The following is a 128,864-nucleotide window of genomic DNA, read 5'->3' on the forward strand; positions in this document are numbered from 1 at the left end:
GAACCATCTGAGGACCAGACACCTATAGTTGAATCCCCACCGTCACTGGATGACTTACCTGGGGTTGAAACACCACCATCTGCAGACCAGCCATCTGTAGTGGAACTGTCAGTGCCTGCAGGCCAGCTGGTTGTTGAGACACCACCAGGTTCTGAGGACCAGTTACCTGGCACTGAATTTCTTGCATCCAGGGAAAAGTTACATGAGATCGGATCACCTGTGGGTGAACTGCCAGGTTTCAAAGTCAAGATGTATGTGTCTGACTCCGCACAGGCTGGCGGTAAAACACCTGAGGCTGGGTCATTGGGAACTGTAGTCAAGCCAAGAGAGACTACATGTGAAATATTGGAGCATCCAATGGTGTATGAAGACCCCTTTGAAGTCTCCATTAAGTACATGGAGAAACATAATATTCTGCAGATATTTCAGGTGAAATACCTCTTTCACTTCTCCCTCCAGAGGCTTGCTTGAGAAGCTGGGCCTAAAGTTAGCTTCCCTTCCCCAGATCCCTCCTTGTCCTGTGCTTTCTTAAGCATAAACTTAAGAAAAGCAGTAGAAAAGGACCCTTGGTCATCTTTGGAGATTAAAAAAGACGCTTACTTTTTAAAATGCAGCTATTGTTGGACCAGAAAGTGCAGCCACTCATCTACTCAAGGATCAATACTTCTTTCTTTCTGTCTGTGTCTGTCTCAGGAGATCACAGAAAAACTGGTGTACCAGAAGCCCGATGACCCCTTGCAGTTCATGTTGCTGCAGGTATGGTGTCTTGCTGGGGCTCAGTGGGGACTGTCTGTTAGGGTGACAGCAGAAAACCAGCTTCGCTGAGCATACCAGAAACATAGTCAACCCATGACTATTTCTCCCACTGCGTGTCTGCTCACTTGGGAGAAGTATGGGACAGGAGCAGAGTGGCCAAGGTGCAAAGCTCCACATGTGTTCTGAAAGGAGAGGGAGGAGAGGTATGGGAGGGTGGGTATATGGAAGAGTTGGGGAGAATGGGGTGGATGTGCCCTGGAGGACTGTTATCTGAGAGGTGAGGGAAGCTTAGGGACAGAGATAGGGCCCCTCTGTGTCTCTGTGACCCTTTTCCATCTCCCTCTATCCCACACTGGGAGGGAACACTTTTCCTGCCCACACACTCCTGTTGAGGAGAGCTGTCTTTGCTGACCTGGCATGGTATTAAAACAGGAAATTCAAAGTCAGTGGAGTGAGATGATAGTTTGGGAGTGAGTTAGAAAAAGTGTGGGGAGCTCCTTGGGGAAAGGAGGTTAGAGGAAAGAGAGCAGACAGAGAAAGAGAGAGAGACTTTTCAGAAAAGAGAGTGAGTCTTTTCCTTCACTGCCCTCTAGTCAGTCAGGGGAAGCGCCATCTTTGTGATTTGCTGCTGGGTTCATGCTGTAGTGAATGCAGAATCTGCAGAGGAATGGCAAGATCAGTTCTGGGCACCAGTGATAAGGAAACAGGCTCCCAAATGACCCTCTTCCTTTTCCTTTTGCCCAGGTGCAGTCTATGATAAATGCCAGACAGGCAGAAATGGAGGGCATATTGGAGGAGAATGAAGATGCGGAGATGTTTCTGGAAGAGGTCCTCTGCACTCCTTTTGGCCCCTACTGACCTTGCTGTTGTGGTATTGCATGGGGCCTTTACAGCACCATGCTTTTGTAGTCATTGGCAGTAACTTGGAACAGGTCTGCTTGTATCTCTGTTTCCTGATTTTTCTGTTCTATATACTTGTGCTTCCCCTTGGGTTTAAATCCTGCAACTAAGTATTGGTTTGGATGCACAACCTCAAATCTTAAAGTGTGCATGGACCTACATGCACATATGGCACATCTTGAAGAGGCAGGTCTGCTGAACTCCTGTGTAGTCTGTGCATACAAATGCATAAATCCCACCTTTAGGCCACCCCTAGACTCTGCTTTTCTGTGCAGAGAAACCTCACAGCTCAGACAATGCAAGCACAAAAGCAAGTAGAATTAAAAAGCAGCCCTGGACAACCCACAGTACTCTCTTTTTTCATGCTGCATTGGTGGCTTGCTGCCTCCAGCTATGCAGCAGCACCAATGCCCATCTAATACTTTGAGTGGCTTGGTCTGTGACTTCCCCACTGCCCCCAGATCTCCTCTGATGCAAGAAGCTGTCTCTCTCTCTTCCACACACTGGGTGCAGCTGTCTTACCCTTAACCATCCCTGCTGGATTCTGATCACTTTACTTTTTGGGGTTGCCCTGCTTGTATCATTGCAAGTACAGTGTATATTTTGATAACAAGAACAGCAAAGCAACAGTTGCACGCACCCTCTGGGGCTTCAGAAGACAATGTCACTCAGAAATGTGGGAGGTGAATAAAACTAAACAAACCAAACCCAAGCACTGGTAGCCCAGGAAATTCAGAGTAAAATTCAGAGGGCACTTTGCAAACACGTCATTTGAACTGCTTTTCATTCTCAAAACACTTACAATCCTCATTTTCGTACTATCCAAGTGTCTGTTTCCACTCTGTAAAGAAAGGTTGCCTTTCTTATTCTTGCCTCTTTGCCTGAAGATTATTGAAAATGTGCAACAGAGCATACTGTTATTTTGGCTTTATTCAATCTGTATGTGCAGTAGATGCCAGAAAGTTTTTTGTCACTACAGACTTTTCTCTTTTTTAGGCAAGTGCTCTAATTTCTTGATGGATGGTAATGTGTTCCCAAATGACTGTCCCTACAACTATGAAGAGGGCACCATAGAAACTTATCTTCCATCTATCTATTTTCAGCCAACTGATGATTAGGTTGTGTGATATTCCACAGCAAAGCTTGGGCCCAAAAATTTGGGAATAAAAGAGGCAAGTATCTGGCATACAAATTCTATGTCAGAGAAGAGTTGCCTTTCTATCTCAGTTTCCCAAAAAAGATAAGTTAACTCATGTGTTTGTAGGCTAAAGGCAGGTAAGCACCCCTGTCGTTCATAGGGCAGGAAGGTTTTCAAGGTTATTGAGAGCCTAAAGATGGCTCAAGATTCAGGTAGAATCTTCATGGATTTTGTAGGAGGTTTGGTGTAGACTTAGGCATCTAGGTCCCACCAAAGCAGTGAGATGCTTTTGAAAGCCCTACTTATCTTGGAAGAATTGCACGCTTAATGAAACAGAGAGACTGATTGTTTTTCAGCCTGATATATTTTTGATCAAGAATTTATAAGCAGCCTAGTGCATATGTGGCCTGGAATGTAAGAGAAGTGCTAATGCACCTCTGTGAAACAGGAGATGGGTGGAAGATGAAGATAGAGGCTGAAGCCTTTTCATCTCTATGGTCACTTGTCAGCTTGTTTTCCCAAGAGATGGAGAATTTGGCATGTCTTTGAATTTTGTTGTAGAATAGGGTGTATTCCTGTTGTAGGAATAGGGTGCTTTTGGTTACAGCCTTAGCTGTGAATTTCTTTATTCTATCATTTGTGTATTGTATTTTGTTGTTCTCTTTTACTTATGAAAAACTTTTGACTTGTAATATGTTCTCAGACTACAGGTGTATGCCCTCAACTTCATGTCAGCATTAAGGGAGTTATGCAAGATTCTTAATTTGTCTTTCAGAGAAGTTGAAGTGAGCTGGAAAGTAGTCTTCTTACAGATGACAGAAGTCTTGCAAGAGAGGCCCTACCCACTGTTCCTCAGCAATCTCAGTGCCAAAATTTTCCTCTGGTGGCCTGGCAACCTTATCTCATGCTAACAAATTTGCTGCATGATAGCAAGAATTCCTCCCCAGTGCACATAAGAGAGAGCAATTTTATTTTCTGTTTCTCAGGACCGAGGTCCCTCTCCTTTGAGGAGCAGCAGTTGTACAGAAATGAGGCTGTACTCAGGACAGCTGTGTGGGCCTGGAGCTGGTGTGTGTAGATGGCAAGAGACTGTGGAAGGCAGTAGACCAAGGACAACCCTTCAGCTTTCACAGACTTAGGAGGAATTTGATCAGCTCTGAGCAAGGGCTTTGACCAGAAATCATGGGGAACTCATCATGAGCTGAGGAGAAATGTCACTTCCTTCTCCTCAAGCCTCTCAGATGATTGGATTGTGTTTTGAGCTGCATTTTTTTTCAAGGAAAAAAGTCCAGGAACTTGGTTTTTATGAAAACAAAAAAGCATCCTCCAGAAAGTGGGCAGATTATTGTGTTTAAGCTAGTGCCACACTAGCTTTTTGATTTGCTTCAGAGTTTTGCTGAAAAATACACCTCAGCTCTAGAAAAATTCTACCTCACATTAAGGCACTAAGGCACCACTGATGTTTGTGTGTATGAAGGCTCTTCTGTGGTGAAGAAAAGGAGAAACATTAGATTTAAAATGGAAACATTTATTGTAGTCTTAATTCCAGAGTGACTGTCCCTTTTCCATAATGTCTTTCCCAAACCTTTGGATCCATGTTTCTTCTTTGTAAGTGAACATTTATCAATGTGACATTAAACTGTCATTAAATCTCTTGCCTTGGGTGCTCTGAAGGAATTAACAGTTCATTGTGTGTAACTGAAACTATTCCATATAAGTCCTTATAGCATGCTAGTCACAGTATACTTGAACGCCCTCCAGTAGTGTGCTAAGCAACGTGACTAACATCTGTTGTTTGTTCTTTCTCCTCTCCAGGAGGGAGATGTTTGTGCACTGAAGTGCATTCTTTTTAAAAGGGTGTTTTGGTTTCTTGCCTACACCTGTGTATTGCTGTGTGCTTCTAATGGAGAGGGATAGGTCATGGAGTGGAAGGTGGGGAGGCTGGAGGTAGTTTATAGTTCCCAAGGGTGTTTCCTCCGTAGTTTAAGCTGAGCACTGAGAAAGGGCAGTATTTTCACAGATGAGATTTTTTTGTTGATCCATGGACTGGCACAGAAGTGTGACATCCAGTTCAGCTGTCAAATAGCATGATTTTATGGTGCACAGACCGTTTCTGTTGTGAACCTTTTACTCCCCCAGAAGCAGGATGTGGTGGGGCCAACCAGAAGGAAAGTGTAGTCACCATGAAATAGATGTCTTGGATCAAAACATCAGTTTCTTCTTGTGCCGTCTCTGTACGGAACTTAAAATGACTCAGATGCCCCAAGCAATACTAAAGTTGCCTGTGTATTGCCTCTAACCAATGAAAAAAACTAAATGATGTTGTAACTGCTGATTAAAGATCCTTTGAAAAGTTCACACAGACTCTTCTCTGCTTCTTAGGTGGCGGGCACAAGCAGGATAGCTCTTCAATGGCCAGCTACTTATAGCATGAGACATTTCATTGTGACTCACTGGATATGAATCATTGCTACACAACACCAACTTTAAGCTAGTTTAATGCCATTGATTTCAAAGTTTCACAATCATATGAATCTCGAAGCAGGCAGCAGCAACTATTCAGGGCTTACCTGTGTGAAATGGAAGAAATTAAACTCTGGGTAAAGCCAAACAAAGAGCTTAGCTTGAGAGACCTCAAGCTGAGGACTGGAGAATGTGGGAGTGCTTAGAAAGGGAATATACCAGGGCAAATTGATCAAACCTTGTCTGACATGCCTTCAGGTTGTATTCAAGGGAAATCTTCTCTTGAACATTCTTTCAGCCAGATGAAATGCAGAAGGAAAAGAAGAAACATTCCCTTAAGGTCAGGCATCAATATCCATGGCTGCATTCTTTTTCTGGGACCACCTTCATGGACAATATTGATGTAGCAGCATCACCAAAAGTTCATGGCTGTGCCTCAGCGTACACAAATGAAAAAGAGAACTTGGAGTTGTTGAGATGACATGGGTTGGATGAACAGTTACTTGCCATCTTCTCCTGGAGAAAGGTGGTGGGCTGCAATGTCACTGCAGAACAGCTGAAGCTAGGTAGAGTAATCCCAAGAGTTTTCTATACACATAGTTCAAGGCTGGAAACTGACTGCAGACACTGTGGTAGTAGGTCTGTGTTAGAAATGGCTGGTATGAATGAACGGAGTGGCTCTTCCTTTCTCTCTCAAGGCTATCATCTCAATTCCCCATGCAGCTCCTCTCATAGGTGGGAAGAACTCATCCTCCTTTGTCACAGTCCTCACTGCCTTCAGGCACTAGGAAGGCCATCTCCATGGCGTATTCATCTAGGAGGCTGCAGTAAACTTTCTGTCTTCCAGTGCAGAAAATAGGAGAAACTAGTAGTGTCATTTCATAAACTGCAGTGAAATAATACCAGGAAAGAAACGAACTATGAGGTGTACTGACTTGCTTTTTTGTGCTGTTACTTACTTTGAGACCAAAATTAGCCTCGTGTTCATTGTCACTCATGAAAGTGGCAAGAGATGGAGGAACATGGGGCCGCACAGAGCCAGACTTATGAAGGTGCACAGCTATTTAGTACAGTTTAAAAAGTAAAAAGGTAGGCAATGTAGCTAAGGGAGTGCAACACTCAGTTTACACTGGCCGTGAAAACTTCACTATAAACTTACAAGCTTTTAAGGCAAAGGTCTTATTTGGAATCACCGGCTCCAACACTTAAAAATTCTTCTTAGGAACTAGGATGCAGGATCCGTATTAGGGTTAGGGAGTTTCTAAGAACAAGAGGTGACCTCTGTCCGTCCTCCTTGCCATCCCTCAGCTTATCTTCTAGTATAAAACAGGAAAGAGAGGTGAATCAAGCCATGTGGAATAGCACAATCATTTGTTAATGTGAAAAATGCATGTCATATCAGCCCTCGAAGAAAAACAGTTCCTACTTTGAGGAGCTTTCAGTGTTTTGACAGATGAGTAGACATTAAGGAGAAGGCTATATTAAATGCAGGCAAATGGTCAGAGAGCCAAAGATAAAAAATCAAAAACTGACTCAAAGCTGCATAAACACCATGAACACCACAGGAGTCCCTTTGAAGAGCAGAGCCATGCCTGCTCTATCCCGCTATTGTTTAAGCATCCTTTTGGTTCTAGCATAATATCCTGCCTCTTTGCAAGGAGATTCAGGGAAAGGCAATGTTGCCAGTTTGCTGAAATCCCACAGTACTGAAAGCAAGTACTGCCCCTAGGAGAACCCAGCTTTTGGCCTTGTTGTTTGAATCCTTGGTAGCATAACAGAGCTATCTTGAGAGACTCTTTAACCATGATATGATGCCATGATGCTGATATATGTTTGACATCATAGAATCATAGAATGGTTTGGGTTGGAAGGGACCTTAAAGATCATCTTGTTCCAACCCTCTGCCATGGGCAGGAAACACTTTCCACCAGACCATGTTGCTCAAAGCCCCATCCAACCTGGCCTTGAACACTGCCTGCGTTGGGGCCTTCACAGCTGCTCTGGGCAACCTCTGCCACTGCCTCACCACCCTCACGGTGAAGATGCCAGATAAGACTGCATATGGGAGAAGCTCAGCCACACATGTTAGTGGGAGCAATAGCTCCCTGCTTTTTGCCCTATTCAACGTCTGAAAGTTTCCAAATGAAGACCAAAGCTCTTTAGAAAGGTAAGAGCTGAGCAGGGTCCAGCACAACTATAGATAGAATTACTTTTCTTACTTAACTTTCATAGACCTCTTAGAAGTTGTTCATAAGCCTCCCTGGCTTTTCAGAAATCGTGTGTTGAAAAACGGCGCTTGAGTAGCAGGTTAAAAAGCAATTTGTAGAAAAAAGGATGACACGTAACCTTTCCTAGTGTGCCCACACGAGGGCAGCACAGACCGGCGGAGCCTGCGCGGGGGCTGTGAAGAGGCGGGAGGTAACTCCGGAGTTCGCGTCCAGCCCTGGAGTAGCTACAAGTAGAAGAGGAAAGGTCCGTGTAAAAACACTGGATGGTCCAAAGCAAAGCTCCATCCCTCGCCCACCTCAAACTAAAACCCAGGTACAGCTGGGTACAGGGTTGATTGGGTCAAACCCCAGGTGCACGATAGCCTTGGAGTCTCACAGACTTCTCAGGGAAGTTTCCAGTTGGTTACTGACACCTTAAAAGAGAGTTTCAGAGGAAGAATATTGGACAGTGCCTACAGTTCTGTCGAAGCAATGAGTCAGTGTGAGACATCAACCACACCCTTGCCAAAGCAGAGCCTGTCACCCCAGGAGCACTATAAATTTGCCCAAGGCATGCATGCTATTTATTTCCATCCCAGTGCTCCTAAGGATTGCACCAGCCAACACCCCTCTGCTACTTCGCTTTCCTCCTACTGCCGAGACTCTTGCCATGCAGCTATAACTTGACTGTCCTCCCTTCTTCTCTTGGGTCCTCCAGCCCTCTGGCAAGGTGGATGGTAGAGATGCTGATATAAATGAGACATATCCTTGCAGCACTTGGCATACAGCGAGCGTGTTGGAAACTGGGTAGTGACAGGCACCCGTACGCAGATGGCAGTGCTCCACTGCCAGCCCGCTACAGCCTCCCAGATCAGAAGCAGCTAGTGCAGAGGAGGCAAGCAGGATGGATTTGGGAGGAATGAGTTGTCCCCAAACATCCTTCAAATATAAACTGGAAGAATTAATGTGAACAAATTTCTTTAGCCCCTTGAAAACAAGAAATGAAGGTCCCCAAACAAGACCTCTTCTTTCTACCATGTTGTGGCTCATGGCTGACACACGGGATTTTGGAGGAGAGGTTTTTAACCATCAGCAAGAGCAGCGCAGTCACTAGGTCCAGACAGAACAGCTTGTTCCCAGTCTGTTAGATGAAACTCAACTGAACCACCAGCACCAAAGGACCATCACGGTGCCAAGGCCATTCGGGCGCTGGGATCACATCCTAATAGGTACGTGGACACTGACATATGCAGTCTTTCAGAGGCCAGAAAGCCCGCAAGTTCACAACCAAGAGCAATACGGAAACACTTTCTAGTAGATCTTCCCTGGACATTAGCCTTTTAAAGAAACTATCTAAAACACAAACAGAAAATTTTGGTCTTCTCAAAAGTCTTTTCTCCTGCTATGTATTTTGCAAGATCCCAGGCAATCCTTTGCCAGGCACAGTGAGATTTCTAGCCTCCTGTGAGCCTACCCTATGGTCAGGTTCCTGTTCAGAGCGAGCTGGCCTGCCCTCATTTGAAGATGAGATTCAAGAGGAAGCCAGGTCCGATTTACTGACCCTTTTACACTATCAAGGCTGTTGGCTGGGGAACACCAGTCTTGCAGGGCTTGGCTCTCCTTCACTGCCACAAGAAACTCCTGTCAGTGGGAGGGGAGCCAGGGCAGGGCTTGACCCTAGGGTCCCCTAGGCTCCTCTGTGCTTTTTTTATCTTCTGGTCTCTGCGTGTACAAAAATGTGACCTGTAGGTTGCTGAACGATCTAGGTGAGATCAGCAGCTCTAACATGCAGATGTTTTCGTCTGGGTTTTCCTTTGCAGAAATAGCCTTGGGCCTGTGATGAGGCTCTCCTATGAGTGTCCTTCGTAGTCAGCAGAGTAAAAGAGGTATCCTTAGGGGGAGATTTAGCATCTAAATCTCTCTCAATGTGTACAAGAAGGCACCCTGAGGGTCTTCTTTATTAACAGTAGTAGTAGTCAATAGAGATTAGCCTTTATAAACATTCACAATTTCTCTAAGCTTTTGGGTTGAGATCTCTGAGGAAGGGAGCCACAGCAGCTGGCCTAATTGTTAGCAGTGGGGTACCCAGATTTAATTTGTTACTGCCTTTACCCACATGTTCAAATTTCACTATGAGCGCTAGCTCAAAACTCCCTGGGGAAGAAGTTCCGGGCCTGAACCCAGTTCTTTGCCAGACAGAGCAGCTTCCTCCAAGTTGTTTGTTCTTTCTGCTTGCTTTCTTGTCAAAAGGAGAAGAAACAGTCTCTTCTGAAAGGCTGAAAGTACAGATTTTCATGCAGTCACATGATTCCGCTAGCTTGGGCTTTATGCAAACACTCAAAATTGCAAGTCTTAACAACACCAAAATACAACCATTATTATAAGCTCAAGAATAAAACTACCTTACAAAATTAGAAAAATAAGGTGTATCCCTCTCCTTCCCCAAAATATTAAGAAACCCCAATCCTTGAGAGTGTGCTTTATAGCACTCTTCTTAGGAATGAAGAGTCCATGCCATATTCATGAGTGGATTATGCATTGCCAAATGCAAAATGCCAGGATTACCAGCATCACAAAGATGCCTGTATCTGGGTTTTCTGTAACGCTCTTCATCAAGGTATCTGAGGTTTTAGAAAGAAGTTACTTACTGCATTCCACATTATGCTAAATATATACATACAGTTCTGCTTTTCAGTCTATATGTTTGCAGGCTTAGCTGGAATGGCTAGCCCAGCGACTCAGTGGTTTACCCTAACCCACTGTAATTAGCTTATGGTTATTGCTAACGATATACCATTTGTCTCCCCACACTCAGCACTGTTTGGTAAACAATTTCAGGGACAGAGTTGCTCTCCCCTGATCTCCCTAGGTGGTATTCACTTATTTGTTCTCTGCACCCCGCAGTTATTCCTCTCTCTTGAGGTTAAGAGGTATAGAAGCAGCACAAAAAGGGAAAAAATGTTGCAGAAAGGGGGAGGCAGGGAGGCAGCTATAGCAAAACCCACCACCCTCTTGGGGAGGCAAGAGGCAGGGCTGGCATCAGGCCAGGCCAGCTGCCAATCCAAGGGGCGCAGCGGACATCTGTCCCCCACGGCCCTCATCCTCACCTCCTGTGCGGATGCACTGAGACGGGAGAGGAGGCAGCAGTGAGGAATTCCCTTCTCCTCCGGGGAGGAGCTGGCTCCCGGCCATGGCACGTGGAGGGTTTGGGCAGCAGGCGCGAGCCTCAAACCCAAATGTGGCCGAGGGAAGGAAGGTCAAACTGTAAACTGGGAAGCAGCTGTTCGCAGCCCTCCTGGGAATGCGGGAGCAAAGCTGGGCGGCAAGAATTGGGGTTGGGGCTGCTGGCGGCTCTGCCCTCGGGGAGGTCGGTGAGGTGGCGACTCTACTGGGAAAGAGGGCAGCCCTTCCATTCATGGGCAGTTCCTTTGCCGCATGCTGTGGCAGGGATGCTCGACTTCACTCCTGACAGTGCTGCCGTGCACTGCTGCCATGCGCTGGAGGGATGATCATCAAAAAAGTCCCCCTCCCTGGGACAAACAGGCGGTGTGTGTCAAGCTGAACCTGTGCATGGGAGCACAGGCTCGGCCAACACTGCAGCCACACTGCTAGGGATGTGGGATTTCCTGAGCTCTCTCCCTTAACCGTGAGGCCTGATGTTCCCATGTAATGTTGCAAATGCTGTAGGAGCCTCCTGTTCATGGATGGAGTGGTTCCTTCGTGATGCTGGAATGGGGTGGTCACAGAAATGACTCCTGGAACCCTGCTGTTTGGCCACAACCTCCTTTTCCTCCCTGTGCACTCTCTCCCTCTCTCCCTCCTCCCTCTGATATTCTCTGTCTTAAATTACTATTTTCATGCCATGAAGAAAGGAAATTCAAAGGATGTGGGAATGTGAAAGAGTATTCTCAGAGATTAGGAGAAGGCCGGCCCGTTAACAATTACCTACAGCATCTAATCAGCCCTTTTCAGCACCTTGATTCTCTCTTTGGGCATCCTCCAGCATCCCTCTAATGCCAATTTTGAAAAGCCACGGCACGCTTAGTGACAGGCGTGTTCTCAAATTGCCCTGTCACCCATAGAGCATGTTGCCATAGTCAAGTGATAGATCTCCTGAGAAATTTCATTTTCCACCTCTGTCTGAAAATGGGTCAGACTGTGGTCTCAGCATCTGTGTCTCCAGATGAAACCCCAAATTGCCACATCTTCACTCCCAAACCAGCACTTTGCCTTTAATCCATGTGCAACAGAGGTGTGCACATATGTGGGCCTATGCCTGGATACATGTGAGGAAAGCACATGCATGTGTGGATTTGTATGTGTACATATACATGTGTGCGTACGTATGCCTCTGTGAGAAGGTGTGTGCATCCATGAGACTGTAGCAGTCACAAGTGCAAGAGCCTGCACAAATGTATGGGTCTGGCTGTATAGAAATGTTAGCATGTTCTCATATGAAGTATGCCAGAGCAGTTGCAGCTGTAGGACCCCACTGGAAGAACCCATAGTGGCAACTGGGCTTCCCGCTGCATGGCTTGTCAACCCCACTGCACTCCCTTGCTCAGGCAAGGTCTCTGTCTGACCCTCTGCTCCGCACATAAATTCATGCAAACTCAGTCTGCCCTTAAGAACACACACCAATAAAAAGTGCAAACAAAAATCCCACCCCAACCCTCTCCTTCCCAATACCAAATTTCTCTCTGGACATCACCAAAAAATAGTCTTACCCAACTATACAACAAGCTCTTAGCAGCCAAATGGTGATGGCAGCTCAGGACTGAACACTGCCCTTCCTGGCCTTACCCATGCTTCCAACCCAAACGAGGACTCATGCTAACACCCTTTTGCGGATTCCCAGATAGGGCTATGGAACGGCAAGAGCTCAGCTGCACCTGCGCTCTCTCCCAACAGCCACTCTCAGTGCTGGTGACTGGCAAGACCATGGACTTCACTACCAGCTTCGCCTCCCCTCTCTCCTCTTTCCTCATCTTCTTTTTCCAAATTAGCATTTCCATGCTTGCCGCCTCTTCTCTCCTCCTGGGTGAGGTGTGATGGAGCATGCTACCATGGCAGGGCTTGTGCCTCACCACCGCCCCATGTCTTGCCGGGCTGTGACACTCAGGAGTTGCTCTGTGTACCACCTCGCCGGCTGCTCTTGACATCTGTCAGCAACGATGGGAGCCTGCCTTCCTAGACCCCAGCACACCAGTCAACGTGAAACACACGGTCCCCGCAGCACCGCCAAAAGATGGGGCAGTGACTGCACCCAGCCAGACTTCACATGTTGTAGGGAGCACAAATAATGGGCAAGCAGGTAAGAGTTATTTAGGTCTAAACAAATCTGTGTCCCTACACTTGAGCACCCAAGTGACAAATTTCTTGTTCCTGTTTAGTAAATCAGGCTGGCTGCAATGGCTGGGTCTTCTTTTGCTTCTCTCTGTGATACCTTATGAAGCTGGAAATGCCAAAAGCACTGTCCTTTCCTCAGGGTGAAATCTAATGGGAATCTCATGGGAGAGCTGGATATCTCTTCAGTTGTCTCCATGTACCAATGGAATCCATAAAACATTAGAGCTATTGCAGTTCTCACTAATTTCCCACAATATATGTGCAAGGATGGCTACCGAGGAGATCTATATATATTCTTCTGATGTTTGCTTTTGACTTGTGAAGGGTTCTAAAAACATGAAGCTCCCATCACCTTTCCCAAACCCATTATTCATTTGGCTGGTTTTGGCGCCAGCAGATGACGAACACCAAGCACAAGCACCTGCATTTTTGACAGAGACTTGCTCAAGGTTCCAGCAATGGGAATCCAGATTTTTGACAGCCTTGTACTGGAATGGGTGAGGGAAAGTGAGAGATATTCTTTTTCTGCTGTGTTCCTCAGCCTCAGCCCCTCTCAGTTCATTCCAGGCCAATTAATATGTATACCTGTGCTTGACTTTGTTGAGTCTTAATAAGACTTCATGTATTAAAAATCCAGAGGGCTCAAGGAAATGCAATAGTGTCCCCACTTTTCACGTTATCCACAGTGTCTTGTAAAGTAGCCAACACCTACACTTCTGTTTCAAAAAAAAAACACCCAAGCTAAATAAAATGAAAATGGATGCAGCCTAAACCACTGGATTTTCCCCTTGCAAAGTAATTAAATTAAAACATTAAAATTCATTTACTCTCTTTTTCTAGTCAGTACATTCTTCTTACACCCATGTTCAAACAGTAGTCCAGCAATCCTAATATTTATATTTATGTCCTTCCAACTTGCCCATCCTCTTTAAAGTTCAAGTATCACGTACAAGTGAGTCATTCATCTATCCTTTTGAGAGCATAGTAATAGAAATTCTTGAAAGCTTTGTGTTTTCGGCACAACGGCATTCCGATACAATCTAAGAATCACAGAGACACCCTCCAGTCCCAGGAGGACCGGGGAACAGGTTTGGCTAGAAAAAAAAAGTTTTCCTCATGTGATGGGCACCCTACCAATCACACAGCACTTTCCTCAAGCAACCTGGGCTCTTTAAAGCCCAGCGGAGGTGGGAGAAAGGGGCTTTTTTGGCTTTGCAGGTGGGTCGGGATTTCTGCTGGGAAGCATCACAAGAAAGGAGGGGTGAGTGCCTTGCTTCGGTCATCGTCTTCCTCTTAATGAGGCACGTGAGATAAGTGTCTATTAGGAGAGAAGGAAGCTTTTATGTTTAACGTTTTTTATTTTAGTCCCTGGGCTGTGTTTAGTATGTGGGAGTCTGGTACCTGGATAAGGTTAACTGCAGAAGATTATTAGGTATTTCATTTTTCATACCTCAGGCTGTCTCTTCTCTATGGCTATTTTAATTTGTTTCATATTTTTGCTCCTAAAGACTGGGGAGGAGGGAATGAGAAAATTAAATCTGTTGCAAATATATCTGAGAGTAAAAAAAAAAAAAAAAAAAAAAAAATTGTTGCAGAGAAAGATGAATCCTGTAATTCCCCCTCATTTGTGAAAATAGGAAAGGCAAAAAAAAACCCTCTTGTTTTGGCTGTGCTGAACTAATGAGGGAGAGAGGAAAAACCTACCTCCCAACTCTATTTCCGAGGTAATTATGCTTGATGATGATTTACCAGCCACTCCGCGGTTCACACAGGCTTCATTTCATAGCAATCTCTCTCGAAAGGAAACTTAATTAGTCTCTGACCCCTGCTTGATGCTGAGCTTTGTTTTTGCTTTATTTCTCTCCCCTGGTAGCACAAAATAACTGGCTGGCTCTTCATTTTCTGAGTGTGTTTGACTCCTGGTGCACAAGCTGTTCTCTGTCAAAGGCAGCTGCATTTCGGAGCAGGCGGAGCGATGGGGAAAGTTCGGTGGGGCAGGAGTCGTCTGTGGGTTTTTGTGTGCTGGAGGTGTTTGCTTTGAAATAAGTAAACGAATGATGAATTGACAGTTGTCAAGCATTTGGCTTCTTAGAGTCCAAGTGATTCACCAATAACATATTTAGTTGCATCCTCTTAAAAACTGTGTAACTCCAAAGACGTCCCAAGCAATTGGAAACTGCCTTTAAGCCCCTGGTGGGCTAAATTCTAAATTTTCCACTAAAACCAATTAAAAAAAAAAAAAAAGTCAGTTCATTGCTGTCTGACCTCTCAAGCCTCGATGTGTCAGAGCCCACAGCAGGTCAGGGTGTGGGCAGGTCTGTGGCTCACAGAGGTTTTGTCTGGTGCCAGCACTGGCATCGGCACTGGCACGGCACCTCCGGCAGCGGTTCCACCCCGCTGACTTCCCTCCACCAGCGCCCCAGCCCCAGCCCAGGCATCTCGTTCCTGCCTGTAGAGACACGCTCTCCGGGTGAGAGCGAGGGGCAGGAGGTGTGGTGCCTGGGCTTCTGCGCAGGAGGGGGGTATGGGCAAGGACCAGGTTTCTGCCATTGAATGGTTGGGTTTGTTTAGTTGCGCTCGAATGGCGCGGAGCCCTTCGGCCAAGGCGTGCAGAGCCCATGAGTAATAAAACAAATGCATCCCTTGTCTCTGCCTTCTTACACCAGGGGATGAGAACGCAACGCCCTGCACAGGGACGCCGAAGCAAAGAGGGGTAGCAAGGGGTGAGGTGAAGTCCCTGTAAGCCCTGCTGCCGTGCTGCAAGACCTCCAAGAGCAGGGTGTAGAAATAAACAGTGCTCACAGGGGTGTTTTTGGACATCCCTTGGTCACAGTGCCGTGACTTCACCATGACAACTAGCACAAAACACAAGGCAATCAAAATGTGACTCGCTTCTGCGTGGGGCAATGCCAAATCAATTCCTACCCATTGGCTTTTTTGGCTAGAGGTGGAGTAGGACTAGGCCAAGCAGGGAGCGTTCATCTGTAAGGCCACTGAAACCCTGTCCCAATCTATAGAAAGAATGTGTGGAGGATTCAAAAGATCGACCAGCCCAATGTGTATGAGGGATGCACAACAGAAATTGAATCCTGCTTGAACCTAGGAACTGCTGCGAGCAGGTCTTCTTTTGAAAACCTGTGTAGGGTGGTCACCTAAAATACAAGGACAGAAGCCAACCTCAGCAGAAAGGAGCTGCCTTTTCAGCTCCCATAGCTGTGCTGCAGGTCTCACAGAGCCACCATGAGTAGAGGAAGGGAGGAGAGGTCAAGAAAGTTTCAAGAGCATGGAAATAACAGATCTGCCTGCAACTTGTGGAGGAACAGGAGGAAGCAGGGCTGCCATGGCTCCTGGGCTCTGACAGGCTCAGCTGGACCCCCATGAGTGTCAGGAGTGTTTTGGGGGTGTGAGGGGAGAGGAGAGGGGAGAAGTTGCAGTTTGGGTTGTGACCAGGGTGTGAAGAAGAGGAAAAAGGATGTGCTTCAAGAGGGACGTAGGTTTTTGTAGTACAATGGAAGCAAGCGGTGCTGTTTCAAAGCTGCTTGGAGGATGGAGCAAAGTCTGTGGCAGTGATAATTGAATACCTGGGACATTGATGGGTCACAGCTAAATTGCAAGGTGTCTGGAATGTGCTGAGGAACACCAGGTCCATGCAAGCTCAAGGCTGAAATCCCAGGACCTAGCTACCTTCTCGGATGGAGATTTTGGATAACGGTTGCAGCTGAGGCTTCGGTTTTCTCAGGGGTTTCCCTGAAGCCCCAGGAAACTGTATTTGGGTCGTAAAACTAATCTTAATGAGCCCGTGACGAGGCTCCTCTACCTCCAACCTGATTTGTATCCGCAGGCAGGAGCTGCTGGCGCCTGTCTCTCTGGGTGCTGGGAGGAGGACTGCCTACCAGCCTCACATGCCAGGGCGGCTGTGAGCCATACCTGCGTGCAGCTTGCCTCGGGCAACCTGGCCGAGGTTTGCCTCATGCCTCTGTAGTCATTCACCTGCACCAAGTGCTGTGCAAGCTGCTCTTGCTTAACGCAGCTTACCTCCAAGGTGTGAGGAACAGACAGCAGGTGGAAAGCCCCAGATCTCCTGCAGCTTCTCCTCTGGGGTGTGTTGGAAGGTTGGCTCTCCAGCTGCCCCAGCTGTTGTCGCGGCCTTGGAGCACCTCCCCAGTGTCTCATTCATGATGCTAATACTATACCCTCTACCACGGAGAAGGGACCAGACAAGGGGTTGCTGCATGTGGCACAGTGGAATGAAGTGAACACTGAGAAACTGGTTCCCTCAGTGCTGATCACTTAGAGGCAGAGGGAGAATTTGTGCTAATACGGCAACACCATTACAGTATCCATTTTTTGGTCTACAGTAAAGGCTTTTTCTCCCCTTTTCCTATTCCCGGTCTCTCCACTTCCCTCTGCCCTGCAGTCCCATTCGTCTTAGATAAGGTACTGGAGAGCCTTAGGTTGCATAGAGGCTTACCACTCTCCAGCTGATATCTGTGTGGTGGTGACCATGTTCAGCTTTCCTCCCAGCTACAGTAGCCTAGGAGATGGTCTTGCCCCAAAATAAGAGGTTTGCATTCTTGGGCTGGCATACCTACAGTAATACCTGCACAAGGAGAGGCAAGAGTGAGCCAGGTCCTGCCTGCCAGGGAGGAGAAGAAAGCCAGCTTGTGGGGAGGCAAGGGCATGGGCTGGGTGGACAGCCCAAGTACAAGGTGTGAGCGCTGTCGTTACAGTGCAGGGGTGTCTGCAGGAGAGAAAGGGAGGGAGAAAGAGGTTCCTGCAATGTTAAGGAAAGGGTTGTGACTTTGTTAATCACACTTGGTGTGGCCTGTCGTGCTAGCCACATGGCACACTCAACCCCGCTATCTACATGGCAGCTGGAGCAGACCTGCTTTTCCATGTAATAGTCAGAGTTCATGTGCTTGCATTTGAGCAGGAAAGATTTCCTTGCTTTTTGGAGTGCACCCTGGCTTGTGATGTCCCTTAGACAGCAATAACTAAAGGCTTTTTGAAAGTCTCTAGAGTTTGCAGCACAAAGATCCATGAGCCAGGCAGCGGTCTCTCCAGCTTCCAGATGAGTAGAGGACCAGTGTCCACCTCAGGTTTGGCAGACTGTGCAGTGTTGTACTGTAGACCACATGTGGCCAAACATTGCCCAGACTCAGGTTTGACCTGCAAGGCAGTTTTATGTGGCTCCCTGGGCATGCTGGCTGGTCAACAAGTTTGGCAGGAACAGAGCTTCAGGTTGACCTCATGAGCCTGCCATTTTCAAATACAGAGCCATACAGCTTCAGGTGTATTGGGCTGACCTCCAAACACCTGGCTGGGAGTAAAAATGGCTTGTCACCTTGAAAGTAAAGGCCATCCCCACTCCTGCTACCATGGGAAAATACTGACATGCTCTGCTGCTGCTATAACAGTGAGAGCACTGGACATTTCTCCATGACTAACCCTTAAACCATTGCAGAAAGGGTGGAAGGAAATTCTGGGTTTCCTTCTATCCCTGTTGGAAATCCTGTCTACCCTAGAAGGGCAGCTGCTGAGGAGGCTGAAGGTTGCATTGTTAGAGAGGTCCCACAATGCTCTGTTCCTCAAGAAACTCCCCTTCATTGACAGCTGTGTCTGCTCTTCTTTTCCAACAGCTTCTTTGAAGAAACCCAGAGTCAGTAACCCCAGCAAGAGAAGGCACTAGTGCAGGTACTCCTGCAGAAGAGGGGTGCTCAAGCTGCTTTTCCTATTGTCTGCTCTAGTTTGCCCACTTCAGCCTTTCTTTCATGGTTTATATTTTCTTAACCACTTGGCAAACACAGCTGTCTCGGGGTTGGGGTTTTTTTTCCCTCCCCCTCTCCATGGCCACACATGCGCCATGCCTTTGAAAGAAGGACTTGGTTGGCACTGGCATCTGGGCTTGTTTCTCCAAGAGGCCTCACACCTCTGACTAGTGCCTTTACGCCACTCTCTCTGGAAGGGGATGAATTCAACACGGGGCACCTGGCCCCAGCCTGCAGGATATAGCACTCTCAGGAATTTGGTGGGAATGTCGCTTGGCCTGGCTCCCGTGAGCCAGCTGCAGCTTGAGCTGCTCCCTCCCTCCTTCACACCTGACCAGAAACGGGGGGCCCAGCTCCGGTTCCCGGCATAGGTGGGAGATGGGGCTACCCTTAGCAAGGTGCTGCCAAGCTGTGAGCTGCAGGTATGTGCATGGGATACAGCTAGAGCACCGTGATTACCAGTTCGGTACCATGGCAGTGTTGGCCAAAATGAAGCAGCCAGTGGGGTGGATAGCATACCCTGGGGTAAAGCTGGCTCCTTTGGAAGAGGAGTGAGGTGAGGGCACTGATCTTTTTCCTTGCCCATACGGGTGTAGCTGGTGTTTCTAACCAGGTGGAAATGCAACATCATGAGCTGAGATTTGCATGGGTGCTGTTGTGATGATGAAAATTCAACCCAAAAGGGAGGTGAAGACACTGTCTGCCCCCAGAGTGGTCCCAAACTTCTGCAGCTCATGTATTATGGAAGGTTTAAGTTACCAGGTTCACACCTGGGGAAGTTTCTCCTCCAAAACTACTATGAAGCAAGGGGTGGGAAGTGTACAGGCAGGCTGGCAGGTTTTGTCTATCCTTCTCCTCAGTGATAATTTCTATTTACACGTGAAGCCTATTGCACTGGTCTAACTGAAGACTGTCTTTTGTTTTTCCCAGGTTGTATGAAGAATTAAAGATGGCAAAAAGTGATGATGGCATACGCATCTTGCAGGGTCTATTAGTCTTTGGGAATGTGGTCATTGGGGTAAGTGAAGTGGGACAAGTATGGGTGGAGGCTTCCTTCCAGTATGACACTTCTTAATACAGCAGTTACCATATGTGAAGTCCACACATAAATAAACCAGTAAAGCATGAGAGGAGGGGTAAAGGAGAGCTGTGCTAGCTAATCAGTTGTGTGGGGAGGGGACAGCAAGGGACAGCGGGAGCTGATCCACAAGACCAACACAAGTTCTAGGGGAAGAGCCCTTGCTGCTGATCAACACCTTTCCAGCTGCCTCCCTCCATACACTGACAGGAAAGGTCCTGTTAATTCTCTCTTAACATCTTCAAGTCCTAGGCCTGACCTCTCAGGTCTAAGCTGGGTGAGTTTTACCTGCAATTCTTCTGTGAAGGCACAATACAAGAGATTGTAGAGTTGGGCAGAGGAGGAGCTGAGTAGCTCCTGTTTGGCAGGAAGTTGAATGAAAGGGAAGCAGTCTCTGTCTTTTTCTGTCTCTGCTGTTTCTTTGGGGAAGCTTGATCTAATGGATTCCCTGAACTTGCACTTCTCAGATGTGTGGCATTGCCCTGACAGCAGAATGCATCTTCTTCGTGTCCGATCCCCACGGTCTCTACCCTCTGCTGGAAGCCACAGAAAATGATGACATCTATGCTGCTGCCTGGATTGGCATCTTTGTTGGCTTTGCACTCTTTGCTCTGTCTATCCTTGGTATCGTTGGAGTCATTAAGTCCAGCAGGACCTTGCTGCTTGTGGTAAGTGTAGCAAAGTTTGCCTACATATTGCTGCCAAACTGAAAAAAAAGCTGCCTTAGTTTCCCTGCTCACCTTGGTAATCACCCACTGAGCAAAGACAGTTTTTATTAGTGATAAGGAGCCAAAGGTTCTTCTTGATCATGGCTGTGGTGTTCCACAAGGTGAGTCCTGTCAGGACACATGCAAAAGAAGCTCCCAAACCAGGCTGAGGGAATTAATTGTGGTAGCCACAATGGAGGTTTAAGCTGACTGGCTTGACCCTGACCCTGCCCTGAAGCAACCCAGAAGCACTTGTGCAATCAGATGTAGCTGGGATGTGGTTTAGATCCTTGTTTTTCCCCACCCTTTACTGCCTTTCAGCTGTCATATACCATTCAGTTTAGGAGCTGATAAGTAACGACTTCTGTCCCAGGCATTAGTATGTGTTAGTATACAAAATATGGTGCAGTTGAGAACATTAGACATCAACAGGCAGGCAGAAATTACAGGGGTGGGGACAGAGAGCTTTGGGTAAGCCAAGGACTGTTAAGATGCGACCAAATCCCTGTACAATTTCTTACTCAGTCCTTTAGGTTAGCAGTGGCGAAACTTAATTGGTGCTTGCATTAACAAAGGGTAGAGCTGAAAACTGGAACTGGCTCTCTCTTGGGTTAATGTGGGATGGCAGGGTCTCTTTTAAACAAGAGACGCTTAGAAATCTGAACTTTTGTGCCAGGGAATTTACCAACAAATAGGTGATGGAAGAGAATTCCCTTAGCTCTGAATTTTGGTGTCTTGGCTGAAACCCAAGGCTGTCTTATAGGAGAGAAGAAAGGGTACAATGGATAGAAGCTGAGGTAAGAAGAAAACAAATGCCTTGAACCTGAGAAGAATATTATAAAATGTGGGAGGAGAAATAGAGGCATGAGAACTGTGAAGGGAATATGGGAAAGGTTAAAGGGTTGTGCTGAGAAGGGAAGAGAAACAGTGAAATAGACTATGAGAGGTGGTCCTCACGATCTGTTTTCACGAAGGATCTTTGCCTTCAAAGTAGGAGTGCTGAGGAAATATGACTATGCAAAATCAGGATGATCTAAGTGACATCCTAAATTGCACCTTCTGTTTCCCCGAAGTACAAGCTCTCCTGCTAGGAGTGAACAGCTTCTTGATGAAAGGCTTATAGCTGGCAAGTGGAAGTGGAAGGAGGAACAAGGATAAGTTGCCAATGAGATGCAACAAAGAAAAGGGCAAATATTATTCTAGGACATATCAGGCAAAGTATTTTCCATAGAGGCAGGGTGGTATCAGTGCCATGAGGTTCTGATAAAATCTTGTCTGTGAGATGGAGAACAATTCCAGTCATACACCTTCAGGAAAGCAGATTGCAAACTGAAACAAGCATAGGGAAGGGCTGCACGAATGTTCAGGGGCAGGTCTGAGGAGACTAGGATAGCCTGGGCTCCTTTACCTTGAGCAGAGTTTCAGGCTTAATCTTGAAAAAACTGCTTCGCTGTTTCTCCAAGAGCTAACTCTGCTGTTTGTCTCTCACAGTATATTATTCTGATGCTGATCACTTATGCATTTGAAATGGCTTCTTGCATCACGGCAGCGACTCAACGAGACTTTGTGAGTATTTCTCTCCTCATGTATTCTTGCAAGCGCACTGGGAAATGTTGCAGTTCTAGGGCACATGGTGGTCCTATTCAGCATAGTAAATGGCCTATGTGGTGGTACAGTGTAAACTCAAAGGAGTACTGCTGAGTTAGAATAAGACCCAACAAGGAAATTCTCCAACATCATTATTCTAATTAAATAATTTTGCCCTTTTTTTTTAACATAGTTTTGTTATTTTTAACATTTTAAAATGTTTACAACCTTGTAGTTAAGGAAATATTAATGTGGGTTAGCTGAATCATCAATACAGTGTTTAGTCTTTCAGCTTCAGACTGATTAATCTGTCATACATGCAGAAGACAAATCTTCAGCATTGCCGCAGGCAGTGTTACTAGTGAGGCAAAGATTACATGGGTTATTGGAGATATTGGTAGGGAGGGAAATGACTTGTGGTGCTTTAGTTCCAAGCGACATATCAAATGTAACCCATAGCTCGTACACATCTCCTGTGATCTGATATCTGTTAAAGCCTGCTTAAGAGTCGTACTCAAGATCTACATCTTCGTTGTTCCTGCTCCTCAAATCCTGCTCTTTATTCTCCTGTGTGTAAAACTGGGGGAGAAGCAGCATTCCTGTTCTCCAGCAGGACACTGAAACAAGCAAACAAACCCACCCCAAATAACTCTGTATTTGCTTTACATGGCCACTTATTACGAGGTTCCTGCATTCTTCTCTGTTTTTTTCTGTAGCTCACTCCGAATCTCTTCCTGAAGCAAATGCTGGAGAGGTATCAGAAACCAGAGCCAGACAATAACAATGACAAATGGATGACTGAAGGGGTCACAAAGGCATGGAATAAACTCATGCTTCAGGTAATAATAACACTGGAAATTCTCACTAATTACTAAATACTCTGCAGCCCTGGAATTTCAACTCCTCCTTGGGGCTGCTCGGTAATAAAGAAGACAGCATCTGCCTTGAACCTTAGAGAAAGTCCCACCACACTCCCCATTTTGCTTGTTTATCAGATGGCAGACTGTCAAAGGCAGGCACTTCAAAAATCTCTCCCATAAATCTGTGGTTAATGCCTAACCAGCCATGTGCAGGGTCCAGCAGTGTGCAGGGCTGTGACCTGGGTCCATAAAGACCGTTCCCTCCTCTTGCCCCACAGAACCAGTGCTGCGGGGTGCAGGGCCCCTCCGACTGGCAGGAGTACACGTCCGTCTTCCGCATCATGCACAGCGATGCTGACTTCCCTTGGCCGCACCAATGCTGTGTCATGGATCCCCAAGGATCTCCCGTCAACCTTGATGGCTGCAAGCTTGGAGTCCCCGGCTACTATAACAGCAACGTAAGATCCTCTCCGCTTTTTCCAGCTAACGTACGTTGGTCAAAAGCACCTTGCTGGAAGGAAAGGAAACAGTGAATAGCCTTCCTTCTCCACTGTAAGATACTGGTGTTCAAAAGCTTTCTGGAGGAGAAGCAATGCCTGTAGGGTCCTGGCCATGTTGCTGAAGACAGGACAGGTTGTAATAAAGGCTTTTCTCACGGAAAGAACTATTAAGAAAACTGTCCCAATGCCACCAGTAAGAAGTCACATCTCCAACATGTAGCTGGACAGTAGCTAAATCAAACTTAGCCCAAAGATGAGTGCATACAATATGAGTGAGCAAGTCAGCAGTTCTCCTCCTCAAGGTAGAAGTTTTCAGTAGACCAGCTTGTCCTATTCAAACAGATCACTGGGTCATGTGCATCAGCTTCTGCACTAGTAAGCATTTCTAGATGCATTTAGCTTCCAAATTTGCCTGCAGCTTCTTAATTCTGGAGGTCAACTCTGTGTTGGCTATGTTTGGTTATATATGTATACTTGGCAAGTGGATGGCACAGGAAGCTGTCCTTGAAGTGTCTGAGATGGGTCTACTTTGTATTTGGAGCTAGAAACAGGTAGGCTATCTGCAAGTTGTCAGTAAGCAATGTAGCTCTGGCTTATCTTCTTGAGACCCTGTGAGCTACCCAAATTGCAATAGGAGAGGAGCATGCCACCTCAGTCTCTCTCAAAGGTGGACAAACTTCTCTCCTTGCAGTACAAGCTCAAAGCTGATGTTGATTCATTCATGGTTGTCTTATAGGGTTGTTATGATGCTATTTCTGGGCCAATGAACACACATGCCTGGGGTGTTGCCTGGTTTGGTTTTGCCATCCTCTGCTGGACTGTGAGTACTTAGTATTTGCCTTCATTTCCTCTTCTCTTTTCTTGCTATTCCACACCCAGTTGGGTGGAGGTGGATGACAGGACTGATGCATTTATAATGTCTGTAGATTATCATTATTCATTCGTCACCAATCTGCCTGTAGCCTGTTCCACTAACAGGGCTACATTTACAAGTTCCCCTCCATTCTGGCTTCCACAGGTGAGGAGCTAGATGGCCTTCCAGCCTGCTGTGGCCTGCTGGCATCTCAGCAATACAACACAGCAAACACATCTTGCAGATACTTGTTTGTGAAGGGTACTAGATCATCTAAACAGTAATCATGATAGATAATTCAATTTCCAGTTCCAAGTCTTTGTATGAGTGTTTTAAGTACTCAGGGTTCAGCAGCTTCGTGACAGATAATCCCTAGCGAGCTGAGTGATCCAGTCAAATAGCTACAGCTGCCCATACCTTCTTTCTTCACTGTGAAGCTTCTGTATGGATAAAAAAGCTTTAAGCTTCCTCTGCCTGAATGGACTTTGCTTATCAAGAATTTCTGTTGCTCTCTCCTACTGGTAGGACTAAATAGGGCTGGGGAAGAGACAGGGAGAAGGAAATGGAGAGCAGAGAAACTTAGTACTGTCTTGTTGTTTCAGTTCTGCGTCCTCCTTGGTACCATGTTCTACTGGAGCAGGATCGAATACTGAAGGCCTGATGTCCTCAGAGCTGTCCTGAAGCATTGTGTGAAACTGCATTTGTTCTTCTGCTCCATTCTCCTCGCACCATGGAGGATTTGAAGTTTTCCCATGTTTGAAGGTTACGTCTCCCACATATACTTTTGCCCCTCCAAAAAACTTGACACACAGAGCTGATGACTCCAGGAAAGAATCTTGTCCCTTCTTTGCTCCTTGTTCTGCAGCCTTAATGCCCCTGGCTGAGGCAAAATCCTTCCTCCGCTGTGCAAGAGATCCTTGGAGCATAAGATAAGAAGTGATCTGATTTGTTCTATGATGACATCAGAAAAGAAAATTACTATATATGCTTGCTCCAGAAAAAATCTCTCTCTAAAACTAGGTTGAGTGTAAATCAGAATGCTAAAGGCTCCAGCAAGGGCTATGTGAGCAAAACTGTAACCTCCTGTGACCAATAAAGACGGATGCTTCAAGGGAGAAGACTACAGACTTCTCTAATGTATCTTACTGTTCAACTTCTGTTCTTGGTCTCTGTCACCCATTGCCTTAGAATAAGGCAGATTCTCTAAAAGTTTAAGTGTGTCGGTAGTAAAGATATGACACAGATAAAGTCTGTTGCTAGTCAAGCCCAATAAAAGGCTATCTCACTCCTCAGCAATATGCTGCCTATATTCAAGCCTACCTCCTGTCACTGACGAAACTACTGCATGTGCTCCTACCTTCAGAAGTGCCAGTCCAAGAAAAGCTCTACTTGCTAACAAGTGACTCCTTCAAAAAGCTGTTATGTACTTCGCACAAGATTTCACACATCTACGGGCTGGAATCTGTGCGGAATATGAGGGGTCCTGTGCTGTAGTTGGCTTTGCGAAAGTGGCTGTCCCACACCCCTCGGTTACCATGCTTCTTGCTTCAGTTACCTGCATGTATATGATCACGTTCCCTATGTAATTCCCCTTCCACATCCCCATATCAGGTAGGACAAAAGGCAAATAATGGCAACGAGTATTTCTTGTGAGAAATGCAAACAAGGAGCTAACTGAACCAAATTCGGTCCTTGTCTCAGCAGCTACAGTTCTCACTTAGTTCAATAGAGGCTGTTTACTTTGACCCAGACTGATCTGGTGTCTTTCCTAGTGAACACTGCAGTAGTTACGTGTGTTGTGTGAAATATGCTCCTGTATACAGCGTTTTAAGGTGAAGCCTTTTCCTAAAGTGTACTGGTTCAGGTCCTGACGCTTGCCAGCTGCCTTGATTCTTTGTTTTTGTATATTCATCAAAATACTGATTAAAAAGAAGTGGAAGTGAAATTTGTTTCTTGTTCAAGATTGTGCATTTGGGAAGGGGAAATGATAAATGTCTGTATCTGGGACATCTGGGGCAGTGCAAAGGCAGGCTTTAAAGTCCTGCCCTTGCTTGGCCATCCTGAAGATCAGAGTGCAAAGCACCACGATGCACTGTGCTACAGAAACTCTGTAGCTGGATAGTCCCTTGCTGGGGGAGAGAAAGCGGCAGCTATAAGGGCGAATGGCTTGAGGAAGAAATGGGTCCCTGCAACATAGAAAGGGTTTTCTGTATGAATGTGCCTTCAGATAGGAAAATCCCTATGGATCAGTCCCTCCACTGGTTGAGTGTGGTAGTCACCGTGTTGGAGACCCTGGACTCTCAGCAATTTCCATAAGGAAACTAGTCTTCAGCACTTTTTTGTGAGACTCAAGGCGTGGATAGACCAAGTGGACCATGTAAGTCAGTGCTCTGGGTTTGTTTTTGAAATGGGGGGGGAATTTGATGGTAGGGAGTTTTTTTGTGTGTATGTTGCTGAAAGCTATGGTAATACCTAAATCTAAAGAAATCTAAAGAGAATCAGTGTCTGCCTAAGTTAGGCAGCAATAGCAAAGACTGAGTTCTCTGCTACCTGCCATGGACTGCAAATCCCTGCCAACTGCAGCAGCAGAGAGGAGAGAAAAGGGGGAGGAAGGACAGTGCAGGCACAGCCTCAGTCGTGGCAGCCTTTGTGGATAGCTGCACTCCAACATAAAGTTCTCTTGCTCAAGTTATTTCTGAAATTCAGGTAGCTCTGCAAATGGGTGAAACAATTGGCTATGGGACTTTCTAGAGACTAGCAAGGCCTTCTGCATATGGATGTGGCTGGAGGTACAGCCTGGAGAAAACTTTAGGACCACAGGTAATTTCAAATATTATTTTCCTCCTTCAGTCTTTTGCTTCAGACCTGGAGGTCTCTTCCTTCCTGCTACAGATAAATGTGGTGTGATTATAGCACTGTGCTCAATATAGAGAAAAAGCTGCAGGGTTTCACATGAGAAAAGGAACTGAGACTACTTTGAATAGACTATTGCAGTATTAACTACTCCAACCAGTTTCAAATGATACCATTGACCTATTGCATAAGCCACAGCTTAAGTCAATTAAGCTTGAGTTCTTCAAATTTGCTTTCTGCTTCTTAAGCCTTTCCTCACATTGCACTTTATGATTTATGTTTTAAAAAAACAAAAGCTGTGATGAACAAGTGATCTGGGCAATGGTGGATCTATGCAGAAGTGCTAAGCATGCCACAATGCAACCAGAAAAACCCAGCTTTATCTGCCTGAACTAAGGAGGAAGAAGAAGACTGGATGATGGCAGAATGATGTTGAGCAGGCTTGTGAAAAATCCTGCATAGCTTTTTCTGGTTTTTCAGCTTCTGAAGGTTGATTCCAATCTGTGCAAGTTCTACTACACCTGGGATGCCAGCAGAGGGTGAGGAAGGGATGGAGTCCATGAAAGGAATGGTGGTGAACTAGTTTACGTGTTGACTGAGGCTTGTAAAGAAATCCTGATCATTCTCAGCTGTTTGGATTGCTGTCTGAAGGCATGGATGTATGTGGTCTTCAGAGCAGGCCATAGGCATATGCGCATGAAAACTGCTGGACTAAGACAGGATGAAGAAAAAAAATTCTTCAGGTGGAAGCTGTGTGGTTTGTTTGCAGATTTTCTCTGTGTATTTCTCCTCTGTAGGTGTGAATATTCACAGTTGTCTCCTGGCAAAAAAAGGATGTTTCAATTCTCCCACGGAGTTACCAAACGTATTTTTAGATTATTAATTTATTGTAATATTCCCAGCTCTGAGAAATCAGAGTCTCGCAGAGAAACATCCTCTGTTCATACTTGACAGAGCAGCGTGCCCTCCAAGCCCACAAGAATCCCAGATCCTCAGCTGCTCTGCTCCCGTACATACACAAACATAACCTGATGTGTTTCACATTGTTGAATATTTGTGGCTGGCAGTACTGGAGGTCTCTGTTCCTTCAGGAAATGGGGTGATGTAGGGCTGCCTTTGTATATTTTGTGCCTTGCCCCCATTTTTCCAACAGGCTTTCCTACCCCTTCCTGCTTTCCCCTCACTTCTGCTTGAGATCTCTTTGCACAGACTCTCTCAGGCCCTATTTCTCCTTACCTTGCTGGTTCATATACGACATACAATGCCCGCTATGTGCTGTGCTTGCATCTGGCTACCCACCTCAATACAAAAACCAGCAACCAGGCTGTGGGTGGCATTCAGTATCCTCTGACCCAGACGATTTATTCCCCATCCTGCTCACTGCCATGGCATCTTAGTTTTTCACATTCCTTGCAACAGGGACTTGTGCCAAGCAAATGTTTATTGGGACCAAGTATGACCTAAAACTAGCTCATAAATGAAGCCTCCTTCTCCCACCCCTTGGCAGCCCTGCCCTCTCTGGCAACTGGGGAAAGCCTCTGCAACGTGTGGTATGCTGGGAACCTCCTGCAAGAACTCTCCCTGTAATCTCAGGCATCTATCTTTAGGAGATCCTGCTGCGTGAGGAGTTGAGGATGACTGCTGAGGGTTTATTCTCAACAGGAAAAAAAGGTGAGGGTGTTTCTAACTGTGTTAGCTTGCACGTGAGGTGAAATTCCAGCACAGGCAAGGTCATCTGCAGTTCTTTCACGCTCACCAACTGAGATAAACTCTGCAAGAGAGCCAAGTGATGAGCAGTGAGCTGCTCTGGCTTCTCAGGGCTGTTACTGACAGTGAGTGAATGCAGGACTGAAAACTTTCCCTCTCTCTATTTTTTATGAGGCAATGTCCACCTTTAGCAGGGCACTGTGGCTGGCACAGAGGCTGGAGAAGGTAGAGCCAAGCCACTTCAAATAATCCCTGAAAATAACCAGCCTAGTCTTTTCACATGTCTCTTCTGCCTCCACTGTCTGACCGTCAATGTTTAAAGCAAATTATCTCACAATACAAAAAAAGTGAGTAAAACAGTTTGTGAGCACCTGTTTTTTCTGATCTAAACTTCTTCCTGACTCTTATGAAAGAGGAGGGAAATAAATAGTTACCTGATGATTTTCAGACTGGCTCAACGCTACCTTATGGCTGTTGTTTTTGTTTTTTTTTTTTCTTTTTCCTTTTGGGGTTTTACTTATCTGGAAACTTTCCCTGTTTAATAATCATCATGTGTGTTAGTCTCCTTTCTCCAGCTCTAGTTGTTAACTCTGTTCCTGCTCCTCGTGGTTCATTCTTAAGCAGCTATTAAGTACTTTTTGAAGTAATTTCCTCTCACTGAATTCAAATATTTCCTGGTCTTTTCATATAAGGGGTTTAGATGATAGAGAGATATGTGCTCGCTATAGCAGATGTGCTATGGGAAAAACCAGATGTAGTTTTAAGATGTATCTGGACCCAAAGTGCATCACGTAATTCCTATGAATTTTCTAGGTTTGCAAAATGTGGTTCATCTCACACTGCAGTTGCAAAGTAGACATGAGAAAATAGCTACCATTTTTTATTATGGAGTGAACCAAACATTCTTGTTTTAACACTCATGCTTTAGCTAACTTTTGGGGCATCAGGACTTGGCCAGGTCTGAGTTTTGCAGCTCCCATTCGTTTCTAATCCTTGACTCTGAAACTGTTCATCCTTTACCCTTGCAGTGAGACATGTTCTTTGAAAAGTTTATCCTGCTCAGACGGAAAATGAACTCAGAGATCTACTGCCTTTCTCCATCTTGGCCATTATGATCTGATTCTTTTTGTTATTGATGCCTTGTGCCAGCTTGGCCTAAGTCTCCCCCGCTGGGCTAAATTTCCTTCCATGCACTGCCTGTCTTCCCTTTGCTGCCAGTTGATCTTTAGCATCCATACCAGCTAGACCTGTCCTGTGTCCCATGGCTGCTGGATTCCTGTGTTGCAAGGAGGATGCGTGAGACGCTGGTATCAAGTGCTCTTTGGCGCTGCGTTAGGTTGTTTCCTGGTAAACAGCCAGTTTGGGAACTTGCTTAATCCTAGTTTTGGCTTAGCCGAAAGTACCCAAGATGTTATAGCTGGTGCTTCCAATACAACCTACACAGATGTTTGTCCTGAGTCAGACCTTCAAACTCATAGTGATGGGAAAACAGGCAAAATGGATTGGCTGAAATTGTGTTCAAGCACTTCAGTGTGTTTAAGCACCCTGATTTAGGGCATAGTGCTGCATGGAGGTTGAGGTCTGCAGGGTGGCTTTTGCTTGATTCTCATAACCATGGGAATGCTGGGGGGCAGTTTGAGATTCTCCTTATGTCTTATGGCCAAGTCATTGCTAGAGTCTGTGGCACAAAGAATACAAAAATACTGATTCTCATACAGCACTCGTACACACACATTGGCTATGGCTAACAATTACAGAGGTCAACAGACATGGTTTTCTCTCCCACCTTGTGTGCCAGTTGCCACGGTAAGCAGGAAGCACAACCCAGGCTTTTTTCCTAAAGAGAAATTAAAGTCATGAAGGAGGTAGGAAAGGTAGTCAAGCCCTGAATTCAGCTGCTGAGTAGGAAAAAAAAAAAGTATTTCATTTAACCTAATGATTCATCTGGGGTTTAGGGAGAACAAAGAGCAGGCTGAACTGCAGGTATGCTCACTAAGGCTACAACCACAAGAATCCCTGTATTTTATTTTTTTTTACCCCAGGATAGAATAACAGACAGATACTAACAATATTCACTTTCATGGTACAGCTCAGTGACTGGATCAATGAGGGCACTGCAAGAATCCAGAGAACCAGGAAACTTAACTCATAACTTTTTTAAGTTCTTGCTTATCCTTTACAAATCAACAGAAGTGCATACACAATGCACCAAAGGCTTCATAATAACTTCTCTTGTTCCACTTTGGCTTCCCCTTTACAAGCACTGGGATCCCAAAATACTTCTGTACTCTGCTCTGTGTTACTCTGGATTATCACAGGCAAGGTAGAATTCTGCAGGAGATATGCTAAATGGGAAGATGTGGCTGTGCATCACTGAAACTTCAGCCTGGAAGAACTAAAAATGGGAGGAAAAAAAGATTAATTTTACCCTTGGAATTTTTAAAGCATTTCAGATAATGGTAATTGTACAGAAGTCTCCAAGCCCTCACTTCATTTTCAGAGCTGCAGAGCAGCTGTAGCCCTCATAACCTCCAGTCATGAAAGTATGTGACCAGGCCCTAACCTTCATCCCCATGGTCAAAACCCAGACAAACATAGCTTAGTGCCCTGGCCACTCATGCAACAAAAGAAGGGCTCAAACTCCATGTCAGAGGACGACAAATGCATTGGTACTGCATTCATAAACCAAATCCAGGAAAAAGAAAATGTTTCAAAACATCACTAGGGCACAGGTCTGTTTTTATAAAAACTCCAGTTTAATCTCATGGCTGAGACCTGGCAAAACATCGGGGTTTTTTGTGGCTGTTGGGGTTTTTTTTCTTTTTTCAAAGCAATAAGGCACAAAGGCAGTCAAGTCCACACAGAGAACAAAGCTTAAGGAAAGTACAATCCATCAGAGCTAGCAGGAGAAATCATCACAAACCAGGGCCGGTGGGATGGAGGCAGTCCTTTTCACAGTGTCTGATGTCCAGCCTTTCGTTTGACCTGGCAGCAAATAGTGTTTCAAAGGGAACCAGTGCCTGCAAGAACAAGGCCTAAGGTCTGGGCTGCTGCTTGGAGCCCTCAGGAAGCACTTGCCTCCTGCCATCCTTCCTTTCCAGGGCTGTTGAAGTCCTGCTCCATCTCCAGTTGAACTCAGTGGCAAGCTTTCCATTCCTTGCTTGGAGCAGAATTAGTTATCACCAAGCCTTTATATTGATTAGGAGCAAGCAAAAGTTAAACCAAATTGCAATCAGATACAGCTTCTCCCCCACTCCTAGAGATATTTTTTTTTCTAGAGACGGAGAGAAGCAAAAGGGACAACTGCAAAACCTGGGCATGCCTGAAAGGTAATATATGCTCCAGTAGATTATTTGCATTTTCAAGGACTGGGGAGAAGCTTGTGGTGGACAGCTGAATCAGTCCTTGCACTCTGGTCTCCCCTGATCTCATCCCTTCTCTCCCAGGACATGATCCAGCTCAGGAAGGCACATTCAGACCTTCTGCCCACCACAGATTAGCCAGAACTCATTTGCTTCTCCTCTATGGGCAAAAAGTCAGTTGATCTCACACCCTCGGTGCTACAAAAATTGCAGCAGAAAACAGTTCCATGCATCTGCCCAAGTTTCACAGATGTGCAGGATTCTATTTAGGCAATTCCTTCATTTTAATTACATTTCCTTTTCAATATATTTATATAGAATGTTCTTTTATATATTTTTATATATATAAATTTAACACAATATTCACCACTACAGGCATTTCAGAATTCATAAAGAAAGAAAAAAGATTTTGATTGCACCTTTGGACTCTGGATGAGGGAAAATGTTGCAGGGCTTTATGGATGCTCTGTAATACAGACCTAAGTTCCTCTGAAGCTCCAAAGGTGAAAAAAATAAGTGCTTCATTCTTTCTGAAGTGATAGCAAGGGATGGACAGCTCAGAGGAATGTGGCTTATAAGGTAAAACACAATCCTTATTTCTGTTTATTCTCCTGCCAATAAGGCATCTCCCACAAGAACTAACATTACCCATGTCCCTCCTTTCCATCAGAGGATTCTCATCTTTGCCAACCCAACCATTTTACTCTGAGCTACACTTAACAGAAGCTGCACAAACCCCTTGACTACATGGGACAAGGAAGTCAAATTTAGTTACTTGTCTCCCATTGGTAAAAGTCCCCAAGAAACTCACTCTGGTGACACCATATCATGGCTGAGGCTGAACCCATCTGCAAACTTGGGAATGGCCTTTACACTCTTCACAGTCTCAGGAGAATTGAAATGTACTGCCAGCTCCCTGAACTGATCCTTGCGGAGCTGCAAATGATGTGACAGCCTATTTAGGAAGGCCCTTTCCATAATGCCAAGAACAATCGACTAAGCTCTCCTGTATACAAAACTTCAAATCCTGGGCCAGACTTATCTCCCATAAGTCTGATCTATCCGTCTCCATAACGCTTTACAGAAAAAAAACAACAACAACAACAAAAAAAAACAACCAAAAACCAAATCCAAAACCAAGCAAAAAAGCCAAAATCCTTTCTTAAAGTCTCTAGTATTGCAGGGTTGTGCTGGAGGGCAAGAGTTTGGTAGTCACAATGTACCACTGCAAAACCCTGAACTTCAGAAGAGCTTCAAGTCTCAGGTTCAATCTGCTACTGCAGGGCGGCAGAGGACAACCTAAGGACTCTGAAGCAAAGATGACATCAGGCCTGACTCTGAAGCTGACCTCAGGAATGGCTTAGTAAAGTTGGATGTCAGGAAGCTCCAACCACACAGTCAGCACCATTCCATGGGAGATGGCTTCTGTCTTCTGGCTCTGTCCAACTATCAAGCTCTGGTCCTTGAAGCTGACTGCAACCATCAGTATCAACGTGGATCCATCATCAAGCATTACAAACTCTGCAGAAGTCTGAGTCTGGAGTTGGCAATGGTGACAGCTGTGCAATGGTGCACCTTGCAACTAAGCGAGTACTCTCAGCTCTGCAGGATCTGGGGCTTTCTCTCAGTGCTCGTGATACAAGCCCACTTGTGACCATAGAGCTAGAGTGATGTGCCTGCATTAAGCCCACTTGGCTAGGCTCTTGGAAGTTTGATCCATCAGCTGAAGGTTGGAGATTAAGTTGTAGATAGAGATGGGATTGCGCTACAAAATAGAGATGTCATTACAGAATCTCTGCTTAACTAAAACACAGGACCTGGATCTGAGTTCAAATTCTGAAACATCCTTAAAAAGCATAGTCTGGATACAGATTTTAGTTGAGACTGATCTTTAATATTAAGTAAAGATTTCTAATAATTTTCTCTTGCAGGAGTCTCACCACTTATGCCAAAAGCAGTATTACTTACTGGAACGCTGTTAAGAGTTGAGACAGCGTATTACATACAAATTGCCAGACCTCATTTCTTGTTCACAGATCAGCTTGTATGAGAATAAGGAGGGAAAAAAAAGAAGAACGGTTTTAAGGTGCCAAGGTTTCATCACATTTCCTTTTTCTTTTGATAAATGCCTTCGTGAGCTTTGCTGGCTCTGTTCCAGATGCCTTGGCAGTCAAAGCTTCTAGGAACTGAGAGAATATAAATCCCTATCCAAAGTAAACTATTTTGTTTATGCCAAAAAAAGTCCTGGGCATCATTTTTGCAACATTTACTTTCTCTAAAGCCTTACCACAATACCTTGTATCACACCTTCCCCAGTCATTTGCCATTAACCCAGCCATGGTGGTTAAAAGCTTTCCCATGAGGCAGTAAAAAAGGCATTTGGGTGCCATGTAAATGCAGCGCAGATCTGTGCTAACTATGAGGAGCATGGAGGACTGGCACTCCCCTGGTTTTAATGGGAGGCTGCACAGGCATCTTATAGTCTGGGAGGAGAATAGTACAATTGTCATGAAGCTGCATATTCTGGACCTGCCATCCACAGCTTGCCCAAGTAAAGCCTAGGTTGACATCTCTGAGAGAACACGGACCTGAACAAGAACTCCAGGCTCTTGTCTGGTTTAATATTCTCCCTCAGCAAAACTGACAGCACGGACTTAGCTCTCTGTTTTGTTCCCTCTATAAGGCATTATACATAAATCAGGAGTACAGTGGGGAGGATCAAAGACTGCAACTGGTGACAGGGAAAAGCCCTCTTGGTTTTTCATACTCCCTTTGGATATGGCAGGAGAAAATTCTGCTAAAGATATATTCCTTGCATTTATGGGCCTAGAACTTCTCAAAAGTACTCTGGCATCTCTCCCCTTTAGCAATCAAAGAGTGCAGAGAAAGCACCATACAGGCTCTGGGCTCTCCAGCAACAGTGACACTAATTAAAGGGACACATTCAGTACAGACCAGGAGCTCATGGGTTGAGTTTGCTAACAATTTGAAAATGCCAGTACTTCAGAAAAAAATCTCTAAACATACATCCATTGGGAAATTCTGACTGACACTCATTGTGGTGGCTATAGCATTTCCTACCAGATGTTCAGTTACTGCTTAAACTGTAGCCCATAATACCCATCCAAGGGCCTACAGACTCAGACATCTCCATGAATGATGGCCCTTGCAAACACCATTACAGGGACCATCTCAGTGCTGGCAACAACATCTGTGTTCCCATCTCCTCCATAGTCACTAGTGACACTTAAATTGCAGAGACAGCACGGGCTGTACCTGACTTTGCAATCGTCCACGGTCACATACCAGGCAATAGATGAGCCTGCAGAGAACGCAGAGTTACAGGCTTTATAAAGGAAGCTTTAATTCCATTCCTGTGGCAACTGTTGCTTATATGAATATGTATTTGCCTGTAGCAATAACAGCCCTTCGAGAAAGAGTTTAACTCACTTCAAATCCCCCTCTCAGGATATTGTTCATGATCTGTTCTGCAGTCCCACAAATCATCCTCTTTACCACACTCTAAATCAGTCTGGAAGAACTGAGGGCCAGGGAGGTGACAACCAGCCATGCTCTCAAAGAAACAGTGTAAAATCACAAGGAGAGGAAGTTTAAAGGAAGAAGAAGCACCTGGGGACATGCCACACAGTGGCAATGAAAGACCAAGGGTCAAAGATATGTCAGTCAGGGTGCAAGAGGGCAATAGCCCAAGGACATGCAGATCAGAAGATCCTCTTGCTCTTCTCTGCTGTTGGCAGTGTGGAGCACAGCTGGAGATAGTTGCAGAGGTGTCATCTGGTTTTAAGCAACGATGAAAATAGTTGATACTGGCCTTTGTTATGACTGTATCTTTGCTTTGATTGATACCAGCCTGAGAAGTCTCTACCGCTGGACAGTCAGCTGCACACTTACTCCCCAGCTACACAGATCTTGTCTGCCCAAGGAAGGTGTGGCTGAGCACCACACACCTCACAAGCAGGACTTGGAAGATTAAAAGAACAACTAGGCGTTACCTGTCCAGCTACTTTCATTCCAGCCATTGCACATGCTGGAAAGAGTACATCTTTGATGCAAGGACAGAGCTGGAGACACCGCCTTCAGGTTGTGTGTCACTGGAACATCCTTTGGTGTCTCATACACTGTGTGATTTGCTCATGCGAGCTTCACCTTCCTCTTCAGCTATCTCCAGCCTCCTGCACTGTTTATTTACACTATCTAAATCACACAACAGAGATGGATAGGCATGGTCCTTCACTGGTGGCTGGGAAACAACGGAAGGAGGTCCCAAATATCTGGACTTCACCTCCTCAGCAGATGTTGTGCCCTTGCACCCCGGGCTGCAGTGCTTTGGAACAGTGTTTCCTCCCAGCCCTGTTTTCTAATTATGTCAAGATTTATTTTTCTTTTTTTCCATAGGGAGGATGAGATTTTCATAGGGCTTGTTAGACAATAACTATGAGGAAATGCAAGTTCCCTAGGACTGGCTTATGAAAAAAAGCAGACAGTGAGGGACTAGGCAGGGGTGAGAAAGGGAAGGAAAAGCAAGACAAAAAGACTATGACTCTCCATAGCAAAATGCTTTGCAGGAAACCGTAAAGGATTCGAGTCCATCTTGCTCAAAATAGCTATAACAACAGCAAAACAGCAACAGAGGTGGTCTTGGACACTCCTATCTCATCCACCATGGAAAAGGAATATGAGAAGCAGTTGCTATTCTATCTGCCTCCCACTTCGTCCATCCAGAATCACAGAGCGCCTCTGGGGCTGATAAAAGCAGCTGGTAGAGGTCTCCAGTCTCTGGCCATTCTTGGGGATGGTCATTTTGTTCCTCAGCGTCACCCCCTCAGGCGTTGTCCACGAAGTCTCAGACAGATCGCCACAAATGGGGTTTGAAGAGGTGGTCTGAGTGGGGCTCCTTATGGGTGATAACAACACCCTGGAGTCTGCTGAAGAGGTGGGGTGGTCCATAATGGGGAAAGGGGGACTGAAGAGAATCAGACTTTGGGGCCTCCCAGGCCTAGATCTATAGGAAGGCTTGGAGAACCCTGATGGCCTCTCCATCTTTGAGGACTGTGGGTTATCTCCAGCTGTCTCCCCCTCAGAGGTGCGCTTTCGGCGCAAAACAGGGGCATCCAGAGCAGGGTAGTGACTGGACTGAGATGGCTCCAGCGGAGGGCCAAGGCTGCTGTGCCAAGGACAGGCTGAGTCCTTTTGAGCTGGGTCACTGTTTTCTTTCTCTGCTTTGGCTTTCTTCTCTGTCAGCGGGCTCTTGGGGGCCTCCAGGTGTCCCCATGCCACCCGTTGAGTCTGCCTGATGGCCTGTTTGGCTTCTGCTTCCTTCTTCTCAGCTGGCGGAGCGGCGTTCTGAGTCTGCAGGGGCTGAGGGATTTGGGTGTACTGAATCTTGGGCGGTATCACAGGCACCGCTCTAGCCTGGCACATCTTAATCATGAAGGAGGTCCTGACCGCCGACACGCTGACAGGGGCAGAGTTACGACGGCCTGTGGTGGCATGGGCCACTGCCAGGTAATCCAAGTCTAGATCCATGTGAGCATTGAAATGAGACCCCCAGGGGACACCTTTACCGGCAGCAGGGCAGGCAGTCGGCAGGGATGGGACAGAATCACTGCTTTTCACTTCCTTCTGCCCGCACAGGAGGTTGCCAGGGGCAGAGGGCATGGACAAGCTCTCAAATGTGAAGAAATCTGGGGCTGGAAGGAGTGAGTCCAAGTTGAGGGAGGATGGCCGAGTCTTCACTTTGCGAGGTGTTTCTTCACCTTTATTATTAAGCTGTGACTCAGTGGCAGAGCACAATGCTTTGGTAACAGTCTCTACTCCCAGGGCAGTGTCCTGAGACATGGATAACTCCTCCTTTGTGTTCTTCACCTGTGAAGAACTGCTTGGGTTATTTTTGTATGGTAAAGACAGCTCAAGCTCTTTGCTCCAAAGATTTTCTTCACTCACATCCACTTTCTTTTCCTCTGGCTCTGAAAGAGGGATTCTGGAGGGTCCTTCTTTCTCAGCTGGTGCTTCCTCCCTGCTGAGTGGGAACTTCAGCTCCTCAGGTTTTGAAGGTTCTTCTGGAGAGCTTGTGTCATTCTCATCTTGCTTAGCTTTGCCCAAACTAGAGTGGGAGACACGTTGTGTTTTGGGCAGCTCACAAGTCACTGGCAGAACGTCAGTGCATGGTTGCTGCTGGTCAGTGGCATCTATGAAAGAGTATGGGATAGTCCACAGACTCATCACTGTGTCTTTACTGTCCAGGGAGAGGCTGCGACTGAATCGTGGTCTAAGAGAAAGGCCTGACTCTGCTCTCTGGCCCTGTGGCTGAAACTCCTGTATCATCTTCTCCTGAATGTCCTTAAAGGTGGGGGAATGGAGTGGGCTTGTAACCCACTGGTGATCCTCCCATGGCTCCACAAGTTCTAAGCTCTGCACATTATCTGTCCAGGTATCCTCATCATCCTGGTCACCAGCATCATGGGTTCTGCTAACAGCGTTGTCCTCCTTCAGCTCCTGGATTCCAGCTCCAATCAGTGCCTCGGAGGAGAATATGTCCTTTTCATCAGCAGTCATTATCTCAGGCTTCTCTCTCTGAGTCTGGACTCTGGTAAGACCATCCTTTTCCCTCTGCGGCTGGCAAGTGCTACCTTTTTCTCTCCCTGACTCTGGATGTGCTCCTTTGGAACAAGAAAATTCATCACTTGGGGCAACCTCATTAAATTGTGATTGACTATGAAGCTTCCAGTCCAGGGAAGGAGTAAGACATTCACTCCTGTTGTCCAGCACTGGGTGGTGATTCTTTGGAGCGGTTGTGCCAGTCAGAAGAGCACCCAGTTTCGGTAGGGCTGAAGCACAGTTCTGCTGTGCAGCCACATCAGACTGGCAGTTGTGGAGGCTGTCTTGTCGTTCCATGCCTATGGCACCAAATAAAGGCACCTGAGTTGTTATTTGTGGTGTTCTGCTTGCAGATTTCTGCTCAGACAGTGTTGGACTCTGCCCTGGGCCACAAGAAGAACTATCTGTTTGTATTGAAGAAGAAGATTCAGAATTTAGGTCCGTCTTGGGGACAGCTGCTGGCAAAAGCAAGAGCTCCTCTTCAGGTTCGATAATTTTCAGTTCCTGCTGTATCTCTGGCCACAGCGGTTCTAGAAGGGCATGTGCAGGGTCCTCTTCAGTCTGAAAAACAGAAGAAAAGCCATGACCTAACAGCTCCCAAGTTACCAGTAAATACCTCTCCATTTCCCTCAGACAGTCCTCTTAGACAGGCTCCTGGATGAGCACACTGGTGAGTACAGAAACACAGACATGCATACTGCTACCAGTTCAAGGAAGGAAATACGTCTGTGAACAAGTGGGTTTGTGGAAGAGAAGATCTGAGGTGCAGCCAAAATGAGACCTGGACAGATATACTGAAAGAGTGAGGTGAATGAGTAGCTGGAATGTCTCAGCCCATTTCTCAGCTCTTCCCATTCAGGCTCTCTTGGCCTTGCGAGAGGATCTGCATTCCCAGATTGCACATGAACTGGAATGAATTGCCTGTTCAAGGAGTTATGCCAACAAATCTTTAAATAGCTGTCCAGAGATCAGTATCTTTGTAAGAAACTTGGTGAAAAACCTCTGCTAGAGATACAGAGCAGGCAAAAATAATAATAATAGTAAAATAGTGTATGAAGAATGGAAGAAAAAAGGACTTTTCAGGCTGTCCACTACAAATGGGACAGCAAAAACAGAGGGGAATTCAGAGACCATAGGTCAAAATGCTCAGACATCCGGACAGTCTCACAACTGGGGAGTCTCACAGCAGACAGATTTTACTGACTGCAATCTTATAGTTACGGGAAAAGAAGACCAAAAGGGGACAGTTGGTAGTTGTGTAAAGGTAAATCAGCCCATGGTGATGTGGACAGAAGTGAAATCAGTACATGGTCAGTTCTGGACCCTGCTTAACCTAGGTCATAGACCGAGTTTTCATGACTATGGACACACAATGAAACTTTAAACCACCTCTCAGTCACCACCATGACATTGTACCCTGTCTTTTTTCTCATGCCTTCTTCCTCACCACATCTCTTAAGGTTGACCCTTCTTCTTTCTTGGCTGTCTCGATCTGCTGCTGGCCACAGCTGCCTTCTGAGGAGCCATCCTTCATCTTGAGCTGTCCTTGCTCTGCCTTGTCTGCAGGGACCAGCACCGTATGAACCTCTGAGGCTGGTGTTTGTTCCAAGGTGGGACTCTGCTCTGGGGACTGATGGGGGCTGCTGCTGCTGCTTGTGCAGCTGCTTTGCCCACACAATGTCCCCTGATTTTCTGCCGCTGGCTGTGGAGTTTCTAAGGACTCAGGTTTCCTGGCTGCCACCAGCTCCTCAGGGTGAGAGCCTGGATCAGAAACAGAAAAGAATGATGTAGCTAGTTGTGACTGAAAACATGTGCCCTGAGGCAAAGTGGTGCTGTTTTAACCCAATGCCAACTAACAAAGATAAAGAGTTCCCTCTAGGTGCAAGGAGACATTGCTGGGAAGCCACCCACCTTCCCAGTCTCATTACTGCAACGAGCACCAACCTGACCTGCTACCATCAACATCCACCCTGCTACAGCTTGGTCTCTTTCCTGCCACAAGAGCAGGCTGGAGCAACCTCCAGGCCACCAAGCAACCTCCAAGAGCCCAACAGAGACTCCACATTCTTAACACACTTTTACCTCTGGATGCTGCTGCTGGCAGGGTGGGCCCCGGCTGTTTCTCCTTCAGTTCCAATGCCTGCTCTGTCTTTGTGTGGGTCCCCGCTTCCAGGGCAGAGGTGTTCGTGCTCTCAGTCACCAGGGAAGACAGCTCCTCTAGGCTGGAGAGGGAAAGCTTCTCCTTGGTGGGCACTCGGCAGGGCGTGCTGTTGGTGCTGATGACTGCAGATACCCGCAGGGGAACAGAGACGGCGAAAGGCTCTGAGATGTTCAAGGCTTTCCTCTGGTGACGAGGGGAAGCCTCCAAGGTAAAGAGGCTGCTTGGGAAGCCTGACTTGGCGGCTGCTTCGGAGGTGTAGAACATGCGTCCGCCTTTGGGGGAGGTCTGCTCGCTGTCAGCATCCTCTGCTGCCCGGAAGACCTTCAGCTGCTCAGGAGGTGACTTTGCCTGGGGTGTCCGGGGAGGACCTTTCTCCCCACTTAGCTCTGAGCTTCCTTTGGCCCCCATGGCAGATCCTTCCCTCTCCCACTCATTCTCCTTGCTGAGGTCATATGAACTGCCTGTGCCTCCTGTCCGTATCTTCATCACCGGAACAAAAAACCCTCCAGTAGTCACGGTCTGTTTGAATCTGCTCTTTTCATCCTCCCCTAGAGATGGGAAGATAGGAGGAAGTCAGTGGGAAGCAAAGCACTAGCACTTACTCCTCTGTGAGGAGCCCTCCTCAGTCTCTCCAGGGATGAGTCCTGTCCTGGTGAACACTCGCGTTTCCCCAGAGAGATGGGGACAGTAGGTACTGAAGACCTTGAGGCTCCAACCCTGGGGCCTCCTTCAAACTGGGCAGGCAGGGCTGGATAGGATGCCCTCCGGTGGAACTCACCTAAGACTTTTATTAGAGGTCCCTCTCAATCAGATGCAGTCAAGTCTAGGGCTAGTGTGCATTGCCCACAAAGATCACAGCTCCAGGGTTTATTGGCTTGTTGCAAGCACTTTTCACTTATGAATGGGAATTTTGTGCCCAGAATAACCAAGAACGAAATCAAAGCAGTCCCACTGCTAATAAAGATGCACCCAGGCACAGCAGTAACTTTCAGGTGCATACATCAACATAAAAGACACAGAGAAGGGTTAAAAATGCATGCACACAAAGGTGGGGGCACATGTCAGCAGTCATGGCATAAGCATACAAAGATACACAACAGGATGACATAGGCAAAGAAACAGACCACTGCATCCATGCAAGCACAGGGGAAAGCTGAGAATGCAGAGGTGCAATCCTTCACCCTTACAGTACAGGCTATTGATATCTCACCTTCCACTGGCAGGGAACACAGCGAGTCCATGCTCTTCGCAGGCCGAATAGTTGCTTTTTCTGTGGAAAATGAGTTTTAGAAGCAGGCTTCAGATCCTGTGGTTTTGCAGGTTTCAGCCCATATAGACCAAAGGCTACATATGGACGGGCATGTCAGGCAGATATCAAAGTTATTTTCCATCTCCAAGCATTCCCCCCTCTGTATCTACACCATGCAGCTTATTACCCACAACACTTGTCCACACAGCTGGGGATATCCTAGCGCTAACAACAGCTTTGCACCTGCCAGACATGTGGAGAGCTATACTTAACCCAGCCAGTCAACACCATCTCCACTGTGAAGAAGTTAAGCATCCCCAAAGCTGTTATGTGCCACTGCCCTCCCCAATTAAGTCAGGCTATTGGTTGTGGGGACTTTTTAACTAAACTAACATAAATGCCTTCCTGATAGCAAATGTTAGGATATTTTTATGTTGCATTCCCAGGCTCTCTTGCTGGCATGAGCATACCCTGCCTCCAGCAAGTACTCCAGGAAATTCATGAGGGTGGTAAGCAACCTGTTTTCCTGGTCATCCTTGCTGGAGTTGCTTGTCCAGAAACAAGCTGCCATTTGTCACCAGAAACTCTACAGGTCTGTTCCTGAGAGATTTTGGAAGCATGAGGCTGTTACTGCTCTGAAAAAGGGAGATGGAGGGAACGTAGCTGGCAAGGAAGCCAGGTTAGTCTCCGGCAGCCCGAAAAGGGTCCCTGGAGCTCTGTAAAATGTCTGGGAGCAAAGTTTGCTGTTTACAATGTTGCACACAGTAGGTGAAGTAGAAAGTGAGCAGGCTTGTTGGACTTCATTTGCTTGTATAATTAAAGTTTCTGGGACTGACTTTCACATGAGCACAGGAGAAACTCCAGCTACTTTTTGCATTCACTTGGAGTGCTGGCTACCTTTTACATTCATATGGCAAGATATCTTCCGCACCAGCTCAGCTTTCCTGGAGGAACAGAATTCAAGCTGTGGAGCTTGCATTTTATGTGACTTGCAGACTTGTGTGCACGGACACAAACTGTGTTAAAGCATGTGCTGAGTTTCAACAGCAAGTTTGTCTGTTCCCTTACATTAGGCTGTAAGCAGAGAGCACACAAAAATACAACATGGCAGCGCTAAAGCACTGCTTCTCCAAAGTACTATTTCAGTGCCTAAATCTCTGCACATGGTTGTGCATTTATGTGTCCTGTTAGTAAAAATGTACAGCCTCCGGTCACTCAGCACTATGCTTGGAACAAGGCTCGGCCCCCACGATCACTGGACTCCAGTCATTCCTGGGCATCCTTCGGTTAGCACTATTTTGGGACAGAGTATTCCTTATCAAAGTGAGGAGGTGATCCTATGATCAAAATAGGATGGAGAGCTATTTTGAGGTCTGCCATGGGCACCCTATGCGAGGCCATCTGTACATGCAAAACATGGGGGAAGGCAGGGATCCAAAATGAGCTGGATCCAGCGTTCGGCTTCACACTCACTTCTGATCCAAATACATCCTCTCTTATATGTGGTGGTAGGCAATGTTGCCAACATTAACCATTTTATTTTAAGTCTTGCAATGTTTGGTAGTGCTCCTCCAAGCACCAGCTCCTGGAGTCATAAGATTATCTAAAAAAAAATTCCACCTTCATCTTCTTTTTAAAAAGTAAAATTCTTGACTTGGAGATACTAAAAAAATCTAGGACATATAAACCCAAAACATTTATTTATGAACTCAGGTAAAAAAGGGTATGCTTTATTTTTAAAATTACGATCACTTTTAAGTCAACTTCATGATTTTTAGAACTTGAGTCATCATTTCTGAACACTGGGAACTGGCACTGCCATGTAATTTTCTAGGAAGCAGAGTGTTTAAGAGATTGCAGGGCTAGAACTTGGGATTCAAGCCAGGAGAAAAGACAACTTCTCTCTTGTAAATTCTGCAGAAGTAATAGCTTCCCTCCAAGTGCTGAGAGCCAGGAGCCATAGGAACTCCTGGGACCTTCTTTTTCACAAAAACACTGAACACAGTTGGTTATTTAATGCCCTTTAGTGAAAGGACAGCCTGGAAGGACAGCCATTCACCCAGTGCCATGCAAGGAACACAGGGAGCGAGAGGCTGGCTGGGCTGGAAGAGTGGACTAATCCAAACCTACATAGCATTTCCTAGGCCCCAAGCTTGACAGCTGGGCAACAGGAGACTATTTATCACATATCAAAGTGGAATATTTACTGTAGCCGTCTGGCACGTCCTCCTGAAAGGATGCTTCTCGCTATCACATGAAAACAAGACGTGCATGAAACTAGGCAACAAATGTGACCCCATTAGTCCATCTCATGTCTAGTGGTATTACTGTGGATGGATACATGGATACAGGTTGCCCCATGCTACCTATATCGCAGGAGAAAGCTGCAGAGAGAAATACTTAACTGAAAAGGGTGTTCTTACCAGAGAGCTTCTGTGCCCTTACAAAGACACTCCCGTTTCGGCTCAGTTTAGACTTTGATTCTGAGCCAGAGCGGCCCAAGTTAAATATCGACTTCCATTTCTTGGACTTGGTAGATAATTTTCTCCTGGAAGGAAAAAGGGTTCAGGAGGTTAGCAAACCCTAGGGACTTTTGTCTTTTTAATATCCCACAGAATCCTCTGAGCTCTCTCCCCTCAACATTGTCCTTCTTTTCTTCTCATATCTCTTTTAATTCTAAGGCGTGCAAGGCATAGCTACACAACCAGCTCTTGCTTTTCTGTAAGCGATTTATCTGTGTTGCTGATTTAACCATGTCATGGATGAAAAGACACCTAAGCCGACTCTTCAAAGAGTTGGTTCTGGCATCATGCTACAGCAGCTGTGATTGACTGAGCAAACAACCATGTTTGCCTCCAGAAAGGAGAGGGTTCCAAGGCTAGAACTATCTTACAATGCAGTAAAGAAAAATTGCCTTTTTAACAAGTTTTAATGACAGAATGCAAGATAAATTCCAGGAAACTGATGGAACTGGTACTCACTCAGTGCACAAAGCTATCCTTTAAAGTTCATGTCTTATAGTTTTCATGTATTTGCAAAAATAAAAGGATCCCTTAATAGGAACTAGCTATTAATGCTTCTCAGGCCAACATTAATTTAATCATAGGTGTAATATGATCAAATGCAAGTATTATGTACTAACTAAAAAGGAGGAGGCTTAAGGGAATTAAATCAATTTCTCAAAACTCTCTGAGGAAATGTGAGACCACTTCCCTGTGTCTCTTTGGAAATCCCAGCTTTAAACAGAAAGAAGCTGCTACTCCTGAAGCCAGTTTTCTTCTATGCATATGACTGCATGAAGCGGTGTTTCAGTTCCTTCACATACCCATTCTGACTCCTCCTTCAATCCATCCTCTTCCAGAGCCAGAACCCTCTTATCTCCCTGTCTTGCTCTCCATAATGGGCTTCCTACCCCCATACTTCTGCTTTTCTTTCAGATCAGTACTCAGAAGAGCACAAATCAGTCCTACAAAGAGGACTAATACCTTGGGGATAGGACTGTTCTCTTCAAGAAAGAAATGAAAAGGCACTCTAGAGGGGCAATACACCCTTTTCTCTTAAGCTGATTATCCTTTTGCCAGTATTTTGTTAGATGGCTCCTTTTTGCTTTAATATATCAAGCGCAAATAAATATCTTTGCTCCAGTGCTTTATGGGTCAGTAGATTAATGAGCCTGCTGCTGGAGAAGGCTACAGTCTCTCAGAACCAGGCAGTAAAGTGGCCATATATTAACAGACAGATAGACCAACAGATAAATATTTGTGCTGGGCAGCAGTGCCAACAACTTCAGCAATCTCAGCTGAAATCAGACTCTTCTCCTGGCAGAGGCATAGGTGGCATAGGTGCCACTATGCAAATATGTGTCCATGCTAGGAGTGAAAACTTGCTTTACTGCTTGGCTATGAGTGCAGAGAAACCTGGAGAATGATGGAAGCTGAGCAGGTTAATGCCACCAGGTGCGCTATGGACCAGCCACCAGCAGGTGGAACTCGTAGGAGAGGTGTGTCCAAATCTGCTCCAAGTTCAGCCCATGTTTAGCCAAATCCTGAGCTGATACAAGGATGCAAAGGCAATTAATTCCTCCTGCAGGAGGTCTGCGAGGTTCTGCCCTGATGGAGGGATGAGGACTAGTGGAGCTACGAACCCAGCAACTGCAATGCTTCTCAGGAGCAGCTGTGCTTCTTTTGAGAAGTGCACACAATTTTCTGTTGATGGTGGCTGTAGATTCACCCGTGCAGGTGTCGGGGTATCACACTAACAAAAGGCTCATTCCTGACCATGCTGGGGAGCCTGTACTTTTTTGTTTACACTTTACACTCCTCCTGGCACTTACTTGCTGTCGGGGAGATCAACAACTGTGTGGAAGAGGGACCCAGTTACAGGGACAATTTCAGGCAAGCTGTTTTCTCTTCTCTCTTTCCGAGCAGGGTGGGAGGCAGACAGACTCCGTGCCTGTGCTTCTTCCAGGCTCACCAGTTTCATCGGCAGGGAGGCTGAGGGGAGGGTCAGACTTTTCACAACTGATGCACTCTCTGAAAAACAAGAAAATACATTCCAGTCTGGGGTGAGGAGAGACAAGAGCAAGAGCTTCATGTCTTTATTCAACTGGAACGTCTCCTGTGGAGGGGAGAAAGGAGTGGCACGTGCAGGGAGAGAGGCTTTTTGTCAGATAAGTCTTCCATCTCCCCAGCAACATTATCCATCTGAGTGCATTCCCAGCAGGGGCCACGCTCACCAGCCAAAGGCTGCATTGCACAGGCTTGCTGCCTCCACTGTCGACGCTTCAGTGTGAAAGAGGTGCCTCTGAAAACCACCGGGACTCACACATTCCCCTTTCTCCTCCCTCGTTCCCTTCCCCTCTCCCTCCCTCCCCAGATTTTGAAGCAGTTCAGTCCCTGATCCAAACCTGGTACCTAATGCTGTCTCTCACTTCCACATCTCTCTCCTTGTCTTGATCCAGGAAGGGGGTCTGTTCTAAAAACCTGCATTACTTTACCTTTCTAATGCGTTTCAGGGCTACGGAAAGCAATGTGACCAATAACTGTGGGAACTGAAGGTCTCTGTTTACATGGGCATTGGCAAAGCCAACTTCCCATATGCCGCCTCAATAACAGCCCTGTCCTAAACAGAGCACCTCAGGGCGCATGAAGGGAGCACAGGCTCTGGAGTCCACTCAGTACTTAGCCCTAACGATGAAGCAGGGTGCAAGCTACTGCCTGTGCAGAGGGACTGGGTGAAGGGGCACCGTCCCACTAAGAAATCAACTGGGACCATCAGCATGTTCTTCTCTTGACTCCATACAGCTGTTAAAGGCCAGCGGTGTTTAGCACTTACCAAACCTGAGCCAGCTTTGGGCCAGTGACCTGCAGTACAACCAGAAGCCTTAGAATTTACTAGCCAGTGTTTCACTACAATGCTTAAGCCAGTACAGGAGCAGTTCCTCACTCTGTACCTTCTGCTAGGGCATAAATGAGGGCATAGGAATGGCACCTGCACCAGCAGAGCAGGGGTGTTACAGGTCAAGCAGGGCACCACACTGGAAACGCAGGCTCCAGGGACAAACCAGAAGAGAATGCCACATGTTAAGGGAAAGGTCGATGGGATGAGCTGACACGGCTAGAAAGCAGAAAGGTGGTTACTCCCTCGCTTCTGAAGGTATTATGAGTCTTCCCAGTGTGTAAAACAGAAAGATGCATATTTCTGAAATTATGTGAAGTCACTGTGAATCCAAGCCCTCTCACTTCCCAGACTTGAAAGCATTTTGACAACAAACCCATCACTAAATAACAAAATCAGCATCTTTGAAAACTGTTGATTCCCCAGGAAAAAAAAATCTCTTTTATAAAATGTCCCCAGGTACAAGACATAAGTTTTTAGAACACAAGCTTAAGTTTTATCCTGGGACTGTGACCTCTGACTTGGGTGGATATGGTGGCTGCAGGGCAGGTGTCGTTGGTATGAGGAATTATAACTGAGGGAGCCTGAAAGAAGAATTGAGACTGTAGCTGATAGGCTTAGACAGAAAACTGAGACTAGGATTGAAAAGCAATCAGGTGGTCTTCCTTTTGTGGAAAGGGTTAAGCCAGGGGAGATCATGCAAAAGATGAGCCATAGGGCAATCTGGGAGCACACTGAGGGAGGCTAGTATTCAAAAAGAAAATGTTGGAGATAGGTATGAAAAGGGCAAGAGTAATGAGAGATTGGGCTCAAGGTGTCCTTGGGGGAGTCTGTGAGGACGGTAAGGGTTGATGTGCTTGAAATATTAGTTGAAGAGGATACGGTTAGAGCTGGAGCATACAGCAAGTGACACATGGAGTGGTTCAGGAAGGTTGTTACCAATGTTCTCTGCAGAACTGGCTTTTCTGTTGTTGTTGAAGATCTGATCCACGTGATTCAGGATGAACTCAATCACCAACTGCTGGACTCGCACCTCCAGGAAAGCTGCATCCCCATTGCAGCCAACTGCCTCGATCTCCTTTGACCTGTACAAGGAAAGAGGTATACTAGCAGCCGGCATTGCCACACACAGCCCCTGAGAAGGAAAGACCAGCTTTCTTCCTGCAAGACTTGGAAGAGGGATGTTTTCCCCACTCTTGCTGCACCTCTTGCTCTCCTTCCCTCACAGGCCCTCATCCTCTCTCTGCCTTTTCACTCTTTTAAAAATAATTTTCCCTGTTTGCTCTGCCACCTCTGTTATTTTCTTTCCTGCCTGTGTTATTTTCCCTACCTAACTTTTACACTCTTCAGTAGTAGAAAAAACTGTGACTCTCAAAATCCATTCTTCTCCCTTTTTGCTCCTCTTTTAGCTATTTCAAAGTTGAGCCTGAAAGACAACACAGGAGCCTTCAAACACTGTTTCCAGATCCCTGCTCAATGCTTCAATCATCTCTCAGTTAAATCCCTTAGAACCCTGCTCAGGTCTTACCCACGCGGATTTTTTCAATGCTTTGCCCTGTGCCCCAGTAGCCTCTTCTCTGCCCCCCTGCACTCCCACATTCTCTCTCTTACTCTCAGCAAAGAAACATTCCTTATCTTGACATGCCAAAGTGTTGCTGAAGAAATTATCTCTGGGCAATGGATCCTTTGTAAAGTTAATGACTGGTGTGTTAGATAATAGCTTGGGGCATTGCCAAGAGGATAACCCTGTAAGGAGACTGCAGTTGCATTGCTTGCTCCTTTCTTTTCCTCCCTGGGACTTGCAGTTACTAAAGACTACAAAAGGAAACAGACGTCAGTTTTTTTGACAAGGACAGATGCTAGAATGAAAATGTCTCAGTAGTAAAGGTCTGCTTTATGGTATTCAATACAGTCAATGTTTGATTCATTTTCAGAACCTGCTCTGCCTGTTTTGTGATTTACAAGTGTGAGATAACCCTTTAGACAACACTTTTTAGGCCTGTACCTCTCTAGCCAATGTCTCTCCCTCCTGTCCTCTGCCAGCCCAGGGTTCGCCCCACCAGCTCTGCCATCGCCCCTTTCCTGCCCAGCTGCAGTCCTGGACTCTTCCTGCATAGTTCATTCCTCTCAATACATGGGTATGGGCTGGACAGGGAAGGGAACTTCAACAAGATACAAAATATTTCAATTTTTTTTTTCCAGATTCTATTTTTTTTTCTTCTGCTTAGCTCTACGACGTATCAGCCAAACCTCTGCCTGCATCTTATCAGGGCTTCTTCCCAGCAGAGTGCCAGGCACAGCAAACATGACAAACTAGTTGGTGGTCTTGAGATCTGACACTAGCTGCCATCTTAAGCCCACCAAGCTCATCTCACTTTTGCTCAGGCAGATCTGGGCACAGGCCTGTAGTATTATTGCCCTGTTGCCCTCCCTTCCAAGCCTTGCTGTCTCTCACCGCCCCACTGCAGAAGCACTGGCACTGGCAGAAATGTCATTTCCGTTCCACAGTGATGAGCTAACCCCTCATTTTTAAATTGATGTGCTCAACTTGCAAATAACAGCTTTTTTTTTTTTTTATAAGAAACACACAAAACCACAAGCTTCCTTGGATGCTGGCAGTAAAACCTCAGATTATTCAACCTGGAAGAATTTTTTCTCCTTTTAAAAGCTGTTTGCTCTGCTCTAGTGTTCCCTTTAGTTGTTCTGCTTTTCCCTGTCTTTGCATTTCCCTCCAGGCTCAGGTGCCGGTGCACCCCTTGGAGCTCAGCATGGTGCTCTGGATGAGAAGACTCTCTACTGTACCTGAGGAGATTGGGAGCCCACACCAAGGCCAGGTTTCTGGTGTGCATGTTGGTCATGTTGCTGAAGGAGGCCAGGTGAGTCAGGTGCTTGATCAGGTATTCCAGCGTTCTGCAGTGGTTTCACATGAAGAAAGAAAAATATGTCAAGTGACCAATGCCTGCCAACTGGGACAGCAAGGCTCAGACCCAGCCCTTGCCTCAGAGTTGTCCCCTCCTCAAGGAAGGCAGTGTCTACAGTGGCACAACAGGACTCATAGGACAGAGGATTTATAGAACCAGCATTTACATGGGATGGCAGAGAACACCTGAACAACTGTGCTCTCGGGTGGCCAAAGATGAGGCACAAACCAAACAATCCTTAGCGCGATGAGTGTGAAGAAGATGGCAGATGGAAGGCAGAGGGAGTGGGATGCTGGAAAAGCTGAGGGCTTAGCTCTTGCTCAGGCACCTCCAGCAGATCATCTTCTCACCACCACACCCAGGATACTGGCCAAGGGTGTCACAGGAGTCATACTCAGGGAAGGAGGATGATAGACTGCAGCAGGGAGAGCTTGTTCAATCTCTAACAATGGTTTGTTCAATGATATTTAAATGCCAGACAAATTGTTGTCAGATTTGGAAATGCTGAGTCAGCTTTTGAGAACTGACTTCCAGAAATTAACTCCAGCACTGTTTCAAGCAATATTCCCTGATGGTCAGGGTCACCACACTGTTCCTCAGCACCTCAATGGACACGTTCTCACCTGTAATGTGATGGTGGGAGCTCCTGGATGACATTTTGAATTCGTGCCAACTGCTCGTCCTCGGGGAAGCGTGATACTGCTTCCTGTGGAGATACAAGGAAACAGTCTGCCCTGGCAATGGACTCAGGGGAAAAGGAAGAAGGATAAGGAGGATCACATGAGACAGCCTGTCTCAGAGGGAATGCTCTCTTGTTACCTTATAGAGGTATTGGTAGAAGAAGTTGCTTTGTGTCCCCAGCACAGCAGAGATTTGCTGTGTTGTTATTTCATATCTCGGTACAGCCTTCCCACATGTTGGGACACGGTGGTCAATCTTTTGGGGAGAGGGGCATTTAAGGTCTAAGATCTTCAATTAGGAATTATGTTTCATTTCTTTTTATTTTTGTTTTTTCCCTTTCTTAACTTTGACAGTGATGGGTGGAATAGAAAGAGAGGGAAAGAGAGAAGTGAAAATAATGGAAAAAATTAAAAATAGTGACCCCCTCTCCCTGAAACTGTGTTAAAAATAAAGCAGGTCTTTCAAGCTGTGTGTTATGAAAACAGCTTGGATATGCGTGTTCCATATTCTTCAAAATAAGGAATATTTTGACTGTCACATGAAGATAGCTATAGGGATTGTTTGTGTGACTTTGCATCTTTCATGATGGGACAAGCCTTAGCAAAATCACTGTCCAGGTAGATTAATAAATTCTTACACTCAGGGTTAGACTAGGTTAGACAGAATCAAGGTTATACACCTTGGTCTTGAGCAAGTGTCTATGGACCAAGAGCTTAGAGACCCATGATAAGCTTTTGTCTGCATTCCTGGAAGTTTACTGCACTGGTATTCATCTGTTCAGCTACTCCTTTTCAGCATTTGTCCTGGGGGAGGACGAACCACCAGCGAGTTCAAACAATGCATGACTGCCTGGGAACCTCCTGCCTACCCTACTGCCACTGGAGTTTAGAATGAGTTCAAAGAAAGATGCTGGGACCCATGCTGCCAGCAGAAGCTTTGCCTACAGACGTCAGCACTGCTCGAAAAGAAAAGGAAGGAAACAACCCATCCCAAACCACCCGTCGCTTAAACATTATGAACCTGAAATTATGAGCCACACCTAGAGGAGCATCTTCTTGTAGCAGTCACTGCAACATCCATGCTGATGATGCTGCCGTCTCTGTTCTGGCCACTGTGCTTTTCCCAGCAGACCTCTTCTCGTGCACAACCACCAGCAAACCAAACATTGCCAGTTTCAAGGCCAGAGATTAATATGAATCATGTTTTATTCCCTAACACTGGGAATTGAGATCTATGCCCTCTAGTTTGAACTCCTCACTGGTGTGATGGCAAAGAAAAACAAGTGAGCTCCCTAGTTTGGTGTACATGAGATGCAGATGCACTTGTTTTGCCCAAAGTAAAGGTAGGTTAACTCCTTCTAGTACTTTTTACCATAACTACAGCTCCATTTAAAAAAAAAAAAAAAAAAAAAGCCTATTACCATCAGCCCAGAAATCCTAAGAACTCTTGTGATCTTCATACAAGGTTTCAAGTTGAATGGCCTTGTCCAAAGATGGAGATCAAGAGAAATATAAACTTCAACTGGTGCATCTAAAATGTTAGATTTCAACTAGATTGTACACAGTATTTTCTCCCCCAGTGCTGATTTTCATTCCTGTATTTAACTTCCAGTTCTCAAAGACCTAATGCTTAGACAGCAAGTGAATACCGGTTTCTCTAAGATCATGACCTGTTCAAACCTCTGAGCCACATTTCTGACCTATACGTGTTGTGCCTTTGAAATCTGAGGCCCCTCCAAAACTCAGGATTACAGCAGCAGAATACAGAATTCAAGGAAGAATCAATAATTCCATTTATTATATGCCTGTTAATCATGGCATGAATTTATGTCATTTAGGATTTTTTACTCCATTGGTGATTCTGGGAGTGCACAATTCATAAGCCCTAGTTAACAAGTGGAGTAGAGTCTGGAGAGAGAAGGTAGGCTTGGCCTCCTACAGTTGACTTGCTCTGAGGGAATACTCAGTCCCTCTATGCCCAGACTAGAACGAGCCAAGCAGAGTAAACTTACCTATCCTATGAAACAAGCATCCATCACTAGACTACAAGATGGCAAGCTGGAGAGCATGAGAGGGCATCATTGTGCAAAAGTTGATAGCCAGTGAGGTCATGACTGGAATGTTACATTCATGAACTTGACATAGTGATGACCAAAAGGCCAACCCCTCCCTAGTCATTAAGAATTTTACTTTCCTTAGCCATAAATGTCTGAATCACTGTGGTGACTCAGAGTGCAGCCTGTCCCATCTCAGAGACAGCTCCAACTGAGTCAGGCTGGGATTAGCATGCATCCTTTACTCCTACCAGTGCTCTTCTGCCGAGGCACAGCTGCCACCCTTCCCTGTTCAGACGCCCCACGCATACACACACTCCTTGCGGCTTTTCTGCTCCTTGGGGAACTGGTCTTTTTTCTTTCTTTCCTCCTGGTATCTGACTGTGCTTCCTGTCAGCTGGGTTACCCATTATAAATCCCTACTGAGTAGACTTATGTGAATAATGGATTTTTTGGCTGAGCAGACAAACTAAAAAGCCAGAGATTAAAAAAAAAAATCCCTTTTAGGTCAATTCAAAGTGATAACATTTTGGGGACCTGGCACAAGATTTTAAAAAACAATTGCTCGAGGTTGACCATAGCATCACACTCAATCATAAGTGAAAGAAATTATGATTTAAATTTGGGACTGTTTAACCCTTTTCTGCAAGACATTTTATTTAAGAGTTAGATGTGTTGATTTAATGTTGAAACATTTCTTTTAGAAAGTATTTGTAAAAGAAACATTTAGACTGTTACAGAAATGTTTTCCCTTTTGTTTTTGAATAAAACTATTTACCAAATGTATCTACCAAAAATCTGCAAGTCATCATCCCAAAACTGCACTTTTCAGCAAACATTCTTTCCTAAAAAAAGTTTCCATCTAAATCTTCATGTTGCCTTTAGAGCATTTTTCTTTCATAAATCACTAGTGATAGCCATAAAGACACCAGCCAAATAGCTTCAACAAGAATGAGACTCATCAGTTACTGTGAATGGTTGAATAATACCCTGTATTTTCAAGATCCTATTCATCCTGACTCTCTCTATTTTAGAGACCCCATCCTATATCCTCAGGATCCCTATATCCTGAGGATACAGGTCAATTTTTCAAATCTGCTCTGAACTTTGAAGTTTTGACTATACATCACCTCAAAACACATACTAATCTTGCTTAAAATTTGGCATCAAAACAGCAAGACACCTAACACTATTGCGTATCTGTCAGGCAGCCCAGTGAGCCAGTTCCCACCCCATGTTCTCCATCTCAGTTGTAGTCCCTAACAGCTCCCTGACTTCTTATAGCAGGTTGCTTCCTTGCTGTCCCTGTCTGGCTTTGCCCTACAGCAAGCCCCCTTGCACAGATGCACCTGCTTCTTCCCACAGCAGGCAACAGGGAATCTTCGGAGAATGTCTTCTTGCGTGTACCCTGTGGATCTCTCTCAGTGCCTCCTGTGCCATAGCAGTGCCACTTGGAAATGCTTGATTCAGGACAGAGGCGAGGCAGACAGCAACACCTGAAGCTGAGGTTGCTTGCCACTTCCCATTTCATTCAGACTTGATTGCAAAAGTTCTTCTCTGCAACATCTGACATTTTGGTGACGTCTGTCCACTCCACCTCCCAGCAAATGGGAAAAAAAAAAATTCTTAACAAAGGACGGATGTTTCTAACGCTGAGAAAACAATCTTTCCCATCCCCCCAGCCCAGTTGTTTTAAGAAGTTGATGAATTCTTTTAGCTGAAAATTCACATCTCTGGCATGTAAGATTTCAGCCTGAATGACTGGATTTAAATTTGATGGTGAGCGGTAAGAAGCAGGCAACTTTAACAGCAAGCATAGCTTGCTGTGGCACCTTTTAATAAAATATTACCTGTCCTCAAAATTAGGCAACTCTCTGAAAAATTCAGGCTTTGTGGTCTTATTTTTCTGCTCCCCCGCAGTCTGCTCCTAGGCTCCAACTGTATCCCTGTATAATCTATGACTGTTTTGCAGAACTGAGTAACTACTCTTTGAATTATAATCTCTTTAAACGCGGTTAGAGATTTTTGCTTGGCCAGCTGCCACTTTCCTCTGCCATTCGTATTTATGACATGATCATGACGGACCTGATATGCTGTAGCTGGCATAACCTGTGTCATCATTTGTACTCTGACAAACTATGTGAAAAATGCTCCAGCTGCAGAGAAGTTGGTGCTTTACCATGGGCTGAGCAACCAGTTTGTGCAGGTGTCAGGGACTGTTGGAGGGATGGGGAGGAGGAAACCACACTCTTGTGATTATGATTACAAGCCCCAGGTGACCCAGAAGACTCTCAGTGATGGACAGTAATGAGGAAAAGAAAGAGAATTAGTAATTCTGGGAGGAGGTGCACAGTGGGGAGAAAGAGCAACAGCAGGGAAGCAATGCGGTGAAAAAATGAGCAAGATGAATGAGAGGAAACAGCAGAGGAACAGAGAAGTAAACATGAAATGGTGGAAAGAAACAAGGACAAGGAAACAGAGCCAGCACCAGACAAGAAGGGAAGAGCACTGAGAAGTATTTATACAGATAGATGCACCAGAAGCTAGGACATTGGAATGAATCCCAAACAGCTGTCATGGAGGAACCTGCAGCACATCCACACTGCTGCAGAGGAATGAGAACAGCAAAGGGTCTCACCGTGAATTTCTTGTAGAGCTCATAAGTGAGGAGAGGGTTGGGCAGTTCCCTGAAGTACAGCTTGCAGAGCGACCCCACGCAGTGGATGTCCTGGAGGTAAACTTCCCTTGTCAGATCCGGGCATTGGTCAGAAACAAACTCTTGTCTGAAACAATATGGAAAGATAATAATGTAGGTGAATAAGAGCTGTGCCATCCCTGTTCTCCACCGTAAGTACTCTTTTACAGATAGAAGAAAAAACAAACTGAAAAGCAGAGATGTCTCTGCAGCATGGCACAGATTGTCTCCTGGGATCAGGCCCCGAGGTTTCAACCAGTCTCTGGTTTCCCTAACATCGCTGCATGAGTGGACCCCAAACTGATATAAAGAGATTGCTTTGTCTTAAAGTGAGAGAGAAGAACTCAGCATTTGTGCTGAGACCTTCCATGTCTTTCACATTAATAGATGCAGAGGGAGATAATTTTTTTCTTTGTCATGGACTAATCCCTGAAATGCTGTATTTCCCTGTTACCAGCTTCAGAGGCAGTTTATCTTCTGCATCAGCATAGAGCTCTGATGTCCCCAGCCTATGTCTGATGGACTAACAGCAAAAAGGTACCGAGCAATGTGACCGAATCCCTCTGGCACTCAGACAGGTTGCCCTTACCTCAGCTTTTGGATGTTGGATGTCACTCCTGAGAGGCGGTAGATCCCATCCACAATGCCATGAGTCTCAATGAACTCCGCACAGCTCTTCAGCACGTAGGGGACTAGGAGAGGAAAGCAAAGCAAGACACTTAGTGAACACACACCGAGAACTTCCACAAGTCACCACAGAGGAGACAGTTTCATGAAACAACAGCAGAGGCTCTCTGTACGTGCAGGGAAGGTTACAGCAATGGGAGAAATACAGGGCAAACTGAAAATAAACCCCACAAAGTGGCCACAGCCAATTTGCAAAGTGAGGATGTGCTATGGTTGTGCTATGCCACGCTCATTGACATATGACAATGACTGACCCTGAAGTCACAGAAACATTATGGGAAGAAAGGTAGGGTTTCTCTCTCCCTTTTTCTTTTCTTTCCAGAAAAAGAAGCAATTTCATTCTAATTGAAAGCATGAGGTAAATCATGAGGTCCTCGGAACCTCTCCCCTCCCCAAGATAGAGCTCCAGCCTCACTAAATTGTGCCAAAAGGTCTGATTGGCTTGGATAAAAATCAGAGAAGCATTTGCACTTCCATATAAGCCTACATACCCAGAGTTTAGTGCTCATAAACTCCCACAGAGGGGGTATAAAAGTTCAAATATTGACTAGATCTGCACACTGACAAAATCTGACATTGGCTTCAAAAGAACTCCGGCAACATAACCAGCCAAAGACTTAACCAACCTTAAAGCTGAGAGGAGTCTGAGGCACAAAATTTACATCCAGACATGGACGCAAAGCATATGTTTATTTTTTCCCCATTACATAGGTATAGGAAACCCTCATCCTCTTGGTCAGACCAAGCCTCCCTGTCCCCACTACTATAACAACCTTAGCTATAACAATAACAGTAAGAGAGCCCTTCCTTATTAGGTGCTAGAAATTACTGTGTATTTAATGCAATGCTTCACACAGCCATAAGTACAAAAGTCAGTAAATGCAGAAGTTAAAGTTCCCCACTGTAATACTGACCCTGCTGCACTGCACATTCAGAAAGCTGTATGGAAGAAAACAGACGAAAGCCATACATTTGACTGGAAAGCCCAGCATAGCAAGTACTACATCTTTGTGGCACCACAGAGATAATCGCTCTGGCCGGACCTTCCCTGAGTTCTGCTCAAAGTTCAGGACCATAATGACATATTAACGTGTGCCTTATCAGGTAACATCCAAAGACAGCACTCCAAGAACAGCCTGAACAAAAAACAGCTGGTACATTACTGTATTTCTCATGGGTGCCACTGAAGCCAGAGCCAGTTCATGGGTGGACTTGCCCCTACCAAGGAGCCCAGGGCACAGGCTCCAGTGAGGAGGGTTCCCAAGCTGGTGTCTACCTCAGTGACACACAGTTTATTACCGAGCCCAGTCGGTCAGGGAAGTGCTACCCTTCTGCCTTCTAACACTTACCAAGGGAGGTAAAGAGGTCCTTTCTGTGGGTCCTTTCTTTTCTCTTTTGGCCAGCCCAAATGCAGGAATACACAAAGTGCCAGTGATTACTTGGAAGCCTGGATGATCCAGACAAATTCTCCTCAGTTGAAGGAGCCTCTCCAAAACAACAGGGAAAATTTGACTTTATGTTTTTTTGAGGAGGGACTCATAATGCAGGTACATTAGCCATGCTGTGTCACACTCAAAGCCCTTGGGCTGATTTTTAAGACCCTCAAGTTTTTGGGCTAAGATTAACAGCAGAACTTCTGGCAGGGGCCTTAGCCTACTACAACAATGCTCATGGAAAATCATGAAATCACCAAGAGAACAGGTGAAGTCTACAGCATCAAAGCTTCATCCACAGCAGTCATGGAGCTACAGGGCTCAAGGACTTTTGAAGACAAGGTACATCAGTACCTTCCAGAAGGAACATGAGAAGCATTCCTTTCATTGCCTACAGTGTGTACTTCCTAAGAGGACTAGATGATGTGAAAGGAGAGAGAGCAAAAGAAAAGTATGAAATTTCCTTAAAATCCTGCCAAGAAAAGCCCAAGTGACACATCAAGAAAAAGGACCTTCCTATCTCTGGAAAAGCCCTGATTATCTGTAAATGCAGTAGGGAACTCAGATCATATGATGATGAACATGCTAGAAATAAAAAAAGGAAAGGCAAGTGACTTCAGGCCTCTTCTTCATTTCTGGCTGGTCGGGCTGTACCTTCTTTGTGGTAGGAGCTATGCATACATGGCATATTAAGATCTCCTTCTTGGTAGGGGTCTCTGGGAATAAATCTAATGTAAACTGCAAAAATGAAAGCTAGACAGATCCATGTTCACTTCAGATCTATTTGGGTGGGAGAATGGGTGAACCACTCCATGCTATCTGGAAAAAGAAGAATTAGTTGAACAGAAAACCTATTTGATCAGGACAGCCATGTGACAAGGTTTGTTTAAAAATTAAACAACCTTTCATATAGACAAACTTCATATGATGGTGTCTAGCTGCCACAAAAATGGGGTCCGTGCCCACAGTGCCCTTTATTAGATACTCTTTTAAACCTAAATGTTAAGAATAAGCACACCAACTAAAAATGCATATACTGGTTTGTTGTGACTAATTTGACCTCTTGAAAATAAGATCCATTAAATCACACTATTTTTTTGCTGAGTTTTACGTTTCCTTGGGATAAATTAGGTCAAGAGTCCTCAGGCAGGTAAGCAAATCTCTTACACATAAACCAGAGAAGGCTAGATCCATCTGTTGAGACTGGTAAGCAAAAAAAGGAGCCTGAGGGGAATAATCTGTAGCAAACGTATAAAATTCAACCCATTTTTAAAAGTAGGTGAAGACTGCATAGTAGAGACAGCCTATAGACTGCAGATAGACAATATGCACTGAGCTCTGCCGGTATCTCTTACTCCAGTCCTGCAGTCTTCCCTGCTTTTCCAGCCCTGGACTTCTCACATATCTCTGCCGGTGCCCTTCACTCATCATGTACGTGATTTCCTGCCATACCAGGCCTTTGGCTGGTTATGCTAAAATGTGTAGTGGTTTTGTAATGTCAAAAAAAAAATCCCACACAGGACACATTTCACTTGCAACCAGAAATTACAGACTTTGACCTCAGATCCCTGGAGGTGAAGGGACTGCTTCAGCTTCCTGCAAAGCAAACCCCTAAATGCAGCACTTGTATGAAACTGGGGCACAATAAATGTTTTCTTTGAGGAGGACCTGCAGCTCTGAAATTCCTGAGCAGCTCTGATCTCCTACAAAGCTGAGTCTTTTGGGCACTTGGGGGAGGTGAGTTTAGACTAGCAGTGAGCAGCTCCCTCCCACTTCCAGGCGTTTCTGAGGTGGTTTGCTTATTTCAGAAGTGGCTCCTGATAAACCAAAACAAAGTCTGTGATCAACCCTGAATGTGTGGAGGTACAGACTCCAGTGTGTGCTTTACAACAGGACTCTATCAGCATTACAGGGCCCACATAAATCACACAGCTGAGTCTTTCCTAAAGGAAGATGAGACATGGATGGGGATTTGTAGCAGGGGCTATGCATGTGCATGTAGACACAAAAAGGGGGGGGATGGTGGTGTCCAATCTTGACACTTCTATAATTAAAACTGTGCTGGAGGCTTAGAAATTGGAAGAGGCAGCTAGTGTCACACAGACCCCGCTTGTTCTGCCAGACAGTCAAACTGTCCTCATTTAAAATTACAATAGAAACCAGATGGAGGAGGAGAAGAGACCGTGGAGCAAGGCATCAGTCAGAAGGGAAATTGAGTTATAAACATACTGTGCACAAAAGACAATACTTCTTTTCCCCTAGACAAAAATAAACCAGAAGGGCAGTCACAGTAACTCGTTCCACTCTCACTGGATATCACCTTCGAGCTCAGTGCATGGAGACATTCACGTTCACCAGGGTCTTTTCCATGACCACAGCTTGTGCCACCTCCTTTACAGGTGTGTGCTATTCCTGCTAGGTCAAGTATCACACCTCCCTCCCCTTCCAATTCCTCCAGCTTCCAATGCCAGTGGTGGGCGCTGAGCATCTCACCTCCCAGCATTGCTGGGATTTGGTGGGGGGGAGCTCTCCCTTCTCCTGTCCCTTCCCAGCCATGATGGTACACCCACCAAACCTCCCCACCAGCAAGCAAGGTGCTCACTCTGCCCACATGACAAACGCTTTATCTGGCACAAGGTTGAGCATTCTGGATCAAAGCTGGGGAGCCCTTTAAGCATGTACCTAACTAAATCACCAAGCAGCCCAAGTAGGAGGGGATGCTAGGAAGAGAGGGAGCCACTCGATTTAATGACTGGTGGGAGGATGGCCCCCTGACCTCCCACCAAAGCCAGCAAAGAGTGAGAAAGACCCTGGTCTAGCTGGAGATGCAATCAATGCCCTGTGGCCTTCCATGCTGCCTTCTAGAAGAAACTCTTAGTCTCCATGGGCTGCAGAAGGAACCTAGGGAGGAGGTTGCTGAGTCAGCTACCCTAACCACTCAGTGTGAATACTGCCCAGTAAGACTGTGCTTAAAAAGTTAGCTAACCTGAACTGGGTCCTGTGTTCAGGGTACACTGTACTGAATCGGACTGAACAGCAGCAGGCTTCATTTTTGCCTTTATCCTTCTGTTGTTCTATCAGGGGACTCCTTGCAAGGACAAAAATTAGTGACAGAGCTACTCAGGTCCTCCTTAGTGGCTGGTTTATGCCACATGGAGGAGGTTTCATATCCTCTCTAATTTTGTTTTAATTTTAGTTCAAGTAACAGGAGGATAAATGTAGACCTTTCATTTCACCTGAAACACAAACTTTTTTGGAGTTTGACTTGCAGGAAATAGTTTGGAGCTTGTTTGTTTTTTAAATTTCTCCCAAAAATGAATCCTGCACCATAAAAAAAGTTGTGGGCATTTTTATTTCACCATTTTGGTTCTGTTACTTATTAGTATTTTTTTACATTGTCTTCCATTGCCCTCAATAGCAGTGCATGCTTCCTATCATGCTATGTCAATAGCATGAAAATAAAGGTCAAAATAGTCTCTTGTTTCAATTTAAATGACTAAATTAGGAAACATTTCCTCCCCAAAAATAAGTGTTTCAGTCTGTACTAAGCAAAAGTTGTTATTTTGTACAAAGAAAAATAACAAAACAGCACACATTTTACAACATGCTAATATATTAACTTGGCCTTCTAATCACAGGAAAGGAACAGCACTGTATAAATGGCAACATACTTTAGAGTCAGTATCTCTGATGTGACATTTTTCTGCGTTTCCTGATGCTTCCTACTTTAAATCACAAACTTTAATGCTGATTCACTAGATTTCTTTTTTTCTTTTTTTTTTTGCTGATGTTGTCTGATTTTTACTAGGCGTAAGGTTGGCTGAGAAACAGAACCCAGAGGAGATCAAACTGTGCTCTCCTCCCTGCAGCTTGCCCGATCCTTAGTCCAGCACAGCAGTCATGATTCCAGTTTGCCTTCCAATGCATAGCCCTAACCCCTGGCAGTTAAGGATAAATCCTGCCTTATCATCTCCTTTGCCTTCCACCATCTCCTTTTCAGCAGTGGCTGGAGATGGAAGGAACCACAGCATCCGAAATCGCTGCAGAGGTTCTCTTTTGCTCAGAGATGAAGTTGGCTGAGCTGGGGAAGGGGAGGGTTTGCCCTGCCTGGACATAACTGCAGGCTACAAGGGCAAACAGAGGGCTTCAGTCTCCAGGATGTCTAGGCATACTTTTCACCAGCACTAAATTCATTTTACAGAAGAAGAAAAAATAAACTGTCTTACCATCAAATTCCAGTGTTTAGTTTGGCTGTTAGTGCTGAGCTACCACAACCCTGCCATGCATACACACACCTGTGTTTGAATAGCGTGAGATAGCTAAATATCACCAAACAGGCTTAAAAACAAACCAACTTCTTAGAGTCCTCCTCGCCTCTTCCCCCTTAGCTGCCATAAATATAGTTAATAAAAGACAAATAGCTGGCACTGAGGTGATCCTCTCTGTACAGACAGCACAACTGAATCACCATATAAGTCACACTTAGTATTTTTTTTTCCCTCTACTTCTCTGGGAAATGTCTCTGCAATGTCACGAAACTTAGCACAACAGTGCCGTTCCCTGCACAACAGTGCCATTCCCTGCGATGAAAGCACCGTCCTGAGCGCAGTTGTGATTCCAGTGGGCAAAGACATAGGAAAAACGGATATTGAATCTGTCAGATGCTGCAAGCCATCACCCTCCATGGCCTGCATGGGAAGTGGAAATGCTGAGCACTGTTCGGGATGTGGCATGCTGATTTCAAGCAAATGCATTTCAACACAGCCTGCAGGCCCAGTGTGAGTTTGAATGAACTCAACGGCATCACTATCAAGTTTTTTTTTTTTTTCCCATTGATATTACACCCAGCTTACATCTCACATATCTAAATAAGATGTGTGGCAGCACCTGATTTTCCAGAGCATATCTGACAACTGTGATGTTCCAGGCAGAAACGAAAGAGCCCACGGCAGACCTGGCCAGCTCATCAACAACATACATCAAAGAAAGCTTAAGAGAAAGCATTACACAAGCAGACGTTGAATGCTGACTCTCAACCCCAGTGGTCACCCCTCTGAAACGTGACTAGTACCTTGACATAGCTGGCAAATTCTGTCATGCAGGCACTTTTGAAAAGAGGTTGTACTAAATACTGGAATAGTTTTGTTAGGAAAACATCCTGCTGTGGGTTTCCTGCAAAAAAAGACCAGATAACTGAACAGGATATCTCTACTCCTAACTTTCATCACTCTCTCATACAGCCACCACTGCAGCTTAGGTTCTGCAGGACAGGTCAATGAGTTGTGCACGTCCTCAGCTAGCCATTGGCATCCTAACAACTCTGATCCACAGCAGATTAGGGTGGATATTGCAGAGGGTTTTGTTCACCACAGCACAAGCAATTGGGGTAATTAATTCTGGAGCTAGGAGTAACAGGACAATTTATACAGTCTCATAAAAGGGACTCAGGTATAAGTATAGAAAAGATCAGAATAGTTTTGAAACTGCATATAATGAATTGACCTCAGTCTCAGTAAATGCCTAGATACTATAAGGATAAGTAGGCTGTGAGACAGGAATTCTGCCACTAACCTTGTTTCTAGTGACACGTACTAAAAAAGCTACCAAATCCGAAGGTCAGCACTTACAGAGCACATGAGTGAGGAGGGCAATGCCAACGCTGCAGCTTAAGTGAGCCAGGAGGAGCAGACTGCAAGGGAAGAGTGCAGGTAAGTGTTGAACACTGGGGTGGACAGCTGGTGATGTAGGCTCCGTTTGCAGTCTCTTGAGTGCCCACTGTCTTTCATCTGGATCCATAAACAAGCTTATGGACTGCAGGTGTCACACTGTATCATGTTTTCCTTCCTTTCTCCACTCTTTTCTTAAGCATGGACACCAATGTAAGCCATGCTAACCTACTTAACTGCTGTCAACAAAGCAAGGAAAATATATGGATTTCATAAGTTTTTTCCTTCTCTCAACAGATTTTGACCTATGTGTTTTCATTTGCAAGGGCTTCAGAAGCACGTTAGAAAACAAACAGCACATAGTCTCCATCTTTCACCTGAGCCTGCTAGCTGATGTGGACTTGCATAGTTTCTTACAGTCCCAAAATTACTCTAGAGGTGACTCATAAGCTATTACACCCATTTCTTGACTGTATAAAGAGTGTAGAAACCAACACCTCTCTTGATACATGGAACTCTTACACGGGATTCTTAGGATCCCAGAATCCAGAGAAAGGCAATTCAAGGGAATCAACACATACTCCCTACATGGCTGTCAGTGTTAGTTTGTTCCTTATTCCTTTTCTACTCGGACTTTTGTGTGCCAGGCAACAGGGATCCCAGGTTTCTCTTTATAAGGAAGCCTTTTGGGGCTGTTAGAAAGAAACTCTGGATACCTAGATTTTGACATGCATCTGAAAAATAGCAGCTACTGGTTAAACAGCTTTGAAGTCCTTTGTACTGTGCCTTTCACAAACACCACCTCCATACAATGAAATCGATAGCAATCTCTATAGGATATAGAATTTCTCTGTAGTTTCTGTGCTGTTCTGTCATGCTGTCTCACTGTTAGACAGCTCCTTAGTCCACTTTCGTAGTGATGGCATGCTGGTGACAAAACAACTGATTCCCAAATAAATGTTTTTGGGAGGCTTCAGGAAAAATGATGCTGCTGTTATCCTGCTGGTGAAGAGTCAGGGTGAAGCGAGGAGCTGGGCAGTTGTCTCATGAACTCTGGTGCTGCAGCAAAGTGGGCTGCTCTGCAGTTCTTTTCGCCATTCTTTCCCAGGAAATTTCTGTTCTTCCTTTGAACGTGCAAGGATAGGTTGGAGGTCCAGCAGCACTCATGGTTCTCCTTCCATGCTTGCTGCACAGCAAGTCATTTACAAGCATATATGACAGCCATTCCCAAGCTTTAAAGTGCACATCCAACTGTGCCATCTAATGCCAAATGGCAGTGCCAATGAGCTCAGGTGTGTGAAAGGGAGAGCAGGGGCCAATCACCCCACTGAGACCCCAGGTTAATGTTCGGTAGCAAGGTACAAAGAAACTGAGAAGCTGGTCCTGGATAAAGCTCTCATTTGGATAAAAAATTGCATGGCTGAATCTCACAACACATATTTATATCTTTTGTCTTTTTATTTTGCCCTCTGTCACACTGATGGACTGATGCAGACTGACACTAGATTATGCAGCAATGTTCTTTCACTCAGGCCTCTCACTGATCTGGCCTCTAGGGCTCTCCTTGCAAAGACTGGATGCAACAATTTCCAGAGGTTATTCCAAATGGGCTGTTTTACGGATAGTCAACAATTTAGGGCAAAGAGCAGGGAAAATTGCTGAGGATCATTATATATCACAGACAGACAGATGAGGAGCCTAAATACAAACGCATAAAGGCCGCAAATGAGAAGTGAAAGGCAAATGAAAGCAGACTTTTAAGAAAAAGTAAATAAGGCTTCATGATGTCAATCTGATTGAAAACAAACATGCGAAGGCACTAGCAACCATCAGCCATTACAATCTGAAGCCAAGCAGCACAAAATCCATTCCATCTTTGCTCAGTTGCTGAGCATATATTTAGACTGAGTGTTTTCATTGCAAGGCTGGCTGGGCCTGACCCAACGAACTGCACTCATACAAAAAATCCCATTGAATTCAGCAGTATTTTCCACAGCAGAAAAAAAAATATCTGTTTGTTCTACTCTCTCTTACCTCTTACCGTGGCATGCAAATACTAGCAAACAAGGTGTAAGAATGATAGAAGCATTTTCACCAGCTTTACATGAGCATAAAATCATGGTGTGAGGTTCAACACAGATTGGAGAATTAAGACTGCTGCTGGCAGTGGAAGGTCACCTAGAAATGCTCCTCCCAGCCCTGCTCAGAGGAGGCTGAAAACAGGTCAGTCTTTATTTGAAGAGGATCAAGTTCAGATTGCTGATGTTTGTCTGGTGAAACGAGGTGCTCTTCTACTCATCCTAAGTAAAGCCCAGGGCATATGATCACCACAGCCTGTGGGCTCGGTTTCTGTGTCCAAACAGCATGGAGAAAATTCTGCCAGAAGTAGCATCTGGTCAGACACACATAGTTCTATACATAAATAAATGTATATCTATGTATATAACAGTATACCTATGTATGTGCATACATATATTTTTACATATACAACCTGATTCATTTATGTATGTATGCCTGTGTGTGACAGGTGCATTAACAGGAAATTCTTTTGAAAGAAATAGCTTTTTTTTTAGTAAGGTGTTGATCAAAGCCTAATACCTAAAAGCGGTATTTACAGAGTCAAAAGCTGCAAAAGTCTTGCAAGGCTGATGTCATAGGTCTGCGGGATGCATCACCACATGCTGCTGCTCTTGCTTGTTGAAGCTTGCTCAGCCAACCAGAGAGTAAGTGATTTCCACAGGACATTTTCCATGCCCTCCTGTCACAGACAAAGTGTATTTAGCTAGTGCATTGCCCTGCACGTTACTACTGTGCTGAAAGCCTTTCTGGGTGACGTACTTACTCTCAGCCAAGAAAAGCTGTTGGTTTGGGGGTGGATTCCTCAAGCATGCATGCATGGAAGCTACATCAGCAAGTCCAGAACTAGTCTCAGTGGATTAATTTCACTCAGTAGCTTAGTTAAGAAGGGTAGCCTATGCCATATGGGTCATTTTGGCTACACCTTTTCATCGCCAGAGGCTGCAGTCCTCTAAAGTGTGCCTTACAGCCTTGATCGCAGGGATCATATTTTCCTTTCCATATACCAGGGAGGACAGAGAGCTCTAAAAGAAGCTGCTGAGCAGCCTGGCTCCAACATCTGGATGTGGTGCTGCACCTTCAGGGCTTCCTTCAGAAACAGCAGGGAATACAGCACTGCTCCATCTGCCAGCCTTGTGGCAGATCAGCACTTTGCATATGTTGCAAGAGGGCAGCTCGCTCAGTCTCCAAAGCCTGCGAGAATCATCATGGACAGCAGAGGAGGCAGAACAGTATTTGCAAATGGTGTCACACAGCCTCCTAGCCTTCTAGAGGCTGATGCTGGGCTGGGATTGTTTAGAAGAAAACATTTCCTGTCATGCTGTTTGTGTCTACCTCCATCCCAAGATGTCGACACATAACTAGCAAGATGCACCCAGAGCGTACGGCATGGTTTCTCCAAGGCTGACCTGCAGGGACGGTACCTCTACAACTGCCTGCCTGAGGGGTAAGGGTATCAGAAACAGAAACTAGCTGTGTCAGAAGGTCAGTGATGAAAGGAGGCACCATATGGCTTTTACAGACCCTAATAAAAGGGGAAAAGAAACGAAACTGAATAAAATATTACAGCATGATGGTATCTTCATATTCCCCAAAGAGGCTTCTATCCACTCACATAGTAGGGACAAGTCAGGAGGGAGACCTACCTATGCGCTACTCTCTTTTGTATTCCCAAGGCCCTTCTGCCCACAGTGGGAGCAGTTGTCCCTGTGACTTTCCTCTCCCACAGAAAATCCCCCTATTCCACATGAGATACAAGCCTCTCCCTCCCTTCATCACACCATAAATATGCATGCCAGGGCTTATCAAGCTGAGGGTCATTCTCAGTGCTAACAATGGAAAAAAAGGCAATATCCAGCTGTTACTAAAGTAGTAAATCTAGTCAATTCGCAATTGTGCTCCTCAGTTTCCAAGCCCCCCAACGGACTCCTGATATATTCCATATTTTGCTCTTTATTTTGTTTTCCATTTGGCAAAAGACAGGCTCCAAACCAGTCTGAAGAAAAACAACCTTCCTCCCCCTCCCCCCCCCCTTTTTTTTTTTTCAGTGCGCTATCTCTGCTCCAAGTCAGGCCAGGTACAGCTTATCATTTCCTCTGCACAGCAAACACCATCGTGCATGCGTTTCCTGCCGGCCAGTTCTAAACCACAGGCTGACATTGTTTTCACGGCCCCCCTCGCTCGGAGGCAGGAGCAGCTCTGCCGCACAGCGCTTCCTGTTGATGTCAGGCCCCTCTTCCTCCCAAAGCAATGGGCTTCCTGGCGGCATCTGTGTCCTTTTCCATGAGGACTAGCAGGAGCCATTTTCCTACATAGTGGCTGGGGGAGAAAAAACAAAAAAGGTAGTGGAGATAGGGATATAATGGGGAGGAGCAGGGGTGGATGTTTTTTTTTTTCCTAGCAGTGTTGAAGAACATCTGGGGCCCCTCTCAATGAGGAGGAGAGAGAAGAGATAAGAGGTCAAAACAATAGAGCTATGTCTCAGGGATGCCGGTATTTGCAAGTACCAGAGAAATCTCTTATTAGCAGAGAACATCAGAGACTAATTACAGCTGCTGATTTCCCACTGCTAAGGAATGTCAGCTCACAAAAGAAAAGCTACAGCCACAGCCCTCGTGCTCCAGCGGCGCTGTCATAAGCTGTGGGAGATGCCAAGACCTTTACACCAGACCATTGCCTTCATTTTTATTCTTTCAAATGGAGGAATCTCTACCACTGCCAGCACTGTTTCATCAACACTGGAGAAACCAAACGCCAATTGCAGGACACAGCTTACACGAAGCTAAATCACTTCAGTTCCACAGACTGCTATTGCATGAGCCACTGCCCCAGCAGAGAAGGGAAAACTTAACCAGACATCATTTTGAACCTCCCCCGGTCCATGGCATTCAAGGTTTGCATTTGTGCCGTTAGAGAAGCTGATGGGTTTGTCCCAGCTCCCACCAGGAGGTTATCAGTTTGCTGCACAGCATAAGAAACAGCACAGGAACGTGTGATTTCAGGCTCGGCGGTGATGTGGACATACAAGAGGGCAGAGGGAGAGGAGCAGAGCCAGCCCTGGCAGCGGCCTTGCCTGCCCTCCCCAGTGTTTCAGCCACATGGCTCCCATGGCCTCCCACACAAGGCGAGGAGCTGGCTTGTGTTAGGGCACGATCCCCTGCAAGCAAAGTTTTCCCATGACTGGGGAAGTAGAGTCCCCTGGCATTTTCTATACCACATCTAAAACTATGGCCAAACAGGTGGGGTGGGGAGAGAGTTTACAAAGGGGTCTCTAGCAATAACAGAACAGGACCTGTTCCTTAGAGTCTCAACTACTGCTCCAAATGGTCCTCTGGGATGAGTTTCATGTATATTTCAATAAAATATATTGTTATAATGTGATTTTTTTCTCCTTATTTTCCTATCTGTTGCCTGGTCACCTTCCTGTGTCACCGTAGTAACTAAGCAAAGGGTTACACTTCCAATTTGTGGCCATAAATTGCCACAGAGGCTGACAAAATTACTCCAGCTTTATGCAACTGCAGCCAGCAGCAGATGTGGCCCCAAGTCTGGCAGAGCCAGTGGAGCTGCAAGGGAGTGAACTGAGGCTTAGTTTTCCTCACAAGAAGAAACTTTTACTCAAGGTGCAATTGCAAAATCTTGATGGCTGGTGCGGGTGTAAGAGGCAAAGGAAAAAAGCCCACCTACATTCTTACAGCAGGAGTTGGCCAGTGTAGCTGAAATTTGCAGTGCTGACATTTAGGCAAGCATTCCCGACCGCAGGAGATGTGCCCCGCATAGCTAAACTCAGCTGGAGCTGTGCTGCTGCTCACACGCAAAAGCAGGACAGGGCACCAGGAGAGGAGACCTCTCTGCGATTTTTAGGGAGCTCCAGCCTACACAGTGCCAGTGGCTTTTCTGGAAGGTGCCTAGCAGCCAGCAGCACCAGCTAAAACCTGTGAGTACTTGGCAGGATGGGACCCCGTTTCCAAAGCTGCTCTGGGAGCAAAACCGCCTTTTGCCGAAGGAGCACACAAGAGAACCAGGCTCCGCTGAGCTCACATTTTCCCGTCGCACTCTCCCTCTCTTTTAGTACGGCCTGCTATTCGTGAATGAATTACCTCAATTCCTCTTAAGCAATGTACTGACCAGGAAAAGGGCGTGGGGATTATTAATGGAAAAATCCTTGAATCTTTTAGCCCTGTAGCACAGCTACAGTTACAAGGAAAACAGGATACCATGCTGCATATGGGGAGGAGGAAGAGAAAAGGAGCAGAAAGTCTAATGATCTACAGGGACTGACTCGCAAGGAAGAACAAAGTGGCGGTGGTAAATAGGCACAGCTGGCCCAAATTACCAGGAAAGAAACAAACACACACAATAGTGGTCTGCACGGGCTTCAAATACCACTGAGGGAAAGGGCTTGTTCTGGATGATCAAGCAGTTGTAACTAGGAGTGACTGAATGAAATTATGAGGGGAAATTTAGGTTGAATGGTAGGAAAAACCTCCTAAGAGTGAGACATAGTATCATGTAGAATTGCCTTCTCAAGGGAGGGGGTGGGAGCCATGCTGCCTGGATATTTAAAATTAGGCAGGAGATTACTCTGAAGGGAAGGATCCTGCATGGGCCACTGTGACAAAGACAAAACAGTCTTGCTGGCCTTCCCATGTCGTTATCAGGTGATGCCTTTTATGCCAGAGTGAGATCTCATGGAAGACCTTGCTGTCTTAATTATAAAAGAAAGCACATAGGGCCAGCACTTACTACAACAAGGGACAACCGCAACCAGCAGCTGGAGTTTAAATTGGATACTAAAGCATGCGGGAAGAAAGGCTACTTGAAAATCTTCCAGCACAATGATTTTCCAGTGGGAAAGTGTCCATTTCACAGAATCCAAATGTTTCACCGGAATGCAGGGATTCAGTTTGATTTTTCAACCAAAGAAACACTCAAATATGTTGTTTCTAGAAGGTGAAACATGTTCACTTCCATATCATTATTTTTAAAGTAATATAACCTTTTGGATAATTTTTATTCAGGGGAATTTTCTGCTTTTTAATTTTGATTCCTAATTAAAGGAAGTCTTGCAGTAGGGGAAGAGGGAGCACAGTGCGAAACAGGAACCATCTCTAATGGATCTCAAGTGATATCATCAATGGCTGGCTAGTGTTTGCTCCTCTCTGTACACTTCTGAGGATGGCAGCACCGTTCCTTGAAAGCTGAAGCCCAGAATATTGTGTGTGTTTCTCGTCAATGAACAAGAGAAAAAGGAAGCGAATGCCCTAGGATTTGCTTTTCAACCCTTGGGATACAAAAAACCCTCATTTGAAATCTTGCTTGTATCTCACGTCCCCCATTGTGAGGATAAAACCCCAGCACAGTCTCACAGAATGTGCTTCACTTCTGTCAGCAAAAATCTAACCCTTTGGCAAGGAGTCATGAATTAACAGAGGATAAGTATCGTTCTCATCCCATAGGTGCAAAAAATGAGAAACAGAAATGAGTTGGCAGCCTGAGATCATGCAACAAGCTAGTGGAAGAACTAAGGTTAGAGCTCACAGCTTTGATTCCTGCTCTGTAACTAAACCACATGGCCAATTTTCTTGTATCTCAACTCCTGGTAAACAGAAACTTGCCTTCAAAAGTTCAGAAGTTGGTAAAACACGCAGAGATTGCAACTGGCTTATCAGAATCATGGACCCAGAGAGTTGAGTTGAAAATCTCACATAGATGTGTTTTTCTGGGAGAGGCTCAGCTCTTCCCAAGCTTCTACCAAACCAGAAAGACCCTCCCTACCCAAATTTCTAGTCAAAATCTGGACACACAAACTAAAACCTCAGAGGAGATTTGAGCCAGACATCGCCAATCAGATTCTTGAAGCAACCTTTTGGGTTGGTTGTCCTAAAAGTTAACCTTGTACCAAAAGACCAGACTTCAGTAACCCTGTGCCTGGGAATGTTTGGAACTGGATCCATGCTTTGTGGTTTGGTCTCACTTCTAATTCTTTTCTTTTTTTTTCCTCTTGAATGGTTCTCTCATAACTAAATACCACAATAATGGCAAGAAGCTACCCAGAGGCCATCTGGGGAGAGACTGCATTATTTCTGATCATTTCAGGGAAGGAAGGTTGGTAGGGGGTGGGAGCAGAGGCCTGAATTCACTGGAAAGGATGTCCTGTCTGTTCACAGATCGGTTATACCAAACTTCTTGTATTGCCTGTCTTCTGACTTCTTCCATCTCTTCAGCTATCCATTGGTTTCCTTTCTTTACATTTCATTTTCATTTCACAGGGCACTCAGTTTTCAGCATAATTTTCTTCCCATGGAGGCCACACTCAAGCCCTACCTTTGGGACATGGACCAAGGTTTAAAATCCCTCCCCAGTAAAAAGGCACTTGGATCTGGCACTTGTGAGTCAGGCCCGTACCTTCCAAGTGCAGCTCTAAACTGGATCAAAGACTTTTGTTCCCAGCTTTTGTTCCCTTCTCTGTTCCCTTGAAATGTCAGCAAACATGACGGCTTTGTTGATGCCGTCAGGGTGGTCTGACCGCTTCCCACACTGGGCATGCAGATTGGGTAGCCGTGGAGCAGTCAGCAATTCACTGGGTGTCTCCTCTAGGATGTTGTTGTTCCTCACACCAAGGCAGTGGCCTGAAGCAGCAACACTGCCATGAAATCAACAGAAAACAAATCCACCTCCAGCTGCCCTGGCTCACACAGAGACACGCAGACTGTTTGTTCCAAACCAGCAGCTGCCAATGCTGCCAGGAGGACAGGAAACCATGCTGGGAGCTCAGGGCTGTCCTCGGATATTGAGATGGATACCCACCCCTTCAGACATGCCCCCTGCTTTGTCTGGAGGAAGGCTCAAAATATATGTGATACTGCTGCCTCCTGAGCCGACAGACTGCAGGGCTGTCAGAGCTCACAGCCCTCAGAGCAGTTCTAGCTGTCTGCTGTCTTACAAGTGGAAATGGTTTCTCTCAAGTCCAAGTGGGAGGACACAGGCTTTTCCTACCCCAGACACCCCCTGTCACCTCCCCAGATGCCCCCAGGGCCCCTCTGAGATGACCTGAGACTTCCCTGGCTACAAGCTGTTCCTTGGTTGGTGCTGGCTGCACCACGGCGTAGGGGCAGACAGCACTGCCGGCCATCCTGACCCATGTTGTTCCCTGCAAGGTCACAGGAGAGCCTGTGCAGAGACCAGCAGGCTCTGCCTGAGCTGTGGGAAGCACCCACAAAACATGTCTGTCTGCTGTCACAGCATCACAGAGCAGTTCAGAGGAGGGATGGGGAAAATGATAGGCCATGAGTCAGCTACCAAACACAAGCCATATTTCTCTGCCCCATCACAGGAACCACTTTTAGCCTGCATTGCCCAGTAAGGGATTGCCTTAGCATCACTCCTCTGTCCACCTGAAGTGTTTGTACAAAAGGGGATCTTCAGGGCTTCCAGAACATTTGTCCTGCTCTCTCTGCTTTGCCTGCCAATATCCTGCAAAATATCAGTCGTGGCCTCTCAGTTGTTCTGAAATAACATGTTTGGCTTCAGGCTGAAGAGCCTGAGTAGTGCTGCCGTGCTGCACTTCCCTGGTACCCATCATGTTAAGGATGTGATCGTGTTTAGGAATGAGCTGAGGCTCTTCCTGCTCTCTGCTCTGCACCTCTCAGGTTCAGTCGATCTTTTCCTACCACAATGCTTTTTCCCACTGTTTATTATTAATTCATTTTCTCCAATTACAGCAGAAAAGGGCCCTGGCCAAAGAGGAATTTTGCAGCATGTCTTAAAAAAGATTGTATTTGTCTACAGCTTGGCTTCATTTAAGGAAGGTCATCCTGTGGTCAAGCACTCTGAAAACAGACAATGCCTTGTCTCCAGGTCTCCAGAACATCTCATCCAGGCATTGTCATTGAAGCTTTCAACTTGAGTGCTCCTCTGATACATATCCAGCATCACCAATACTTTCTCCACAGTCTGTCCTTCAAGAGATTTAGGCCAACACAATCTACTTCTCTTGGAGTTGATGCTGCCATCATCTTCAATGTCAACTGCAGTAAATTACAACAATGCTACCTGCTGTTGACAAAGCCACCTAAAATTTGGTTCTTTTTTTCACTCGACACCAGTTGTGTTCTGGTGCATTCCTTGGACTTCCCTGGAGCTGATTCCTGGCTTGCTCTGGTGGTAATGGGGAAAGTGTGGATGTTGTGGAAGCACTTTGTCACAGAGGAGATACGCAAATACTGACGTGGCGTAGACGTTGCTTTTGTTCTGCTGTTTCACCAACCTAAATCATAAGCCCCTTTATGGCTGGGAACAGTTGCTGTATATGCAGATTTGAAGTATTTCCACACCAGTTGGCTGCAGCATCCCAGATTTATACTAGTGTCACTGAGGTCAGAAGCTGGCCCAATGCCATGCAGCCTGTGCTTCTGGAGGAGCTCAATGGTAACAGGCAGTATGCTGAAATGGAGGCAAGGTGTCAGAGTGCTCCAAGGTGCTGGAAAAACCTTTCAGATCCACAGTAACATAATTAAGACGCCCTTTCTCTGCCAGCATGTAAATCCCTTATACCTCTTGTGTCCCACTGTGAGACACCCTGTGTGTTGGAGCACTTGAAAGGACACATGGGGTGCCAAGAGCCACACGCTAGGGAAGGCCTGTGGTACAACTTGCAGCTAAGGAGGATGTTCCTAACCGGATCCCTTGGTTTGTACCACCCTGCTCCATCCAACTTTGCCACACAGCCCTGCACATTCCCTTCTACTCCACAGCTTCACACACCAGAGGACAGCTGGGCAGGGGACAGTCGGTCAGGCCAGCTGTGCCTCTGGCCCACCTGAGCAGAGCAGGAAAGTGGCTGCAGGGAGGTACATCAATACAAATGCATGAAGTGCAAACAGAGATGTCATGGAGTACAGACCAATGTCCTGGTCCCTTGGGCATAGATGGTCCCATGTAAAGTTAGACCCTGGTTTCACATGCAGCGTTAGGGCCATCGAAGGTTTTAGGATGGCTCTGGGTAGAGATGGGAGTCAGCTGTATGAATCCTGCACATAATGCACTACCCTTGCTCTGAAATGCCAGGCATAATGACATGATTTAGCAGCATAGCCTGGTTTGTAACCCCCTTAGTTTTGCAGTATGCAAGTAGACATTTGTGTGGATGATGACTTTTGGCCTCAGGCTGGAAAGGGAGATGGCAAAGCGGGTGGGAGTCACAGTCAGCTGTACATCAGCAAGGTTGTCCTGCTCAGAAGAAACAAAGAAAACATTGCAAAAGATAGTGGTGTTCACTGGGAATCCACTTTTGAATCTGGCTTGCCGGGCCGTGACCTGAGACTCCTTTATAAATCGCATCAGGAAGGCAGCATTGGCCAACAGAACACAACAGCTAATCATAAAATCCAAAGAATATCCATTATGTGCTCAGCTAGTGACATTTTAAAGCCTATAATTTTTTGCATCTGTAGACTCCTGGCCTGTAGTATTTACTCTCCTTTTCCTTGGAGCCAAGCTAGAGACAGACTCAGATAAAAACCCTGCAGCTGAACACCCCAGATTTCAGGGAAATAGAACTTGGGCATCTGTACTTCAAATTCAGCCCTGATCAGAGCAATCTGAGGAGAACCAGCTCAAAATGTGCTGGGCTCCAGACAGGCATTTTCATCTCCCACTTTGGGCAGGAGACAGCAGAGGCCAGTGCCAGAACCTCCAGAAAGTAATCCAAGCAGGTTCCTGAGATACGCAAAACTCAGGTGCAACTCAAGCCAGCTTTGTAGACCTATAGATCTTTGTAGAAAACAGACACAAAGTCTTTTTCTTCTGATTTCAGGTTTTGTTGGGGAAATTTCTTAACTTTGGTTTGGTAGTACTTGGGTAACCTCGGTCCTCTTTTACACAACAGCCTGGGCAGTCCTGACAGGAATCGTTACAGAGGGTTTGAAAATGAGAATTGGAAAAATATGAATTCGGGAAATAGGAATGTTATAACCTTGCTAGCACAAAGGCAAAAGCCGTTGCAGGCACACAAATTTAGAAGCAGCAACAGCAAAATCCTTTGAAGGAAAACAGCAGTGATTTTTATTATTGCCTTATATGAGTTCAGAACGTTGCAAAGTTAAACAAAGCAATTATAAAGCTGGGCATTTAAAAATACTTAATGTTTCGCAGTCTCCTTTGAGATGAATCAGGTATCCAAACATCTGGGGACTACAAAATCCATCAGGAAACACAGACAGATGAGACACATCAAGACAGGAAGGTTCAGGGCTGCCATCAGAGAGACAAGGAACAGCAGGAGATTCCCACAGCTTCTTTTGGGTAAGAAATGTTAGTACTACATGGATGTGTACACTAAACAAAAAGAGGAAGAAAAAGAGAGAGCTAAAAAAGGTTTTTGCAAGTCTCCTGCTGTTCTGTGTCTTTCTCACTTTGCTCTGATCTCTCTGTACATGTCACTGGCTGGCAGGATGACTGCTTCCTGATTCATGATTTCATATTTAATTCTTTCTATATAAAAAGAATTTAAAGGAAATTATTACAAATGGTTTGGCCACACTGCATCAAGTCATTGGAAAGTATTTCATTACCCCTGATGTTTTCTTTTTTTTCCCCCTCCTTTTTTTTTCTCCTTTAAGAGAAAAGTTAGATGCTTTCCTAAACGCTTTCCAGACTTGAGCTATTCACAGATCGCATGTGGAAAGCAAACACAGCCCAGGCCTGGAAGAAAGAGGCTCTCACACTGGACACCCCAGTAGCTTGGGGCGTTGCAGGCGGTGTCCTCAGTAGCGTTTCCTTTCAGAGAGCCATTGCTGCATGAAAATGCTTTGGGTGTAGCAATCCTGTGCTCATCCCACAGGCGCTTCATGAAAGAGGCAACTGTTCCATGTTGGGAATTCAGGGAAACCTCTGGCCAGCAACGGCTGCTGGAGGCGCCCTGATTAAGGCCCCATTGTTTTGCCCACTCTAGCAGTCCTGCTAAACTGCTCCCTGATGAAGCCTCTGCCTGTCCAGTGGTTTGGGAAGAGGCAAATAAGTAAATACAGTCGTTGCTGGGAATAACAAAGATTGGGAGAAGCAAGGAAAGAGGAAGCAACAAAAAAAAATCCTGTAATGCACTGCGTTTCTTCAAAGGCAAATACCAAGTAGTTGGGTTTCTGGGCTGTGTTTCTTTTGTCTGTCTGAATCCTGGATCTTGCTGTACTAAGGGCTTTGAGACACTAACAAACACGTTGCAAACACAAGAAGGGGTGTTGCAGGAAAAGGGCGTTGAGATCATACTTAATCAAACTTCCTTACATTTTGATAGCTACAGTACTGCCGTATAAGTCAATCATCTCTTTGCCTTTGCAGCTCTCTGCAGCCAACACAGCTGACCCACACACTTCAGGCCAAGACCTGTATCCTGATGTTGGAACATGGCTGATGGGTTTCAGAGGAAAAAAAATGCCAGGCTAAGTTCATCTCCTTACACAGGTCTATCTCAAAGGGTGATGAACTGCATGATCCGAAAGCAGGAACTGACTGGAGATTGTAAAACTAGAGTTTTGATTCATAGCACAGGCTTCCAAAGCAAAGGAAGCTGAGGCACTGCATACCCTCAGCAGGCAATGAAGCTGAGCACATATAAATGTTAAGTATTGAAAGCTTATCCAAGCGAGACAAAGCTTCTCTTGCTCACACCCATAGACTCTGGAACTGATCAGAGACTGAAGCTCATTTTAACACCACTTACACAGCAAAGGGGGAATGAAAAAAAATACAGTTAGCTGATGAAAAACTGCATCACTCACAATGCAGTAACTCAATGGTATCTCTTTGCGCTTTCCAAAACTAAGCTTGTTTCAAGGGCTGAAAGGAGCCAGAAATAATTCCCTCACCTCTCTCTCTGGCTCAGTTTTGGGTAAGAATCTGGAAGAGGAGTTTTGGATAGCAAAAATTGTTGGCACTGTGAGAATCTTCCTTTACTCTCCACTGTTTCTGATGAACACTATTCCTGTCTATCCTCTGGCTGTCTGTACCCAGAAAAGCATCTCTTCATCTGCTCTACCCTGACCCCCAAAGCTGCCAGGATTTAGAATTTTGCTCCCACTTATAGCCTTCTGTCTTCTACTATTCATCAGCAGTCTCTGACTGTTCCAATATGGTCAGTTTTGCTCTCAGACTAGTTTTTCCAACCTCCCCCTTCTCTGTTTCAAGCATATTGGAATTTCCTCACATGTTTTCTCCACTTCACCTTTGCCCTTATTCCCTTTCCCCATTTGTTCCATCTAGTCTCCTTTTTTATATCTCTGCCACACTTCTTCCTTCCCAGCTGTTTCTTTGGATGCATTACCATTAGATTCTATCAATAACCTAAGGATGGGCCTGGTCCCAAAACCAGAATCAATTTAAATTACTGCCAGGGACTTGTAAGGGGCAGTCCTTTCCATGAGCCAGTAATAAACCACGTCCTGTGGTGTGCAAAGAGAAAGCTGTGTTATTGCATATTCTCCCTTCTAAATCAGAGACTGCAAAATGAAGATTGCAGTCTTGCAGAAAGTCTTTGTAGCACTTTTTTTTTCTTGGTTTTTTTTTGCAAGATTAGCAGAACTAAAGACAGCACCCTGGCCAAATTCCAGTTTAGGGTAATCTCCTCTGCTGTTCCAGATAGATAGATGCTGCATTGTTTTTCCATTTCCTAGACCCAGAGGTTAGGTGGTAAGTGGCTGTCATGTTCTCTTCAAAGCTAAAACATCACGTATCGAGGTAAAGGCCCCACTAACTCAGAAGGAAGTGCTAGGTATGTAATGCCACCCTGGTGTTCCTTACACCTCCCTCTGAGGCTCTTGGTATGGGGCCTGCCTGAGACAGGCAAGCTGGGCGAGTGCCGTCCTTTTCTGCCCTCTCTCACTGTCATCCAATGTGGTACTCCCCACAGCTGCAAGAGCCCACTTTTCAGTACTGGGCGATGAAAACAGGGTAATAAAAACAATAATAATACTGAGAACTTCGTACCAAAAAGAAGACAATACCAGCATCATTTAACCACTGAGAGGAGTAGGATGTGGAAAAAAGAAGGAGTGGCCTAAGATCTCTCACTGAGTCAAGCAGCGGCTGGAGCAGAGCTTGCCATAGCCTGTGGCATGCCACCATTGCCACTCCTACCACCTCCCTTGCTCTACGCAATTCGAACTGCAATCTGAGCAACCCAACTTTCATTCATGTACAAACACCAGAATGTAAAGAGAAAAGCAAAAAGTGACCTTTTAAGCTGCTTACACCTCCACCAGGTCACCAAACCAGATGCAGGATAAAGGAAGCCAAGCTGACGGTGCAAAATCTCATTTCACACGTGAACGTCCATGCTCACTTTTAGGCACTAGTATTGCCTCGGTGTGGGGCATGGAGTGGATGGTACTGCCCAGGTCGTGTGTGGAGCTCTTCCCAATATTTCAGACAACTGTGCTGCTGGTAGCTCGCAAAAGCACTCAGCTGAAACTGCTGACACATGTCAAATCCCCCAAGCAGCGCTACTCGCCTGACCAAGTGAGTTCGAGGAGCCATCTGGCCAGGGACATGGAGCTCATGTGCCGGAGGCCGGCCTCTTGCTCCCCGGGCCGGGATAATTGGACATTGTTCGGCCACTGAATCACTGCTCTGTCAGGCTGCGGGCTTGTCTCGTAGGCACAAGCTAATTAACATGCAAACTGCCAAGGGAAGGAGAGGGTCAGAGATGGCCCTCACCCCTTCCTCTCCCTGATAATAAACGGGAGGTTTGTATGCAACCACAGTGCCCTGAAGCAGAGAGGGGAGAATGGGTGGGGAGAGGGAGGGGAAGGGAGAAGCCCCTTGAACACTTCCCATTCAAACCCAAATATGAGACCCCTGGTCAAACATGGGAGAGGATTTTCCTGTCATACCCAGGATTTTGTTTGCCATCAGTTCCCTGTGAACTTGTGAGCAGTCCCCGAAGCCGCCCGGAGATCTCAGCAGTGTGCAGTGCCATGCTTGCTGCCTTCTCTCCCTTGTCCCAGATCGGCCAAGGTCCCGCTTTTCACCACCACAGCCCAACCAAAGAGCTGAAAGCACTGCAGAGACAGGACTGCACTGAATGTCCCAGCCTCCACACTGGTGGCACCATGAGGTAAAGCAAGTAGCGCTATTGCTATCAGCCTCCTTTCAAGGAGGCAGAAGTGGAGATAATGATAGAAATAAGGCACTTTACAAGCTAAAATATCTTTCCTTAAACACAAGAATTAATGTCGGGTGCACCTGCATTATCCCCTGAATCACAACTATACAAAATCTTTTCATATCCTGCAAACACTCTCTGTCAAGAGGCAGGAACACATTTTTCTGATTTTTTTCCATTCTTCCAAAGAAAACACGCGTGTGTCTCTCCCCTTTTTCTACCAATGCCCACTTCAATTTTCTTCATAGGTATCTCATGTTGTAAAGAAAAGCCTTGCTGTCACCCTTTGTCCATTTGCTAAATCCTTCCACTGTCCTGCAGTGAGTTCAAATCTGCAGTAAGATACATGAAAAATCCCAAGTAGGGAACCATTATTAGGGCAGGGATAAGCCTCCAAAGCCCTTAGGGTCCAGAGCTGCAGTTCACGTCTGTCTTTAATGCCCAAGAGTTAACATCAATAATTTAACGAGCGCCTTACATCCTGAAATATTTCAACAGACTACAAAAACAAGACACACTCCACCCACCTCTAGGCTGGGAGGTGGCAGCTGTTGAGCTGGGCAGAGCAATGCTACGTGACAGTTTAGGACACTGGGTAAAAAAACAAATCATGGCTCTAGCTGAAATTGCTTCTGGAAAGGAAAAGATGCAGCACAGCATGTACATGTGCAAAAAAGTCCCTACCCCCTAGAAACAAAAGATAAACCAGAGGGCTTTTTTTAAGGGATTTGGGCCCTTGTTTTACCCTGCACCCAAATGGCAATATTTCCCCAAATGATGCCAAGGCAGCAGCTTGACTGAACTGATACTACGCTTGCCATCTTTTGAATCACCCACTCCATCCCTGCAGCAGATTTTTTTTGGCAACTCCCATGCAAGCACTAACCAGACATAAACCTGCTTAGGGTGTAATTGCTGTAAGGACGGCTTAAGGCTGAACAGGAGCACACTACTGAGCTGCCATGTTCAAGAGCCTAAGTAGTATCCAGTTAATCTTCTCAAATCTCATTATTGCAGCAGAGTGACAGATGGGTATTTTAGCAGGCTAGAAATGAGGACTAATTAGGACTCCCAGCCCTTCTTTGTATTTATTACATTGGCTCCTTCCCTGTCTCAGCAGCATGTTTGCAAGCAGTGCCGAGGCGGGGGGGCCTGCCTCCACCGCCCTCTCTGCCTGCCATCCCGAGGACAGCGAGCACTGGGTCACCTGTGCCTGGCTGCTCCCGGGACGGGGCTGCAGGAGGATGTCACTCCTTATCCATGTTCTGGCAAGTCTAGAGGGGAACCCCAAACTGAAGCTGTTGAGATCCAGAACTGAATTTCCTGACTCAAACCCCGTTTGTGGCTTTACACAGCAAACTTTGGGCAGCAGTATGTGACTGGCGCTCACTATCGAGCCAGGAAGGAAGAATAATGGACTCAATAGATCAAAACCAGCTCTTCCCATTTACCGCTCCTAAGCCCGCCTTAGGCGCAGAGGCTTGATGTATTGACTTTGGCAATGTGTGCCTACTGCCAGCCTGGCAATAAAGTTATTGAAATGGAGGGGGCGGGGGAGGGAGCAACTAAGTAAGGGGAACTGAAAACACCTGAGAGAAGGGAGAATCCTCCACACCCCCTCTGTAACCCTGAGCCATCGCCTCAGGCCAAACCCCACGCTCCTTTTAGAGATTCCAGGACATTTGTTTTAACTTTTTTTGCTGCATTCCTCTACCTTGTTGTAGTTTTGGTTTCCAGCCGGGACTGGAAGGGAGAGAACAGGATTATAGAAGGAAGTCTGTTGCTCTATTTTTTTGTCTTGATTAGAAGCAGAAGATGCAATAAATCTCACAAGAGAGTTTGTTCTCATTTAGCCTCTCATGTATCTGAAACTACCTGACCAGAGCAAGGGTAAGGAAAATGCAATACCAAATGGAGCACACTCGGAAGATAAAAGCAGAAAGAACAAAATGGTGAAGCTGTTCCCCTTTCTGATTTTGCATAAGGAAAGTAAGGAATTCAGTCCTGTTCACAGCTTATTTCACACAAACTGCAGCACAGATGCAAGGGATCCAGAAGAAGGCTCACTCTCTGAAGGAGGATCACACCTCTGAACCTCGTGAGGTGTGATGGACATCACTACCAGCAGCACCACCATGAGAGATGAATAGAAAAACAAGCACTAGTTGTACATAGAACAAAGGGTTTTCCACATGCTGGCTGGCCCAGTTGTGCTGCAACAGGACTGACAGTCACATTCACTGCTGAGATGGCAAATACAGAATACTAACAGTATCAAAAATATCCCAGCTGAAATATTCAGATCCAGATAAATAAACCCTGCCTTTTCTTCCAGTGTTCTGGGTTTGCTAAATCAACATTTTCTGATGAGCAAATGAATACAGACGGTGAGACCAGGAACAGATCTAGTCTTGATTCTTAGCCCTGCATCTCACATGTAGAGAAAGTTTGCAAGCACGTCAGCATCTTTCCAAAAAAAAAAAAGGCAGTGCCAATGCTGCTGTGTTTGGTGAAAACCAGCAGCAATATCCCCTAAATGAAGTTTGTACTGGAGAATCTGAACTTGTATCCTGTCTAACACTCTTTAGGAAACAAGTTACACAACCTAGTTACAACAGGAATCTCTCCTGGGCCTTTGGATGTTCATTTGAGAGATGCAGATATACCTCCTCCAAACATTTCACCATCTGACAATATTTAATGACATTACAAAACCAAACGTACACACATTCCAACGTGGGAGTGAGTAAAGAAAGGACATGAGATGTAAAGAGAACTTTGCATTTGGGTTGAGGTTTAGTTTTTGTTCTGTCTTTAGCTGTTCTGTGCTTTACAGAACTAAACAAAGCCTCCTGTTCCAGATGATAAATCTTCAAGCTGCTCCTGGCCCCAGAGAGCACAGGAGATAATAGCATTTCCAAAGGCATTTAGTTAGCTGAGCCTTGAGTGTAGAAGAGGGCAGAGAGAGGAGCTGGAGATAAATGGCTATGAACCCAGCTCAGCTGCTCAGGGCATATTTCTGAGAGCAGCAGCCACAGCTGAGAATCCTGCATGGGGACGCACATCTCCCCTCCCCTTGCCCAGGCCCCGTGCTGGAGAAGGGCATGGAACAGAGTCACCATGAAAGAAACAAGTCTGGCCACAAGCCCCCAGTTTGGTGCACAGTGCCTTTCGGGGGGCTGTACAACCACCACCTGAGAAAGGTGTGCTGCTTCACAGCGTTATTTGTAGGCTTTCTATTAAGCCAAGGCTCTGCACAGCTTTCATAAGACGTAGCATATCAGCATATTATATAAAGCATACATTAATTCATTTGAGCTGGCCAGCAGCAAGACTGCAGAAACTATTAAAGAACAGGGGCCCTTTATGAAAAGACAATTCATTTTCAGTATTAACCAGGGCAGAAAGGATCCTTTACACTCTCCCAATTACATGTTATTGACTGAAATTGCCAGCCTAGGCTGGGAGACCAAGGCCAATTTCTGACAGAAACTGTATAAATTACTAGGAACATCAGAAGAATTAGGAAAAGCATTGCCAGCAGGTCAAGGGAGGTGATCTTTCCCCTCTGCTCAGCACTGGTGAGCCCACACCTGGAGTCCTGTTTCCAGCTCTGGGCTGCCCAGCACAAGAAAGACTTACTGGAGGAAGCCTAGCTTAGGGCCACAAAGATGATTAAGGAACTGGAGCATCTCCCATATGAGGAGAGGCTGGAATTGTTCAGCCTGGATAAGAGAAGGATCAGGAGGGATCTTACCATTGTGAACAAATACCTGACGGGAGGGAATGAAGGAAAGGGAGCCAGGCTTCTCTCAGTGGTGCTTACTGACAGGACAAGAGGCACAAATTAAAAATTCCTTCTGAACACAATACTTTTTTACTGTAACGGTGTTCAAAGTCTGAATCAGGTTGCTCGCAGAGGTTGTAGAGTCTCCATCTATGGAGATAGTCAAAACTCAGCTGGCCACAGTCCTGGGCAACTGGCTCAAGCTGACCCTGCTTGAGCAGATGTTCTGGTCTAGATAATCTCAAGAAGTCCCCGCTCATCTCAGTAATTCTGTGATTCTGTAACATTTTCTACTGCTGTTAAGGTAACTCTTTCTACGTGGACATTAAATCACCTAAGTTGAAGCAGCCAACCCAGCATTGCTTGGAACTGGGGCTGTCACACACAGCACCAGCTGCTGGCACCAGAGTGGAGGCAGGCTGGTTTGAGCCTAGGCCAGGCTGCTGCTCCCAAACAGGAGGACAGCAACTGAGGTAGAGGAACTGAAGGCAAGTGCAAAAAGCATGGGTTTTGCTCTATCATTTTTGGTGCACTGTTAAGATCAAAAGGGCCTCCACAGGGTTGAAAATGGGGAATATAATCCAGCTGCAGGGTCTTGTTCAAGGCAGGATGGTGAGATAGAAGAGGACTGGGACTTCCCTGTCAGCTTACGTGGTGGTGTGTGCCAAAAGACTTGTAGCGTTAGGGACTGAACTCCTCACTCTCATACACAATGGTACCATTGATCTACACTCGAGTGAGGATGAAGTTTAGTATTGGTGTCTATAACTTCATTATATGCAAGGGCCTAAACATTTGCCAACAAGCTAGGTTTTAAGCTCATGGTAAGTATTTTCATATCTGCAGTCACACTGGTGCAGAAGACCAGAAAGTCTGCTTGTGGTTTCAGATAAAGATAGTAAACAGCGGGTTACATTATTGAATTAAGTATGAAAGTTAATAATACAGTCAGCAGAGTTGCCTCACGTTATTTAATTTAACGCTAAATTCAATTTATGTTACACTGTTCTCTGCCTGTGTCCATTGTAAACATGCTGCAGATTTTTTTTTGTTGACAATGCAAAACATATTCACTGGAGTTATCAGCAGAGGAGCTGAAGGCTCTGGCATACGAACAAAGGACAACTGGGGCATGAGGCTCTGGGAATGTATGGAAAGCAGATACTAATAGGCACCTAGCAACACTAGTTGTTCTTAAAACAACTAGCAGTGGAGCCAGTTAGCAGCCTTTGTATTGTAATAAGGTATCTGTAGTTTTCCATCTCAGAGCTCTAAGTGCATCTCGCACCCTGTTGGTGGTTCAGGACTGGAGACAGATGCTGGTAGCTCTCCATCCTTTAATCACCCTCCGTTTGTATTTCACACTTAGGAAAACTGCATCCGGTGTGGATCAGAGATCCAGTCCAAGTTGTGATGTGGGCACTCAGTCTGACAGCCACCCCACCCCAGGCCCTTCAGAGCAGGACTGGGTATAGTGTTACTGACAGGCTGTTTTTATTTCCCCTGTCACCGTTAAAGGAGAAACACTGGAACATAAATCTTTGGCACAACTCTGACTGCCAGCGAATGTTGCTGCTGTAGAACTGTGTCATATACACAAACCCCAAGTTACAGATGCAAGCTTTCTAGTATTTTGTTTGTGTTATGAGCTCTCTAAACTAGAACCAGGCCTACAACAAAACTTTGGATCCAAGCACTGCAGACAATTGGGGATCTCCCAGACTACTTGTTCACCATGCCTACATCAGCCTATGTTGTACATCCACGCTGTGCAGTGCCAGCATTTCATCCACTGCAGTTATTTCCTTCAACCTTTGAGAGCTGTGATGCCACAAGCAGTGAAGTCTCTACTCCTTGGTTTCCCAAGTTTAGATGAAATCAGCTGTTACCAACAAAGAGAAAACATTTGTTAAATCAAAATACGTTTCCTAATCTAGAATCTGCAGACAAGACATGTGATTCATGCTTTTTGCAGGGGGTGGGGGAGAAAGTAGGATCAAAGTGGGGCTTAGTGCATGTAAATGACACGTGTGCCTCCTGCAGTGCTTGGTAAGGGAAATGTAAAGCAGGAGGCAACATGGAAGAGCTCTCTGCTAATCACACGGTGCTAGCAATGGAAAGTCAATACAGAACAAGGAGCTGAGCTCGCAACATGAATGTTTAACTGCAGTAACACTGCCACAGTGACACAAAAATCTAGCTCCTAGGAACCAGAAACAGATTGAGGAAGTAACACAAACATCATCCAAAACAAGGAGGAACAGTAGAGTAACAGAAGCAGACAGATGGCTTCTGCTCCTGTTGTTCCCAGTGTTGTTTTGCTCTCACTTTGTTGCTGTAGAGGCTGATATCTGGGACTCATAATGTGATGATCTACTTGTGAGAACGAGTGGAGAAAAGGCAACCTTTACCTTATTAATACTTTCCCCCACACTATTCATTTTGGCAGCAGAGTTTCTCAGTCCCCTGGCCGCTGGACATGCCTTGACAGACTCTGAAAGGCCAAGGAGTTGTTTTCCCCCAAACCCCAGCCCAGCTCCTCCAGCTGCCAATTCACATGCTCAGCCCTGAGGGCTCCTCTGCCACAACTCTCCTTCACTGTACAATAATACAGTCCCCCATCTTTTGCCCCCAAACTTCAGAGCCCAACTCTTCCTTTTGCTCCCGTCACAAAGATGAGGGGATGCAGCCCTAAGTATCCACACAGGTTGCATGACTACAGCCAGGGATAGACCCCACAGAGTGCAGGTCATGGGGCTTCTTAGTATATCAGCAATGTGAAAATGTAGAGCAGACTGCAGCAGCACAACAGAAAAAAAAAAGGACAAATGCATTTCAAGCCAGCCCAAGAGCCTGTTCTTGATCCATTCTCTTCCTAGCCCTACAGGTTCCTTCATTGCAGGGACATAAGTGTTTGCACAGCCTCAGAGAGAGGTAGGTCAGGGAAGAGATCTGGATTGAAAGCGATGTGGCTACAGAAAGAGAAAAATGTTTCTTCTCAGCTTGATCAGTTCTTGTGACAGAAATCCCCAGTGCCACAGTTGCTAATTTTGAGAGCAGGATGAATGCAGCTCTTCATTCTTCTGCAGCAGATTACATGAGCGTGTGGCATTTTCATTTTTCCAAGGGGACTTCAAAAAAAAAAATAGCCTCATCTTTTTCCTCCATATTGCTATTAATGTTCCTTCAGCAGTTTTCCCAGGACTTTCTGCATGCATCACTAATCAAAAGCACCTACCCAAAAGTATGGGCATGCATTCTCTTTGAAATATCAACACAGGAGAAGCAGCTTAAAAACATATGCTCAGCGGACACAAATGCAACTTTGCGTGGTACACGCTTATATGGGCTACCCTTACGCACATCCCTGCATGCTCTTATCCCACAAACACGTGCAGCTGCACATGCAAGTGTGAGGAAGGAAAGACACACAACCCAGAAAAGCTGCTTCACATCTGGGTAGCAGAGTTAACGACTGGTTCTGAAGGAAGTCTGTTCTCAAAGCAAACTACTTTCTTCCGGAGTGACAGGTCTCCTCATTCATCTGAGTACAGACAAGGCAACTTCACAGTGAGACATATAGCATTAAAATCAAGCAGAAAGCCTGCTAAGGGGCTGTACCAAAACAGCCAAAGAGTATCCAAGGCCACCTTTCCTTTGTACGAAGCATATTACCGCAGAATTACTGTTTTCTCTCAGAAATACTTGCCTATCCTACAGTGAAGTCTTGATCTACTGCAGCTCTCAAAACTGGTTAAGATCCTGCATGGGGAGCCAGTGCAAGTCAGAGCTACCATGTTTTTAAGAGACCACTAACACTACGTGAAAACTTGCCTTATTCTTCCATTCAAATGCAGTTGTGACAAGTCAAAAGTAGTCATTGCACAGCCACATAGCGTAGAAGAATATCATATGGGCTACCCATATTGTTGTCTCCTTCCTCGTATTACAATCCAGGGGCTTGTAAAGGTTTTCCTCACTGATGTCCCTGTGCTACATTTGTAGACAACAGCTCCCTTTCCCTCCCCAGCCTTGGGGACTGCCGCTGGCCTGCCCTGCTTGCTGCCACAGCAAGAAGGAGCCTCAAGTGGAGAGTACGGTGGCTTCAAACTCTCCAAATGAAGCAGCCCTATTTCTACAGCAAATAACAAACAAAGCCAACAAGCAGCATTAGACAAAGAGATAGAAAGTGCTTTGGGTGCTACAGGCTTAGGATGAGAGCCACTGAGGGAGCTGTGGGGAGTGTACGAGGGGGTTAAGCTGAGCTCATTGCATCCCAACCAGACAACATCAGGCAGGAAACAGATGTGCAAGAAACCACAGAGGGGTACAGCAACAGCAGAATTAACTCTCCAGTAAATAGGGGAAGCTCAGACACACAGAACTGACCTGCACCCTGAGAACAAGGCATCTAAACTGAGATTTGGCTTTTTGCAGTCCTGGTAGCACCTCCTATCCCAACATCTAGACACCATCATACTAAAAATGAAGGAAACAATTCAGCCTTTCTCCAAGTCCTACCTGGCTTTAAGCAAATGAAGCAAAGGTAGGTCTCAATCAGTAGCAGTTCCTATGCAAAAGACTGGATTATATTTTACCAGCACAATCCAATTTTTGTAGATGCTGTGCATGTTTCCATTTTAAAAAGTGAAAGTTGTATCTGGTTGTGTACCTGAAATCCCAGTTTGAATCTCCCACAGTTAGGAGCACTGGGAATATTAAACTCCATTTTGACTTAGTCACTCTCACTTTAACAGCTTTGACTTTTTCAGCCCCCTCTTACAACAATTCTGTGATATAACCAGAAGGAAGACTACTCTTCGTGACTGTTTTCTTAAGCAGTTCAGACCATTCTGCCTCAGCTAAGGTTTGCGCACAACCTTGCATCTTCATCTTCTCTGCTGTCCCATCCATCACTAGAAAATTATACTGTTGTTATTACAGGAACTGGGGGCCTGACATGCAGGTTCTATTGACTTCAGTAGAGGCACTATGTGCTTTTCTCCTCTGGGAACCAGGTTGGCTATCAAGAGGCTGAAACATGTCTCTAATATTAATCTTTCAAGGTTAGTATCTGTTAGCTCCATTGCACCTGTACAACACTTTATTTTGACACAAGAAAATGTTTTAGTAGAGGACATTAGCACTAATTTCCTCCTGCATGGGTGCCTATCCATGCCCAACACCTGACACTGCTTTCTAGTGAAGGCCTGACACTCCAAAAGATCGCTTGCCTCCGTGTGTGGATTCAGTGCTGGCAGCAACAGAAGAGGAACTATGCAAAATCAGACAACTTTACTCATTGGTATTGCCAGCTACCATTCTTTTATGTCTTATGTGAGCTTTTCCTCAAATCCACTGCTATCAAAGGCATTGTTTGAGAATTTTAGTGGGAAGAAATGCTAATTTTTCCCCAAGTTTCTAGCTGTCTTGCCAGGAGAAAGATTTGAAAATGTAACTCTGATGCACTCTGAAGTTTCAGAAAACAGAAAGCAGAAAAAGAACGCAGCACTGATTTTTATTTTATCTCATGATTTTTGTGGCTTGAGTCATGATTTTAAATGCTTGGGAGCACTGATAGCAGTCTGTCCCCATAAGGAGCATGACCAATCTCTGTGTAGAGACTGCCAGCAGGAAAAGGCCAAGTAGGGTCAAATGTGGTAGTGACAGGAACTGACTTGAAATATAGTAAATTCAACACATCTGAGCTTTGAACCAGCCACCAGACAGCAACATCTGTCCATCACCACTGACCTGGGTCAGATCTGAAGAATCAACTTAGGGCTATAGGCTTTGCATCATATTTTGAGTCTCCTGAGCTACCCCACTGTACTTGCTAAAGCCTTTCCATCTACACCACTCTTAAACACTTCATAGTTCTGCCACAGCTTTTGTTGTATTATCTTAAAGCTCTTTATAACAGAGCCTTAGGTACATCTGTCTGGTAAGGGGGACAGTGGGATCTTTTCACCCTTCAATGAAATGCAGCCATCTCTGAAGCAGACCATTGCAAGTTATTAAACAGTTAAATGACAGGAGAGGAAATGCTGATACCTTAAGCAGAATATAATTCTCTCCACTGGAATTTGGCAACAACATAGGGACTAAGGTCTTTGCAGAAAGCCGAAGCTGCTCTTCAACAACCGCAAGCACGTAGGGACTCAAGTTGTGCATCTCCTCCACAAAGCATCACACAAGTAGTGCAGCACCCCCTAACTGTAATGGTCGAGTACTCATCCGGAGAGAAAAAAGCCAAACAACTGTCTACATGAGCCTTGGCCATCCCCTGTGCTCTCTTTGCCATCCCCAGCACCAGCAAAGCAGGTCTCTGCTGCTCTTCGCCTGTGCGAGTCTGCAGCACCAGTTACACAAAGCAGCACTGCAGGATGGCATAAAGCAGACCCGAGCATGAAAGCACAACCAATCTGACTTGTGTCCTGCCCGTCCTACAGCCTCTTCTTTTCTAGTTAACCATTCCAAGTGCATTCTGAAGCCTGCTTTCACAAAGGTCCACCACAAAACATTTTCTGGTCAGCAGCCAAAGTGCTCTCCCCCTGCTCATCACTCCCAGATACTATGAACAGTCTTACATCTTCATTGCTTCCAAGTAGGGAACAACCAGAGCCTCCATCCCACCAATTAAACACATAGTACTATCTAAAGCAGAGAGACAGTTAGGGCTTTACATTGCTACCAAAGCCCCTGCTTGCAGGAGCACTGGCTTGTCACTGAAAATAATTCTTAACAGGACAATTCAACTATCCCCAAATCAACGATATCTCATACCCTAAATGCTCTTCTAATTTTGTTTCATAGTTACAGGTAGCAAGTTTGTGATGTCCTGGTGACATCTGAACCTTCATCTCTTCCCAAGACATCACTGTGGCATACTGAGTCACATTCCTATTGATCCTGAGAGCCCTAACAGCAACGAAATTAATATCTCTAACAGTCTCATTTCTTCTCCCACTGTCTGGGCAAATCGAATTGTACCAATCTAACTTACACCCTTCCCAAATAACCTGTAACAATCAAGTCTTTCATTTCTGGATCCCACGGCACTGGGCAACGGGATGTGCTATTCAACAAATAGCAGTTCTGCATAAAGGAAAAGGAACTTCATATTCTCCTCCACTGCTCCTCAGCACAGAGAGATAAGTAGGCTGGAACTGTGAACCATCCCACAAATGAGACTTGAGACAATGTCCTTCTTTCTTGTGCCCAAAAAACTATTTTAAAAAACTATGGGATTTGGGGTAATAAACTTTGCTGTTCTGGCCTCAGTTCAACTGCAGTAACTATGTTTCTCCCTTTAAAATCTCCTTCGCTGCTTCAACTGAATATACTGCCTGTGCCTGCCATCCCTGCGTTGTTTTTCAGTATTCCTGTAAACAGCTGTAAATTGTTCCTCCACCATGCCAGCTCATGTTAGCAATGGATGGAATTTGTCTCTCTGTACCTCACGCTGACAAAGTAGTATCAGTTCATTAAGTCTGTTATTTTTGCTATTTCAATTCAATTGTCATTAAAGGCTATATAAGTTAAAAGATACAGTAATTGTTACAGATGACTCACAATTAAATTGAATGACTGGTTTTCCCCGTACCTAAGTAAATGCACATATGTAAGATTTTATCTTAGTGATATAGGTACTGTCCTCTTCACTGTGCGATGGAAAAGACTACTGTTATGTAGTCCATCCCTCTGCCCGTGCAGTTCCACACTGCACTTGATCAGCCATGCTCATCAGCAAATGAAAGACCTGATTGTACAGCCCTCCCTGTACAAAGCTGACATTGCTGTTAGAAGCCTTTTTTTTTTTTTTGCTTGGAGTAGCCTGACATTGGTAAAAGTTAGTTAATTCAAACTGGAACATAATGCTAAACCTGGAACATAATGCTAACATCAGGGATGGTAACAGGCATATATTTATTTTTCCTCTTGCTAAACTGCAGGTCTTTCTGTATGCCAAACTCACAACTGCTTCTCTCGTCATCCAACCCTCTTTAAGAAAAATTGTTCTGCTCCTTCCCTCATCAAGGGCTGATCATAGGCTCAGGACCCTCTGTTCTTACTGGAGTTATTGCTTGTCTGCCCTACTATGTTCTCATCTGATACCTGGGGGCATGGAGGTCAGGGGGAGGAGGAGAGGAGAGAAAGATAACAGGCAGGGTAGTGAAAATATTAGCTCAGCTGCCCCCTACACCTCTCAGCCATCCCTGTCCCACTCAATCCCTCAGTTTCTGTCCTGTCTTCCAGTTCCTGCCTACAGCCCTGCAACACTCTAGTCTCATGGACTCCGGGAGGATTTCAAAGTCCTGGAGGAGGTAGCACTAAGTGCAGTCCTGATTTCCGAACCTAGCTCCCTAAAAGCCTGCTACTCCCTTCCACGGCCAGGCAGATGGGAGAGGGCATCACAACGTATGGCTGGTCGCCTCTGTCCACACTTCGGCAGCCCAAGAGTCCTAGCTCAGTCCTTTCCCCACACACAACGCTACTCATGCAAGGATCATGCAGACGCGTCACCAAAGCAATCTTCAGAATGTTCATTCATTGTGAGTAACCAGGCAGTGACTCCACTTCCCGGGGATAAACTACCTCCAGGTTGTCTAGCCCTCAGCCTCGGGAAAGGTCTGGGTTGCAGTCCTACTGGTAAAAAAAGGGGGACGCGCGCTCTGCTCCTCCACAACCAGAGTGAGAATAAAGAGGCATTTACCGTCCTGCCCAGAGCTCTCCAGATACTCCGTCAGGTCGCAGCCGAACGCGCTCGCGGCTCCCTTCCTCTTGAGTTTCTGTTTGGCTCCCTTGTTCTTCATGAGGTTAGTCCCAAAAGAGGTTTTCCCCCCTCCTGTCTTGCCCCCCTCCCCCCGGCCTCACGCTGGGTGACAAAAATCTTGCTCTTCTCCTCAGACCACTGCCCGTGTCCCGCTCCCAGGGAGCAACATCGGGGGTCCCGTACGGCGTTCGGCCAGAGAAGTAAACATTAATCCCCACCAGATGTTGGGCTGCTCCTGTGGCAGAGGAAGGTCAGGGTGAGAGGAGGCTCCCCAGCTGGCAGCAGCAGCGATCATAGCCTGAGCCCGGAAGGGTTCTCATCAGAGGGAAGCGGGTGGTGGACGGGTGCCCGCATCGGAGCTGGCAAGTTGGGGGCAGGCGATGGTGAGGGGAGATGTGTTTCCCTCAGCAAGGTCCTGGGACCCTCCACGGCCACCTTCTGGGTTTCGTCAGTCACACTGTCACGACTTCCAGCAGCAAGCGTCCCAGTCTGGTCGTCCTTCTCTCAGCTTTCGGTGGAGACTGGAAGTTCAAATGGACTAATGAAAAGGGACTGGGGAAGAGTCTGCAGAAGGCTCGTCTTTGGCTCCCCCCCCTTCCCCTCCTCCTGCCTTCGGACAGTTAGAGGAATGAGAAACCAGCTTCCTGTCCTGACTCCCGCTCGCTTGCTCTCTCCTTTCCCCCGTTTTACAAATCCTAGGATTATCCAGCTCAAAAAAATGCTGAAAGGAAGTTAGCTGAGGAGGGGGGCGGAGGACGGGTTTTGGCAGTAAAGTGCATGTGTGCTTGTGTGTGTGTGCGCGCAAGAGGCTGAGGGAAGGCGGGGAGAGGAGTTGGGAACAGGGATGGGGACTGGGGGAGGAAGAGGCAAAGCCTGTCCTGAGAGTCGGCAGATAACGGACTGCCTGAGAGGAAATCACTGCGAGCCGAGCCACAGCCCGTGGCGCGGTCAGACGCTTCCTGCGCTACCGGCACTCAGCTCCGAACAGGCCCGAGGAGGGGCCGATGAGGAGGAGAGAGACCAGGAGCCACTCCAGTAAATCTCTGCATCTGTTCATCAAGTCCTTCATCGCAAGGCGCCTTCCTGCCCTCAAACATGACTGTCACTTCAGGATTTGCTTTCCTCTACAGAGGCACAGGCTGTAGTTACCGAAGTGCAAGAAGGGAGCAGAAAGTTGGGAAACTAAAGAGAGGGGGGAGGAGGGAAAACTTCAGCTCCCTCCTCCCTGGCAAGCAGAAACAGATGCCATCCGGGCATCTAAGTTCACATACTTTTGAGTCCTAAAAAAGGCTTCCCCTGACCAACCAAGGGATTTAGAGAGAAGGAACAGAAATCACCCCATAGAGGCAAGAAGTGAAACGGGATGGGTCTGCCCTTGGGCCCCAGGTCTTGCTGGTCCCTGTCCCCCAATACCTTTCTAGACTAACTTTCAGTACACCCATATCTCTGCTTATAAGAGCAGTCACTTGCACTGCCTCCACATTTTTTATCCCAGAAATTCAGACCTCTTTACAGGGCTGAGTATGCTGGTGGGCTGCATGCTTCACCTACGGAAGCAAATTAACTCTGCCAAGGCTTCACTGCCCTCTCTCGCACCGTGCCAAATATAACTGTATGGGTCTGGGTGATAAATAAACAAACAAATGTAAAACAGGAAATTGCAGCTTTTGACCAAAAATCAGACGAAAGACAAGGACAGTAGTTGGGGTTTGGAGGAAAACTGGCCAAGAAACACGGCAAAGGACTCCCTTAACCCACCTCCCTTCTCAACCCTGGACTCGGTACCCTTGCACAGCAGAGAAACCCCATCTCCTCCCACAGAACTCTGCAAACTCACCACCTCACCCTTTTATTTTGACAGAGTCATTTTTCAGAGAAATCAAGCTTCTGACTATGATCCGACTGCTGCCAAAAGCAATTCAGGTTCTGTCTGTTGGTATGGTGACTTCTTGGTTGGATGTTATCACTTCACGTACAAGAAAAAACACCAAGAGCCCTAGTGAAGGACCTTGAGCAATTGTAACTCCTATTGTGCAGTTTATCACTGTAATTATCATAATTATCCCCATTTTACAGCTTGCTGGGTGATGGGTTGAGGAGAAAATGATTTGCAGAAGGGTGCCAGAGAGACATCTGGCCTGTCAGTTCCCAGCCTCCTGCTCCTGCTCCCAGACTAAGGGAGAAACTGAGCTCTTGCCACCAGACCTATGATTGTTCTCAGGGACTCTCAGTGCTCATGAAATACTTAAAACTTCCTTGAATTTATTCTGGGCTTCTGACAGTACCTTGATGTCAAGTTGGCGCACGGGATCCCTCCCTATACCGGCGTGCTGCCAAACCCATCGCGTGCCGCAGTGCATCCTGCCTGCCTGCCAAGGGGCAGACTTCAAACAGGTCGGACAGACAACAGGACGCTCAGATCTGGATGTCTCGCCAGGCCATCCTCCCACTGCCCAGGCAGCTGGCTGCCTTCTGTAGGAAGAGAAAGCCTTCTTCTTGCCCCCTCAAGGAGGAGGCATGTCCTCTGCACACACCAGCCCTCTCCTGCAGGACTGAGCCCCAGGACCAGACCAGCGGGGGGGAACAGCTTCACTGCGGCCAGTAACCACACTGTCTTCTTCAAAATCCTGAACTCCCCTCTGCAGACACCTCCCTCCCTCCACGAATCAAACAGGGTGTTTAAACTCCCTGTGCTGACCTCCTCCATCGCTCTACATCAGACAGCCTCACTAACAGTCTGTGTCTACAGCCCTCGCCTGTCCCCTCTGCCTGGTGACCTGCTGTACCACACTCCTACCCTCACCTCCATGCCCTCCCTCATCTTAGATGTGGTTTCTCTGCTCCTCCCTTGCAAGCCTACCCAAACAGGATGTCTTCAGAAGAAGATGACTTCATTTAAAGAAAAACCTAAATTCAATAAATAAAATCAACCCCTGCATGTATAGAGCTTCCTCATGGCACCAGCAAAGGAGCTACGGTCCCAGGCACACCAGGGAGCACGCTGGCATAGCTGCCATGCAGCATGGGCCCCCTGCCTCCCTTGTGCATCCCTGCTCCAACGGGCCTTGGTGGCCCATGGGCCCAGAGCATGGGGACTCAGCAGTGCTGCTGGGTCAGCCCATCACCCTCACCCCTGTGTTTCTCACAGGCTGGTAGGCATTTTCATCTGAAAGCACCATTTCTTGCAGTTGGCTCTGTGGCAAATCCCTGCAGCTGCGGAGGGAGGTGCCATCTTTAGGAGCCATGGTGGTGGGTCCTGCTGGACGATGAACACTCCAGAAATCAAGCGCTGCCATATGATTTTAGTTATCTGCGGACTGTGCTGTGCTGCCCTGACCCCAGTCAAGCTATGGGTGGGTGTTGTCTGTCCAGGGCTGGGCCACAGGACCACCACCAGCCATTGCCACTAGGATGCTGCAGTGGGGGACAGAGAGAGACTGCCACTCCTGTGCCAAGAAAAAAAAGAGCATTTGAAGCACAGAAGAGGAGCTAGAGTCAAAACAGGGAGGATTCTCACTTTATTCATAGAGGCTTTTTCCGACGCTGCAGTTCGCTGCCCTGCTGCCCTGTGCCAGGCACCCCATGGAGGGAAGAGGGAGCCGCAGAAAGGGAATGGCGTGGCAGGTGGGGTGAAAGAGGCACGTGCTGTGGTGAGTGAAAGAAGATGCAAGGAGTTCCAGGAGAGCTCTTGCCAGGCAGGCTGGGCTACGAGGGTGGCTTTCCCCATGCCAGGATGAGGTTCAGTGAGAGGACAGAGGGGAGGTCGCTGCAGGATTGCCCATGGAGCCTCGAGCTGGGAGGAGGAGGAGGAGGTCAGGCAAGGTGAGCAGGAACCAAACAAGGGAGGCTTTACAAACAAAGCACTTCATATCAGAGCCTGAAATCACTGCTGAGCCAGGGGATTTTTCCAAGGGAAAGGGGCGATGTTCTCCTCCATAGAGGAAAAAATAAGAAGTCTGGATTTGCACAGCCCAGGAGGCAGGACAGGTCTCTGCAATAGTTAGGGTGAGCAGCAGCGCTGAGGACTAAGCCGGTGTTCCTCCTGGAAAAGCTTTCACAGGCAGGAACAGGCAAAGCCAGAGAGGAAAAGAGCTTTGGCCTGAAGTATGGAAAGCAAAAGTAGTTCAAAGCTGAAAAGAAGGGGGAATTTCTCTCCCTCCTAAAAAAAAATAGAAGCAGAAAAAAGTGAATCTGCAGAATAAGAGCAACACCCAGCCAAGCCAGAGCTCCCACAGCTGAACTTCAGATCCCACAGATTGCTTCCTAGTCCCCACTGCCATACAAATAGCATGATGGCCAGCTGCCCCATGGTACCACAGCCCAAATCAGGAAGCCGTGGCCCACAACACTTACTTTAATTCCTTCCCTTGAACCTGTAAAAATAGGTCAGGATTTGAAGTTAGTCACAAAGGCCTCCCTGTCAGAGAAGGCTGCAGGTTCATGCAGGAAGGTGGGGCACTGTCCCATCCCGCTTCGCTGCTGACCTGCAATGCCTCAGCCTTCGGCGTGAGAGCAGATATGGCAAGCCAGCGTTTGTGTGTGAATGAACGTAGGACGGATAATGACTTTACCGTTCTCTCCATTCTCAAGTACAAGGTATCAGTGACCCCAGAAGCAGTCAGAGAGCCTGGGGAACAGCTTTGGCCATTAGGCCTAAGTATTTCTTCCCCTTCTAAGAGGGAGCCGCAGTGGAGGCGTCACATAGGCTATTTCTGGGCATCTATCTCTCCCCTCCCTCCTGCGTTTCCTTCATTGTGTTTGAGCTCTTTTCTATCCATAGCTTTAAAATCACCAATCTGCCAGGCGCCACTCAGCACAAAAGAGCAGGGGGGGTGGGGGCTGGGGAGTGGAAGACCCAGGGAGGGGGGAATCTGAACCCCTAAAAATAGCTCTGCCGAGTAGGACTGTTTTCCTGACACAGACGGTTCATTGTTAGACCCTGACACGCCAGTTCACCCTCCCTCCCCACCCCTCGACACACTCTCTTTCCTCTCCTGCCCCTCTGCAGCCCAGTTTCCTGTCTACTCCCATCTCTGCGGCCAAAGCTGGAGCGTATTGTGAAGCCTAAAGCCTAGTGTGGAGGCTTTTGTTTCTCTGAGCACACGTGGGACCACAGACTATGGGTCTACCTTTCAGCTTCCCTTGCCATAGGGCTCCCACCACTCTCGGTTCCTAATTTCACCCATTCCCAGCCACAAGCCCTGTCTCCCTCAGCTTTCTCCTCCCTTTATGCCTTCCAGAGGACCCTCTCGCCTCACATTATGACACACCTCCTTCTGTGTGTCTGTCTGCCCCATGCAAACTTTTTGTTAGCTACTTCGCAGATCCCAGCACTTCAGCTACAAATGGAGGCACCTCACACTTGCATGCTACCAAACCTCCTTACTGCTGCCTGCCTACCCACAACACGACAGTGTAACCAGAAGATACAACAGACCTATTCCCAGAAGGCTGTAGTTATGACCCTGCATGATGATGTGTTGTCATCACAGTGATATCATAGAAGATAACAAGAAGAGAACAAATGGAAAAACTCTTCTACCAGGGAAGTACTTTTCTCCCACTTTGCTGGTTAGGGCATAGAGCAAGGATCTTTGGCTGGAGGACCAGGGGTAGTCACTGACATATTAGGAGCAGATATATTGGCCTGCCCATTCCACCTCCTTGAGTATCGTCCCAGATGCAGTGAAGTCTGAGATGCATAAGTAGCCTAATATAGCGTGATATCCAGTTATTGACTATACACACCACAACTACAGAACATGCAACTGTGTTTTTGGAGAGACTGCTTTCTCCCACTGTCCACAATCACTTCAGAGGTGTCGTGTGTACAGAAAAACAGATGAGGAACATATCTCCCTTCCCTTACTCAGAGCAAAAACTTGTCTGAAAAGTGACGGTTACTTAATCCTGTGTTTGTACAGCATCTAGCACAGAGGAACTCTAATTCTTGGCTGGGGACTCCAACTGTTTTTTATTTAAACAACATAAAGACCATTATAGAAAGGCTTTATGCCTCCCAATGTAAAACTCTATTGATAGTGCAATAACATAGGATAGCATTATAAAACAAACAAAGAAAAACTCTACCAGACAAGCCACACAGCTAGCAAAAGCTTCCTTCATCTCAGAGGCATGTTCTGAACCTTATCCAAGCATCTTACCAACGAGATGACCCATTTGGTGAGGCAGGAAGGCCACAAACCTCATAACATGGAGCCATTCCAAACTCACACAGGCCTTTTCAAGAGCATCCTGCCAGCAGCTTTTTGGATAACATGGAAGAGGCAGCTGGCAGCCCTGTGCTGAGTACAAGTAAGATAGTATGTCATAGAAAGAAAGAGAGGTGATTTCTTTGAAACATTGCCTCACTGCAAATAACAACAATAATGATGTCTTTGCTTCCTTTTTTCCCTCTGATCAGGTAACCAAAGAGGCCTACAGAAATTAAACAACTTGCTTAAAACTACATTAGCAAAGCAAAAAGCCAAATCAACAGCACCTATGAATTTGGGAAATGCCTTAGCCATAAGCCCATTGCTTCTCACGTCTTACCAGCCTGTGAACACAAGTGATGACCAGGATTCTCAAGTACAGCCAGGATCTCTAGGAGATGAGAAAACTTAATTGAGAAAGAAAATCCTGAGGAGATCTATTTATCACTCCAGACACTCATTGCTTAGTCACTACGTCCAGCAGATATACTACAACATCCTAAGGGAGAGCAGAACACTTTCAGTATCTGTTCCTCCACATTTGCATCCCACTGATTCTGTAGGAATTTTCTCCACCCTTTATCGTATAAACACTGTTCTAGCAGAAATGAGAAATCTGTTGAGCTAGAGTCCTATAACGTGAACAGAGAAACTACTTGGTCTCTCCTGCTCTCAATTCTGCCAAACAGCATTGGTAGTATGCTATAAAGGACCCCACATGTATAATTTCTGATTAGCCCAGCTCACCACCACTCAGAGGACACTGACACCTACACCCACTTCACTGCCTGTACTTCCACCCTCAGATGTCCCTCTCTTATTATCTGTTCTGCTAATCATGTTGCCGTGGGAGAAGGAAGTTGTGGGTTAACCTGACTGCATAAAACCAGCAGTCCATTGCACTGGCACTATTTTAATGGTAATGCAAGGCTAAAGACTGAGAAAGAATCTCTATTATAAGTACTAAGCTGGAAGGGAGGAAAGAAATGAGTTTAGGAGTTCACTCAGGCAATAATCCATTTTGATCACTTTCTCTAGAAGATAAGGGCTGTTTTGTAATAATCTTATTTGTTGAAAAAAAACCCACCAACAAATAGCTCAGGGGATGCTCACTATTTTAGAGATAAAAGCTAGTCTGTTACATGCTATTTTTAGAAGTCACCTAAGACCTGACTTCTTTTATTCTGGAGTCTTCTCTTCATCACTTGTGAGAATCCCATTTTCTATGAAAGAGTTATGTCTTGTTTTAGCACAAGCTTTCAACTAAGACTCCTTTTATTGTGTCTGAACATCTTGCACCACAAGGAAGAGTTCCTATGAAGAATCGCCAGCTATAATGATGGTCTCCAGCTAGGACAGACTGCTACTTCACTCCTTCTCTCTATCTCTAGCAAGGCAAAGTATGATTCGGTGGCAGGAAGGGGGAAGAGAGGAAATACAAGTTTGCAAAAGCCACATGTCCCCATTGCAAACACCTCTACGTACGAGAGGGCTGTCAGCTGTGATGGGTAGAGTGCTAGCAGCTGTGGCAGGCAAGGCCAGGTGTTCTTGCAAGTGGCAGAGTCTGACACATTTGTGGTTTCTGATTTCTACTTGCTGAGCTAAGTCTCTGTAGGGTAAGCACTGGTGGGTATGAACCAATGATCTATTGTCTTCTCTGCAAGGCTGACCATATTGCCTCTCCCTTCTAGGCTTTCTCTTCCTGCCTTGCATCACATCCCTCTTCATGGTCAGGCACGTGCGTAGGTTAAGTGGAAGAATGACTTGCTTTTCTACTGTGCTTTAATATGCTGAAGGTACCGAGCGGGGAAATCAGCTATGTGGGGAGGTTCCTTCTGCCTGGATTTGAGTGCCCCCTCTCTCAGGATGTATAATATTAAATATCTCCATACATTCCCCCAGAGAAAGCCACATCTCTCCTTCAACATTTCCTTACCTGCACCCTGGCTGTTCTAGCAGGAGGTGCTTTCTGTGGGGATGTGCCAGGATGTTGAGGATATTTTTAAACTCTGGCACACTTACTTTCTCTTTTCCTCTGCATTCAGAAATGTCACCAGCCCTGCAGGCTGTCAGCAACATTGTTTAGTTTGAATCCTACTGAGTCTCAACACCTTCAGGCAAAGGTGGCAGAAAGTTACCTTCTTTCTGTCACAGGCCGAAAGGGTTTGGCTTGCCTTCACTCTGACACCTCATTGTCTAAATCTGTAGTTCAGATTATTTCCTGACTCATGCTGAAGTTATACTGGGTGTGAATTATAGCAGAAAGTACTTAGAAGACTTCAGGCTGGAACCAATAATATTCTCTCTGTGCTTTGCAATTACTTATACAGCTTAAAAGGCTGCTTTCAACTTTTATGGCTAGTGTAGCATCCTTGTAGCTGGCTGATATGGTTGGCACATCTATGGAGCCCTCTCTTGTGTAAATGGGGTGCCTATAGCAGAACTAGTCTCTTTTCTGTACACTGGCAGAGGGGTTTTGTTATCTTTAGAGTAAGCTTTGGCTAAGAAGCCTGGCTCCCTAACACTGCCCTGCTATATTTAGACCCTCTTCTGGTGTGCCCACCCAGTTCTGTTCCCTTTGTTTGTTTCCTACCAAACAATGAGACCTGAAAGAATTGCTTGGAAAGGGGCCAATGCTTTTGCAAACGAAACTGTCAGGCAGCCAAGCTTTGCAATGGCCCTTTGTAACATACTGTACTGGGAAATGGGAAGCAATTGTCCCTCTTGCTTCAACCTCCAGCATGGGCTTTTTCTCCATGCTAAGAGCTCTGTGATGTGGCCCTGCCCCAGGGACTGTCTTTGAGGAGGTGTCAGAAGACACGGAGGGAATGCCAAGAGGCAACAAATCAGGATGGCAAGGAGCAATAGAAGATCTGCTCTCTGTTCTTCCTCACCCCTAATCCTGTATTCCTGCCAGAGTGTGTTTCAGCAGCAGGTTGTTCCTGGAAAGCCTTTGCTATCTGCCCTGATTGTAGTCAAAGCTGCTCATGTACATATAGGGTTACAGGTGCGGTCCGATGCCCTTCTCACTCACCCCGTGTTTCTTTTCTGTGCTCTTGTGGTGTTTGGCTACCGTTTTCTACAACATCAGCACTCTAGGGGGAGAGAAAAAGCAGCCCCAGCCCTACTGGTGTGCAGAGCAAGAACCACGTTAAAATTAGTTTTGCTTGTTTTAAACAAACGGAGCCAAAGGGAAAAACAAAGGAGGAGGGGGAAAAACAAAACCAAAAAAAAGCCGGACAGGGAAAAGGCAGAATGAACAGAGATTTCTTTCAGACAGAGGGCTCTGCCTGATCCACAGCAGCCTAAATGATGAGAGCCTGGAAATCGCAGGTTTGCATCCAAAAAGGAATTTTGTTCCATTACCTTAGGTTCCAACCTCGTTGCTTCTTTTGGCCTCCTGAGCCAAACCCTCTCTAGCCAGAAAAGGACATGTGTATCTCTGAGGGAGATTCCAGGAACATCCTTCAGTTGGATCTGTTTTGGGTTTTCCTTTAAGACCATAAGCATTAGAGAGGTCAGAGCTTGCAAAAAAAATAGATGCCAACGTTTCCAGCAGGGGAAGAAAGGCGCTGAGTACCAGAATCATAGCAAAATTTAGGGGAAGAGAAAGATCGGCTGAAAAGGTATCTGCCCAAACCTCACAGGCATCTGCTGGTCCTGCCTGAGAAGAGAGGTATAAATCTCCTGTGGGGAATAGGGGGAGTACATGTGTCCCCAGTGCCAGAGTGTCATAATCTCACTCCACTGATCACCATGTATGCACTGTTCTCTGGCAAATTTAAGAGATGCTGGGACAAATCCAGTGGTTTGAGTGATAGTTATGTAGCATCTTTTTTGCAATGATACCAAGTATTTGCAACTTGAAAATGGAACCAACTTTTAAGAACAGCCTAGGAGAATGCATGCTGGCAGGAAAAATGCAGCTGGGGGAGAAATAAGTGGATAATATTATTTTGACACCATAGGCACACAGCACCGATTCACAGGCACTGTGGGACAGCAATCTTAGGCAGAAACTGTGTAGATGAGTGGATGGTACAGGGAGCAATTCAAGTCTTACAGCAGATAAATCAGGTAAAAGGGAGAAATTTATGCAGCAAGGAAAGGCTGCATTTCAGACTGACCCCTAGCAGACAAGGTCTATAGGATACAGTAAGTAGGACCCTGCACTGTTGCACTTCAACATATCACAGAAGGAAACTTGAATAACTCAAAAATCACTAATAAAACTGAAGCAGTCAATTGGGAATGGCCCTTGTCATAGGAAATAAGGCAGTTTCATATGTGTTGGGTTTTCTGAGTTGTAATGTTACTGTCATACATAGCAACTGTTTTGAACTTCCAGCTCCTGGAGTCAGGGGATTTCTTGTAAGACTCTCAGCTTTCAGTATAAACCAGTACCAAAAAATCTACAGCCTTCATTAGTGTACAGGGAAATTTTAAAAATGGAAACTCTAAAAGCTTGGAAAATTTTGGATGGCAGGCTAAAAAACAAAGGCCTGTCTCTATAGCAGCTGCTGATTTGGTGAACACAGGCTGGCCGAGAAATCTAGGATCCTCTTAGTTCATGTTGCAATAATAAAGGGGGTTATTTCATACTTGCTGTTTATTGCAGAACACAGATCCACTGTGCTCAGTGACTAAAGATCATTTATGGAGCCTTAATAGTCAACAGGAAATTATATTCTCATTTTGCCAAATCATTTTATCACGATGCAATTATGAAAAGACTGTTCATCTATTTTAGTGGTTGCTTAGGAGATGTGAGAGGGATTGGCCTGCAGCCACTTCCCTCTGCTGACCCTCCCCAAGATAGCGCTGCAGCCCCTTACCTATAAAAAAGCCACTGGGCAACTGCTCAAATGGCCAAGGAGATTTTGCACTCGAGCTCCTTTTGTGACCTGTCGTGGCGGCACAGCCAGATGGAGGAAGTCCTGAACTCCAGCTGAACGGGAAACAGAAAAGCTTACCAGCAGGGAGGACCACGGGAAGGCGGCGGATTAATGACACTCTGAGAAGCTCAGGGATGGCAAGGAAATAGCTGCTGAGGTGGTGCTAAATCTCTGAGGAACCTGGGGCAAAAATCTGCATTTGCTGATTGCATGGTGGAACCTGTTCTGGGAGGAGCTTCTTGCAAAAATTTGTGTTTAGAAGTGAAATGGAGTAGAAGCAATGGGAGGACTGCTGAGGGAGGAATCATAACTGCCTTTTTTTTTTAGTTGTGTGTTTAGCCTTTAAATGAAATGAATCTTCCTTTTAGAAAGTGAAGCTGTTTGTCTGAAAAATGAATGTGAAATTTTGACACTGTATTGAAGGCCTAATCTCCCACCAGCAGAGTGAGGCAAGTCACTGGTGCAAAGTCTAGGAGGAGTTTGCTGAAGTCCAAGAGCTCCTTTCCAAAAATACAATTTGCAGCCTTTTCTGGAAATTCTAGGAGGTTTTCTTTAATTTATTCATTATTATTGTTTTTTTGATTCAATAACTAATGTTCTGATCAGCACTGTGAAGTTCAGAGCAAGTTGGAAAACCAAGGAAGACTAGATTTTCTTTTTTGGTCTTACTGTAAATGAGGCTTGAAAGGCTGAGATCTATTAGCTCTAAAACCTTGTAAGACACGTTGACCAAAAAGAAACCATTCAATTCACTACGTACAAATAATATGTTCTTTCCTTGCTTAATCAGTTTTGATCAACTTGTCTTGTATATCCTGCACAGCTACTGTGTAGCTTCGTTATCTAATAAAAAGCAGAATTAAAATGCTGGCTTTCTGCATCTTAATTGAATTCCAATTCTCGTCCAAAAATAGCTTGACACAAATCAAAGTAAAAAAATTATTATCATGTAAATAAGCAAAGCCATTCACTATTTTCTAACATAACTAAATGCAAATTATGGATCTGAATAAATGTGAGCAATTAGATTGTTCTATTTACATGTGCAGAGAGCCCAGGCCAGAAAAAGTTACCAAATTTAGGGGAAGGGCTATATTTTGTTTCAAATCAGGATGCTTTAATTACCAGCTAACAGGAAGCAACCTTTTTAGTTTAGTTTAGTTTTGTTTTCTGGTAATTTTTATGGGGTTTTGGAAATAACTACAAATATGAAGCACAATTAAAATAGATTGCTTCAATCATCATTTTTTGCTGTCTGATATTTTTAAATCACACCATCTTGAACAGACATTATCACACATCAGTAATGTGGAAACTTTACAAATACTTTTCTAAGATACCCCACTTCGTGGTAACTCATGGATTTCTCCCTTTGAAACTATCTATGCTATGCACAAATGAGTTTGAGCTGGATCATCTCTTCAGGTTAAGCTTTGCGGTAAGTAACACAGTTTCTCATGTGTTTGCTGCTTTCGCTCATTCTTTATGGCCAGAGCACAAGTGGATAGCAGTGGAGACCCCTAACACTCAGAATGTGCTTAGCAGATTCCAAACAAAAAAAAAAATAAGTAACAAAACAATGCTTTTTCTGTTTACTGTAGTCTAACACTACCTTCTGCTTATTTCAGGCACATGAAACCACAGTCACTCACTATCTGAGGGTTATAAATTTTTTTTTAACTTGCCTAAGTTTTGAAGTGCCACTGCATCTGGGTACAGCTCTTGGGTCAGGGATAGTTAGGTGCTGCATTTCCAGAAGACCTTGGAGTCTCTGTCACCCCTATCAGTACTCTTGCTCTGCCCTTTCCTGGTACAATACTTCCCGTACTTCAGCTTTTCATGCCGTCCTTGGGTTCCCAAAGCCTGTTTGTAGGGTGCAGAACAATAGCAATTGCTGAAAATATGCCATGGGAGAAAAGAAAACATCTTGGTAAAACACTCATACACTGGGAGTAGGATATAAAAATAAGAAGTGACAGCTCAGCTCCAGGGCCCCAGGATCTACGGGTTGTGGACAAAAAATGCTTCTATTTTTCTTCTACAGTCTTACCTCTTGTTCTGCTTCTGAAAAATGCCAATAAGGAGACAGATCTTCTTTGTCATTGCTCCTAGGAAGTACACTCCTCCTGTGCCAATACCATCATACCTTCTATTACCGTAACATATTCTGGATCCTTCTCCCTCCTTTTATTTGGCTCCTAGATCTCAGTGAATAATTTTGCAATGAATTGTTTATTCAGCAAATCTTGCTTCTTTTTCCATTTTTGGAGTACCCCAGAGCAGATTGCAATTTCCTCACGTTCTTTATTATCTTATGTTATCTGGCAATTTCCTCAGGTTCTTTATTATCTTATGTTATCTGGCAAGTTTTCTGCAGTTTCACAGTCTCATCCATGGACTGACTGTGAACTTTGAGGGAGGCATTTGGCTAGTCGTGGTTTCAGGCATGTGGGTCAGTTGTGATGAGTGAGACTGCATGGTTTGAGAAAAATCAAGAGCATAGTCCCATGCCAATGTTTGACTGCAAAAAGATCATCATTATTACTTTAAGCTGCTATTAACTTTTACACCTGTATCTCACTTAAGGAACGTGAACTTGCAAGAAAGATGCTGAAGTGAGAATTATTTAAATATAGGACTTCGTGCCATCGAAAGGGAATAACTTTTTCATTATATTCAGAACAGGATATAGCCTCAGATATAAAATTCAGAGAGAAAAATGAGAAATTATATTGTCAAGCTGCCAATAGCTGCTTCATTTCATTGCTATCCTGGGACACCCTGGTATTTTCCACGTCCCCATCCCAGCCCCTGTCAATTTGTTGTTCGGTTGCAGGAGGCGACTCCGAAGGCAAGTGGAGCAGGTAGTCACAAAGGAAAAAAACAGAATGATCCTTCCTCTAAACACCGTGTGGTGGCCGTGTAGAGAAATCCCATGAAAGGGTGTCCCAACATTGGTATAGTATGGAGGAGGGCCCTTGAAGTGAAGTGCTTGTCTTGGCTGACGTCTGGTGTTGTGTGCTGGCCGCACCTTGCTGTAATGGAGGGTTGGTGGAAAGCACAGGTTTGCTGCAGGCTCCGTCATCCCTGAACTCCTTCATTTACCTTTCCAGTGAGGGAAGGAGATGCAGGGAGTGGAGAGGAATAGCAGTGGTTGCTTTGAACAGTCACTGTATGAGAGCCAGAGTACTTTGGGGAAAAAGAAGAAAACAAGGGAACTCCACCCTTTTACCACAGAAACGTCTCAACCACATCCCGAACCCTGGCTAGCTACAGAGTCCTTCCTCGCATTGAGAAGCAGGCCGGAAAGGGAGCCAGGAGAAGTGGGATGTACAGGGACTCAGAGATATTTTTAAATGTGCTGGAGGTCTGGTTGCATAGTTTTGGCCTGGGTTTGTTGGCACAAGGCCCCTTCTTCCCTGGTTTTGATAGATCACACTTGCTGAGGAGGCCTTCCTAGTGTGTCAAGATGAAATTTTCTGGCTGATGAGATAGCTCTGGGGACAAATAACCAGACCTAGCAGCTTTTCTAACCACGCTTATTCTGCAGCCTGTTTGGTTAAGGAGACTGTCCTCTCAGACCTGCTGCTCTGTGCACAAACGCAGGACTGCCAAAGACCTGCTGTGGGCCTTCAGGTAATGTCACAGGTTTGACTGAAGGACTTCAGGCCAAGGCAACCTTTCCTTCCCACACAGTTCTTTGGCTGTCAAGAGCCAGAGCCTCCCTTCCCTGTGCAAGAGGCAGACAGCTACCATGCCATGTTTGACAGACCCTCTGTCCTCACAGAGCTGTGCCTCAGGGCCTCTTACCAGCTTGCTAGTCACAGAAGAGGACCACAGGAGGAGGGAACTGAGGAGGAACTAATCAGGCACATGAGCCATGACTAAATGTTGTTTGCACACTGAGCGTATGTGGAGGATGGACAGGGAAAGGCCTGTGGCTGTATACAGGCGGGGAGCTTGGGTGCCTAACACCTTTCAGAGGTGTAAGGCACCATTACTAAAGAAGGTCAAAACGAGGTGATGAAATCCTCATGATTAGGCTGTAGAGGGAGCACACGGCAGTGCTGGCTCTGCACCCAGTGTACCTGGTAACCCTTGATCCACTGGGAGATGACGATGAGGAACTACAGGCAGGAGGGGCCTAGCAGTTCCCCATGCAAGAGCGGGCTGAGCTGATCTCAGCCCGTGTCATGCTGTGGTGATGTGGTATGTTGTGGTGATGTGGGACATCCTGTGACACAACTTGTGACAAATCCAAGAAAGATTAAAAGTGCTAGAGAAGAAAAGCCTTGGCGTGTTTATTTTTGGTAGAAACAGGAAGGATGCTGGTGAGGCTAAAAAGAGCCCAAGCGGTGTCCTTTCAGAAGCCTACACCTAACAAACTATGTATTTTCCTACACGTGGTAAAGACAAGATCTCATCCTTTATGTAATAGCTTTCATGGAAGAGACATTTAGTTAGATGGGCATTTCTTCACCTCCTGCTGAGAAGCAACACTATCTGGGTTGTAACAGAGCCATTATTTAACCACAAAGGTGATGAAAAGAAGCATATATCTGAGAAATCAAATGTGTGAAAGGTAGTGAGTTCGAACCTGGCCAGAGTAACAGTGCCATAGACCTTTCCCGAGGAAGGAAACACAGGACTTCTAATAAACACCCTTCATTTGGGGCTTCAGTGTTCAGCTCATCTGAAAGAGAGTACCTCCACCACTTCCAAACTAAGCCACTCAAATGAATCAGTTGCTCTTGTGGGTTTTGCTGCATGCAGGAGGATCTTTGATCCAGATACTGATTAAAGCTTTTGTGCTTCACATACCAGTGCTGCTAGAGATGCAGTCCTAAGCTAAAGGCTTCTCCATTTTTTCTCTGACTGATTTTGGTTTTAAAGCAACTCAAACTGGCCAAGAGGGAACAAAGAAATAATATAGCCTCTGTTGCTGATAAATTAACTTTTTCTCTATGGACCTATATTAATTGCTTCTTTCATTAGTGGTGTGAGCAGGTAGATTTAATTTTTGAACAAAATCACGGTTAGTAGCTGTTAGTAACACCTGAGCTTGCCTCTCTGGGCAAAGGACCCCTTTAGAAATCCCTGTGCCTGCAGTAGCTAAAGCCCTTAAACATGTCAATCATTTTCCTCTGAGGAAAAATTAAAATCTACCCTGACACTGTTGCTGAGATGGTTGCAGCAGCAACAGCATGTAGGGGCCTCCACACTTGACACTGAAGGCATTTGTGGGATTTGGGACATAGTTTGACATCTAGTGGTAACGTGTGGTATAATCCCAGAGCTGGCACTGGAAAGTGCAAGGGTCACAGTCCTGGATCAGGCAATCTCAGGGAAGATGCCTCCAGCAACCAAGTACACATTTGTATGCTTCATGTACAGCCACACACCTTGGCATTATGCATCTTCTTATCCTGCAGCAACATTTGATTAAGGGAGAAAAACAGCTAAGCGATAAACCCAGGTGATATTTCATCCAGAAAAGCAACATCTTTTAAGATTTGTGTTTTGATCTCTTTGCTTATGATCTCTTAGATCATTATGCATGCTTTTACCATGCTAATGAAACAATAGCAGGAGGGTCTTAATGCAAGTAAAGCAACAGAAGATGTTCAAATAGTTAATTCTGAAGTCTGCTAGGAGGCTGAATTTAAAGAAATTTGGGATATTTCAGCTCTCTCAATCAAGTTTGATTGGTGCCACTTATGATTGCAACCATCTTTATTAAAAGAAAATATAGCAAAGAGCAAAATAATTCAGGCGATGTGAGCAGCAGTCAAGCCTAACACTTCCAGAGGATTACAAAGAGATTGAAATCTTCCTTATTTTTTTTACTTCTCCACATTTCCTGCAATCAGAACAGAAAGTATCATTATCCATTCAGAAATAAGATTTTAGCCCAACCTACACACAAAATCTCATAGAGAAATCACATGCTCTCAAAAAGTTTGGCCGGTTTCTAGCTCTAAGAAGCTTGGCTTGGACTGCAAGGGTGAGCAGTTCCTCTGAACTTGCAAGATTTGCTTCTTACCACTCAAATTAACCTCTGCATATAGACAGTGGCCAGGCAGTTGCTCTATCTGTCTGGAAACATTAGATTAAGTATGTATACAGGGATTAGTAACAATTTACCATGAATTAATTTGGCCCACTATCTACAGCTGCCGAAATGAAAAGAATAAATGTTAATTAGAAAATATTAAGAGTTCTGGAGCATTTAGGGCAATTGTTTTCTTTCTATTTATTTTTAGAAAGACAAAATAAAAATAATGCATAAATCAGAATAGCATTTAAGGGTTAGAGCTGATGAAATCACATACCCTGTTCTCCAGATGTAGCAGAGTAGAGAGACTCCATTCCCCTGCCTCTCTGGGAAGTACAACCTTTTTCCATGTGCATTAAGGCAGGGGGTAGTGCCCAGTCTCTGTAATATCATTATATGAACCCTGGATATATTTCCATGGATACATTTTTTTTAAATAACACTTGAATATTTTGGAGAGTGGCAACTCAGATGAACTCAAAAAAGCCTGTGTCAGAGCAAGTTGTAAAGGTTAGTCCTTTACAAGGTAACAGCCATGTTTTCTGTCTTCCGACATATAACAACAAAATGTTCTTGTCTTGTTAGTATTATCTTGATAATGATAACCAGCACTGTACTTGCTTTGTACAATATTGCTCCCTTAAACACTTGTTGCATTGTGCTGTGACTGTATGTTGTGTTAAAACAAAATGACAATAAAAGGTTTTAGTGAAATTTATGAAATACTGATGGGCCTGGATGCTGCTCTCCCCAAGGTAAGAACTCTTCAGGTCTTGGCCTTCAAAACAGGAGGTAAAAATAGGATTTTCATCCCTGCTTATAGAAGTTCCCCCTTCCCATTTCTCCTCCAATCATGTCTCCTCTAACAGCCAGATCCTACACTCCTCTCCAGTTGGGAAGGTGAAATCCTGGATAATCACGTGAGTGCTGGCTTCTGCTGTCCACAGAGGGGATCCTGGTCCTGGTGTTTTATACTGCAAGTCTCTCAGCTTTAAGGACCTGCTGTATTGCCTGCACAATATCAGCTCTCTACGCTCTTGTTCGTCAGCTGACCTCTTACATCCTGAAAAGCACAATAAAACAAACACTACTTCATTTGCTATGGAGAAATGGCTGAAAGAAGCCATGTAGCACAGTGTATCAGCAGCTCCGATGCCTTTTGCAGACACAACAAAGCAGGGGCTTTTGCAATCCATTTCTGGATTTTGTTCCTATTTATCAGTAATGCCCCTTCAGATAATAGCTGTGCAGACTTCCTTTTACTGCCTCAGCCCCCCCCTCAAGCCCCCCCAGACAGTGCAAAACATGGAGCTGGGATGGCAGGATACACAGCAGCCAGTGACCACTGCCCATTGTGCTTCCAGCATCCCCCACTACAATCCTAGCAAGAATCCCCAGCATCACCACATTTCAAACATGAACCAAGCAGCCAGGTTAAACCTGTCCGCATGTTTCTGAGCAACAGTTTCCTTCATAACCTGGACCCCAGACACTTATTCTCTGCAGCAGCACAGCTCACGGGCAGAGCCCACGCTGAGGCACTGGAGGAGCACAGCTTTCCATGCCCTCTGGCAGGTGTTCTCATTTCATGATGCTTTCGCAGAAGAAGTGCCGTTATTGTGCTGGCTGGGACCTGTGCCCACCATGTGCCCGGCAGTCCTTCCCCTGACATCCCATCTTGCCTTGTCTTTAAAGAACTAAACTGCGGCAGCTCCAGGGCTGGAGCTCAAAAGGTTTTTCCCAACAGATTTTCAAAGGAGCTGTCAGGGGAGGATTCTTCTCCCCAGCTGTGTGATGCCTACGTCAGAGCTTGTCATCTACAATATCTCTTTTTATGATCAGCCAAAAGGAACAGGCAATTGAAGGGCATGGTTCATTTCTTTTTGCTGACTATAAAGGGAGTCCACGATGATCAGCCTAGCTGCAAATGTCTGCATTCAATCAAGCTGAGGGAGATGAATTCCGTCCCCGTGCCCAAAATTTTTGGAGGCTCTAACCATTTAACCCCATTGCTTAACATTCAGAAATTACTCCACATTTTTTAGGTTGGAAGCGTTTCTCTTTTTTTCTGGCAAGCTCAGTCTCTCCCTTCTTGCACGCTTTAAAAAAAACCCACATCATCTTGGCATCAGCTCAGACTAAAATGTTGGATGCTAGTTAATTGCCTAACAAAATTGATTGATTAATTTTTTATTTGTCTATTTATAAAACTCTTTTAACACTATGAAGTGATAGAGAAATATCATGTTGCTGTCGATAATTAATGAAGTAACATCTGGTGGGCACAAAGATGGATCACTGTCCCACAAATTAAGGTACACTGTGTTAACTTAAACACTATTTTTGGGTGAGTGCAGCTCATTACAAGCCTTCACAGAACAGTTTTGCTGAAAGAACGGTCCTTGCCTCTGACAGCTTTTATTATTGTTCTTGCTGCGACTAAAATAAAATAGTAGCCCAACACTTTGTTTTCATCAGGATTATTACAGATATTCTTTCTTCTTGTTCCATCCTGCTCAGTTTCTGGAGCCACCCCAGCAACTGGGATACCTGATCTCCTGCCAATGTTCCACCGAGCATCTGCCCTGTGTGCCTCTCCAGTACCCTTCCCAAGAGGAAACTTCTCTGTGTGTGTGTGTGATGATAATGAGAGGTGTGTGGCTTCGTTTGATAAGTCCAGAGAAACGTGTTGTGCATTTGGGTGCCAACCGATCCCTGCTTTTCAAGGCTGCAGGAAGTAAATCAGTTGTGTTTTAAATGATCCCACGCTCCAGCTGCTGCAGATTTGGAAATTGTTAATGAATGCTGCTCACAGCGTTATCTGCTTGTGGCCATATGGCTCTGTAGGGAGAAACTTTCATCCTGAAGTATTCTGCACACCTTTCTGCTGTACCTGCAGCGCCGCTGGAAGGCAACTATCACCGGGCTGGAGGGCGACAAACAAAATGTGTTCAGTAGCCGGTGCATTGCAGCTGGGTGTGACAGAGAAGTTTTGTTGGTTTTTTTTTTTTTTTTACACAGGCTACTGGGGCAAATTTTGTTTTCTGTGCCAGTGTAGAGCAGACTTCAAAGGCGTTGACTTCTAATGATGTGTGGACAGCATTCTGCTTGGCATACTAATGCATGAAATGAATCCTGATCGCATATTCTGACTTGGAAACTCTCTGATTTCATTCTCAAGGCTCAGCAGCCTTTGGAACAAATGTCCATTCCTTCTCTCCATATTCCAGTGCCAAAATCCTACCCCCCGTGTGTGTGGCTAGTGTGAGGCTTTATCGTGTTGATTGTAGACTAATAAAAAAACATGGGTTAAAAGGCACCTTAAACATTCATTTTATCCATCTCCTGCCCAAAACAGAATTACCTGTGTCTGGGCCATTCCTGGCAGATATTTATCTAAGTTTACCATGATGGAAACTCACCCATCCCAGGCAATCTACTTCAGGGAATCTGTAGCCTTTCCCATAAAACTTTAATGTCCAGTTTTAATTCCTCTTGCTGCAGTTCATTACATGTCCTTTCCCCAGCATAGACATGAAAAAAGGATTATCCCCATACTTTTTGCAGTGGCCTTTTATGTGCTGAAGACTGTGCATCACATCCTCCTCCTCAACCACTGTCATCTTCTCTAGATTAAGCTAGCCCAGTACTTTCTGTCTTTTCTCACAGATCTTGTTTTCTCAGCCGCTGACCTTTGTTGGCACCCTCCTCCTCGACTCTGCCCAGTTGATCCACAAACATTTCGAAGTGTGATGCCAGCTGTCGAGCTGAGTTCATACCAATACTAGCGCTGAAGAATTACTTCCCAAGTCTTATAGGAGTCTAGCCATACTTCTTAGTATGGTCTTACACATTTTCACAACAGCGTGACATTGATGATTCACAGTCTTACTTAGATCTGGTGGAAACCCTTCCCACCCACCCTTTTCTCAAGTCCCTCTATACAGGTCTGTTACATAGATGGCAACAAACAGTTGCTTTTCAGTATCTAAGGAACTTGCTTCTCTTTGAATGTTGCTGACTTTCCCCCTGGGAGAGATGAAAAATGACCTGTGGCTCCCGGATATACCTTAGAAGAGCAATCTCCAATATCCTTAAAACGATTACACCGATTTGCATAGCTGTTCAAAAATAGGCTTCTCCACGTGAGGTCCTTTTAAACCCTATATGAAGCTTTCACCCTGTTTTGGCTTGCACCAGCTGGGTCTTGACCCTCCTCCTGGGCAGCAGAACGGAGCTCCCTCCAGCCATGGGCAGGTCAGGAAGGGCTTGGCCTTGAGCTGGAGCCTCCCATGAGTGTGACAGAGAGTTTCGTCACCTGCCCTGCTGGAAGGGGGGACTCGGTATAGTTTGGAGGGAAAACACTTATAAGAACCCTTTGTTAGAAAACCAGTGACACAGTTAGCATATTGTCTTCTCTCACTCCTTCATCGTGCAATGGAGAGCTGCAACGGTCCCTTTAACATTTCACTGCAGCTTCAAGGAAAGGCCCCTCTGAGTCTTGTTCCAAGGGCTTCAGAGCAGGCCAACAAAAACAGGCAGAGATGATTAAAGTACAGACCAGCTGAGGTGAGCTTGACACAACTGCTGATGTTCGGGTCAGCCAGTGCTTGTCTTCTGTCCAGAGGATTTTCCCTTTGACAGAGGAGGATCCTGCCTCAAGTCACACAGCTTGCTAGGCTGACACAGGGAGACAGTGCTCAGAGAAGAACTCCTCAGCAGCCTGGGGGAGGCAGATAACATCCAAAGGGTCTGGTCCACCATTTTCATGGCTCTTAGTGTGCGTACGTGATTGGAGGTGAGTGCTCAGGGGAAGGTCCGTAGCAAACGCTGGCTTGATGGCTGTGTGAAGAGGACGTGGCAATGTGCTGCACAAAGCAATAGGTGGGTTACTCCTCATCACCACAGTATCGTGACACCACCAAGAGCTTCCTACCTGCCTGTGGCTCCCTTCCCCTCCTCCTGTTGCTCAGCCGAGTTCTTTGTCCTCCGCGCTCCCCACTCAGCTGAGAAGAAAACAGCCCTGCAGCAAGGCCGAGGACAACGCAGAATTGTCATCCTCCACTGCTGGTGTCAGGGTCAGGCCAGCTGGCAGACAAGGAATCATTTGATCTCAAATCTTTGGCAAGCTAAACGAGCGGTGCTGGGATCGATCACACACAGGCCTGTAGATATTCATCATGGGCTAGATGCACTGTTCCCCCAGGATGGTGCATCACACAAGGGGCATCCCTGTCTCAGCCTCTGTAGCTAAAGAGCGGGCGTTGGGAAGATGACCTGAACTGTATGAAGAGACTTCCAGGAAAGTTAATGCCCTACTATGTTTCAAAAAAACCTTTTTTTCTCAACAGAAAATCTCTGACTCTTTTAAAATTAAGCTAGTTGCTGATCTAATTCCAAATGCTCTCTGCTTGACTTGAAAGTGATTTCAGCAGTGCTTTGATCTACACTCGAAAGCCACTGGGAATAGCACCAACTGCTCAAACAGGCCAAAGACAAGAAAGGAAAGGATCCCTACACTAAAAAAAAAAAAAAAGCATCCTTGTTCCTAGGCCTCCACTAGATCCACCCTGCACCGAGGCAAATTCATAGGCTCTTGGGAAAGCTTCTGTTCAAAAACAACAATACCATCTGGAAGGTCGTGTGCTGTTGGGAATGTTTCCCTTCTTTTTCTAGATCACTTTATCCAGCCTTCTAATTACAGCTGGCTAGATTATTTTTACAAATAAATTACCCAACTAATTCAACCCTTTATCCAGCTCATGAATCATTAGCAAACAGACTTTGCTTTTTGTTGCTCTTGGTAATTATTTCATGAATGGTTCATGCAAATAAATTTCAGTCTGTGGGAGGTGTCTGCAGCTTGCTCCTCTCTCCTGTTCAGGCTGGGTAAGTGGCTTCCTCACTGGTGTGTTGTGCTTTATTGGTCTTGAACTGCATGTCAGAATGCTTTTAATGACAAGATTTCTCCTTTCTCATGCAGCAAATACCCCTGCCACAGCTGTGTCCCAAACGTTACCTGCCAGGCAGAACCCCATTCACACTACTCCTCATGAATAAGAAACAAAAGAGAGTAGAGGAGGAGTGGAGATGAGCAGCTGTGCAAAATCTGAATAAATATTCACTAATTCCCTTTTCTGCAGCATCTGCTGTCTAAGTCTCATGTACAAATAACACATGAAATGTGTGCAGGGAGTGCTAGGAGCCAGTGGTATGCCACATTTTTCTAGGGGCTGGCCCACAGAAGTTAACAAGTCCTAATAATGTTTCCAGACAGAAATAAAGATCCTTCTGATTATTATAATCCTCATTGCTGCCTCATCTTCGCACCTTATGTTTTAGGCTCCACCAGCTCCATCTCCCTGAGGCATGCAGCTTGGAATATCCAAAGGAGACAGAGGAATAGCAGAAGTTTTCATGCTAGAGCAGCTCTGTTCATCATCTATCATAGTATCCTCTCCTGAAAAATGATCAGACAGATGTGTTCTAAGATGTAGTAAAATAGCTGATGACACATCTCATGTTTTCATGTATACCTTGGAAAGAAATGCCTTCCTGACGGTGATCCACTTAGACCTTGACACATGGCACTTGGCAGCCATGGCTGTTTTCACCTACTGGGTAGCCCTGCAGATTCTGCTCTTTGCACTGGTTAACCTTTCCCTCTCGCCCCGCCCTTGATTTGTCCCTAATATACCTTGCTGTTCTGTGTTGAATCCACAGCTGTTCTGCTGAGTGATGTGTATCCTTTGTGCCTGTGTATTACTGCTTGTAACAGCCCAATGCAAAAAGAAAATGCTTTCTGCCCTTCACAAAAAAGTCCCATGAAAAACTTGGAATAATGAATTCACACTTAGCCCTAAGGCAATTGTTCACAAGATGCTATGAGCCAGCTCCCTGTGATTCTGTGTTCATATTCTCTGTTTAATGGTGCTCCCTCTTATTTACAACCTTTTATCTGCCATGCCTTGAAGGCAGTAACAGACCTTAACTGCCCTGGCTGGCTTACCTGGGCCCTCCATCCATGCACCCTCTGCCCATTAGCCCAGACCTGAGCTTAAATAAAGCTCCTGGGCTATGTTGCCCATGTACCTGTGCTCAGTTCTGTCCTGGCTTAACTAGTCATTTTTCTGGAGACATGCTGGATCCACCTTGTAGAAAGCCTTGTCTTGTTCCCTGGAGGGACTCTGGACTTGACTCATCACCTTGCCTTGCCCAGGGCTGTCAGTGGACCCTGTGTCTATCAGCACCCTGCCTGGTGCTGTGGGACTCTGCCTGGTCAATGAAAGTACCACCAGTACTGTGATCACCCTCATCTATCCTATTGTCCTCCCTTATATTATCCTCCTGGTTGCTTTATGCCATGAACAGCATACTGCAAGGGGTTGTCATTTACTCTCAGGAGTCCACAGAGCTGAAAATATACAGAAACCTGCATAAACACCAAAATGTGTGACACCTCTGACTTCAAAATAATATGACCACCTCAAATCTCTTCCACTCAAAAGTAACTGTAAGTGGCTACCATTTAATAATGGCTATCTCCTGTGGATGATCCTGTCTTGCTGATCGTGAGGAACTGTCCAGAACTGACAGACAAAACTGCCACCACAGTTTTCCCCCTTATACCCAGTCTCATCAGAAGGGATAAAAAGTTGCTGGAGCCTGTCCTACATTTGGATTCATCTCTTCTGTGGAAGATGGGGGATTTCAGACTCAGCAGTTGTCAGGCTGACATCTTTCAGTAACAATAAACTCGACAAAGAGAGCAAAAGGCACTATTTTGGACAATTAACCTGATTGCAGATTATATGTAGCACCTATATGCATTGCAGCCATTGACAGATATTCCTGCCATAGTATAGGGATTTCTATTGCACGGTAGCCCTAAACTGGAGGTGGGAGAGTATCTTGTGGAAGAAGTGTAGGAGGATGTTGTGCCAAGTTTGTCAGTCCATAAAAAGCCATCACAGGCAGCTATCTGTTTTAAGAGGCTATTTGGCTCTTTCTGCTTCCAGAGGCTTTCATTGATTACTGTGGTTAGAGTGAGCTGCTAATATGTTCATCAAAGGCTTGCTTTTAATTTTTTTTTCTGGTCAAAAACTGAGTTTTCAAAGGAATGGATGCTCATGAGAAATGTTTGTTCCCTTATAGATTGTAATTCTTCAGAATAAAAAAGCACTTGATTCTTCTCCAATTTTTGGTTTGTTTAAGCTGAGGAAGGGGTATTAAAACAAACAAATATTTTCATATTAGAACTGAAATAGGATGAAATTGCTTGATATGATTGAAGAAAGATAGTCCACATGAAATGAAACAGAAATTACAATTTACTGCTCATTCCTAAATAAAACAAAGTTGGGGGTGGGGAAACTTTGGGAAAAAAAATAAGCTGTATATTTGTGGAGCGACATCATGTGTGGAAAACAGCCATCATATTTCGCTAGTCCTAATGAAAGGTAAATGCGTTCGGGTAAAGTGATGGGAGTTTATAGATACTATGCATCAATTTTAGTCTGACCTCTGGCTGTGCATTTCACAGCCACAGACTCCCTGCTGATATTCTTTTTCTAGACCTTTGGCTTCACTGAATGCCGAATGCTTTCAAAGTGTACATTGCAAGGACTGAAACTAACAGCAAGATTGCAGTCAGCTAAGAAAGATGCCAGACTGTGAAGATGTTCTGACATCAGAGCACTGATTTTGGACCCTGGCAACAGGATCTGTCAGATAGCTCTTACTGAGTTGTAGGCTCTTAGATAATGCAGATGACTCTTGTTCAAAAAAACAAAACAAAACAAACAAACAAACAAAAAAACCAAAGAAACAAATAAAAAAAATAAAAAGGATCATAGGGTAATTTAATTCAGGTTGAAAGGGACCTCAGGAGGTCATCTGGTCCAATCCTCTGCTCAAAGCAGGGTCAACTATGAGATCAGATCGAGTTGCTCGGGGGCTTTGTCCAGTCTGATCTTGAAAACGTCCAAGGATGGAGACTGCACTTGGCCCATCAAACTAATGGTTAATGACTGAATCATATCATCCTGAAAAATATAATCCATTTTATGCTTCTGTTTATCTACTCATCTTCCCACCACAGCAATATATCTGATCATAGCAGGAGGACGTGACGCTAAGAGCTGTTCAGAGAGGAACTGTCTCTAGCAGATAAATACCCTGCTGACTGACCACCACTTCCCTGCTGTCCTCACTGCAGGATTTGCAGATTCTTTGGTGATAAACATAAGTAAGATCAAATAACAGACTGAGCAGCTCCCAATGTCACTTTAAAATGCATCACGTCTAACAAACTCTCTAAGATGCTATTTAATCCACAAGTATTCGCATGGAGTCCTAACATCCTTAGACATTACTTTTGTAGATCCATGTCTGTTAATCACCCATGCTGCTTACTGATAGGTAGGCTGACATCAAACATCTGCTGTATAAAATTGAGAGGCATAACTGTTCTTAATCCCAAAGACATACTGAATGTTAAAGATTCATATTTCATACTTGCAAACCCATTATAATAGGGCAATGCTTGTTACAAGCACCTGGGGAAGATCTTTGTGTATAGGAGACCTAACACATGTAGTGTCACAAAGGAATGGTAAAGTTCTGCATATTCCTAATGTTCATTTCTGTAGTCATGGGTATAATGGAGGCTGGGGTTACTCTCCAGGGTTGGGTTGGTTCTACACCAATACTGGTAACTTCAGATGGCTTTCAATAGCCAAAAAAAGTAAATTAGGTGTGTCGTTATTCACACAGCTGCCTGTTTTTATTAGGATTAACTCCTGAACCAATTAGTGGACCATGCAGTATGGCTGTACACTGAGAAACTGTAGTATTGGACATTGGAGATGACAATAGATGGAAAGTTGGATGCAAAAGTCATCTTACTGCCCGTTTCATTACGCACTCTGTGAGACTGGGCTCCTGGTCAGTGAGGGTGATCCTTGTTGTCTAGAAATCACTTGGTGATAATGACAACAGTTATATTTTTCATTTATTTCTTGTCAATTGGGTCTAGAAGTCAGGTTCAGCACATAGCCATATACTCTTTTATCTACACTGGCATATGCCAAGATAGATAGAGTCTAAGTGCCTGTATGTCTAGAAGTTTCATCCTTAAGTCCTTACAGGAGCACAAAAATCTCAGAGTCAAAAAGCCTGCCAGCACTCAGGCCAAAGCTGCCTGTGAGTGTGTCTGCACTGCTGCTTTAGGGACACAAGTAGCCTACTCCCTCTACTCTTAAAGTCCAACTGAGCCTTTTAGGGATCCAGGAGATGGCGGAGAAGAGCATGCGAGAAGGTGGCCAGAAGAAATCGGTGTCTTGACTTCCTAAAAGTTCTTGATTTTTATTTTCCACAGGATCTGGGAGCGTGTGTGTGTGTGTCACACTCCCTTAAAATTATTTCTTTAGGGCATAACAAACTTTTAGTCTGCTAATGTGTTTTGTTCCAAGGGCTAGTATGCTCATACGGGTGATTCTTACACAGACAGAAATTTCAAGACAAAGGCCCTAAAGAAAAAGAGGTTTCTAATATCTAACCTCAGTGCCTCTGTACATGTTCTGGGCCTGATTTCAGGAATTCAGTTTTGGTATATATTTTTATGTCATTATCTTTATAAGACATTACGTTATGGATGACCTATATATTTTATATGAAAAAAGAATCCTTTGTTAAAAGAGTTACAGATGCCTAATGCTAAAATCCATCTACAGAAATGGTTACTGGCAAACAAAAGTCCTTTAGCATCCCCTTCTTTAACATATCTCATCCCAATAAAAGATATTCACATTTGCAGCTAACTGAATCCCACCTCTATAAATAAGAGACAGGTACTTTGAAAATGTGCACTAACACAATAAATGCCAACTTTCTTGAAAGTCGCACTGAAAATCAAAAGTTCACCTCTCTGAAAAGCCAAGATGGATGTGCATTTTCTGCAGCACAGAGGGTGTCAGATGTGTTACTTTTCCAGGGGGAAGGAAGAGACTGTACTTGAGATTTTCCATTTTAGTGCATTTGAGAGATATTTTTTATCCATTTACTTTTCTAGCATCAGTAGCAAGAAAGTGTGCATGAAAGAGATTACTGAAAATACAAAGCCATTCAATAAATCAATAGTGTGCTTTCACTTGGAATATTGTGTTCTGTCCTAGTCACCAGCCATCAAGCGGTTGCAGTAGAAATGGAGGAAGTTCAGAGATGGGTGACATGAATGATTACCTGCTTGGAAGGTTGCTGTTAAAGAAAGATGGAGAAGGATGAGATCCTTTAGTTTAAAGAGACAAATAAGAAAAGTTAGGTTAGGGGAATATAAAACAGCAAATGGAACAGGAAAAGTAAACTTAGCATTTCTTGGGACTCTTTCCATTAAGACAAATACTGTGAAAATTTCCAGTCTGGATAATTTTTGCAAGTGATTTATTATATATTATTATAATAATGACTGTTTAACATAGCATCATTTAAAAGTGTGTGCTTTATAGACAGACTTAAAGACAAGAAGTACCCACTCAGCATTCAGACTCACCATCCTGCGGGACAGTTGTAACCACTCTCGATCAGCACAAGCCACCACAGAATGAAAATTCCACAAGCACAAACATAAGTTTCAACAAATATTTCTACCAACATGTATAGAAGTGCTGTACTCTTCTTACTTCCTCTGTTTGTTTTCGACTAACACTGCAATGAAGCACAGGTTTTCTATAACCTGATCATCAGCAACAGCTAATTTAGGTCCTGTAACATTTTGGGTTCAGGGAGATGATTCTTTTGAATGCACCAGTGTTCAGCAGCTGAACTTTCTCTGCCACTATGGTAGTTTTTGCCTTTCTTTGTTTAGATGCTTCAAAGTCTTTCATAGTCTTTGGTCTTATATTATGTGAGGTCCAAGGGAGAGAGGGATCAAGTCACATAGCTATTTGGGACTTGATCAGTTTATAAGAAGCATTCTGGTACAATTGCTTTTGTTAGCAGGGCCTAGATTAAGTCACCTTGGAGAACTCTTGCATTCCTATGTTCCTAAATAAGTGCACACCTAGCTGCAGAATTTTTGAGCTGTCTAACTAGTAAAGTGCGCCCAATATGAAAGCCTACACCATTTTGCTCCATTGCAAGCTAAACTTCTGGTCATACTCCTGGTTCTCCCTGCTGCAGGCCTAACATCTGACCCATAGGACAGTTTACTCATCTTAGTTTTCTTAAGTGTTATCTGCTGTTTCTTTTATTCATGATGAATAATATCTTATTCCCTCAGCTGTCCTCCTGAAATGAAGAGAGCCACTAGTGATGGAGCAAAGTACAGCTACATGCTGGGGAAGTGGTGGAATTTGTGAAACCTAGTTGAAAAAGCAAATTTGTCATATTATCTCAGAGTCTGGTAGAATAAATCCTGACACTTCAGTCCTGAAGGTATGGAGCACATTTGCACAGGGAGGCTTGGGGTGTAGATCATGCTTTGCTCAGAACTTAGGCAGTATGAACTGTGGTGCCAACAGCCTGAGGCGGCTCCCTGCAAGAGCGCTCTTTAAGCACTACCAAGGCACATTGCAATGCAATGCCGTCATTTTTTTGTCTGTAGTCTTCACTGGGACATCAGAATCCCATGACTCTGAGGGCCAGGAAAGGTAACAGCCACCCGACACCATATACCCATCAGCCCAGGGTTTCACTCCAGAACCCCCTTCCACCATCGGGGAGCCCTAAGCTTTTGTGACAAATATGTTTCTCTTCATCCACACTGCTGTTAAACCTTTTTGCCTGTAGCACCACTGACAATCCAGCCATGATTAATACCATTCAGATGGAGCTGAGCTCCTCATCCATTTTATCATGCAGGCAGCACTACGAAAGGCTAAGGAAGCAGCTGATGTGGCCCTTCCTCTGATGTATTCTCTTTCAAATGCTTGACTCAGCTGAGAGGTGACCAAGCATCTCCTGGATGATTTACATTGGAGCAGGCACCTGAGCTTTTCCTCAGCCCAGAGTGACACAAGTGCTGGTACTTGGTGACTTGATGCTCACAGTGTGTTGAACGTGACAGGGGAAGAGATGAATCTCAGTCAGGCAGAGAAAGTGGTTGCAATCTAGGGCAAAGGAATAAGGTACCTACCCTGACCCATATTCAATGGCAACGGAAACCACGGTTTGCAGCAAGTCGGACAGCAATATCCCATGTTTTTGCATAGAGACTGTGTTGTGAACATACACTGGAATCAGATTTTAAACTAATCACCATTTTACACACTGCATTTCCCAGAGAAACCGCTCATTGCCCTCTTGCTGTACAAGAGTACAGTACATTGCCCTCATGTTTATGCTGTACAAGAGCAAGCTGAGGCATATAAGCAAATAAGATCTCCATCTGGTGTTGCACTTCATGATAAAAGTGTCATAGATTGTGGCTGAGTTTAAACTAATGATAAGCATGGACCAAGAGCAAGCTTCTGCTAAAGGTGTGCGTTGTGCTAGGGAGATTTGTTTTTTCTTGCTTTGGTTTGTTCCCTGTTAGCCACTCCTGAAGGAACACCGAGCAGTGTAACCAGTGAGTCTTTCCCTTACAGAAGAGGTAAGGATACTGACTGGGTAGATGCCTGACTTGCTCCAGGAAGAACTGATGCTGGTTCTCTCCCTGCAGTCTGTTTCAGGAGAACCCAACAAGCCCGCTATGGGTTGGGAAAACACTTGTCAACTGAGTCAAATTCTCTTTCCTGGTGATCCCAAGGATTCAAAACTGATGAGTGAGATCACAACATCTGTGGCACTGGCTCTTTATAAAAACAAGAAATTCTTCAAGGGATTATATTGAAATTTTAATCTATATTATCACTCTATCTATATGTGTATGACTATCAGTATTTGGTATTTGATGTCCTCTGCTGCAAAGATTTTTCTCCTGTCTGGAGACAGAGAGGAGACATCCTGTTATGACAGAGAGTTGCTCATCTGCCTCGGAAGTTCCTGCCTGCACAACTTAAAACACCACCCTCTGAAAACCCTTGGGAAGATGGAGAGATGTCACTGATTCCCAGTCTATTGCTAAACAACTAAACATGTGACACGGCCAGCATCACTGGCTCAATTTCAATGAACCCTGCGATATTTAACTAGAGGGAGAACAACTCAGGCAAGAAAGCTGAAGCATAGAAGGAAATATTCTGACTTGCCTTATGGCTACTAGCTAAGGGACTCCCTGACCTCCAGAGCAGTTGCACAGATTCAGCTGTGTCTTGGACTCTTCATCTCATCATCTTTGGACCAAAGTACAAGAGGTACCTTTTCCACAAACTCCCCACAATACTCCCTACAGCTGCAAATACGAGAAGAAAAGACATTTTTGCCTTTCTTTATTTAGTATGTCTTGGCATTAAATATCATATCATGGGCTTACTGAAGACAGTCAGGCTTGACAGGTGCCAGTTCCAATGCAGTAGTCTTTATGGTTCTTGTAGGCAAAAGAGCAAGCCATTTCCAAAGCTAGCCTCTAGCACTGTTATAAAACAAGGATGCTGGTACAATCCTGATACCAGATCACATACTCCACACCCTGAGAGTCAAGCCACAGAGTGCAGGAGTGAAAAACTGACATTGAACTTAGCTCTTCACAGATAAACTGCACTGATGTGGCAGCATGTATGGGAAGAAATGTTTCAGCCACTCATGTTGCAGTGCAAAGAGACTCTGTAACAAGCAAAAGAAATTAGAAATTCTCACTGATATAACTGGCATTGCTGAAACCTGGTGGGACAATTCGCATGAATAGAATGTTAAAATCCATGGGTTTAATCAGTTTAGGAATAAGTGAGCAGATAAAATAAGTGGAGCTGGCAGTCTGCATTAAAGACATCATTACTTGATTTAGAGTTACCGATAATCCAGAACCAAAGGATGTTGAATGCATATGTATTAATGCGTTACCTAATAAAACCCGGGAGGCACGCTGGTACAGGGATGTTCCAGACTGCTAAATCAAACCAGAAAATAAGGTGAGTTATTCTTTAAGTACCTGTCTCTTCTTCATACCTACTGCAGAAAGAAAAAATGAAAGCACTGCTTTAAGGAGCTTTGATTATAAGGATATATACTGGAGCTGATAGAGTTTAAAGGTTTCTAAAATTACGAATGATAATGACTGCAAGATCATTATCCATAAATGTGGGCAAACAGGGCAGTTGCAAAGAGTTAATTTCTCAACAGTGGGAAAAATACAAGCAAAATTGATGGGGGAAAATTAGGCATGAAAGATGAATGAAAATTGGCAGGTCTTACAGAGGAGTTTGTTAGGAAAATGTATGGCTTTGCAATCAACAAAAGGCATGCTTTGGCTGAGAGCTCATCATCCTTATTCAGCTGCAAAGTCAAAGCAGCAATCAGAAACTGGAAAGACATGTATTATAAATGGGTTATACTGTACCAAGAAATAGACGGCAGTCAATATAAATTAGAAGTCATGAATATAGAAAATTGATAAAGGAAACTAAAGACAATTTGAAAACAAGTGACTGGTAGAGCTAAGGATGATAAGGAGAAGTTTAAGTGTGTTAGGAACTAAATAAATTCTATCAATTGCATGGGTTCATGACTAATGGAGATAATATTTAATTATTTCCTAATGGAAAAAGGGAGACTGACTTAAGTGCTTCTTCCGGTCTGTATTTAATAAAAAAAAAAAAACATAAGAGGATGAAGAAACTACTTTCCAGTCCATTAGTGTCTGAAGATATTAAACATCACCTGTTAAGGTTAGATATTTTAATGTTTCCAGATCTGAATGACTTGTACCCAAGAGTCCTAAAGAGTTTGCTGTGTCACCTGTTGATTAGAGATAGTAATCTACAGTAAACAAATCTTGGCATGGAGGTAAAAATCTCAGAAGACTGGGAGAATGTTAATGCTGTGTTAATGTAGCAAAAGATGCAAGCAGCTTGTTCCAAGTAATGGTAGGTCAGATAGCCAGACGTCAGTTGCTGACAAAGTAATGAGCAGAAATATAATTAATGCCAATCAACGTGTTCTTACTGAAAGAGAACATGTCAAACCTGTTGTGATTTTCTTGGATTCGCAAGTTTAGCTGACGAAGATAACCACACAGTTTTCTGTTCACTTAGTAGTGCAAGATATTCTGATTAAAAAATAGACCTGTGATCACTTTACAACATCCATAAAGCACATCATAAATTGATTAAGAATAAACAGCTGTAAGACTTCTAAAAAGAGTTATCAGGAAGAACAAGTCTTCAAATGGAGGTGATGTCTCACACAGCTCCACAATAAGAACTGGGCCTGATGCCTAATGATCTAGAAGTAAATAAAAAATCACAGCCAGTAAAGTTTATAGAGACATAAAGTATGGCAGAGTAATAAACATAAGAAAAAAGGCAGTCATGGACCCTGGCATTCAATAGCAAGTGGGTGCTTACAGACAACATGCATTTTGATGTGGTTCAATGCAAAGCTAAAAGAAAGACTGCAAGCCCTTCTTACCAAAAGTGCCTCAGTACACATCGACTCTGAAGAGGATGTAGTGGCTATACCAGACAAATGATGATCATCTTGTACCATCGTGTGATAAAGGGGGCTAATAAGAGCCTTCAGTGCAGAAGAAAAATATGTTTATTCCTTCTCTGGTGTAGAGAGGTTATTTTATGTTTATATAACAGTATTAGTGAGACTAAGACTAGAATAATACGTTCAGTTCTGGTGTCTACCCCTTAAAGAATTCTGAAAAATCAAAGAGAAAAGAAATAGCCACTAAAATGTTTAGAAGGCTGGAGAAAGTGCCTTACAATGGGAATCTCAGTGTTTAGCTTATCAAAAAGAAGACTGAGAAGTGACTTGATTGCAACATACAAGTACCTTCATGGGGAGAAAATGCCAGTTACTAACGGGGTCTCTAATCTAGCAGAAAAAAACATAGCAGGAGTCACTGACTGGAAGCTGAAACTGGACAAATTTGTGCTGGAGACAAAGCATGAATTTCAACAGGGAGGGGGGTTAACAAGGAAACAACCACTGGCATAAGATACCGACATCCCATCCCCTGCTGTCCTTAATTCAAGACTAAATATGCATCCGAAAAAAAGATGCTTTCATCAAACACAAGTTCTTCCTGTCATTACAGTGGCAAGGGAATAAGGATATGAAAGACCCGCGGTGCACAAAAGGTCAGACTGCTTGATCAAACTGTGATTCCTTTTAGCCTGAAACTCGGCAGACCCAGGAATTGCGTTTGCGTTCACTTGGTCAAATGAGCCATGCTGCAAAAATCTGATCTCCAAGAAATAAAGAGAAGGTCTGTTTCTGCTGTCTGTGAATGTGTTATTCCCCTCCACTGACCGTCTGCTGTGGAAGCAGGTGGGGAGCTTGGAGAATCAAAACTAACACTGTGCTGCTCCTTCATCTGTCTTCCTTTTTGTTGCCTTTAGAGGTTTGGGTAGCAATCCCTAAAAATCAGCAAAACGTGAGCACAAGATCATCTGTGGCATAGCTTGTGGAAAGTGTTGAACTCATTTCTCTCATCTGGAAGATTGTCTTTAACCAAAACCCTTTGGTATTACTTGGTATTATTGTGTTGTGCTGTAGTGTAGCAGGGAAAGAATTTGTACAACATCGGACCAGCTAAAGGCAGCCACAGAGCCACAAAAATATCTTTAATTGCCAGGGCAAAACAGCACTGCAGTCCAAGATAATATTTCCGAAACAGTTTGAGGCTGTTTTAGTCATCAAGTCAGACTGGCCGCATAGCACAGACCATAGGAGGGTAAGAATTGCCTGGATTTATGGGGGATCTGGCAGAGCATGTACTAGTGTCCACCAACTGGAGGACACTGCTCCTCACCTCCTATCTGAGGTATGAACGAGTGGGTACTGGTTCTCTGCCTGTCAGCCCAGGGTCTGGCTCCTGCAAGTCAAACTGGCTAACTCCTCCCTGCAATCTGAGCAAAGGGAAAAGAATGGAAAAAGCCAAAGGGAAAAAAACTCAACTCCATCTTGCAGCTAATTATTAATCATATGCAATTTCCCAGCATTTCCAAAGTAGTTCCTTGGTTCCCTCAGGACTATGCCTTAGCCTTATGAATCAGAAACAAGCTTTTCTCTTTCTCTCTCTTTTGTCACATCTTTTTCCATTCTTTTGCCTCTTTTCCCCTCTCTGTCATCATATACCTTCATTCATTTCTCTGATCCTTCTTTCCCTGGCTCCTACTCTCCAGTTTCTGTTCCCTGTACCTCCTTCTCTTCCACCATCTCTTTTGCTCCATACTGTTTTCTCTCATATTCCCCCTCTCATAGCTTTACAACAGCAGTGCCCTGACACAGAAAAAGTGATCTTTTCCTATAAGAATAATACAGCTGCAGCCCCAGCGTATTTAATGAAAGCCTCGAGTATATGGCAAGAAAGTCTTGTGAGTCTCTGAGGTAGAGGTAATATTTTGTATTAATATTTGATATCTTATTTAGAATGCTAAATCAGATGCATGAAATCTCCCAGGAAGAATTGAAGGTAGAGTTCTGTTTAAGTGATATAGTGCTAAGCCAGGTTGCTGGACCACCCTCTCTTGTCTCCCTGCCAGACCTCTCTGAGCTGCCCCGGTTTTAGATGGATCACAACCTGCTGTCAATCTGAGAACCAGGGGAATAGTATTTATTATTTATTATTTATTATTAACCTATATTGCTTAGGTTAAAATCCCCTGCAACTGTGTCGTCCTCCAACTTTTGTCTTGAGTTATTTCTTTCTCTGGTGGCTTGCCTAACCCCAAATGCTGAGTCAGATCCCTTCCCACACACCTTGGATCAAGCAAAGAAGATGATTGTGCATTTTTTACTCTCTCTTTCTCACACACACACACACATGCAGGGGGACTTCACCCCTTCTCTGCGTCCACATATATGTGGCAGGGGGAATTAAAAAAACCCCACTATTTTCAGTTTCAAAAAACGATTTCCAAATTTCCAAAACTCACTGTCTCAAAATGGATAAAGCCAAAACGATTTGGCCCCTGCTGAAGATGAAGAGTTCCCAGCTTTCCCCTCAAAGCTTCATCCAGTTAATGCTTGTACCTTCCCTCTTGTTACCCCCAAAACATGTATGTGCACCCTTGCCTTTCCTGCAGATGATTTGGAGACCTTCAGCTCCAGAGCAACTTCATTCTTCCAGATCTGCTTCTGCCGCTCCTGGCTGAGGTCTTCTCTTCCCTTTCTGAAACCCTGCATCTTGAGGTAGCACTAGCAAT

At 45.2% G+C, this 128,864-nt stretch overlaps 2 protein-coding genes across 2 annotated transcripts; one reads left to right on the plus strand and one right to left on the minus strand.

Annotated features, from left to right (window-relative positions):
- The first annotated feature begins 19,518 nt into the window (after window positions 1-19,518).
- On the plus strand, window positions 19,519-24,819 carry UPK1B (uroplakin 1B). The gene is made up of 7 exons (XM_009697875.1): window positions 19,519-19,599; window positions 20,127-20,327; window positions 21,858-21,932; window positions 22,670-22,792; window positions 23,092-23,271; window positions 24,050-24,133; window positions 24,769-24,819. Exons 1-7 carry the CDS (start codon window positions 19,531-19,533, stop codon window positions 24,817-24,819), a joined length of 783 nt encoding a protein of 260 aa, XP_009696177.1. The 5' UTR covers window positions 19,519-19,530.
- Window positions 24,820-36,798: 11,979 nt separating this feature from the next.
- On the minus strand, window positions 36,799-92,486 carry ARHGAP31 (Rho GTPase activating protein 31). Its single transcript, XM_009697886.1, has 12 exons — window positions 92,387-92,486; window positions 56,453-56,555; window positions 55,807-55,951; window positions 51,058-51,140; window positions 50,316-50,423; window positions 48,453-48,598; window positions 46,450-46,648; window positions 44,540-44,664; window positions 42,078-42,137; window positions 40,789-41,415; window positions 40,154-40,467; window positions 36,799-39,267 (listed from the first exon to the last, which is right to left on the minus strand). Exons 1-12 carry the CDS (start codon window positions 92,484-92,486, stop codon window positions 36,799-36,801), a joined length of 4,479 nt encoding a protein of 1,492 aa, XP_009696188.1.
- Between the last annotated feature and the right edge of the window lie 36,378 nt (window positions 92,487-128,864).

The sequence above is a fragment of the Cariama cristata genome, unplaced genomic scaffold (assembly GCF_000690535.1).
Source record: "Cariama cristata isolate BGI_N322 unplaced genomic scaffold, ASM69053v1 scaffold20700, whole genome shotgun sequence".
Taxonomy (NCBI): Eukaryota; Metazoa; Chordata; class Aves; order Cariamiformes; family Cariamidae; genus Cariama; species Cariama cristata.

Excerpts from the sequence above, each read along its gene's own strand:
- UPK1B (XM_009697875.1), top strand. The coding sequence starts at position 19,531 with ATGGCAAAAAGTGATGATGGCATACGCATCTTGCAGGGTCTATTAGTC. Across the intron at positions 20,328-21,857 it reads GCAGGACCTTGCTGCTTGTG|TATATTATTCTGATGCTGAT; the intron begins GTAAGTGTAGCA and ends TGTCTCTCACAG. Across the intron at positions 21,933-22,669 it reads CAGCGACTCAACGAGACTTT|CTCACTCCGAATCTCTTCCT; the intron begins GTGAGTATTTCT and ends TTTTTTCTGTAG.
- ARHGAP31 (XM_009697886.1), bottom strand. The coding sequence starts at position 92,486 with ATGAAGAACAAGGGAGCCAAACAGAAACTCAAGAGGAAGGGAGCCGCG. Across the intron at positions 56,556-92,386 it reads GGAGAGCTCTGGGCAGGACG|TCCCCTACGTGCTGAAGAGC; the intron begins GTAAATGCCTCT and ends TTCCTCTCCTAG. Across the intron at positions 46,649-48,452 it reads CAGTTCTGCAGAGAACATTG|AGAGTGCATCAGTTGTGAAA; the intron begins GTAACAACCTTC and ends CTTGTTTTTCAG.